At 33.8% G+C, this 143735-nt stretch overlaps 9 protein-coding genes, 1 long non-coding RNA gene and 1 pseudogene across 28 annotated transcripts; 6 read left to right on the top strand and 5 right to left on the bottom strand.

Annotated features, from left to right (window-relative positions):
- The first annotated feature begins 11988 nt into the window (after window positions 1–11988).
- Window positions 11989–19147, top strand: LOC126697361 (uncharacterized). Of its 6 annotated transcripts, none has more exons than XM_050394330.1 (6): window positions 11989–12197; window positions 13221–13306; window positions 13987–14442; window positions 14556–16554; window positions 16725–16931; window positions 18600–19147. In XM_050394330.1, exons 3-6 carry the CDS (start codon window positions 14072–14074, stop codon window positions 18915–18917), a joined length of 2895 nt encoding a protein of 964 aa, XP_050250287.1. In that variant the 5' UTR covers window positions 11989–12197; window positions 13221–13306; window positions 13987–14071; the 3' UTR covers window positions 18918–19147. The 6 variants fall into 6 exon arrangements, with proteins under 6 accessions (XP_050250287.1, XP_050250290.1, XP_050250291.1 ...); XM_050394333.1 differs by having other exon boundaries at window positions 11990–12197; window positions 14095–14442; XM_050394334.1 differs by lacking the exon at window positions 11989–12197 and adding an exon at window positions 12399–12529 and having other exon boundaries at window positions 14095–14442.
- Window positions 19148–20399: 1252 nt separating this feature from the next.
- On the bottom strand, window positions 20400–20960 carry LOC126696555 (embryo-specific protein ATS3B-like). Its single transcript, XM_050393273.1, has 2 exons — window positions 20643–20960; window positions 20400–20555 (listed from the first exon to the last, which is right to left on the bottom strand). Exons 1-2 carry the CDS (start codon window positions 20958–20960, stop codon window positions 20400–20402), a joined length of 474 nt encoding a protein of 157 aa, XP_050249230.1.
- A 2132-nt stretch (window positions 20961–23092) lies between these two features.
- Window positions 23093–30182, bottom strand: LOC126697362 (deaminated glutathione amidase, chloroplastic/cytosolic). Its single transcript, XM_050394336.1, has 9 exons — window positions 29895–30182; window positions 28708–28844; window positions 28348–28476; window positions 27743–27801; window positions 26688–26800; window positions 26527–26619; window positions 26332–26434; window positions 25772–25854; window positions 23093–23425 (listed from the first exon to the last, which is right to left on the bottom strand). Exons 1-9 carry the CDS (start codon window positions 30132–30134, stop codon window positions 23384–23386), a joined length of 999 nt encoding a protein of 332 aa, XP_050250293.1. The 5' UTR covers window positions 30135–30182; the 3' UTR covers window positions 23093–23383.
- An 11835-nt stretch (window positions 30183–42017) lies between these two features.
- Window positions 42018–47074, top strand: LOC126697358 (probable protein phosphatase 2C 38). Of its 3 annotated transcripts, none has more exons than XM_050394319.1 (5): window positions 42018–42486; window positions 42945–43385; window positions 44596–44978; window positions 45862–46098; window positions 46527–47074. In XM_050394319.1, the coding sequence occupies exons 2-5, from the start codon at window positions 43070–43072 to the stop codon at window positions 46749–46751; spliced, it is 1161 nt and encodes a 386-aa protein (XP_050250276.1). In that variant the 5' UTR covers window positions 42018–42486; window positions 42945–43069; the 3' UTR covers window positions 46752–47074. The 3 variants fall into 3 exon arrangements, with proteins under 3 accessions (XP_050250276.1, XP_050250275.1, XP_050250277.1); XM_050394318.1 differs by having other exon boundaries at window positions 42019–42486; window positions 42903–43385; XM_050394320.1 differs by having other exon boundaries at window positions 42020–42486; window positions 42903–43385; window positions 44611–44978.
- Window positions 47075–49324: 2250 nt separating this feature from the next.
- LOC126697359 (protein IN2-1 homolog B) lies at window positions 49325–71087 on the top strand. Of its 8 annotated transcripts, none has more exons than XM_050394321.1 (10): window positions 49325–49705; window positions 49917–49991; window positions 50172–50232; window positions 51385–51471; window positions 51944–52042; window positions 52123–52222; window positions 52310–52386; window positions 52628–52735; window positions 53797–53901; window positions 53995–54233. In XM_050394321.1, exons 1-10 carry the CDS (start codon window positions 49503–49505, stop codon window positions 54004–54006), a joined length of 927 nt encoding a protein of 308 aa, XP_050250278.1. In that variant the 5' UTR covers window positions 49325–49502; the 3' UTR covers window positions 54007–54233. The 8 variants fall into 8 exon arrangements, with proteins under 8 accessions (XP_050250278.1, XP_050250284.1, XP_050250282.1 ...); XM_050394327.1 differs by lacking the exon at window positions 53995–54233 and adding an exon at window positions 65609–65820 and having other exon boundaries at window positions 49327–49705; window positions 53797–53877; XM_050394325.1 differs by having other exon boundaries at window positions 49337–49705; window positions 53797–53877.
- Window positions 71088–74420: 3333 nt separating this feature from the next.
- Window positions 74421–78353, bottom strand: LOC126697357 (CDP-diacylglycerol--glycerol-3-phosphate 3-phosphatidyltransferase 2). Of its 2 annotated transcripts, none has more exons than XR_007646191.1 (7): window positions 77613–78353; window positions 76853–76950; window positions 76687–76737; window positions 76446–76559; window positions 75466–75508; window positions 75260–75345; window positions 74421–75108 (listed from the first exon to the last, which is right to left on the bottom strand). XR_007646191.1 is itself a non-coding variant. In XM_050394317.1 (7 exons), the coding sequence occupies exons 1-7, from the start codon at window positions 78148–78150 to the stop codon at window positions 74988–74990; spliced, it is 1065 nt and encodes a 354-aa protein (XP_050250274.1). In that variant the 5' UTR covers window positions 78151–78344; the 3' UTR covers window positions 74421–74987. The 2 variants fall into 2 exon arrangements, 1 of the variants encoding a protein (XP_050250274.1); XM_050394317.1 differs by having other exon boundaries at window positions 75452–75508; window positions 77613–78344.
- Window positions 78354–88053: 9700 nt separating this feature from the next.
- LOC126697355 (uncharacterized) lies at window positions 88054–101636 on the top strand. 2 transcript variants are annotated; one of them, XM_050394315.1, is made up of 18 exons: window positions 88054–88414; window positions 88942–89011; window positions 89483–90100; window positions 90197–90382; window positions 90503–90616; window positions 92089–92147; window positions 92379–92445; window positions 92590–92641; window positions 92745–92837; window positions 93012–93095; window positions 93225–93649; window positions 94793–94854; window positions 96066–96135; window positions 97860–97940; window positions 98053–98154; window positions 100478–100602; window positions 100862–100979; window positions 101171–101636. In XM_050394315.1, the coding sequence occupies exons 1-18, from the start codon at window positions 88359–88361 to the stop codon at window positions 101276–101278; spliced, it is 2490 nt and encodes an 829-aa protein (XP_050250272.1). In that variant the 5' UTR covers window positions 88054–88358; the 3' UTR covers window positions 101279–101636. The 2 variants fall into 2 exon arrangements, with proteins under 2 accessions (XP_050250272.1, XP_050250271.1); XM_050394314.1 differs by lacking the exon at window positions 88054–88414 and adding an exon at window positions 88623–88785.
- Window positions 101637–103038: 1402 nt separating this feature from the next.
- LOC126697356 (probable serine/threonine-protein kinase PBL7) lies at window positions 103039–108507 on the bottom strand. Its single transcript, XM_050394316.1, has 5 exons — window positions 108338–108507; window positions 107244–107437; window positions 105026–105215; window positions 104134–104525; window positions 103039–103720 (listed from the first exon to the last, which is right to left on the bottom strand). The coding sequence occupies exons 1-5, from the start codon at window positions 108414–108416 to the stop codon at window positions 103457–103459; spliced, it is 1119 nt and encodes a 372-aa protein (XP_050250273.1). The 5' UTR covers window positions 108417–108507; the 3' UTR covers window positions 103039–103456.
- A 12583-nt stretch (window positions 108508–121090) lies between these two features.
- LOC126697354 (elongator complex protein 6) lies at window positions 121091–124719 on the top strand. Of its 2 annotated transcripts, XR_007646190.1 has the most exons (6): window positions 121091–121397; window positions 122216–122288; window positions 122822–123021; window positions 123150–123296; window positions 124278–124514; window positions 124555–124719. XR_007646190.1 is itself a non-coding variant. In XM_050394313.1 (5 exons), exons 1-5 carry the CDS (start codon window positions 121155–121157, stop codon window positions 124398–124400), a joined length of 786 nt encoding a protein of 261 aa, XP_050250270.1. In that variant the 5' UTR covers window positions 121091–121154; the 3' UTR covers window positions 124401–124719. The 2 variants fall into 2 exon arrangements, 1 of the variants encoding a protein (XP_050250270.1); XM_050394313.1 differs by having other exon boundaries at window positions 124278–124719.
- A 1802-nt stretch (window positions 124720–126521) lies between these two features.
- On the top strand, window positions 126522–127110 carry LOC126697353 (uncharacterized). The gene is made up of 2 exons (XR_007646189.1): window positions 126522–126613; window positions 126822–127110. It is a non-coding gene; the product is annotated as an uncharacterized LOC126697353 (long non-coding RNA).
- Window positions 127111–127266: 156 nt separating this feature from the next.
- On the bottom strand, window positions 127267–135905 carry LOC126697352 (two-component response regulator-like PRR37; annotated as a pseudogene). Its single transcript, XR_007646188.1, has 9 exons — window positions 135666–135905; window positions 133676–134186; window positions 133105–133266; window positions 132785–132990; window positions 132384–132546; window positions 129652–129823; window positions 129110–129539; window positions 128196–129027; window positions 127267–127762 (listed from the first exon to the last, which is right to left on the bottom strand). The product of XR_007646188.1 is annotated as a two-component response regulator-like PRR37 (transcript).
- Window positions 135906–143735: the final 7830 nt, after the last annotated feature.

Here is a 143735-nt window from a genome sequence, read left to right as displayed (position 1 = left end):
CACACACGGCCACTGAAACTAAAGGCAAGTCTGCCAGGCTTTGTGTGCAGATTGATGTCAACAAACCTTTGATCATGACCATTCTAATAGGGAAGTTTGAGCAACTTGTATGCTACGAGGGTATCCAAAAACTATGTTTTGGGTGTAGCAGAGTGGGACATCGAAAAGATATTTGCCTGTACACTATCCGTCAAGACTCACCTCCAAGAAGGGTGGAGAAGATGACTGAAGGGAGTGTGGATTCTTCCCCATGCGATTTGCATGCATCTGACAGGGTTGAGAAAGGACAAGGGTCCAATGAAAGCGTGAATGTTAGTGTGAATGAGGAGGCTACAAAAGGTACGTACGACCCGTGGGTAGTGGTTACGCATAGGAGGAATGGGACAAGAAATCAGAGAAATGGTAGGACCCAAATGGGTTAGGTGCATGATCAGCCAAAGCAAGGTCTGGTATGGAATGGGATTGAGAAAGCAACGAGCATGGTTAATTTGCAACCCGATCACAGCAATGGGCCTCTTAAGGAAGTGGAGGAAACTGTCGCCCATCAAGGATATCAATGGGACTCTTTTGGTAAACTCTCTTCAGCGATTAGTGAAGGCGCCCAATTCTTGGGCTCTTAAGGAGATTGAGGAAAGCCCAAATAGCATGGGCTTGGAGAAAGACGCCAATCAAGATGGGCTTGGGAAAGATAAGGGGGCTCTAAAGCCCAATGCAAAGAATTCAATGAAAGGAAAGAAAGCACTTGCGCATGCTAGGGCTGTCCAAAGTAGTTCCTCAGGCGCCGCAAGAGTAGCTAAAGAGAAAACACTACCATCATCTCTACCTAACCATAACATTAAGTCTCAAATTAGTGATGGTGACCAACAACCGTGGGACTCGTTAAGTTTCCTTCTCACATTCGTGCCATGGCTAGAAAGGGGCTATCAGTTTCGAGGAGGAGATTGCCGAGATTCCAGAAATCATCCTTGTTGAGATACAAGTAAATTCGAACCGAGTGGTGGGTTGGTTCATTGTGAACCTCCGACAGGCATGGAATTGCACTGTCCCTCTAAAGGAGGTGAATGTAAGGGAAGGTTATCTACCTCTGCCGGACCCAACTTGGACGGATGCGAAGAACCCGTAGTGGAATTGCTTGACGGATGTTCCGTCAGTGGAGGTGAAGCGATGTTGGATGCTGGTAATGCAACCAATTTCTACAAGCCACATGGGGAACAGACACACGACAAAGCTAGTACAAGTGTTTCAACCGTCAGTGCTGTTCAGTCTCCACAGGGCATTGAAGGAGATGGATATGGGAGTGCTGCAACACAGCCTAACCATGTTGCTGGGAGAAGGGTTGACGAGGGAGATGTTAATGTGGATCAGATGGAACTTGAAGGAGGAGGCGAAGATGTTATCACCCTTTGATGATTGCCCCACCCCAGAACACATTTTCCTCATGAATATTATCATGTGGAACTGTAGAGGTGCTCTTAAAGCCCTCATTTCAAAAGCATGTTGGTGAGCTGGTTCGGAATCATAATCCAGTGATGTTGGTAGTAATGGAGACATATGTTGGGGGTGGTAGGGCGAAGGATATTATTGACAGACTGCCTTTTGATGGCTCAATACACACATACACCATTGGTTATGCCGATGGGCTTTGGTTGCTGTGGAATTCAGAAAGAGTGGATGTCACACCTTTGGCTAATACCGAGCAAAAAATTCATGCTATAGTTAAGGTACGAAACTCTAATTCTAGCCGGCTTTTTACTGTTGTGTATGCTAGTCCTAGAACCGCTAAAAGATTTATATTGTGGAATAACCTTATTAAAGCTGCTGAGTTGCATAATATGCCATGGGTTTTGGCGGGTGATTTTAATGAACCCCTTTCGGAGAAGGATAAATTTAAGGGAAGAGCAGTGAGTGTCAGTAGGTCGCTTTTATTTAAAGAGTGCTTGGATAAATGTAACATGATTGACATAGGGTTTTTAGGGCACCGTTTCACCTGGACAAACATAAGGGAGTTCCAAGCACTAATCTAGGAAAGGATAGATAGGGTGTTTGTGAATCTCAGCTGATGCGTTTTGCATTTGGAAGCTCGAGTTACCCATCTTACTCGATGCCACTTTAACCACTGTCCTGTACTATTGGAGATGCAGCTGAGAACAATCATGGGGAGAAAAATGCCTTTTAGATTTCAGACCTGCTGGCTGTCAGAGCTATCCTTCCCATCCGTCGTGACACAAGCCTGGAGAGATTCCCCCACCTTTGGGGATGCAGTTAACAGATTTACCTAATCAGCAATAAGGTGGAATGGTTCCCATTTTGGGAATATATTTACTAGGAAAAATAACCTATTGGCTAGGATCAATGGTATTCAACGGGCTTTATCTATGAGACCTTCTGCTTTCCTTGTTAATTTGGAAAATGAGCTTCTCAAGGAGCTAGACCGAGTGCTTAATCAAGAAGAAGAGCTTTGGGCATTGAAGTCTCGGGTTAATTGGATGATACAAGGTGACCGAAACACTACTTTCTACCATGTGTCCACCCTTGTTCGAAGGAAAAGGAATCAGATCTTGGCCATTAAGGATCATATAGGGGAGTGGATACATGAAGAAAGTGTTGTTAAGAAGATCATTAGGAGTGGTTTCAATAGTATTTACACTTCTTCTTTTGCAGCGGGTTCTCGGGCTGCACCCAATGTATCCCAATGGCAGGCTAGTTTATCTAATGAAGAGAAGGAGAGTATTGGTGGGATTGCATCGGAGGAAGAGATAAAATCTGCCCTATGGTCTTCAAAAGCTTTTAAAGCCCCAGGTCCAGATGGGTTGCATGCTGGCTTCTTTCACAAGTTTTGGTTGATTGTGGGCAACTCGTTCATTGATGTGGTCAAAAAGGTTTTCACAGATAAGGCTATCCCGGAATATTTAAATCAAACTCTTATTGCTTTAATTTTGAAGATACAAAGCTCTGAGACGTTGAGTAACTATAGACCTATTAGCTTGTGCAATATTGTGTATAAGATTATTACAAAGATTATTGTTGTTAGACTTAGACTGTATTTAGACAAGCTTATCTCTCCCCTCCAAACAGCTTTTGTCCTGGGAAGATATGGCATTGATAATGCAATCATAGTGCAGGAAATCATACATACTCTCAGTAAGAAGAAAGGAAGGGTGGGGTACATGGCTTTTAAGATCGATCTAGAAAAGGCGTACGACAAACTTGAATGGAGTTTCATAAGGGATATGTTGATTAGGGCCAATTTACCAGTTGATTTGATTGATATTATTATGAGTTGCATATCCACGGTCTCGACGTCTATCTTGTTTAATGGTGAAGCACTTGATCCGATATATTCGTCGAGAGGGATAAGGCAAAGAGACCCACTCTCGCCGTATTTATTCATTCTCTGTATGGAGTTTCTTGGACAACTCATTGAGAAGAAGTGTAATGCTAAACTTTGGCAGCCTGTGAAGGCATCGTTCAGTGGCCCGACCTTTTCACACTTATATTTTGCATACGATTTGGTTCTATTTGCCAAAGCTGACCACACCAATTGCTCGGCAATTAGGGATGTTCTTGATGACTTTTGCAGTGTATCGGGTCAATCTGTAAGTGTTGCTAAATCAAGAATTTACTTCTCGCCAAATGTGGATAGGGATTCTAGGGTGTCATATTGTGATATTCTTGGCTTTGCCTCCACCCCTTCTCTTGGCAAGTACCTTGGAATCCCTATTAAGCATCCTGGATCTTCCCCTCAAGATTTTAATTTCATCCTTGATAGGGTGAAGAACAAGTTAGCTGGGGGGAAAGCTAACTTGCTCTCCTTGGCTAGTCGGGCAATCTTAATTCAAGCTTCTTCGGCGGCGATTCCTGCGTATGTTATGCAATGCACCTACATTCCAAACAAAATCCTTGAGGGAATAGACCGGGTGAATAGAAACTTTCCATGGGGGTCATCAAAATCGTCCAAGAAAATCCATTGGGTTGGGTGGCACAAGGTAATGAAACCGAAGGAGGAAGGCGGGCTTGGACTGCAAAATGCCAAGGGCAGAAACACTGTCTTGCTTGCCAAGCTTAATTGGAGGCTTCATTTTGAGAAAGAAGCCTTATGGGCCAAAGTATTAAGGCAGAAACATTGCAACCATAGGAGGATAAATTCTGCCAATGCGGATAGGCTACCATGTTCGCAGATTTGGAAAGTAATGAAAAAGGGAAGAGCTACTTTCAATGAGGGCAGTATGTGGACAATTGGAAGAGATAGTAATGTCAGTTTTTGGTGGGAAAATTGGACGGGTAAAGGTGCACTCCGCTACATGATTCAAGGACCTTTAACCCAAGGAGCTGATCAGTGGAAGGCTGGTGATATTCTTTCAGATATGTGCTGGGATTGGGATCGGATACCTTTTGAGCTCCCCTTTCAGGTCAAGTCCATAATTTAGACAATCCCCATTCCATTCATGAGTAGAGGTCAAGACAAGCTAGCGTGGTCAGGCAACCTGAGGGGAATTTTTGATCTCAGGAGTGCCTACTCTATTGCTATGAAGGAGGATTCTGCCCCTCCCCTCAATTCTAGCTGGATTTGGAAGCTTCATACGCTGCCCAAAATCAAAACATTCCTTTGGTTATGTACACATAACAGCATAGGTGTAAAGGTGTGCCTTGCTAAAAGAGGGGTTGTGGTTGATGAGTTATGCCCTATATGCCAAAGAGAGCCCGAATCAATCATCCATGCCATTAAAGATTGTGCTTGGGTTAAGGGTGTGTGGATCCAGCTGGGAGTGAGCATATCCAACCAAGCTTTTTGGACGAGCAACCTCCAAGATTGGATCATACGCAATGGGAAAACCAATAGCAGTTGTGGTCGAGGAGACCCCCCTTGGAAAACTATTTTTTCTTTTGCTATGTGGTGTATTTGGAAAAGCCGAAACATGGTTGTTTTCAATAGGAAAGTTTAGAACCAAAATTTGCCTAAGGAGATTATGAACAAAACCTTGGAATTTTTCTATTGTGTACATTCTCCTAGAAACCCAAGATACAAAACCATAAGGGCTATTCAATGGGAAAGACCCCTAGCAGGTTGGAAGAAGCTCAATACTAATGGATCATGCTTGGGTGGATCAGACAGAGTTGGATGTGGAGGTATAGTGAGGGATGAGCAGGGTAATTGGGTTGTGGGTTTTACTAGACACATTGGCTCAACCAATAGTTTCATTGCAGAATTATGGGGGCTTAGAGAGGGGCTTCTGCTTTGCTGCAACTTAAAAATTGATTCCCTTGTTGTTGAATTCGATGCTCAAGCTGTGGTGGAGGTTTTTAGGAATGTTGCTTATGTAAACAATGTTATTTCTCCCCTATTGGATGATTGCAGGCACTTGGCAGCTCACTTCCAACAAATTCAATTTAACCATTGCTATCACCAAACCAATCGGTGTGCAGACTTGCTTTCTAGAATGGGTGCTATCCAGGAACTAGATTTTATTTCTTTTAATAGTCCACCTGTAGACATTTGCAATGCTTTTGATGATTTTAATGGTGTGTTTTTAAACAGGATGTGTCCTGTATTTGATGTCATTGTTTAGCTGTTTTAATGCATTGTCTTTTACCCAAAAAAAAAATTTTATATATATACTGATACAATAAGACAATAATAGTGCATTTCACCAACACAAGACACGTAATAGTGCATATTTTGAAGCATTCCACCAAGACAATAATGCATTATCTCCTATAAATGAGTAAATTCATAAGATCCAAAACACCTCTAGCAATATAATTATATAAATATCATGCTACACCTTGAATAAATAAATATATATATATATATATATAGCTAATAGTAATAAGGGTGTTTAGAATTCTTAAACACCAAAAAAATGTTAAATTTATATTTTTATAATTATTAATTAGTTCACGTTTGAACTTAAGATCACATGTTTTGATATTATGATAAAAATTATCGATTGTCTCAAATATTTAAGTCGTTATAAAATTGTTAATTTATTAAAATAGAAAGCTGAAAAGAATGAGGACTTATTTTTTCTCTCTGTCTGCATCAATTTGTGTAGACAGACAATTTTTATATGGTTGTTTATGATTGATAAATATTTACAAAATATTATGACTACCATTCATCTTTTGATAATAATAATAAAAAAAAAAATCATTATATTTTGGCAAAAAGTTTTCGTTCTTATATAATCGGATAAAAATTTCGTTGTGTATACAAAACAAACGCTTTGAAAATAAAAATATTTATTTTGCAAGGTTTCCAATAGATATTCTACACTACACTGCTACGTTTGGCGTAGCTGCAATATACGATTGACCGACCTATCTTCAGGAGAGACAACTATCATCAAACGGCATAAATCCAACAATACTCTTTGCATAATTAATCCTTTGAATGATTTATGACTTTTAACATTTATAGGACCCCTCTGAGCTGCAAATTTTATTTAAAAAATACAAATGTTTACAGCTAAATTACTCCGAGAAGCAACTTTTGGATTACTTCTAAAAAAAAAAAAAACCTGATTTACAAAACTTGCTAAAAAGGCAAAAAACATTTTACAAGTTTCATGAAAAAAAAAAAAAAAAAAAAGGTTTTAGTTTACCAAACAGTATATAAGTCACTTCTAAATTTCTAATTTTAAAAGCTGAAACACCCCTATAGAAACCACTAAAGCCTTGTGTTATAACACAAACAAAAAGTATACAGGGAAATTTTTTTTTGTTTTATTAATGACTTCTAACAAAATACAATGGTTCTTTCAATTAAGGTTACTCTTATATTATCTTGAGCTACATCTTTTAGTTAACAATTAAAGCCGAGACTCTTAAAAAGAAAAGATTATGTCCAAGTGTTTAGTGTGCGAGACATGCACGATGGAGCTATAACAGCTTTGAGTAAAAAACACTAAAACAGAGAAAAAAGCTAGCCAATGAAGCAATAGCGGTTAGTCCAAGCAATCTGATCGATATTTAGTGCGCAATATATGATCATTGAAGGTGACTAGAGAACACTGATGGAAACCCAACATGATCCTTTCAAAGTGGTTCACTTATTAAGACTTCAATAAGAGGTTTTTGTAGTGGTCTGGTCATTATCTCATGTAGTTAGGAAAGGGACCAAGGCAGCGCTATGTATGTTCAACATGTTGTAGAGACTAGAGACTAGCTAGCATGGATGGATAGCCCTCCAAATTTTTGGGAAAGCTATATATTTTAGGGTTCTGTTAATAGAAGCTCTTAGAGTATTTGTTATTAGGCAATTTTAGGAAATTTTTTTATAATTTATACTACTTTTATGGAAAATATAAAAAACAGTCAAAATATTAGTTATTTTTTTTTCTTTTTTCATAAAAATTTTTCAAAAATATTTATGAATCAATGCCCTTAGAGCATCTATTAACTTTTTGTTATATTTTATGATCAAACAAAGGAAAGAGCATTTGTTGGGAAACCATAAGTAAAAATTAGACCTTTTCTTTCCCTTTCTTTGGCCAAAATTATTTTTATGTGATTGAATTGCTAATAGTTTTAGTAAAATCCAAACTTTAATGACTTAATTTTAGTCCAAACTTTAGTGGTCAAATATAACAATAGAAACTTCTTGTATTAAATTGTGATAAGATTGAATCACAAGTGGATAAATGATATTTTTTCCTAAATAATATATTATTATATTTGAGAAATTAAATGTAAACAATTTTTTTTACATTTATTTCAATGCTGAAAATATAACAAAATTACTTTTTTTAGGCATAATAGCATATTATTGACAAAATTAAACATAGTGATCGCATTGAACATGGATTAGAAGTTGTAGGACAAAAAAAAAATGAAACTTTTAGGATAAATATAAAATTGTCCAAGTTTAAAGAGTGTGATTTATAAGGATTAAAGTTATGTCCAATGCACTGATGCACTAGAAAAAATTTTTATAATTAAATCAAAATAAAATTTACACAACTAACTATTATGTTATTTATTTATTTCTCTTTTATTTTTCCTAACATCATTTTTGTTTGATTGTTTGTTAATAATCAGTTAATCACTATGGCACCTCCAATTGAGGATTAGGATTAAAATTACAACAAAAGCTACATGATTTAGCATAAATGCCATTTATCATGATGTATGATTACAACGATGCAAAAAAAAGTTTCAGCAAAAAAAAAAAAGATGCAAAAAAAAGTAACCAGAACGGATGGGCTCCACAACATATGATCTAATAAAAAAAATTATCCATTATTATTATTTGTAATTGTCCCATTTGGCCCGCTCTCTACCTAGTTAGGTTTGCAATCTTTTTTTTTTTTTTTGGGTTCCAGTTAGTTCAACTGATAAAGTTTTCGATAGTTAAATAAAATATCTATGGTTCAATTTCGGTCTATACCAAAAATCAATTAGTGTCTTAATCTAATAATAAAGAGTTATCATTGAGAGCGGACGCCATAGATTGAAACTCTCAATGAAAAAAAATGTTTGAAGTTTTTTTTGGAGGTGGAAAAATTACACAAATCCCTATGCTTTGTTTGTAATTTGAAAGCACGAAAGTTGTTGAAGTTTTGCACTTAACAATTAAACCATTACCCTCTTACACATGTATTACTTTGTTCTTTTAGTAAGATATTCTACATATTCAGTCAAAAAACAATTAAACCATTAAAATATTTATTTAAAATGGTGATTTCCCCTTACACAAACCTTTGTTGTATTATATTATATTTAAACCATTAAAAATATGTTAAAACAAATGGTAAGTTGTTCATGCAAATAACACATGTTCATATTTAAATATGTATTTTCACATAAAACAATATCACTCAATATTTTGTATTATGCTAAAAAACACCCAAAGGCACTAAGTGTTACGTAATTAAGGTTAACATATAAAATAGATATATGTTACGTTTACAACATTTTCACGATACTTTTACAACAAATCATAGTTGGTAAGTTGTTATTGGTTCTAATTTAAATTTATAACTTAAATTATTTTTTTGCTTACCCATAACAACCAATGACAACCCATCACTTAAGATTTGTCGTGAAAGTATTACAAAATGTTGTAAACGTAGCATTTCTCAGTAAAATAATACCAAATAGGAATTTGTGTTTTTACTTTTTAAGGACGCATGAGGATTTTGTGTACCCCTTTAGGTTAATCAAAGGCTCAAGGTTGTCTATTGCCTTAATAAGTCAAAAAAGAGAAAAACTAGGTTGGGTTGACTACAAAATGTGAATAAATTCTAAATTTGGGCTGATAACTCATCAATTCATTTTCTTCATTCACGTAATTTAATAAAAAATCACATGGATGATTTGTTTCTTAATTTGATATGTCACTAAAGGTCATTATGCTAAAAATAGTCTATACCAACATAGAAAGAGTGGTGCTACAAATTTTACCCTTTTATTATATAACCCTCATAAATTCATGTGTCACTTTCTAGAAAAAAGTCATACTTTGACATTGAAAATGAATATTCTCCTTCTACTTATTCCTAATGAATTCTAACTCAAATAAAATTTATTTATTTCATATTAAAGATACCGAAATCTTCCAGTGTTTTCAATGAAAATGTACAAGGTTTAAATTTTTCCACCCCATTGTAATTATTGTACTTCTATTTATAATGGGTTTTGGTTAGCTCGGGTAAAATCTCTTGCTACTGAATATGGGATATGAGGATTCTCCAAAAAAAAAAAAAAAAAAAAAAAAAAAGAGATATGAGAGATCAATTCTGTCTACACCCAAAATCAATTGGTGTTTTTTGTTTCTCAAAAAAAAAAAAAAAATTTTGGTGTCTTTTTATTTTTATTTGTATAATATAATATATATGAGAGAGAGAGAGAGATTTGAATCCCAACTCCCATCCCTTACTTAGACATGGCAAAATGGGCGGGTCGGGTCGGGTTGGGTCAATTGGGAATGCGGGTCAATTGGGTCGCAGGTCAAAACATGTCATTTTTAAATGGGTCAAACGGGTTGCGGGTCGGGTCGGGTTGGCTCGTATTTTTCAAACGAGCTTTTTTTTTCTTTTTTTTTTCAATTCCAAAAACAAATCAATGACAACCTGTTTAAAGAGAATGAATAAAATTAATGACAACATGTTTAGAAAGAATGAATAAAATCAATTAAACAAATCAAAAACAATTCTGGCAGTTTTGAGCATGACAAAAATTCTTTATAGTTATAAATTAATGATGGAAAAAGTCTTCAATGATAATAACCCACTATCAAAATGCATGTAATTACAAGTATACATTTTAAGTTTACATCACTAATAATATCATTCCCACAAAAGAAGAAAGAAAAAAAAAAACCTACATTTCATGGACCATGTCAAGTTATCAGCCTCCTTAAGTACACATGTTCCTATTGCATTTAAAATAATAGTAAAGTTAGATTACTTAGAAAGATAAACTAAACAAAAAAAAAAAGTTTAAAGAATAAACATAACATATTAAGTAAAAAAGAATAAATAAATATTTTATAAGAATTACACCTCAATTTCAATTTACTCAACGTTGGTAGCAGATTCAGCACTGCAAATATTCATACTTGCAAATTATAGCTCAAGTTGACCAATTTCGTTAACATTTTTATCAACAATATAATATTTTAATATAATTTAAGGTACCATGAAAGTAAATCAATAAAAAATTAAATTTGTATGATAGAGGCCGAAAAAAGAGTAAAGGTGCATAGAGAAAAGAGTAGAGGCGCAAGAGTCTTATCTGAAAGACGGAAATTGTGAAAGGCTGAAAGCTCTTACCTGTTAGTAGTTTGTGCCTTTTAGCTTTTGTGGACCACAACTACTACAAGTTCTTTTTATTTTTTTATTTTTAGAATCAACTACAAGCCTTTAAGTCTAGCCATTTACTGTGTTAGTAAATAGTGAGTAGGTTAGTGTACTAGACTACTAGACTACATTTAATTGAAATTGTGAGCTCAGTGCTGTGAAGTGTTGTATCAAATTGAATGAGAATTTTTTATTTATTTTTAATAATAAATGGGTTGTTTTGTCTTGTCTTGTCTTATGAAGTGTGAACATCTATCTATAATCTATTGGTTCTGGTGCTTTGTGTTTTATGTACTTAGCATCAGGACGTAATTTAAATTTTTTTTTGTGAATTTTTTTAACGGATCGGGTCACAGATCAACCTATTTTTGCTTCGGGTAAAAAAAATTCGGGTTTAAGTAAGATATTTTTCGGGTCGAGTCGGGTCAAAAAATTCGGACTCGTTCTGCCATGTCTCTATACTATCTACTTATCTCAAAAAAAGAAAAAAAGAAAAAAGTGAAAAGATAAGGAGTAAGATTGTGGAGTTGAGGTTTTGCTATAAACTTGGTTGGAGTCTAAAACCAACAATGGGAAGATTTTATACTACCCATTTCTTATATACTATATCATTAACAATGGTTCAAAGATATCTATTGATAAAGAAAGTTGAGAGTGAATTACATTTTAAATCCTATATCTTAGCAATTTCAAATTACATCCTACAATTTCAAAAAATTTAAATTAATTAATGAAATTTGATAATTAATACTATTACAAATTAAACCTAATAATATCACAAGTTCAAATTGATTCTCAATAAAAAGAAAATCATATAAATTAAACCCTAGAATTTTCGGATTTGATTGGAGATTTAAATTAATATGATTTCAAAATTTCAGTTTTGACTTATCCAATTAAACAAATTTATGATTTAATTTAAATTTAAAATTACAAAATTATAACGTTAAATCAAAGTACTAAAGTATAGGTTTAGCCATATTACAAGTCATGATTACATATCAAAACCACGAAACTTTCCACCATTGGCCCCCACAATACCTCTCAATTTCAACTACACTACACTCGAGTACCGCTGATAGCTATTGCATAAAATCCCGCTCCTCATCCGCCTTTTCCGCATAATCAAAAAATTTTAAATTTTAACTCTCGGACCAAAATACCCTTCCATATTCTCCACACACACCAAAAAAAAAAAAAAGGTTCCTTTCAGAACCGGACCTCTCTCTTGCCTTTGCCTTTGCTAGTTTGCTTTTCTCATTCACACACTCTCTTTTTTTTGCTCTTTCATTTTCAGTCATCATTAAAATCACACATGATATATTCACCGTCAAATCTCACTGCTTCAAATACTTCAATGCCGGCCGAATCCTAACGCCGTTAACTAACTGCGCCTCAGTAAATTCTCTCTCTCTCTCTCTCTCTATTTATTAAATTTCCTTAATAAATAGAAAATCTGAGTTGGATTTTGTTTTTTGAATTTTGAATTGTACAATCGACCAGTAATGGTAGGTTAATAACTTCCACACTGTGTTTTTGTTTGGTTGATAGGATTTCAAAAAAGAAAGAAAGAAAGAAAAAGAAAGAAACTAATAAGAGATATTTTCTTTGAATTATTCTTTGATTTCTTTATTTTTTTTTTCCGTTGCTTTACTGGATTCTCTTTCTACAAGAAAAGTACTAGAACGGAAATTTTTTTATTTTTGACCAGAAAAGCAGTGTTTGGAATTGTAAGTCATGCTTTTTTTCTGTATGTTTCCTTTTTTTATTTTTCATTTTTTTGGATTCTGTTTGGTTGCCAAGAAAATCAAGGAAACGGAGTGGAGTTCTAACTTTGAAATTTATGATACCTTGCGACTTTAGTTTTTTACATTTTAAAATTTTCCGGCCATTTTCGTTTAGTTTCTCGGCAGCCAAACAGTTCTTTCTTAGTTGTAGTGCTAGTAGTTGCAGAATTTGTAGAAAAATAATGAGAGAAATACCTCGATCTTGTCGAATCCCGAAAAGGCTTTTTATATAGTTTGATTCTTTTTTGGTGTCAGAGAGTAGTGGAATGGTTTTCAGGGTAGTGAGAGTGATGAGGGCAATTTGGTCTTTTTGGACCACTAGCCTTAGCTTCATGGTTTCTAAAAAGTAGTAGTAGTATAGGGATATTGAATCAGAACTCTGAGTTTCTCTGACACACTTGATTCGTAAATTGTAAATTATATCAATATTTTCTTTTGTTTCATTTTTATTTAATTTTTAATTTTGTAAACTAGTCGTTGGCAACGGTACCTGAAAGCTCTTCAAAAAGATTTCCTAGTATTTCTCAACGTTTTTTTTTTTTTTTTTTTGGTTTAAATAAATATTTTCATTAAAAAGGCCTACAAATACTTTGTTCAGTTTATTTATCTGACTTTTTTTTTTTGGTGGGTGCAGGACTGGTTTAGATAATCACTTTTGTTGGTGCTCTGTTACTTCAGCATTCAAATTTGCTTTGAGGATTTTCTTTGCAGCTAAAAAGGGTAGGAAGAAGTTCCTGAAAGTGTTATTTTATTTTATTTATTATTATTTGCAGTGTGTTGCTTTTATCTTTGTGATTGGTGGTATAGTCCCTAGTGTTTTTGGCATTAAATTTGTGTAAAACCATGAAATGTGTGAAAAGTTATTATGTGGGATTTCTGGGTTTGGGTTGATTTTTGTTTTTATTGGGTTTTTTTTTTTTTTTTGGATTTGATAATTTGATATTGTTCTTTAATACATAGAATGAGTCCTCTTGTAGTTAAATCATATATATGTTCTTCGTTTACAGAGTCAAGCTACTAGGCTGTTAAGGGTTAAGGGTGTGTTTTTTTTTCCTCTCTAAAATAGTTGTTTGGCTGCTTGGGAAATGTAGGAGAAGGTTTGTTCTTATTAAATTATTAATGGGCTTATTCATTAAAAAAAAAATTATAAATGGGTTTGTACGAAATAGATTATTAAGGGAATGCTATTATTCCAGCCACTGTTATTGCTTAACTGTTCAGTTCTTAAGTTTACCCTCATAATCATTATTCTCTTGCTGCATGCTGTCATGCTTTATTTTCCTCTGAACTAAAATTTTGTAATAATTTCTTTGCTTGCTCACTTTTCATATCCTTTTCAATATTTTCAGCAATCTCAATCATGTTTTGGCGTGTTTCTGTGTTTCTTTTGTTTATGCCAGGTTCAGTGAGATCTCATTGGCTTTAGAGTTTGGCCTAAAATATCAAGACTAAAGGCTGGAAACTTTCATGAGCTAAGATTTACTCATGAAGAAGCTGTTCTTTTTCAGATCATCTGCATCCAGCAACGGGAGCGTTGATGGGGTTTCTCCACCATCAAAAGATAAGAGAGGTTATGCGGAGAACACGTTGGAAAGTGGGATGAGTAGTAAAGCTCGTGACAGAGGTGATCATAGTTTCAGGAGTCCTAGGAACTTGTTTTCCAAATCTCGAAAGCAAGTATCTGATAGCCAGAGCTCTAGTTCCAGTTCAGGTCTTAGAAGGAGCCGCTCATTGTCATCAGCTGCCTTAAGTGAAAGGCTGGGACAAACGGATTTATTTTGCGTCAATGATCAAAGTAGATCTCCTTCTAGTAGTGCAAGTAGTGGTCGACATCAGCAATGTGATCATTCATCTCGGTGAGTCTACATTTATGAACTTCGTTAAAAAAAATCATTTTTATCATTTTGGCAATCCAGTATTAGAATTTGCTTCTTGAGACTGACTTTAATGTGCTTCCTTTATGTGTTAGTCGTCGTGCTTATACTCCTGAGAGGCAATACAAGGCAAAACAATTCGAAGAGCCAGCTATTCAAAATGCTCGTGGATTTGAGAGGCCTGGTTCTGCTGGTTCTTCCAGAACCTACAATGACTCGTCATCCATTTGCTCTAGCAATATTTCAAGTAAGGTTGTGGACCGCTACATTGATGGGGAGCAGCAGCAGGAAAAAAGCAGGACTAATAACAGTTCTTCACAGAGAAATTATAATGGAAATGCTGGGAGGCTTCCCCCACGAGTTCAGTATACAGCGCCTACTTCCCCAACACATAGTTCCAATGATAAACCAAGGGCTTGTTCCTTTAGGGAAGCTAAAAGTTCCCGGCTTCGTTTCTCATCTAAAGATTGGACAGAAAGAGGATTTGGGCATGAATCTCCTCGGAGACTTGCCAAGAATGTTGTTGAGAGACTCTCCCAGTCTAATGTCTTCCCCAAAACAAGTTCAAAGCCGTTTGACCTTGATGTCCCAATCACGATTGAAGATATCTATGGTAGACCCTTGGATAGGTGCTTCAATGCAAATTCAGATGTGGTGGCTGAAAAGATTTATCCATTGGATGAACCTTATGAAACAGGTAACGTGTATCGTGAGGAGGTTAACTCAGGCTTCCTGGGGCAGAATCTTTTTCACAGTGGTGAAAGTGAGGATGTGAACTCTGATGAAATTGAAGATGACACTGATGCAGGACTAAGAATAAGATCCAAAGAAGCTGAGCAGAGGGTCATGCTTATTTCTGAAGAACTTGAGCAGGAAAGTTTTCTTCAAGATTGTGGGTTTGATGTCTCATCGTTGATTCAAAAAATTAGAGACCTAACAGAGGATAGGATAAGCTTGTCACTTGAGGTTTCAAACCTTTTACAGTCTCAAATTGCTGAGAGGGCTTCTGCTAGGGAAGAACTCAGATGGGCAAAGGAAGAATTAGAGGCCCGAACCCGACGATTAGAGAAAGAGAAGAATGAGTTGCAGTCAGGATTGGAAAAGGAGTTAGACAGAAGGTCAAGTGACTGGTCATTCAAGCTTGAGAAATATCAGTCAGAAGAGCAGAGGCTCCGTGAGCGAGTTAGAGAGCTTGCAGAGCATAATGTCTCACTTCAAAGGGAAGTTTCATCCTTTGACGAGAGGGAAAGAGAGAGCAAAAGCATAATAACAAATTCAGGGGAACAACTTCATGACCTCACCACAAGTGTGGAAGAACTAAAAGTGGATAATGAAGACTTACGACAGAATCTCTCTGAACTACAGGAGAAATATAGAGCAGCAGAAGAAGATCGTGAATGCATCCATAAAAATTTTGAAGAGAAGGATAAAGAGTGCAAAGAGCTGCATAAATCTATTACAAGATTACTAAGAACTTGCAGTGAACAAGAGAAGACGATTGATGGGTTACGAGAAGGTTGTAGTGAGAAACTTGGGGAGGATCAGACAGTGGAGAAGTTTGATAAGCATATGGCGAAATTACAGATGGAGCAAATGAGGCTGACTGGAGTAGAGCTTGCTTTGAGGAGGGAATTGGAATCTTGTAGGCTTGAAGTTGATTCTCTTCGACATGAGAATATATACTTACTAAACCGCTTGAAAGGAAATGGGAAAGAAAATTTTGCTTTAACTTTCAAGCTAGATAAAGAAATGTGGACTCGCCTCTATTGCTTACAGAATCAAGGGCTATTGATGCTAAATGAGAACACCGACTTATGTTCAAAGTTACTGGAATTCATCAAAGGGAAAGCAGGCCAATTTCTTCCAGATGCTAAGCATGGTCTGGAAGTTATCAAGAACGGTTTAGGTGCACAATTTGTTGTTGAAGCTGAGGTGAAACTTCAGGGATTCAAGCGTGGAACTGAGAGCCTGACAAGGAGTTTGCAGATGATGTCTACTTTGTTGCATGAGAAGTCCACTCCAGGTGCTTCCAAATTACAGTCACAGTGCACTGATGCTGATGGATTGGTGCAACAAAATGATCAAACATCAGAGGTTAATTGCTTCTAATTTGTTATTTTAGACCAGAATGTAGAATACGAAGTTCTTCATTGTTTATTACCTGTGTTTTTTTATACCCTTTTTAACATGTTTACTTGAATTGATCTGGGTTTGATGAATTGTTTTCGCATTGATGCTGATTGTTGGTGTTTTTTATTATATAGGATGTTATAAGATCTGAGCTTAAAGCAGAAACTTTACTAACTAGTCTATTGAGAGAGAAGCTGTATTCTAAAGAGCTGGAAGTTGAGCAGTTGCAAGCTGAACTTGCAACAGCAGTAAGAGGCAATGATATTCTCAGATGTGAAGTCCAAAATGCACTCGATAACCTTTCCTGTGTCACTCATAATTTGAAGGATCTTGAACTTCAGGTAATTCTATACTTCCATCTCCACTTTGGATTGTACTTGGAAAAAGGTGAGGTTTTAAAAACTGTACTTTGGTTGGAAAAGTGCAGTTCTAAACTGTACTTTAGTGGGTACTTAATCCTATTAATCCATGTGTATTGTGTATGCATGTGTTTGCTGTTTATATTACTTATTTGATTGTCTATCTTTATTTCCCACTCTTCATCTGTTTATTTTCTGATGGAAGTTGATATGTCTAACTTTCAAAGTATACTTCTTTTTCTATGTGATTGTATATCTACTTGTGTGTAACCTGGGCTTACTTAAAGTAACGAGGTCAACTAATGGTATGTTTGGTTAGATGAATTTAGTTCTGGACTAAGACTGGAGTATGGTTAGTGCAAGGTAGAACAACAAAGAGATGTTATAGAATAAAGAGACTTTGGAATAAAATGGATTAATATGTACATTGAATGTATTCATAGTAGTAGTAGGATTTGGAACTAGCAATAGTTCAGATTGGCTAGGGAACGTTGAAAGCTAATTATTTTCATTATCTTTGAGAGATATTCATAAGGGTGACTGGTGAGTATGTGTGAAACATGCTTTGTGGTTTCAACTGCTTGGCAAGAAAGGCATTCAAAAAATGCATGATCATAAAGAGGATGTTTATCTGGATGATTGGCAAGACAAGAAAAGATAGAATACGGTGTAATTTTCTGTTCTTTTAGGAGTTAAAGGCTGCACCAAGGAGTTGAGGTTACGATTAAGTTCAGATGTATGGTGAACTTGGTCCTAGGACCAATGATTAACCCGATGAAGATGGGTTCATGAGCTATTATTTTCATAGGTGACATACTGGACAAAATTGATTTAGGTGTTATTTTATACATATGTGTGTATTTCCACTAGAATTTGCATCTTGTTTGCACTGAAATTCTGGTCGTCTCTGAACTTATTCAATTCTGGTTATATTTTTTGTGAGTAGTTTCTAGTAAAGGCAGAACCAACCAAATTAAGAAGCTAAAAACTGTTTGTTAGTTGAGTATTGATGTGCTTGAAGATACAGTATTTGTTTCATTAAAATACTCATCAGAATCAGGGCACTAGATATTTTCATGAAGATGCACTGTGAATTATACTAGAAGTGGATCACATCCATTGCAGTTATTTCAGTGGCAATTAGGATTTGATCATTACTGAAGCTGGAACAGCACACACACACACACATATATATAGAATTGGTAAGTTGCACACGCACTTGGTGCGTCTTTAACTCACAACCTCACTTTACATCCACTATTATGGGAAGAGGATGTCATATGAGCTAAGAGTTCATTGGCAGGTACAGTAACATTTTTATATTGCGTTTAAGGTCTGATGGCATGACACTTGCACATCTGTGCTATATACTTGATACAGCTTTCTCCATTTTTTTCACCTTTGTTTAGGCATCCTTTTGGTTTCTACCTTGTGTCATTGTACTTGGAAGTAATGTCCTAGGAAGTTTTTTCACCCTCAAGAGCTTACGATATTTTGCAAATAGATAGAGTACTCCACTTGTATATCATCTAACCAATTGATGCTTATGAAATTTTACAGTATTGCACCTTTACTTCTTGTGAAAGTCTATCACTAGTTCCTAGTCTTTGCCTTGTCAAACTTCAAAAGTTTTTTTCTCCTTTACAACAGATGATGCGGAAGGATGAGAACTTAAACCAGCTTAAAAGCAATCTTCAAGAATCGTTAAAGGAATTAACAATTATGAGAGGGATACTGCCAAAAGTTTCAGATGAGAGAGATTTGATGTGGGAGGAAGTGAAGCAATACAATGAGAAGAATATGTTATTGAACTCAGAGGTTAATGTACTGAGGAAGAAGATAGAGGCCCTTGATGAAGACGTCCTTCTGAAGGAAGGTCAGATTACAATCTTAAAAGACTCCCTAAGGAAAAAACCTTTTGATCTTCTTGCCAGCCCTGATTCTTTGCAAGATTTCCTGCTGGAATGATAGCTGGATATTTCGTTAGGGAGGATAAATCACTGTCCATAGTCCAATACTTTTGTGCTTGAGGCTGCTCCTTTTCTAGCTTTTATTTCTTTTCCTTTTACTTTGATTGAGGGTTTTGATAAGGAGTAAAAGAAACATACCGTGATTCTTGTGATTGAACAGTTACACTAAATTGTATGTAGTTGGCTTCCCAGCTTAGCAATACCAGAAGAATTTGTCTTTGCAGTTCATTTTTCTCTTGTAAGAATGCCTTTCCCTTTTTAGTTCTTTAGTTCCTTTTTTGTGCAGAGAAAAAAGCTCTTGTTTGGTGACAATCAACAAGATGTCGTTTTAAGGACCATAAAATGATGATGTATTGTTACCATAAAACGTGGTTTGAGGATGTTGACTAAATTATTACTGTCACGAAGGCTCTACCATTGAGCTTTCTTTATTTTCTTCAAAGTCTTGCAAGCACAAATATTTGTTTCCTTGGAATGTTTGTCCAAAACTCTTTTACACTGGGATGTGCATGTGCAGCCAACAAATTTTTTTTTGATAGCGGATCGGGTTGGGTTAAGGTCATGAAATTCCAAATCCAATAAATCCGATTCGACCCACCCATATATTTAAAATATATTATATAATTAATAATTTTTTTAAAATAACCAACTCTTCTTCCTATCTCATATAAAAGGCAATATGAATGTATATTAGTTCATATATTAATGTATAATTGAGATGGAATATTAGTTTATATATTAATATATATTTTGTTTATCAACTCAGGTGGTAGGTATGATATATTTTCTTCTACTCAATTTAATAATAATAGTAACTAAAAAAATGTCCAACCCATAGGTTCAACCTGACCCAACCCGACCCATGTGGGTTGGGTTGGACTTATGTGATAGGTTGGGTTGAATTTTTTTAACCCACCATGATGAGTTGGGTAAAAAAATCTCTTTAACCCGACCCGAGACGACCCCTTACACCATTAAAATATTTAAGGAATATAAAAGACACCTAAATTTCATTTCTTTCCTACGACGGCAGCGATTCATTCTCCAGATTTTTGTACTTTATTCATTTCATATACCAACCTAATTTGTTTCCCAAGAAAATTTTAATAAAAACACTTCATTTCTCCCAATCTATTATGAAAATCAAAATATATTAGTATTATAGTAATATGCATCCACAGAGTTCTTGAAATGCAAACAACAAATCTAAATTGAAGTTTTTTCATGCAACATAAATTAGAGGCAGGGGGGGGGGGGGGGGGTGTATTTTCAGAGTGGAATCATTTTCTCGCGCAAGGAATGCCTTATACTGAATCATTGATGATTGGTTTGCACTGTAAATGAAAATCAGATTAGCATGAGAATCTATTCAAATATTAACAGTGAGACCTAGAGATTTCTGAAGTTGTTCACGAACTAAGCCTTGGAAGGCTTATTAATTTGATTGATACATCAGTCTGTCGATGTAAATACATTTCCACTAGTCCTTCCTACTAAAATCTGCAGCATGAGGCATAAAAGCTCCATTAGAGTGACAATAATCAAACCCATACCATACATTCTCTGGCACAAATGTCCTAAAATAGAACATGTAAGAAACCGGCACCACATGGCCACCATCCTGGGTATGAAGTACCTTCACCCAACCAGGTCTCCAATTATCTGACCCAACTTTCTTAAGTTACAATAAGCACACCCTTTGACTCATGCATGGTCCACTTGCCTCAAACATGTCAATGGCACAACGTTCAAACCCACTATATGCACCACCTTGTTTCTTTAAGCCACCTTTTGGAGCATATAGCAACTTGGGATTTTTTAGATGCTTCACAATGATCAAATTTCCCAATGAGTCGCTGAATCGGACACTCACATGATCTGTGGTATCGGCTGATGGTGCACAAGTTGTCTGAATCTCAATTGAGTATGAGCAATTTTTTTGGGACCCCAGGAGTGCCTGATTGTTTGGCTTGTTTCCAAAGGCTGGTGAGAAAATTGTGATAGAAACAATGAAAATGAGTAGAATACTTGTCCTCTTCATTGGAGGTCTATGTTTCTCCTATGTGGTAAATTGTGTGTTTGGATTAGTGAAAGGAACTCTCATGCATGTAGTGCAATGTATAGGTCTTCTTTAGCTAGATTCTCTCAGGATATAAAGAGGAGACAAAAAGGTAAGATTCCCACTAGTCAGTCAGTTGAAAAAATGTTTGTGCATCTTTTTAACTGTTTCACATAAATGATCTACTTTGTCCAAATCACACGGCCAGATTTTGCTGACATGAACAGAGACTTGTTGGGTGACTATGATTTGTCAATTATTTAAGAAATTTTGGAGTCATCATCGTACTGACATTATATGAAATTTATTTATGAAAGAAGTGGATAAAAGTATTTGTCATAGAAAAAGTCAGAATTTAAAAAACTTTATATAAACAAACAAGTTAACTTTAGACAGAAATGTTGTAACTTATCTGCAAAATGACTTTCTTCCTTTACATTCCATGGAATTGATTGATTCATGATATGTATAATTCTAATAAAAGAAGGTTCCGATTAATGTATATCTTTAGAGTATACATTAATCATCCATTTCAAGAAAGTTTTTATGAAGAGCTAAAAAAGCTGTCAAAACAGTTAATCACTTTTACATTTTTCCATAAATTTTTCTTAAAATGATTTACTAACGTACACCCTTACGATAGTAAAACCCATAAAAGAATGCTATTTCAACTACTGTTGGCTGCCACCATATTTTTTAGCCAGAGTTGGTATTTGCACTTACAGCATATGTGTGGCCAACTCTGTTACTGGTATTAGAAATGAAAGTAAGGCCATCCATGTGAATTTGAGCTTTATGAAGGAATTATATAAATCACAACTTGGATGATGCTGTGAAGTTAAATTCAAATGCTGAGAAGGAAGACAGTCTTTAAAGATAGATATCCGAAAGTAACATTAATGAAATCAGAAAGCACCTACTAATCCACTTTCAGAAATATTCTCTTAGGGTAATACTATAGTACAAAAGTAGATTTTATCTACTTAACCTTTTATTTACCAAAAAAAGAAGTAGATTTTATTTTCATGGAAGGATGGGAGGATGGGAGACTCTCATTTACAAGAATTCCCTGCTACATTTTGAGGAGGATAGACTAGCTTAGAGCTCATTCTTAGGACTTTAATGTCATGGTCATTGCCAGTCATCTGTGGTGGTATTAGTGAACCTGATAGGGAAAAACTTAGTTCGGAAATTAGAATACATAAGTCTAGTGCATTATATAATAATTTAAGGAAACATAATGCATTATAGATTCAATTATTATATAATGCGAGATACAAGACTTACAAATGGTTGAGATTTATTTCTAGTTCTTTTTACAAACGGTTCATCCTTTATATGTCTTGAATAACCTAAAGAGGAAGCATATATAAATAAAACCATCACTTATATTAGAAGAAAAAAAAATACAAGACTTTAATAACTTAAGAAAAATATAATTTTATTAAAAACCTACCAACATTACGCTAAGAAGGTGGCATAATTGTCAATGAAGCAACTTCTCTTTTTACAGAAGCCTCTCCTCTTGATGCATCACTTAAGTGGACCGAATGGACCGAACTAGATCGAAATAGACTGAACTAGACTGAACTGAACCGAATGGATTGAGCTGGACCTAATGGACTAAAGTGAACTGAAATTGACCGAATAGACCAAACTAGAGCTAAATGGACCAAAAGGGACCGAATTAGACTGAATGGAACAAAATGCTACACTTTAGTTTTTAAATATTATATAGATAAATTATTTTAAATTGTAGCACTATATATTGAAAGTGATGGACTTAAATCCTATTATTTGAAGAAAAAAAAAGGCATTTACAGGGCCTCCCGACAGGTGATGCCGTGATGGTACTAGAAACGATATTCATCTTTAAGGGTTTATCAATTTCGTGACTGTGGGCTGGTTGATCATTTAAATCTCATTTGTTCTTAAGGAATCGTCAAGATAATTTTCTTTTAATTGGTAAATTTTCTAAATTACATATGCATCAATGGGTTTTGAAAACACTCTCACCTTTCAACAATTCTTTCTAGAAATTTTTTTAAAAAAAAAAAATTAGATTAGAGTTCAATAGCATGATACATTATGTTTATAATTAACAAAATACAGGATAATGAAAAACTCACATCAATTACTGTAAAATTAAAATAATAAGTAATTTCTCCTTAAAATATAAGAAAGCAATAATCCAAATCTTAAAGTTTAAACATACATCAGGTTACAGCTCGCTGATGAAGGAAATCATGGCTTATTAGCAAATTTAGATCCCATAATAGTATTATTATCCTCCCAATAAATTCAAGCAAGTAGTTGTGCTATCTTACATAAAAAGTACAACAAAGCTTCAAATGGTTCTCTCGTGTACCATCTGGATTGCCGCGATACAGGACCATGTCCAAAATTTACAGAGATGCAGATTTCCAGAAATCAATGGGCTTCCGTTGCTGAAGAACGATATTCAATTAGAAGTTTATAGTTAATGAAAAAAATATATTAACAGAAGGGAAACTTTTATTAACTATATTTGTTTTCTTGATAAAATAAAAACTACAATTTTATTTTAGAGGGAATAAAACTAGAAAACTACGCACACATTCAGAAAAAGCTCACTGTCTCACTGTGAATGTGAAGAAAGGTATATATGCATGCACACGAGGATGTGCACACGTGCATGTGCACGTCCACACCCGCAAGTCCAGCATCTACTAACGAAGCCAGGACATGCACGTGGGTGCACATGCATTTAAAATATGGAAATTTAAGCCGATTTAACAGGAATCGTTCAGGTTCCACTAAAAGAGACCTTTTATATAAAGTTCTCTAACATGTTAGGGTGTGACGTGTGTGTGATTACTATTTTGAACAATATAAATATTTTATATTTATAAATAAAAAATAAAAAATAAAAAATTTATAAGATTGGGTAATGTGATCAGGTGAGGTGAGGCAGGATGGGGCTTTAGGACAAAAATTCCGTCTAGTGTTCAAATGCACTAGACAGGACATGAAGCAGGAGTCCAAAATCCAAATCATGTTGGGACCAATGCTCCAAGGCTTTATTCTTCATTGCAGGGCCGGGAGGAGTTCCACTCATCCCCAGAACATGGACATGGACAGGATGGGGATAGCCTAGCTTGCTTGGAAGAATGGGGTTCATGGCCTCACCCGATTGCCATCCTTGCATTCATTCGAGTTTACTATCCAAAGCTCAATATATCAGGTCAATGATAAACTTGGGCTAGGCTTAAGGGGTTGGTTTAATGGTTCCTAAGACCTCATGACGTCTTGGGTTCAAAACTCCTTACTAGTATTTTAGGGCCCCCTAAAGGATTCTTCTTCCTAGCGTGTGAGAGATGAGGATGCTAAACACATCCAGAGAAATAGTTGTGTGCTCGAAGAGCTCTGGATACGCACGTTAGGAAGTAGTAATATTAGTCCGTAAAGATCCAAATTTCTAGTGTTTGTACTCGCAATGTCAATCAAACACACTTGTTAGAATACCATTCTAGCTTCAGCCCTCATTTGGAAGGAGGGAATGGAAATGAATGAAAAAAATAATTTTAGAATATTCTTCCCTTCCCTTGTTTGAGAGTTTTAATGGAGGGAATGAAAAGTCAATTTTCTAATTTGGGAATTTAAGTGAAAGAGAATGGAATGGCTATAGTAGGGAACACTCATTCTTCTCTATTCCCTTAAAATGTCAAATTTTTATTCTTCCCAAAATTGGGAGGAATTGGAGGGAATAGAATTAGATTTAATGACTTTTTTACTAAAACTCTCAAAATACCTCTATATATTAACTATTTATTTTAAAATAGCGGTCTAATAGTAATATTGTCATAAAACGATTCAATTCTATTCCTTTTATGTTACTCCCAAACAAGATTACTTACATTCCGTTCATTTTCATTCATTTCTTTTAAAACATCTAATTAAGGTTACTTAATTTCATTCCATTCTTTTCCATTTATTTCCCTTATTTAAATACATTTCATTCCTTTTCATTCTCTTGTGATCATTTCATTCAATTTCATTTCATTCTATTCTCTTATGAACTTCAAAACAAAGCCTAAGTGGGAGGAAATAGAATGGGTATGAGGGAACACTCATTCCTCTCTATTCTCTTAAAACCTCAAATTTTTATTCTTCCGAAATTGAGAGGAATGAGAGGGAATAGAATTAGATTTAATGAATTTTTTACTAAAACTTCCAAAATACTCCTATATATTCAACCATTTATTTTAAAATAGAGGTCTAATAGTAATATTGTCATAAAATGATTTCATTTTATTCCCTCTATGTTACTCTCAAATAAGATTACTTATATTCCATTCATTTTCATTCCTTTATTTTAAAACATCCAATCAAGGTTACTTAATTCTATTCCATTTCATTCTTTTCCATTCATTTCCCTTACTTAAATACATTCCATTCAATTCTATTCCTTTCCATTCTTGTATAATCATTTCCATTCCATTCTATTCCATTTTCTTACGAACTCCCAAACGAAGCCTCAAGGATACAGGCCTATTGTCAACATCACATCCACCTAGTGTTAGGGCAGTATAATTGTGCCCGATGGGGCAACTAGTCCACAACTACCTAAAAAGAGAAAGTTTCCACTCCAAGTGAATTACCAGCTAGGCAGTTACTTTAAACCATCCCACTTGAGCTCAAAGAAGTTTAGGAGAAAATTGTCTTATAAGTTAAAAGACATCTGTCATCTACTCAATTATAGATTTTGCAGCTCTGCTTATTTACCATGGCTCGTTTTTAGAAATAGAGCTTACCTTCGCAATTGGCATCTTTGCCCTCACTGAATCAATTATGGACAAATCAATATCGGCCACAGCAATCCCAGTTGACAATCGATCTGAAACACAAAAATAGCAGCAAATGTGAACATTAATGTTGCTGCGGCTGCTAGTATTCATGCTACAGGCATGAAAACAATGTGACACCAGAAAATATAGTATTTTTCTGTAAAATAAATTCACATATAAAAGTTTGTGATTTTTGGGAAGAGACAATTGCTCCAAGAATAAGCATCAAAGACGTCATCTTGTATTTTGGAGGATGAATACAGTGATATTAAACTTACCAATGAGCAGATCTCACATAGAACATCTGAAAACTATTCTAATTAATCTATTTGAGTGATCTACACTATGAACCACACTTGTCAACAATACAGCTAGTTAACCAACTGGCTTAGCAATTACACACACATATGCACACGCACGCAGGGAGTTATTATAACAGTTAATTGATGAAAGATCAAAACTTCCAGTTTTATTGAGTAGCAGCATCAATCAGAAGTGAAGCTTCAGAATGTACATAGGGAACTCACCGGGAAGTCGACCAACTACAGTTCCCCATGGATCAATAATTAAGGAGTCACCATAGCTTTCTCTTTTATCATTGTTCTTTCCAGCTTGTGCGGCAGCTATGACCTGATAATGCATTCAAGACATCATTCACTAGATCTTAATGACGCTCTAACAAAATATTTTTCTGATACTGGAGATGAAAATGGATTCCATACATAGCATTGAGTTTCAATTGCACGAGCACGGAGAAGAATCTCCCAGTGAGCCTCACCAGTTACTTTAGTGAAAGCTGAAGGTACCAATAGAACCTGCAGTTTTGCAAGTGTTAGATTCAACACAAGCCATTAAACTACAAAGCTAAAAAATCCATTTGTACCTGTGCATCATGCTGGAACCTAAGCTGCTGGTAAATCTCTGGGAATCTTAAATCATAGCAAACTGTCAGACCCAAACGTCCGATGGGGCTGTCTACAGCAACAATATCCTTCCCTAAAGACATATTATAGCTTTAGTTATTTAGATGCCAAAAAAGGGAAACAAACAACAACAACAAAAAATCTGAAAATGTGAACATTTTTTTAGCATTACAATACAGATTGTCCAAAATTTTAAGCCATTAGGGTTCAAGTGATAGCCCAGTGGTAGTGGCATTGTTAGTGGTTTGTACCCCACCTCCTCTCCCCCACTATCTACCTATCTCAAAAGAATATTAAGCCACTAGGTAATTCGAACAATGTATATCAAGGTCACACACACTAACACCTTCATCCCACAAAATGCAGCAGGAAACAGCATGTGGATCCCAAAAAAATAAGTAGAAACATAATACCAAAATAATTTCTGAAATGAGAAGCTTCCAAGACTAGAACCAAATACATCATACATAACTAAACTTTGTTACTTTACCAAAAAAGAAAAAGAAAAAAAAAAGAGACTTTGTTACAATGTTGGAGAACCAATTTCCTTAAACTTTCAGCTATTAAGAAATAAACCCAACAATATATAGCAAGTTCACACATACTATACTAACCTCTCTCCCCCTCTCCACCCCCATTCCCACCCCCCCACCCCCCCCCCAAAAAAAAAAAACTAAGTAGTACTACAGTAGTCTATACTTCCTGTAATTAATACATGGATCACATGGTGAGTTATGAGTAAAGAACTGATCCCTGAAAATATGGTTAACAAACCATATAAGAAAATTATTCAAAAGGCAAAAAAATAGATAGAACCAAGAAACAAGAAGACTTGAAGATTTTATCCAAATTAACGAGAAGGTATGCCTTTAGCTTATCATAGATTTGCAAGCACTCAAGATCAGAAGATACTGATATTAAAAGGATTCAGCTCAAAAAAATTTTATTTAACAACAACCATATGGAAACAGATGGGTACATAAGGCTTTTTCATTTATTTATTTATTAAATTTACCTGCTTCTGTAAAGCTACTTTCCTTGTATACTCTTCCGCCAGGAACATCCACATCAAACCTAAAAACAGAAAGTAAATATTTCATTTAAATTACAATGTTGACAAAATTATATCATGATAAACACAGGCAGCACAATCACAGAATGAAATTTATGCAAGGAGACATTGCTCTTGTTAATTTGAATAGATGGAGGCAATGGGTTTTGATCCCCAATATTGGGAGGTATGGTGGCAACTAAACACAAGGATTGCACTTGGCATTTTAACTCAAGGAAAGTTAACATGAATTATATTCTTTCAACTTGATAATTGCTTCCAATTCCCAGACATTTCCAGAGACAGAGACAGAGAGAGACAGAGAGAGAATAACAGAACCATGTAAAAAATATGTGCAAGGCATTCCTGTCAAACCAAACATGTGTGCATTGTTAAGGAACGGCTAACATTTCACCAAGGGGAAGAAAATATAAAAGAACATTTCAGCAAACTCAAATTAGAACTATCTTAAACCAAAAAAAATCTATATAATGACAGTTCAATGATAAGGAATGACTGGAAATGAACCAAAAAAAAAGCCCTCTAAAACACAAGATTAATTATCTTACAAGTGTATCTTGCGATAAGTGCTTCTAATGTTCCCAGTATCATCAATCACAACATGCGTGTTATGCAGGTGTTCATCGTCAGATCCTTTTTCCTGGAAGCCTCCAAGTGACAACCAAATGCTGGATTCTCTGTAATGATGCATGACAGACCATAAGTTAGTTACAGGAGCAAAGAAATCTTTCAAAAGCCCATTGCTTCCTACTCAAGAATGATAAAAGAAGGGAAAGAAAGAGGACGTGATTGACAACTATAACCTCATTTCAAGAATGAACACTAAAGAATTATCAAAATGATTCCAACCAGAAAAGTGTACAAATATAAGTTTAGTAAACTGCGAAAGGAGGGCCTGGGTTTCCCACCTTGCTAGAGAGCAGTATCTTTGCATAATTGGTCCATCTAAAGGTTCTGCAATCTTGACACTATCGCCATCCCTCGCACCCACATAAGAGAAGGCTTCAGGGAGGCAAAGCAATTTCGCCCCGGCCGACACTGCTTCCTTTGCATAAAGAAACCCTTAAATTAAACATTAAAAAAAGAACTATATAAATTTAACATGGAATAGAATCAATAGAAACCATATAACATAAAAGAAAATTAAAAAGTACCTAAACCTTAACCAGTGGCCAGTTATATATAAAATTAACAGAGTATCAGTTGGCGTTCGGTGCCCAGTCCCAAGCATGGAAAATTAGGTTGACGGCCAGTGAAAAATTTAGTCACTTTATTATGAATGAATCTGTTGGTGTTGACTTGAAAATTCCAATACTGATGCTTACTTGAATGCCAAATGTTGGCTTTTATATAATGCAGTATCATCAACAAACAAGTTTACAGTGCACAAACTGTATAATGATACAACATAATACAGCAAAAAAAAAAAAAAAAACCAAATGTACTTGAACAAACTGTATATTAACGATTTCTTCAACAGCTTAACCTCTCTAACACAAAGCCAAGCCCTCATGCCACACTATAATGACATCAATTTTGTTTAGAGGCAAAACTTAAAGCCTTTTGATTCAAGGTATTAATCATGAGAAAAAGTAACAAATGCCCTAAAGGCATGGGTTTATAAAATATTTTTAAAACAAATTTTATGGAAAAAGAAAAAAAAGCTAACTAATTTTTTTGACAATTTTAATATTATCTGTGAAAGTAGTATCAAAACTTTTCTAAACCCGTTAACCGGATCCACTAATCATAACTCCCCATTTTTAAAACATCGTTCTCTTTTATAATCCTTCTTATTATTCACAAATTTGCAATAGTTTCCTCATAAGTTCACAGTTTTAAAAATATTTCTTAGCAAAATAATTCACAAATTTGCAATTAGCAATTGTTATTTAAACTTAACAACAAAATAAATCAAGGAGAAATTATTGTGAGCTGAATCAAATAAATTCGAACCGTTTTTTTTATAGCCAGTAAAATAAAATTAGCATGAAAAAAAATCAATAAGAAATAGGAAAATCAAACACGCAAGTTAGGATCGCGGTTACAGAGGAAAAACAAAAATTGACTTGAGTGAGAGGGTAGTTAGTTTTACTTTGACGAGGCTCGAACAGGTGGCAAAGTTAACGGTGAGGTCGTTGACGGAGGTCATCTGAGCGGCGGCGACTCGGACTGAGTTAGAAGCGGCGGCCATGGCTGACTCGGAGGTGACCGCACGTGCGAAACAGCGGGAGCGTGTGGGAGTGATGACGTGTCGATGGGTGAAGCCAACGAGGAGGGTGTGAGCGTAGAACTTGTTTGGCGTGAGGTGAAGCCAATTACTACAAATTGGCATTGTTTTCTCAGTGAAGGAAAGCCGCTATTTAGGCTCATGTTAATGTTAGAAGACGACCGGTGTTTTGGAGTTTTTCTGTGTTTTTGCTAAATGGCCCTTTATTTTTTGCTATATCTATCATTTCACTTGTTTTTACTTCGGGTGAAAATATTTTATTGGTGTCTAAAATTTGGACCAAGTATTTATTTTAGACCCTGAAATATATATATATATATATATATTTTATGACACATTTGGTACATATTACGAGGAATACATTAAGTTTGAATGTAATAGATATTACTATTTATTAGTTTAGTGACCATTTAGGAATAGAATCTTGAATATGCATCCACAATTTAGTAAAGTATAAAAAAAATGTGTAATTAAATTATTTTTAAGTCAAATTTCCTAAAATACACTTATTTTAGGGTGTTCAAAATAGAGCTAATAATTAACAATAAGTATTACTATTTATTAGTTTAGTGACCATTTAGGAATAGAATCCTAATATGCATCCACAATTTAGTAGAATATAAAAAAAATGTGTAATTAAATCATTTTTAAGTCAAATTTCTTAAAATACACTTATTTTAGGGTATTCAAAATAGAGCTAATAATTAACAAGAAGGAAATTTTTTTTTTTTTTCATTTTGAAGATGTGGCAACTAATGGCTTTTTAGGAAATTTTTTTAAAAAGTTATTATATAAGTTGAAGGAATAGATATTCAGTACTTTTGATAAAGAATAGTTATTCCTTATTTTGAAGAATAGCTATTCATAAGGGATAACTATTCATTGTAATAAAAACATAACCAAACAACCAAATAGTTATGTCATAGGAATATCTATTACATTACAGTGTCTATTACAGTCTACTAAATGTGCCTTTAGTCTTACAAAATTTGTAAACATAGCAATTTAGCAATTCTGTAATTTTTTGTAATAGTTTGTTTTTTTTTTTTTTTTTGTTATAGCTAAGTATCACATAACTTTGTCAAATTTTACCACGAAAACAAGAATTATAATAATAAATCGAATTTGGGACCACCTAAAAAAAAAAAAACATTTTCTAAACCCAAATCCTTCAAATTTTTTATATATGGAAGACCATCTACCTAAAATCATTTTATTTATATATGAAAGACCATCCAACCATTAATCTTATTGTGAGTTGAGTCAGATAGGTTGTATCAAGTCGAATTAACTTTAAATTGAACGTTTAAAATTAATTTTAATAAAATTTAAGAATTAGTAAACACTTTTATACACAAAATTAAATAAAATTTCAATAGACAAAAAGACACAAACTTATTTTTAATATATTGCCACCTCTAATAATTTGATAAGTCATAAGTTTACAATTTTTAAAAAACTAAAGATGAAGTTTTTAGTTGTTTAAATTGCATTTTTCATCCTTAAAAGTTTTGGGCAATTTTAATTTTGCCTCTCAAATTTTAAAAATTTGGATCCATAGCCCTAAAATTACATATCATTTGGATTTGAGTCCTTCTATCAATACACCATGATGAGTGCCAATTAAATGTCAACTAAGCTAAAAAATAACTTTGTTTTTTATTATTCAAAACTACATCATTTTGAAACCTATCAAAACCATGTTGGACATTATTTTGATTAATTTGTAATTTTTTTGAGGGGAGAACTAATTTGTAATTTAAATGCTTAATTTGGGATAATTTTGATTTTACTCTCTAATGTTTCAAAATTAAAATTCACAACACTACATCATTATTAGTTGAGATAGCATTTAACAGACACCTCATCACATTGCATGGATGGAAGGGCTTAAATCCAGACAATATATAACGTTAGGGCACAAATCCAAATTTTAAAACTTTAAGGATCAAAATCAAAATTATTGCAAACTTTAAATTTTTTTTTTTTTAGAAGAAGACCATTGAGACCAATTTTGCAAGCTTTAAAGGTGTAAATTGAAATTTAGTCCCTTTGATTTCATGGACTAAAATATGACCTAACCCAAATTTAAGAACCAAAAGTATTATTTTATATTTTTATATTAAATTTTTTTTAATAGAAAATGAATATTATTTATCCTCTCCTTAGAAATTGGCAAAGCCCTCAATCTAGGCAAATTTAAGATACAAAAAGTGTAACAATATAATTTTTTATGAGATTGTTACTCTCCCTCTCTAAATGCGAGCTTTGAAGGCACATAAGATAGTTATTACACGGGTTTAAAATATACAGTAGACTTTTCTTTTTCTTTTTCTTTTTCATCATGTATATATATATATACATACATACGAGTATTATTTAATAGTTGGAAGTAAAGATTTGAATCTTGGACATTTTTACTGAAAATACCAAATAATACCAATTATTAACTTATAAAACTTTTGATAAAAATATGCTATTTATAATAGTAGAATAAAATAACTTTTAGGTTCTTCTCAAAAAAAAAAAAAAAAAAATAGTTCAGTGTCGATCAAAAATATGCTATTTATAATAGTAGAATAAAATAACTTTTAGGTTCTTCTCAAAAAAAAAAAAAAAAAAAAAAAATTAGTTCAGTGTCGATCAGTGAAGGATATATGAGGAATATGATAATGACAATTAAATAAGACCTTGCTACTATAAAGTTAGTATAAATTGGCAAGAGATGGCATTATCGAAAAAATTAAAGAATTAATATTTTCCATTAATGTTTGGGATGTTAATTTTGTTCTTAGATTTAGATAATAGTGATGCTAAATAGCTATATAGCTATTTTTAGCACCACCAATACTTAAAATGCATGCTGCAGTAGTGGTGCCATAGGTAAAAAATTTTAGCTTCTTGCTATAGTGTACAACCATAAATGGTTGTGCACTATAGGAAGAAGCTAAATATATATATTTATATATATATATATATATATATATATATATTTTACTAAACTTCTTTCTCTTATCTCATTAAAAAAATATTTTCTCTTTTCTTTCTTTTCCCTTCTCTCTCCGGCTTCTCTTCTTCTTTTTTTCCTTCTCTCTCTCTCTCTCTTTAGCCGTCTAGTGCCTCCCTCGTCTCCCTCGTCCCTTAGCTCACCGGCCAGCTCGCCTACCGCCGAGACCCTATCTCCCCAAACCCATCTCACTGAAACCCCATCTCCCTTAACCCATCTCGTCGAGACCTATCTCTTCAAGCCCTATCGTTGGTCTGTTCTGTTGGATCTTCATCTTCATTTGTTTTGTTGGAGCTTGATTTTTGGGTTTGTCTCTGGTTTGTGTTGGGTTTGTGTTTGTGTTTGTGCTGGGTTTCCGCCGACCCACCCCTTCTGTTGACCCATGCTGTGTTTGTGTTGTGTTGGTGATTTTTGATTTTGTTTGTGATTGGTGATTTTGTTTGGTCTAGGTTGAGAAAAAAGATTGAGGATTTGGGTTGGTTTTTTTTTTTTTTTTTTTTTGCTGTGGATGTTTTTATTATTATTCTAATGTGTTATTTGTATTATTTTAATCAAATAGCTAAAAATATAGATCCATTTGATATTGGGTGTGAAGAGGTAAAATAAATAAAATGACTTTTGTAAATGCCAAATTGCTATATTTTTAGCTCCACGGATGTGGATGTTTTTACAACTCACAATTAGCTTGAAGGACCTCTTGTTATTATGCGTGGGGAATATTCTTTTTTTTTTTAAGAGTGCGTGGGGAATATTCTCATTTCGTCTCTTTCTAAACCATCTACATGGAACAAACTGCATAAGGCTTTGCTTGGGAGTTTATAAAGGAATGGAATGAAATGATCATTAAAGGAATGGAATGGAATTGAATGGAATGGAATGGAATGAAATTTAAAAATCGTGTTTGGATGTTATAAAATAAAGGAATGGAATGAAATGGAAAGTAAGTAACCCCGTTTGGAAGTGACATTGGAAGGAATGGAATGAAATCATTTTATAATAACATTACTATTATACCCCTTATTTTAAAAAACATAAAAATAATCAATGAGAACTTATAATTACTTTGAAATGTTTAGAATTTAGTGGATGATGTGAAACTAGTTAGCCATAATTGGGTCTGTGTTAAATTATTGAATTACAATATAGTTTTTCAAGGTGAATAGATTGCATCATGCTAAGACCAGAGGTGATAGAACTATTAACAAATCAATTTCCTGATATAAAACTAAAATAATTATAGTTTAAGGAAAAAAGAAAATTTTATTGTAGCTAAAAAACAAGTTATGTATATTTCTATGTTGTAAAGCAATTCACGAATCACATATTAATTCTTAACAAAATAAATATTCTCTAACAATGCAAACAAATATCTTAAAAAAAAAAAAAAAAAAAAAAAAAAAAAAAAAAAAAAAAAAAACTCCAGTAATGAGTCTTGCTAAAACAAAACAAAATAACATAATCCATTCCAAAACTCAGGTTGGCCAAAAAATCCCATACTTTTTTAATTTTTAGACCTAGACATCAATGTCAATAAGACACATTTGCGCTCATGATCTGGGCAACCAAAGAACATCTCCTTATATGTTGGATTTTCCATCAAAAATATGTAGGCTTCAGTTTTTGATATTGGATCTAAGTCCAATATGCCCAAAGCTGTGTGAACTTCTGCTCCATATGACTTTGAAAAGCACTTTGTCATAACCTCAGTCGCCCTATCAATTGCCTTTGATACATTATCAAATGACTGGGAAATTACATTCCCGAGTTCATCATCTTCTGCTAGTCGTCTTTTCTTGCTTTTAGAAGACATTGCATCTTGTGATGACATTCAAGAACGTGCAACATTAATTTCTGGTGACCTCTGATCATCTTCCACTTCAAAGTTCTCCAAAGAAACTTCATTTTGAGATATCAAATTATCAATCTCATCAATAGTGGTAGATGCAGCATACCTAGCACGTTTCTCCTTTGCAGTTTCTGCATGATCACCTTTTGCTTTATCTTTAGCCCAAAGTTGTGTCATCTTAGAGTAGTTAGGTATAGGTGTTGTCATCCACTTATTGGCTGCAGGTTTAGATTGTTACAAACCAATACAACTGGTTAAACAACATATATAATTATGTAATACAAAATTAAACTCACAAAAAATGGTAATTTACCGCTATAAGTGGCTCCCAAACTTCTAGTTCAGCTGTCCACATATTTAAAGAATCATTCCATCCAAAACCACTCAATCCATTTTTAAATATGTCATAGCATTCATGAAAATTCTTCTTCAGTGTCTTCTGTCAATTTTTCACCTTATCCTTGTTAATCTCCATGTTAAATTTTTCAACCAACTCTTTCACTATGTCATCATATGCCTGAGAGGTAAAAGTTCCATTAACTCTACCACCTATGATCACCTGATGTAAAAAAGTATCCACTAAAGCATCATCCATAACACTACTCCATTGTACTTCTTTGCTTGGATCTCCACCATTCTTCTTTGATATCTTACCCATGCTATAATTAACAGGACAAAAAACACATATAAAATATTGTGTAAATATTAATATTAATTATCAAAAGATAGAAAGCAATATCAAAATGAAAAGAGAAATTTGTGTAACTTTTAGGTCTAAGTAATTGAAACATAGCATAGTCTTAAACGATATGACAACAATAAACCCAAAAGCTATCACATTTGGACATAGTTTTGCCACATGGCTAATGTTATAAAATCTCTTATAATATCTCCTTGCCTAGCATCCTCATCATCTTCTCTTGAAGTAGGGGCCAAATGTTTACGATGAGAATGCAAAACCTCTTCATCAACTTCAGCAATAAGACTTTCATCAGGATTATGCTAAAATGATTTCATTTTGTGTGTCAACACAATAATTAGGCTCTGTAGTACTTGCTATGATAGGAAATCTCTTTTTAAGTACACCAAATGCTCTTTCAATAGCAGTGCGCAATGATGCATGTTGCAAATTAAACAATTCTTTAGCATTTTCAGGGGAACGAACAGAGTACTCTTTTAAATGATAACGCACTCCCCTATAAGATGCAATCAGACGACTTCTATTCATGTATCCCGCATCAACAAGATAATATTTACCTAATAAACAATAACAACAATTAATTATATACTACAAATTTTTTAATTATAAAGAATACACCCTAATACGTATTTGAATTAAATTTACCTTGTGAGATTTTCAAGTTATCGTTTCTAGTTAAAGCATTCTTTATTATTCTTGAATCTGAAGTAGTTCCTTCCCAACCTGGTAATGCATATGTGAATTTTAAATCAAATAAGCATGCTGCCAACACATTTTGTGTTGTGTAACCCTTCCTACCCCGATATCTTGGTGCATCCTCATTAGACATTTTGACACGAACATGTGTTCCATCAAGTGCCCCAATACAATCCTGAGATTAACATTATCTCTCAAAAATATTAATCTTAAAATACATTTGTACTAAACTACTATCAAATATAAATTATATGCATGATATATTTACCTTAAAATATGGGTTGAACCTACTACTTTATAGTATTTCAAGTGGCACTTGGGTTCCATCAGGTTGTCGAAGGAATTGATCCTCTAACATAATTATTGATCTTAACGCGTTATGAAAATGGCGACTAATGGTCTCACGGGAATAACAAAAAAAGAAGGACATTGTACGATGCGTCTGATTATGTGCTAGCATGTGAAGAAACTTGCCAACTTGTTCTTCAACTGTGGCACGCTGTGTGTCTTGAAGATCACCATCTCTCCACAAAATGTCACACAAATCTTGAAAAGCTTGTGGACCCATGTGTATTACATCATAGCATTTTTCACTATTCCTAAGTTGAGACATTATTTCATCACGAACTTTTTGTTTTTCTATGGTTGATTGTGTAGGAATGTGGGTAACACGTCTTCTTTTTAGTCGTTGCCTTTGATGGATAATGTAACACAAATAACAGCATGCAGCATGAGCCAAGGCTAGTTTTCGCATAAAGTCCGAAAAAATTATGATCTTAAGTACCTCATCATTCAAATCCATCTATGTAAAAAAATAGTTATGTTATCAGTCCAACTTAAAAAATTATGGGCACATTTTCTAAAAAAATATTTACGTTATTAGTCTAACTAATTATGAATGTGTTACAACTAATTTAAAAATAAAACTGTTTAACTATAAACATTAGCATTCATTAACACAAAAGACAATGATAGGAATTAAAGCACACATAATGGAGCAAAAAAATAGAGAACACCCTATTGTATTTAGACAAATTGCAAGACACATCAACTTCCTAACTCTGGTGCACACACAAAAGAAGTTCTTTTCTATCTCTCTGTCTCACGCAGGAACTATCTCTTCCTCACATCTATTTATAGCTTGATGTTCAGCCGAAATATCAAAAATTTCAGCACATGAGAGACTTCTATTGTTAAGGAAGTCAACAATAGTGGCCAAGCAATCCATGCAACATTTAATGCATGAGTGTTGTGTTTCTTCACGCAAGCTTACATGTTGAATTGCATACTTTCTAACATAGTCATGCTTTCATTTATTGCCTATGGAGTCAAACATTTCGACTATGCATGAATATAGTTCAAGTCGGTGTTGTTCCTTGCCATTTTCTTTCACAATTCATGCAAGATAGCATTTAAAATTCAAGCAATTTCAACACTTTGGATTCTGCCTCTTAAATCCTTTGGTTCGAGACATGTCATTCTTTCTCAAGAGACCAAAATAAAAAGACAAAAAGGGGATAACAGGACAAAAAGGGGATGACAAGACAAAAAGTAAATTTTCTTCTTCCATCTACAGTGATAGCAGCGTCAACATAAAACTAGATGAAGCAAATTGATTTTCATTGCATGTACAAACTTTCACTATGTTTCAGTATCGGATTTTGCTTCAACAGTTTAGCATGACTCTTCTGATGGAATGTTAAAACTATAGCTTTAAATGCTGGTTGCGTCTACATGCTTTTATGCCTAGCTCAACATAAACAAGTAAATTGGGGAGATTCAAACAATGGGAGTATATAAATATATATATATATATATACATATTTTTTTTTTGTGTTGTGTTTGTTGATATATACAACTGGTATGACTAAATTCTCAGGCCAATAAGCAAATAAGCAATTTAAACCTGTTCAAACAGGTGTTCAGCAAGCCACCACTACAATCTAGTCATATCACATGGTTGTTTCACGTAACTTACAGAATATGTACCCTGTTCCAGCATACTGAATACAGGGGAATGAAAGGAAAAAAAAAAAAGCAAAACAAAACAATTGAAACAATGAAAGCAAAACAATTGAAAAACTTTTTAATAGTAAATAAATCAATGAAATCAAAACAATTGAAAAACTCACAGTTGGGATTAGCAGCAGCGTGAGAAAGGAGCAGCAAAGAGATAGCAAAAATATTGGTACGGCTGGTTGTGATTAGCAACAGCGTGAGAAAGGAGCAACAAAGAGAGAGCAAAAATATTGGTACGGCTGGTTTGGTTGAGAATACAGAGGGCTAAGATTCAAGGGGTAATTTAGGAATTTCAATAAAATTTTCATTAAACCTAAATCCATTCCCTCCTATTCCTCCCAATTTGGGGGGAATAAAAATTTGAGATTTTGAGGGCTTAGAAGGGAATGAGTATTCCCTCTTAACCATTCCATTCCCTCCCATCTAAACTCGCAAACAAGGGAATGAAAAGTTCATTCCCTCCGTTAAAACTCCCAAGCAAGAGGGAGGGAAGAATATTCTAAAAATATTATTTTCATTCCATTCCATTCTATTCCCTCCTCCCAAGCAGAGCCTAAAAGTTTAATCATATAGTAATATCTTAAAAAAAAAAAAAAACTATTAATGGTTGTGACGGTAGTTTAAATACTCATTATAAATAGCTTTTAGTTAACTTGTTTGGTAAAGGTTTTTTTTTTTTTTTTTTTTAGAAAGTGGTTGGTAAAGTCTTGGTTGAACAAGGGTAGAGTTCTAATCATGCCTACACCAAAAAGAAATTCATTTAGTATCTTGTTTCAATGGTAAAAAACAATCATGATGAAACAAACTCTATAAATTTCTCTGTCTCAAAAAAAAAAAAAAAAAAAAAACTCTATAAATTTCAAATTTTATCATATAGTAATATCTATAAAGTTTCTAAAAAAAAAAAAAAAACTATAAAATAATCCTCATGATAAATTTGTTGTGCATATTTAGAAATAATGTAGAATCCCTTTTTTTGTTTTTTTTTTTTTTGAGAAAGAAATAATGTAGAAAATAGGTAAGTAATAAAGAGCCAATTTTTGTTTGTTTTATACACGTGCAAAATAGAGTTTTGTTTAACATCTGCTATACAACTTAAAAGGTGATATTCGACAGCTTAATCTTGAGCATGTTAGGAAATTTAAAACCATTTAAAAAAAGTTCAAGCATGTTTAAAGCTGTCCAAAATATTTTGGACATGAAGAATATGATGTTTCCATGTAATTGGTAACCAAATAAAAGGTTGAAGTCGAACTGTTCCTATTATATGAACTTGTGGAAGAGAAAATGGCTCATTTGTCCACATATAATTATACTAACTAAACAGGCAATGTGAGAGCCTTGTTCTCCCACATTCTGTCAATGATCATTTTAGTTGAGAAAAATGCTAAAATGCTAAAATACTCAACATTTTTCACAATATTTTCACAATATATATATATATATATATATATTTTTTTTTTGTTAAGAAAGTTTTAACCTATGGCGTTTGCTCCTAATGATAGCTATTTATTATTAGACTAAGACATCAATTGGTTTTTAGTGTAGGCAAGAATTGAACTTCAAATTTCTTATTTAACCATTAGAGATTTTACCAATTGAGTTAATTGGAACCCACCTTTCATAACAAATCCTAAATGGTAGATTGTTATTGGTTATTATGAGTAGGCAAAAAAAAAAAAAAAAAAAAAAAAAAAATTGAAGTTATGAATTCAAATTATAATCAATAATAACTTATCACTTATGATTTATTATTAAAATATTGTAAAAATGTTGTGAAGGTTACACTTCTTTTTTGGTTAATGAAAATGATAGAATTAGAAAGACAATAATTTTAATACTCAATTCACATTTGAAAAAAAAAAAACCTAAGCTGTTCACAAATCATTTATATGTGTTCATTAGGGGGGGAAAACACTGTTGTGATTCATTGATCCAACCAATTGATTTTATTTTTTTATTTTTTTGCAATAGTTCCTTTTTAAGTTACACTATAATTTAGGAGTTGTGACAAATCATTTTCCATGTCTTCTCAATGTATTTGTAGCCTCAAATGTGGTTTGCAGAATAACATGAGGGTCACGTGTGGTGTCCCAGAGTTAAGCAACATAATTTATGGTACAGGTGTGCCAACTGCAAACCGGTGGGTCAAGATACAGGAATGTGTTATATGATACAATGGGCTATGGGGACATCATATTTTTCTCAATGGTCAACGTGTTTTAATTAGTGCATAATAAAAATAGTTCCATAATCATAATTGATTATAATAAAAAATTGTGAATCAGATATTATATCTAGGTTGATGGGTATCCCTTGGAAAATTTTGTTTCCCATAGGAGTGGAATTTATGGCTACATAGAAATAATTACGTTTTCAGGACAGACAAGTAGGAGCGGTCATATTAGAAGAAGAGCATTAAAGATAGTGCTGAATTTTTCTCTGTTGGAAGGAATGCCAAGCTGCCTAAAGCTAAAATTGTTATTGAAGTGGGTTGGGAGAAGCCTCCAATGGGATGGGTGAAGTTAAACACAGATGGGTCTGCTATTGGGAGCACTGGACGTGCTGGTGGTGGTGGTGTCATCAAATATCATGATGGGCAATGGTTGAAAGGCTATGCAAGGCCTCCTGGGTGCTCCAATAGTTGTATGGCAGAATTGTGGGCTTTAAGAGATGGGCTTCTATTAGCCAAGGAGATGAGTCTTAATAATCTAATTATTGAGATGGATGCATTGAGTGTTGTTTTGTTGATGAATAATAATACTGCCAACTTGTTAATGGAACCATTACTAACTGATTGCAGGAACCTGCTGAGCGAGACCCCCAACAAGCAGATAGTTCACATATATAGGGAGGCCAACCAATGTGTTGATGCGTTGGTCAAGCTTGGTTCTAGCAGTGTAGACTCTTTTGTTATTTTTTTGTATCCGCTGTCTGTGGTGGAAAGTATAATAGCTTCTGACAAAGCTAGCCTACGATGTAATAGACTTATTAATTATTAAGTTTAATGAAAATTCCATTACTGACAAAAAAAAAAAATTGTGAATCCGCGTGATCAACTTGTATGATAGGTTCTTTGGTTTAAAACATGACGCAAACCTGAAAATCCTAAATTCATTCAATAATTTTGTTCGTTTATAAGATTTTCAAAGTGATTAATGAACGAAATAGTCTGATCAAAGACAGGCACATCATTTTCTTATAAAAATTCTTTTTACTTGTTGTAATATTGAATTTATCAAAAAATGAAAAGAAAAAAAGAAAAAAAAAAGATATGGCAATAATGGCATACATTATTCTATATATATATATATATATTTTTTTTTTTATGAACTTGGAAAATATTTATTAAAAAGCACTGTATAACATGTAATACGTTCGTTTATAAGATTTTCAAAGTGATTAATGAACGAAATAGTCTGATCAAAGACAGGCACATCATTTTCTTATAAAAATTCTTTTTACTTGTTGTAATATTGAATTTATCAAAAAATGAAAGAAAAAAAGAAAAAAAAAAGATATGGCAATAATGGCATACATTATTCTATATATACATATATATATATATATATATATTTTTTTTTTTATGAACTTGGAAAATATTTATTAAAAAGCACTGTATAACATGTAATACGTCGTGCTCAAGGAAATTCCAAAAATAAAATTGGTAAAAGGAAAGAATGATAGGGAAATATCAAAAAATATTCTTAAAGGGAACTTTACTATTTAAAGGAGGAAAGAAGATGAGCAAAGATCGCCTAAAATGGTGGTTTGTTGCAAGTCAAAGTCAAAACCCCAGGCAATAAATTAGAAAACCAAAACTGAAAATCCAACCCCAAGAGGCCAAAAGCCCCCATACCAATAGGGCCTATGGTGGATTTCAGACCGAGAGAATTTGTTGTATACTACAGCCTCTTTCTTTAGAAGATTTCAAGAAAGCAAAAAAAAGAAAAAGAAAAGAAAAACAAGAACCATTAACCAGCTCCAATTTCTCTCTCTCTCTCTGTCTTTCTTTTAGATCTACCCCCTTTAAACATTCTGACACCTTCTCTTTTGTTCTGTCAGAACATTCCAAATCTCCCTGGTCTGTTTAATCCATCAGATAATGGGTTCTTTCCAGTTTAATTTGTAATTATAAATTTGTACACCAATAGGGGTTGGATATTATTTCACAGAACATAGATTCAAGGTATTCTATATTTTTGTTTTTGTTTTCTTGGGTATCATAATTGTATTGTTTATGTGATTTCATCACATGCCCATAAAGTTTGTTTGATCTTTAGTTGCTGACAAGTTTAATGGTCACAATATTTTGGTTCTCGTGTTAAGTTCAAAACTTTGCAGTTTCTGAGAATACCCATGTCTTTGTTTTTCAATAGATGCCATGTTGATATTACTTGCATTGTTTTGGTTGATCTTTCATACCTGTACATGCTGACATGACAACCAATTTTGATTTTTTTAAACTGAAAGTTGTATCTTGCACCCAAAATCTTTTGTTATTTTGAATAGCTGCAGGTTTTGTTGTTGTCTATAATTTGATTTTACAAAAATGCTGCTTCTGCACATGCCCACTATCTTATTTAAAGTTTTACACCTTTACAGATTAATGGTGTCTACATTGATCAATGAGTATTTGATTTCCAGAACATGTGGCTTACCTTTAAAGACTGAGAAGAAATTAGAGCAGAAACTAGGGTTCAATCTTGTTACTGATAATTATTTGATGAATGATTTGATTGCCGGTTCCTTTGGGTGAGAATATGTAAGGGATGGTATCAGGTACATTGATGAAGTTTGTGAAACCCTGTTGGAAGCCTTCCGTTGAGGGTGAAAATTCTGGGGATGTTAGTGGTCGGGTTGATGGTTTGTTGTGGTACAAGAATTCAGGACATCATGTTAATGGAGAATTCTCAATGGCAATAATTCAAGCAAACAATTTGTTGGAAGACCATAGCCAACTTGAATCAGGGTCAATGAGTTCCCTTGAGTCAGGTCCTAATGGAACATTTGTTGGAATTTACGATGGGCATGGAGGCCCTGAAGCTGCCCTTTTCGTAAATGATCACCTGTTTAACAATATCAGGAGTAAGTTTCTAAGTTGTTCATCCACCATTTGCTTTATGAATTCATTTTTGAAAACGGTATGAGTTTGTGCAATTTGTTAATTTGTTGGCTTGATTGTTATTGTATTTTGTATGCAGTTCCTCTTACATCAACGTGGCTAATTAGTAGTTTTTTTATTTTTAATTTTTTATTTTTTTATCTTTTGATCTTTGTGCTTTTAGAGAATCCCATAATCATGATTGATAGTGATAAGCTCGATATCATGTTGATTTTTGGTACATAAGAGTGTTCAGTGGCATGAGCAGTAATGTTTTGGTGTTTCACCCGTGCCTAGTGCATGCCAGTCATTTAGCAACGTGTATTTTGAAAAAAAATTTCAATTCTTCTTACAAGGTTTCTCTTCAAAACTGCTTACTGGTATGATTGATTATCTTAAAGCATTTAAAGTTAGAAGATAAGATCACTTTCAGCAGACTGCATTACAAGATGAAGCTGAAATTTTTTAGTGCAGTTGGAGCTTTGTAACTTATGAATCTTTTAATAGTGATGTGTATTCTTATTGCAATATTCCTTCCTCAATATCAGATTCAGGATTGGAATTAATTGCCGTCGATGATGACCAGAAAGTGAAAATCCTGGATTCATGGGTGAATAGGTGGGGACTGGGGAAGAATTAAGCACAAGTTAGGTGTGGTAATTTAATGCATCTCAAAAAAAAAAAAAAAAAAAAAAAAGAAAAAAGAAGAAGAAGCATGTGTAGTTTTTATGGAGTTGTGGTTCATATTTTGATTTCTAAATGATATAATTTCCATTCAAATTTGATAGGACAGGTAAAGGCTCTCCAGGAGTATGAATATCCATTCTAAGAGCCAAGAGTGTCTTTTACTTATCAAAAAAGTCTAAGAAATAAGAATCATGACAATAAAGACAACAGTTTTCTTTGAGTTGAAAATTTGCTTTTAGTTCCTAACCTGTTACTATGACTATAGGTTGCGATTATTAGTTGCAAGAATTCAGAAATGATCAAAATTTTATAAATGTTCTGTGAAATGCCTATCAGTTATAGGTTTTCATTGATGATAGCTCTCAGAAAATAACAATTTCTGTATGTTAGGATTTGGACAATTTTCTAGTTATATGTTCCCTCTGTCTCTTATAATATTATTTTTTTGGTTTTACCTCATTTTTAATTTTTAATTAAAGCTAATGCATATGTTTACTGACTTGACAGCTATTCATGCTGCAGAGTTCACATTAGAGAATCAGGGAATGTCAGCAGATGTTATCAACAAGGCATTCTTGGCAACTGAGGAGGAATTCCTCTCTCTAGTAAGGAGGCAGTGGCGAACTAAGCCAGAAATTGCTTCTGTTGGTGCATGCTGTTTGGTAGGTGTAATATGTAGCGGGCTGCTATACATTGCAAATGCAGGAGATTCTCGGGTGGTGTTAGGAAGACAGGAGAAGGCTGTAAAAGAGATTAAAGCTATTCAGCTATCAATTGAGCACAATGCAAGTTTGGAATCTGTGAGGGAGGAACTGCATTCATTGCATCCCGATGATCCACAGATTGTGGTTTTAAAGCATAAGGTGTGGCGTGTGAAGGGTCTAATACAGGTGATTTCTTGAGATATAGTTGTTTTCTATGAAACATTATTTTCCCACTTCCTTATCTTTTCCTAAATTACCTTCTATCTTATGCCCTTTTTAAGTCATTCTGCCAATGCCCTCTGAATATATGAGATTTTTTTGACGTGTATGTGGCTCTTTTTCATCAAGGATATGCTATTGGGTTGAACAAAACTTATTCTACATATACATTTAGTTACAATTAATGAAAGTTTTAAGATGTTCCATTTATTTCCTTAGATTAACTCAGAATAATAGAATGTCCCTAATAATAAAACATATCCCTAATGATCCCTAATGAATAATGATCCCCAATGGGGGCAGATTTGGGAATTAGACTATCCCTGCAAGGCAGGTTAAGAAAAACTATTTACAGATAAAATTTGGAATTTATCAGAAATTAAATATGAATAATTGTGGAGAAGCTCCTGGGCATGAGCTTAAATTGCTTAGCCCGTTAGGGGTGAATGCCGTTGGATTTCTAGGCAATGGTTTTGGCAGGTGGGGTTAGTCATAGGTTTTACTAGTTGGAGGCAAGTTCAATGGGCTCTTCTTTAGAAAGGTTCCCTATGTTATAAAAAAAATGTGGAGAATTTAAGAATTCACTTCAGCTTGAACAGCTATATTTGTTTAAAATGTGAAGTGTATGTGATCATATCAGAATTTTTATTGATACTAATTTGGAAGTGTTTGGGGGTAAAAAGTGACATGCAATGAGCAGTCACATGTCCAAAATCAGAATGTTGAGTATGATTTATGACTTTTTAGTTCTGGAGGATTTCTTTCCAGGAAATCAGCATGGTGCTTACACAGGGATGGCATTCCCACTCAGAGAATTTACTGTATTGACAGAGCTTTGTTACTTTTTCAGGTTTCAAGATCTATTGGCGATGCTTATCTGAAGAATGTAGAGTTCAATAGAGAGCCTTTGTTGCCAAAGTTTAGACTTCCAGAACCCTTCTACAGACCAATCCTTAAAGCTGAGCCAACAATATCAGTGCAGAAACTCTTCCCTGAAGATCAATTTCTTATATTTGCATCAGATGGCCTATGGGAGCACCTAAGCAATCAGGAGGCTGTTGATATTGTCCAGAGCTGTCCACATAATGTAAGGATTCCTATCTATAGCTTTGAGTCTCTTTTGTATATAGGTTGGATATTTTACCATGGGTTTGTTTCTAACTAACTTGTGGAAGGATGATTTTAATGCTATCTTAGTGGTACCTTGTTTCTTTGTTTATGTTATAAGCACTGGTACCCTGTTTCTTTTCCCCATTATATAATAATTAAATAAATTGAAGATAATTGTATAGTTCTTATGCAAGCAATGAACTAGATACTTTCCACCATAAAAGCAAATAGCTAGACATTTCTCTTGCAACCTCAAATTGCTGAATTTTTCTAAGAACTACTTAAATAGTGTTGCATATATTCATTTATTTCGAGCAGACAGATTTCTATGTTTGCATGATATTATTAGTTAAATAGAAGTCATTATTTGTTGAAGTTGTTTAAATATTTCCCATATTTTTGCAGGGTGTTGCAAAGAAACTAGTCAAAGCTGCACTTTGTGAAGCAGCGAAAAAAAGAGAGATGAGATACTCAGACCTGAAAAAGATTGAACGAGGGGTGAGGAGACATTTTCATGATGATATTACAGTAATAGTTTTGTTTCTTGATTCCCACCTAATAAGTCGCAGCTCTTGGCATGGACCCCTACTTTCAGTCAGAGGAGGTGGTGGTATCTTTGCTAACACCTAGTTTTAGAGGTTTTGAAAATCTATCACTTAAACTCTCCTTTCTTTTATTGTACTGAGAACATTCTTTTTTATACCTTTTAAAGAAAGATTCTTTATATTCTATTCTTCCTAATGTATAGCAATGCTTCATGGAAACATTTCCCCATGAAGCCTTAAGAAAACTTGCCACAAATGGTAGAGTCAATGGCTAGACAGGGGAATGCCTTAGGAAAAATTCTCTGTAGGAATTGTCTGGTGATTGACATATAATACTTCAAAAGCTACCACTTAAACATATGGTTTTACTGTTTTTCCTTAATAACAGAACAAAGTTGCCATGGATTATGAGACTCTCAAATGTGGATAATATTCTGTTTCAATTTTCCTAGTTGCCTTTATTTGGCAGCTGTTAAAAGGTTTTTTAGAATATTCAAATTGACAACTCAAGAACAAGAATAAAAGTTGATTTTTGAGTGCCTCTAGACATTGCAGGTCAATTAGCAATCGCTTTGCTAATTGGCAATCGCTTTGCCAAGAAGTTTAAACTATTACTTTCCAAATGTCAATTAGCTTTAGGATTTTGTTTCCCTCTTCAGAGATCTCTGCCATTTGTTTTTTATAAACCTAGGTCTGCATCATGGTTTTTCTGTGTGTGCACATTAGTGGAAGCTAGGCTTTCTATTGATTGTGTAAACCTACACCATCTTGTTTCAAGTATCAGTTCTTTTAACTCTTGACTAAAATGTTTTGCTGCAGTGCCGCAATGGTTTTTCTAGGTGTGCAAATTAGAGGAAGCTAGGCTTCTATTAATCATGTAAATATTCAACGTTTATCATCTTGTTTCAAGTATCAGTTTCATTTAGCTCGACTAAAATGTTACACAGTGCCACAATGGTTTTTCTAGGTGTGCAAATTAGAGGAAGCTAGGCTTCTATTAATCATGTAAATATTCAATGTTTATCATCTTGTTTTAAGTATCAGTTTCATTTTACTCTTGACTAAAATGTTAGACCATGGCTTTTTCTTGGCGTGCAAATTAGGGGAAGCTAGGCTTCTATTAATCACGTAAACCTTCAACATGTATCATCTTGTTTCCAGTATCCATTTCATTCAACTCTCGACTAAAATGCTACATCATGGTTTTTCTAGGTGTGGAAATTAGTGGAAGCTAGGCTTCTATTAATCATGTAAACATTCAATATTTATCATCTTGTTTGAATTATCAGTTTCTTTTCATTCGACTAAATGTTACATCGTGCTTTTTTTTTTCTATGTTTGTAAATTAGTGGAAGCTAGGCTTTCATTAATGATGTAAACATTTAACGTTTTATCATCTTGTTCATGGTATCCGCTTCTTTTGAACACCTCACAAAGTAATTTCTGCAAATCAGATGATACTGTTAGACATTTCTATTGTGGTTTTAGCTGTAGGCTTGTAGCTCAGAGTCAACTGATTAATCAGGTCAACAGGATTAGCAGATTATTCTAATTGTGGTTCCTGTCTATACAGTTACAAATTGAATAGGAGGTAAAATATGCGTTAGATGGGGACCATAATAATGCTTAAAACGTATGTTCAGATGTCTTTTTGTATATCCAGAAAGCTTATCGATAAAAGTTTTTGTTCATGTTTCTATATTCAACTCAAAAGTTGTAGAATGTGGAACATGTCTGGAAACATTCTTGAAGTTACTTTTCGACTCAGAGATAGCGTCAATGCACAGCCATGTAGCAAATTTAAGCTTTAAAATGTTTAAACTAGGGGATCAATTAATATATGTTAATCAGAGCCTGAAAATGCAACAGTTTCCATCGAATATTAATCAAAACAAAATAATTTATCAAATATGAGCATTCCGATTTTTGAATCCTTGCAAACAGTTAAATACTAAGAAAGTGAAAAGTGTGCAACTTTGAAAACATCATGTTACACAGTATGTGGAGAAATAGGAAAAGAGGTAAGAAGTTCTACTTAAGCATCATCTCTCACTTCGATCATCCGAATTTCCCGCATGACCTGATTTCAAGCAAGATCGACGGGCCACTCGTGCTTGCATGCAGCACTGTGAGGTCTTTGATCAGTTATTTAGCATAGCATGGCCAAGGGGTATTTATCCAATTTGCGCACATTGATGCATGCTTCACCATTTATTTTCTCGTTCCATGGCGCTTCCAACATTATTGTGAATTATTGTTCTGACAACTTAAATTTGTAATTCTTTTTATACCTTGGAGTGGGTTGTAGCAAGAATCAAACGGTTTAATCTAACCCAACTCTAGGCCAAAACATAAAGAAAGTCCTAACTTTGTATTCCTTTTTACTAAAATCAACTTATAAACTTTGTAGTTTTGAGCTTCACTGACATTTAGTGGTCACATTATTAACCAGAATAGATTATAGATGTACCATGTAATTTCAAAATTACAAGCTTGTTGAACCACATCCATTAAGAGGCTGAAACGTGAAGTTCAACCATGCACACTGCACACTTATGAATGAGTTACATATGTCACCTTTGTAGGCACTTCTAAATCAACTTCACCAAAAATCAATTCAACAGCTAATTTAAGATCATCAACAAGTTTTGTGGACCAAACAAATATCAAGAACATCACACACAGATTCCATGTTGACCATTTGTTGTAAACATTGTAGATGTTAGTCATGTAACTAAATAAAGACATTCACTTTGAATGGATAAGTATGGTGGGGTGTAGATTTTTTTCCTCCTTCCTGAGCCTAAATTAACCATTGGACCAATCCAAAAAAAGAATGGCCAGTTTGAAATCGAAAGTGAGCTACAGCTGCAGCAACAACAACACCAACTCCGTCCCTTTCTATCTCTCATCATTCTGCAAAAAAGTGGTAACACAAATTAGATTCCCAAACACAACCATATCTCCTCCTAAGCTTCAACTTCAAGCACTTGGAAAAGCCAGAGCTAAAGTACTACTTTCTGCTAAAATGGCAGCTGGGTAAGTCCAAAGTCGTTCTTTTTCCTGTTTGGTTACTGAGAAAATGAAGTTATAGAGAATGAGAGCAACAAACACACCAAGTTTGCACACACGGACAAACTTTTATTAATTTTTTTGGTGCAGTACACAGGATTGTGCAGTACACCAATTTTATGAATTATGATAAATAAGTGAGTTTTACACCCTGAACTCTCTCTCTCGCTCTATGCAGAACTGTGAATGAGGTCCTTCCACCCCCACTTGATTCCAGTTCGGAACCACCTCCGGTTTTTGATGGAACTACAAGGTTGGTTCTTGTCTGCTTCACTTTCTTGCACTTATTTAACTATAGTAGTGATTATATAGTCCTTCATTCAGTTACAATTCCAATATACCGTTTGTTTCAATGCCCATATGAAACTAACTGCACTTTACTTTTTATAAAGATTCTTTTCTGTGAATCTGACTGCATTTTCATACATTGAAGGTTGTATATATCATATACATGCCCGTACGCACAGCGTGTGTGGATCACTCGGAATTGTAAGGTTGGTTTTAAAATTGTTCATTATCTGGGTGCTCCTTGTTTGATGTGTGTTTGTGTGTGCAAAAGCAGGCATGGATTGTAAGATTTCTTTGATTTTTCCAGCTTACCCTCTGTTTGGTTCATAAAATAATATGAGCCTTTTTTTTTTGGGATAAGTAATAAAGATGTATATTCATTAAAAAAAAAAACTACCTCATGCAAAAGGGCATAAAGCAGATCAAAGAGACAGAAAGAGAATAGAAAAAAACAAAGAAACTATTAATTACAAAGAAAAGAACTAAAGAACATAGGGAGAGAATTACTAGAGGTAAGTCCCTAAGCCCCAGACAAGTCAAAAAGGGAGCCATTGAAAGAAGCAAGCAGCTGATTGTCAGAGCTTTCCATGTCCTCAAACGTCCGCCAATTTTGCTTCCTCCAAATACACCACATTAAGCACAACGGAACTAAATTCCAAATGCTAGATGAGTGCTTTCCAAACCAATTCCACAAACCAATGCTAGATGAGTGCTTTCCAAAAGGGAGCCATTGAAAGAAGCAAGCAGCTGATTGTCAGAGCTTTCCATGTCCTCAAACGTCCGCCAATTTTGCTTCCTCCAAATACACCACATTAAGCACAACGGAACTAAATTCCAAATGCTAGATGAGTGCTTTCCAAACCAATTCCACAAACCAAAAAGAGTACCTGCAACCGACCTTGGCAAGACCCATGAAATTCCAAAAGATCTAAAAACCAAACTCCACAACTAAGCCAACCTCAACTAAGCCAACAGTAGTAATCATAGTACATTTTTTTAATTTAAATTCTTTATTTTTTGGTAAGTTACACACATACTCAATGGGTCTTGAAACCATGACCTTACCATCCACCTAGAATTATACAGGGATGAGATGCCTATTGAGCTAGAGCTCATTGGAGTGTAGTTGGGTGGGGTTCTAGTTGCCTCGGGTCCCAAATGGATAATGAAAGAATCCTTTTATTTGGAATTATCACTTCTATTTTTATCCCTTTTCTTAGCCAAGGGGCCAATTATGTTGCAACATGTCTCATCTAAGGTGATTAATTTTCCATTTTTGGTGTTCACTTTTTTCCTTATATTATGAAACTTATTCTTCTGTTTTGATTTGGTGTCCAATAATATTTTGGGCAATTCAGGGTTTGCAGGACAAGATAAAATTGGTTCCTATTGACCTGCAAAACAGGCCTGCTTGGTACAAGGAGAAAGTGTACTCAGCTAACAAGGTGAAACTATATAGATGCAATATTTTCTTCACTTACTTGGATGTTACAAGAAAATATATAGCTCCATTTGTTTGCCCTAGCAATTAAAATCTTACATTTCACCTCTAAAATGGAGTGGAAAATGAAAGAAGAATCATTAATAATAAGTGGTGATAACATTTGTGGACAATTCCAGTTTTTGAGATAATCAAAACACAAGACGAAGTAGACTCAAGACATGAATCACATGTTGAATTATATAGAATGCTAGGTAAAACACTTGAATGATTCACTTGGAATGCTTGTATGACCTCCAGATAATAGTTCTGTGGAGCCGGTACATATGCTGCATTGTTAATGCTTAATAGTAAAGAACTTAATGATGTTCAAATTCTAAGACAAAAGATGGCCAAAGAAGAAACCTATGAGTGCTATGCTCAATTAGTGCTGCTTTTTTCTTTTCTACAGTTCTTTATGAGAAGTTACAGTGCAGGTGCCATCGTTGGAGCACAACAATGAAGTCAAAGGAGAGAGTCTTGATTTGATAAAATATATTGACAGTCACTTTGAAGGACCTTCTCTCTTTCCTCATGTAAGATTTATAGATAAAGCCTGTTTTACTTATTTATCAGCACCATGTTTTGCGAATATTCCTTATACCTTGAATTGTAGGATCCAGACAAGAAGGAATTCGCAGAAGAGTTGTTGTCCTACACAGACACGTTCAACAAATCTGTGATTTCTTCATTCAAAGGAGATGGGAATGAAGCAGGTGAGTTGACAACTTGACTTCAGCAGCTGAATATCCTTTCTTATTTACAAACCACGTATATAAACCTATAGAGGTGAATTGCATCAGGTGCTGCATTTGATTACATCGAAACAGCTCTTTCCAGATTTGGAGATGGACCATTTTTTCTTGGTCAGTTCAGTCTGGTAAGTGAAAATTTTGTCATACGGCAATAATATCTGCCTTCTGCCTGATACTGTTATTGAGTCTAGGTTTCATGAAGTGATGGAGGGTAAATGTTCTGCAATGATACTCTAATAGTGACAACCTAATAGGCTGCTGTAGGGTTTGCCTCATGTAAATTCATTTGATTTATCCAATGCAGGAAACAAGTTTATTGCATGATGTGAACAAGAAAATCAGTTACAATTGATGTTCTTTTTTCAGGTGGATATAGCTTATGCTCCATTTATTGAAAGATTTCAGCCCTTCTCATTGGAAGTAAAGAAATATGACATCATAGCAGGCAGGCCTAATCTGGCTGCTTGGATTAAGGTACAATAAATTTGCTACCAACTATCTCTCTCTGAGCCAATTTCATTTTCAGTAGAATGCTTATTTACTAGTTGTTATTTTAAAGCCTCGTAGCTGTTTAAAGCTTCAATAAATTTTGGGTGTTGACAGCAAAATGTGAAAGTTCTTTTAGCTCAGTGGGTAATTTCTCCTTTTACGGATCAGGATCCTTTAGAATTATTAGAGTAACTCTACAATGGAGTTTCTAAAATCTTATCCATCAATTTTGAAATGAGTCAATTGAATTTTGCCACATCCTCAATGATTTAAATTAAATAGATGCCAAAATGGTGATGGTCAATATTTATTTAAATATTAATAACTTGGTAAACTATAATTTACTCATTTCAAAATGGATGAATAAAATTTTAGGAATAAACCCTGGTAGAGTTATCTTAAAAAACTCCAAAAGATCATTATCCCTCCTTCCACCTTGTTTGAGGTCAAATCCGAAGATGATTTTTGGGTTCAGTAAACAGAAAGAAAGAAATATTCCATAAACATTTGCGGACATTTTGCAGGTTGATATAGTCCTATTATGTATCTATTGTATCAAATGGGATAAGCAAAATATTAAGCTTATATGGTCTGGCATATACATGTGTAAAGTTAGATTTGTTCTGCTCTTCAATGACTGGAAACAGAAAGGTGTTACACTGTGATAGTTTTAAAGGACGTAGAGTTAAGTTACATATCGCCAGTGAGCTATGGCTCAACTGGCATGTCCTTCTTGGATATGGATGGTAAGGTTGGAATACAAGCCCTCTATACCATTTTTTGTGTTCCACTTTATGTTCCACCAATCATAACTTGTCATGCATTTGTTTAACTTTCCTTATAAAACAGTCAAAATTTAAAATGAAAAAAAATAAACACATGACAAATTGTAATTGGTGTAACATAAAGTGGTACAGAGGATTTGTATTCGTAAGGTTGTGGATTCAAGACTTATTAGATGCATGCGTAACTTTTTTTTTTTTTTTTTTCCTTTTTAAAAATAGAAGCATTGACTTACATATCCCTTTTTATCAAATATTGTGTAGGAGATGGACAAAAATGATGCTTACAAACAAACTAGACGTGAACCAAAGGAGCTTGTTGAAATTTACAAGAAACGCTTCACAGTATTCCCTCCTTCCCTTTACACAGTACAAGAATTTATATTCTCTAAAAACAGTTGCCTACAATATGACTTGATGAAAGGCTGCTAATCACTCGTTTCTATACATTTTCTTGTGCAGGCACAGCTCTAAAACCGGTCTCTCAAATTACAGCATTCTATTACCCTCCACATGTTCTAGAAATGGCATTAAGTTTCTCCTTTCTTTTCTTTTTTTTTTTGTTTGAATCAGTATTAAAGATTTTTTTCACTTTTATGTTTTAAATTTTCAACATGATTGTAATCTAGTTCTTCAATTTTAGTTTCAGAGATGTATTGTTGATCTGACCGTTTAATTTTATTTTTGTTGTTCACGAAAAATTACATCTTGAGATACAAAAATGGTATTGGTATTAAGATCCTTGACTCTGTAACCTTTAAAGCCGTAAGGATAACCAAGAAACAAACACTTCCTAGCTCTAGGCTCAAATTTAGTTCTCTGTGAAGATAGAGTTGAAACAAAGCACAAGGACCCAAACACTCTAGATAGGAGTAAGAAGGGCTTTTGTGAAACAAAAGCTCATTAGAACTTTTATTATGCAACAAGGGAGAAGGGAGTCTGTTTATAAGGACAACAGCAGTACATATGCAATGTCCCCAAAAGGGTAAAGAGAGATTAGCTTGTAATTTAAGAGCCCTAGCAACATTCAAGATGTGCTGATGCTTCCTTTCCACTATAGCACTCTGCTGTGGAGTTTCTACATAGCTTAAGTAATGCAAAGTACCCCTTGAAGCATCAAATTCAGGCATATTAAACTCCATAGCATTATCTGTTCTAATAGTTTTAATTTTTGAATAAAACTGAGTTTCAATGAGAGTAAAGGAGGACTGTACTTAAGGTCTACAATCAGACTTTTTTTTCATAAAAAATACCAATGTACACCTAGAAAAATCATCTACTATGGTAAGAAAAAATCCAAAACCGTCGACAATAGGCACTTGGTAAGGACCCCATACATCACAATAAATCAAGTCAAAAACAGAACCAGAGACATGCTGACTAAGAGGAAAAGGTAGCCTTTATTGTTTGGCTAAAGGACACATCATACACCTGGTTTGTACAATCAATGTTAGGTACTTTATTACAGAAAGTATTGAGTTTAGAATAAGCTGGGTGACCTAATCTATAGTGCCACAAATCAAACGCAACACTGTGAGCACTATGAACAGTTTTATTATGCATATTTACAGATGGAGCAAATGAAGAGATACTCGAAACAGCAGGAGCACAGGAACTAGATCATGCTTGCAGTAGATATAGACCTCCCTTTCACTTTACCCAGTTCAACCATCCTCCAGTGGGTAAGCTCCTGGTTGATGCAATATGTGGATTCAAAAAGAAAGCAACAATGCAAAGCTTTAGTCAATTTGGTAAAGGGACACGACACATCAGTTAAGTATCAAGGAGGCTGAAAGTCTAACAGTACCAGCATGTATATCTAGAGCAAGTTCACCATTGGGCAACTTAACACGATTATGAATTGTGTGACTTAATAATCCATTTGGCATTGGATTATAAACTAGGATTTTACTTGAATGTACAACTTTTTAAAACCTCACTTTTTCTTACTTTTCAAAGTACAAGTATATTTAAACACACTTTCAACCAAAAAAAAAAAAAAAACTAAATAATCTGATACAAAAGTACACTTAGTGCTTGTTTGGGATGCACTTATTAGCTATTTTATTTCTTATTTTTCCTACTATTTGCGAGTCCCACGTAAGTCACTTATTTTATTTTACTTTTGCTTATTTTCCTACTGTTTGCAGGTCCCATGTGAGTCACTTACTTATTTTATTTGACTGTTACCTTCAGTAATTTCAACAAAAGCTAAATAAGTTGTTCGCAAATTGATTAGTTTACCATATGATTGGTAGCAAGGGCGGAGCCACGTTGCCCCTTGGGGGGGCCATGGCCCCTGCAAAAAAAAAACCCAAATGATGTACATCCGGCCTCCCCTCCCATTTCTGTTCAATTCACTCCCAGCCCTAGCATGCTCTAGTTTAAATTGTAGGCCTCTTTTATCTTCTAATAAAACAAAACATGGCCCCCTTATATTTAAATATCCAAAGGCACTACCCAACAAAATAACATTTTATCACCCATTTTTAATCTCAAAATCAGAACCCTTTCTTTTGCTATTCTTTTTAGAGAGGTGCTACGTTCACAAAATTTTTACAAAATTATTACAAACCATAAGTGGTTAGTTATTATTGGTTCAAATTTGAACCTAACACAAGATTATTTTTTTGCTCCAACAATAACAACCAGTAACAACTTGCCACTTATGATTTGTTGTAAAAATGTTGTGAAAATATTGTAGACATATCATTTCTCTTCTTTTTATTCTCTTCTTGTCTTCTGTGTACATGCCATTGCCCGCTCCACTAGTACCAACAGCCCCCAAACAAAACAAAACCTTAGCTCAGCCCTCCTTTCAAACTCATTCCTCACGATCCCAAAAAAAAAAAAAAAAAACCTGACCATTATTTTCTTTCTTCTTGGTTTCTAAAATAAATCATTCAGAGAGTGAGTTTTCAGTTTTCTTTTCTTTCTTCAGCACTACACCTTCATCTCTTTTTTTAGTGTTTTTTTTTTTTCTTCTTCTCAACTATATACGATTACTTAAATATTTACATGCACTTTAATTTTTCATAGATTTTTAGAGAAATATATGATTGAAGGCATGGGGAGGTATGAATAACATCTATATAATTAATAATAGGAATGATGATAGGTTGACTGTTTAAATTACAGTGGAAATTTTGTTTTTTTCTTAAGTACGAATAACATCCATATAATTAAGTAAAAATTTTAATTAATATTTTATTTTTTAAGTTCTTTTCAAGTTAATTTTTGAGTCATATTCTTAAAGCTTAAAGAATTATGAGCAAACGAAAAACAATTGATGCATTCTTTAAGAAAAAAAATGTTAGCAATTCAGAATTTAGGACACCTATGGTTGTAGAAACAAATGTGGCTGTAGAAATAAATGTCGATACTTCAATGCCTAATGAACACCCTTCCAAATGTTCAAAAATTCAATCTGAAGAGATAGATCGTGATCTAGGATCACGTAAACAAATATGTGAATTTCCTATCAAAAAACAAGATGAATCTGACGAGCTTATTTCAAAGAAGGTCCATATCAACCTAAAAATATAGACTGTCCATATAACAATAATAATCGTCGTCATCGAAAATCGGCCCCCCATGTAAAAAATCCTGGCTACGCCCCTGATTGGTAGCACCAGTATCTATCACCCAAACCTTTTGTGTAAAAAGCCCTTCTATTCACTAATTTAGTTGAAATAAAAACTGAATGTTTCATATTAGGCGAACTGTAAGGAGTAAAGCCATTACCTGAGAGTCACAGCATGAGTCTAGCCCTTGAATTTGTAACCAGGTGGATAACCGTGCAACTCATAGCACTTATCAGCAACATGACCACTGACACCACAGTGAGAACACACAGGTCTCTCTCTGCGATTGGCTTGCTCAGAGGAAATCACATTAGATCCAATAGATCTCAGACTTTCGTATTGCTGAACCAGAGAAAACGCTCGATTAGTTGATGGCAGCGGATCCATCAAAAGAATTTGAGCCCTAATGTTAGCGAAGCTATCATTCAGTCCAATCAGAAAGGCCATCACATTTTCTTGTTGACGATAGTCTTCTATGGTCTTCATCGAACCACATGAACACTCAGGCAATGGTTTGTAGCTTGACAATTCAACCCAAAGTGCCTGGAGCGCAAGAAAGTATGTATGCACAGAGGATTGACCCTGAGCGAGATTTGAGATTTCCTTCTGAAGCTGAAAAATGCGAATTGCATTTCTCCGTGAGAATCGATGCTGAAGATCGAGCCAGACCTCACGAGCCGTCTGCTTATAGATCACACTGGAAAGAATTTCCTGTGAGACGGAGTTGTAAATCCAAGAGGTGACCATGGCGTCGCACCTGATCCATAGATTGAACAGCGGAGAAGATCGATCGTCTGGCTGCTCAATTGAGCCATCAACAAAGCCTATCTTGCTCATCGCGGAGAGCGCAATGGTCATGTATCTTGACCAGGTGTAGTAATTGTCGCCATTGAGTTTTTCTCTGACGAGAATAGCGCCGGGATTATCTCCGAGATAGAATGTTCTTGATGAATATTCTTCTTCTGTGATAGTAGTACCTGAAGTAGCAGAAGATGTAGCGGTTGTTGAAGTTTCCGCCATGGAAAAGCTGAGAAAGGTGAAGTTTCACTGAGAGAAATTGAACTAATACAGAATCTGATTCAGAGATGTAGAAAGAAAAATCAAAGAAAAGCAAAAAAAAGATTAAAAAAATCTGAGAAGAAAAGATAGAATTGTTTTCACTGAACGAAACTAATTTACTATAGGCGCTCTGTTTATATGTATACAGAGAACAGAGGCGGGAAAAGGAAAACAAACTAAACTGAAAAATGAAAACTGACTAACTGTGATTTCTAACTAATTGAGTTATGACAGCTGTATTAAAGTTCAGCGTGGAAAGCACGTGACTGCAGATTGGATTGTAAAGGAATTTTCAAAACGATATGTAGCACCTGTAGCTTTGAAGTTCATGCTGCTATACTACAAGTCGTGTAGGTACAACTCAACAACCATTATCTTTGACAACCCAACTCTAGGCCAAAAGGAAAGGAATTCTAAACTCTCTATGTATTATATTAAAATGCAAATTATTCCCTTGTTGTGATTTTACATTTAGCAGTCATATTATTAATAAAAAGAGTACATCTCAATAAATATTATATTTCAAGTTTTAAGTAAAAGAGATCTAATGGTTGAATAAAAGATCTGGAGTTTAAATGTATTTATATTTTAGTAATACAATAATGTGGCATGTCCTTATTGGAGAGTGTAAATCAAAGGGTTTACACCAAATCCTTATAAAATTTAATCTCTAAAGAAAATAATGTCAAGAACTTTGGAGCTCAATTAACACATTCTAATGTTTATAATAAAAATGTATAGGGTTGAAATCCCGTTATTATAATTATTGAAAAAAAAAATGATGACAGATCTACATTTAAAGCAAAGCTTAAAAATATGGACAAATTTCAACTTTTTTCAAGTATAAGAGAGTAAAATCAAAATATAGGTTGTACTATGTAATTTGGTTATAATAATAACTAGTCGCTAACCTAGGCAATGCACGGGATAAAATCTTATGAAAGTATAGTTTATACATAGATTAGTTAATAATGAATAAAAATCAATATTTACAATATGAAAGATAGATACACATATTTTGAAAAAAATAACCAAAATGTATATATATTTTTTTAAAGATGAAACAAAAGGCACACTATTTATATTTCTACCATATTTAAACTTTTACAAAATATGAAACAACAAAACACCACAACAATATTGACAAATAGTAATTTCTAAGTTTCACCGAGACTTTTAGGGGGAAAAAAGCAAATAAAGTAATATAAAAATAACATTTTATAACGCAAAGTATTCATCTAACAAAACAAAGACATACATAAGAATAAAAAATCAAGATATTTTAGTGACATTCATTACCTCTTAGCTTCCTTTAAGCATTTACTCAATCTATAAAAACTTTAGGTTCTTCATAAGATATTACACAAATAATACCAAAAAAAAAAAAAAAAAAAAAAACCATGCTACGCATGGGATAGTTTAACAAAATTTAAATATTTACTTAAAGAAATAATTACTTTTTATTTTTTGATGGGAAGAAATAATCACTTGGAAACGAATAATGCTTCACCTTCTACTCATAACAATGGAAATCTTGAGATGAAAATTTTCAACTAAACATAAAACAAAGCTTGAGATAACCCAGAAACTTAAATTCTATTTAAACACAAATAATAATAAAAAGGTCTCCAGACAAAGAATAAATCTAGGTGGAATCAAAGCGAAAGAACACTGGGGCAGTAAGGATAAAGAAATACAGCCCATAGTTACTTTTGCCATATAGAAAAATCAGAACTTACAGATTTTAAACAGTTTAGATTCAGCTGTTGTGCTTTTTTATCTTTTTCTTGGTCCAGGAAGGACCTGGTTGGTTTGTCAGATTGAGAGACCAGCGAGAGGTAGATTAAAAAAAATAAGAAATAAGTTTTAAGGCTAGTTTATGAATGAATCTTGTTTCTTTCATAGATCCTGACTTTTAATATTTCTGTCCAATTTTTTTGTTGTGAATAACCTTCTTTTTTCATACAAATTAATTGTGTTGATCTTGAACATCCAAGGAGCTCAGATCTTTTGGTGTTTTTGACCCCACAATATTATTTAAATTTTACTTTTAGGTATTTTTTTATTATTTGTTCTTCTAATTTTTATTGAAATGAAGACAAATACAATTTGATGATATTATTATTTTCATGCATGTAAAAAAAAAATGAGTCAACATGTACACCAATTAACCCGATTTACTTACAACCCGTTTAGGACGATTTATTTCTAACCCGATCCAAATTTGATTTGTAATCCATTTGAACCACACCCGACCTGTTTGCAAAATGCCAGGTCTAATCTTTTTCTTTTACAATTCACCTATTCTTTTTTATTATTCCTTTTATTTTATTTTGGCAAACCTCGCGTGGTGAAAGGAACTGTTGAGTTTTCACGGGTGTCAGACTTCTTTGGGAACATAACACATCCTACACTGAAAAAAATTATGTAGAAGCAACCAAATCTGTGCAGAGTCATGAGCAGTGTGGTCAGATCTAGGATATTCCAGAAAATCTTTTGATGGAGGACTGAACAATCACATTTGCGTTGCGCTTTTTCTCTTTTTCTTGGTCCAAGAAGGACCTGTTGGCTCGTCAATTTGAGAGAAAGGCAAGAGGTTGAGTAATAAATAAATAAGAGAGGGGAGCGTATATATTTAATAGAAAGAAATAAATCAGATTTACAAATTAAAAAAAAAAAAAATTGATGCGTAAAATTATGGAGAGGTCCACCAAAGTCAGAGTCTTGGTTTTATAGTATATATAAATAAATAAATAAATAAACAATACAATTATTGGAGAACGAGGCACTCAACTAACATTTTGATCTCTCTCAATAACCCTCCTTTTGAGCTTGGTTGACATTTAGTTGTCTCGTTATTAATAACGAGAATAGATTACAGATGCACCATGTAAATTTCATAATTACACACATGTTGGACCAAATCCATTTAGAGACTGAAAGGTGAAGTACAACTGTGCACACTGCACACACACCCTTGTATGAGTTCCTGAAGGGGCCTGATGCTTGTTGATATTGATGAAACCCAGCATAGATCGCTAGCAGTTTCATGTCTCCTCCTTCTGTGCAGTTCCAAATCAACAGCCAATTAAGATCATCACTCATCAGCAAGCAAGTTTTAATGTTTTATGGACCATCCAAAAGTCAAAAGCATTAGAGCAGCATCTCCAACAGATTAGACAAATTTTTGTACTGTTTGAAAAATAAACAGTGATTTTTACCTTTTAGCTATCCATTTTTTTAAATACACTTTCCAACCGATTCTCTATCTCATTTAAATATTATTTCTTCATTCATTAATTTTTTTTTTTTTTAACAACTACATATTTTTCAACATTTTTTAATTCAATACTTTATTATTATAGTAAAAAAAATATTTGAAAAATAAACAGTAACCCGTTAGACTTGATGAGCTATATTCATGAGCCAAAAAAATTTTCAAGTATAAAAAATATGTTGGGAGACCTATTTAATGGGTCTACCCTCTACGATAGGGAGGATTTTGTATCTAGAGAGCAGGTTGGAAATGCTCTTACAGCCAGATTCCTTAGTTGACCATTCGTTGAAACCACTGTAGATGCCACTAAAAAGGCTTTCGCTTAAAAAGTTTGATTGCATAAGTAAGGTGGGATATGTGAAGTTCCTTTTTCTTTTTTTTTCCTTTGTAAGCCTAAATTAAACATTGGAGAAATCCAAAAAAGAATCATGGCCAGTTTGAAATTGAAAGTGAGCTACAGCTGCAGCAACAGCAACAGCAACAGCAACAGCAACACAACCCTCTCATCATTCTGCAAAAAAGTGGTAACACAAATTAGATTCCCAAACACAACCATATCTCCTCCTAAGCTTCAACTTCAAACACTTGGAAATGCAAGAGCTAAAGTACTTTCTGCTAAAATTGAAGCTGGGTAAGTCCCAAGTTATTCTTTTTTCTGCTTGGTTACTGAGAAAATAAAGTTCTAGAAAATGAGAGCAACAAACAGTACAGGCTTGCACACACATACGTTTATGAATCATGATAGATAAGTAAGTTTTACTCTCTCTCTCTCTCTCTCTCTCTCTCTCTCTCTCTCTATGCAGAACTGTGAATGAGGTCCTTCCACCTCCGCTTGATTCAACTTCAGAACCACCTCAGTTTTTTGATGGAACTACAAGGTTGGTTCTTGTGTGCTTCACTTTCTTGCACTTATTTTTAACTATAGTAGTGATCGTTTAGTCCTTATTTAGTTCCAATTCCAAAATACGATTTGTTTCAATGCCCATATGAAACTAATTGCACATCACGTTTTTAAAGATTCTTTTCTGTGAATCTGACTGCATTTTCATACATTGAAGGTTGTATATATCATATACATGCCCGTTCGCACAGCGTGTGTGGATCACTCGGAATTGTAAGGTTGGTATTAAAATTGTTCATTATCTGGGTGCTTCTTGTTTGATTTCTGTTTGTGTGTGAACGAGCAGGCGTGAATAATAAATTTAATTTTTCAGCTTACCCTCTGTTTGGTAGTTAAAATAAAATGAATCTTATTTCCATTTTTATTTGTTTTTGAGAAGATAAGTCTTGAACCCATGACCTCAATAGTAAACCAACAATAATAAGCATGGTACTGGTAAGTTACACTCACCCAATGAGTCTTGAACCCACGACCTCTCATCCACCTAAAATTATAAGGGAAGGATATGCCAATTAAGCTAGAGCTCGTTGGCTGGTAAGCATAGTTGGGTGGGGCTATAGTTGCCTCAGGTCCCAAAAACGTCATGAAAGAAATTATATTTGGAATTATCAGTTATCTCAGATATTAATTTTCCGTTTTTGGTGTACCCTTTTTTCATTATGTTACAAAACTTATTCTTCTTCTTTGATTTGGTGTCCTATAATGTGGGGGATTCAGGGATTGCAGGACAAGATAAAGTTGGTTATTCTTGATCGGGAAAATAGGCCTGCTTGGTACAAGGAGAAAATCAACTCAGCTGACAAGGTAAAAATATATAAATGCAAACTTTCTTCAATTCCTTGAATGTCACATGAAAATGTATAGCTCCATTTGTCTTCCCTAGAAATTAAAAGAACATATTCAACATCTACAGTGGAGTGGAAAATGAAAGAAGAATCATTAATAACTAGTGACAATGTTTCTGGACAATACCATTCTTGAGATAACCAAAACACAAGACAAAGTAGACTCAAGACATGAAGCACATGTCGACTTATAGTGAATGCTAGGTAAAATGCTTGAATGAATGATGAATCACTTCATGGAATTCCTATATGCTTCCTCCAGACAATATTGCTTTGAGCCAGTACACTTGCTGTGTTATTTTTACTTAATAGTAAAGAACTTAGTGTCTTAACTTGTAAGGCAAACAGATGGCTAAAGAAGAAACCTGTGAGCTTTATGCCAATTATTGCTCCTTTATTTTTTTTTCCTGCAGTTCTTTATGTGAAGTTACTATGCAGGTGCCAACCTTGGAGCACAATAATGAATTCAAGGGAGAGAGTCTTGATTTGATTAAATATATTGACAGTCACTTTGAAGGACCTTCTCTCTTCCCTCATGTAAGATTTGGAGATAAAACTCTATTACTTGTTTATCAGCACTGCCTATTGAAAGAATTCGTTATAAATTGAACTGTAGGATCCAGAAAAGAAAGAATTTGCAGAAGAGTTGCTGTCCTACACTCATACGTTCAACAAAGCTGTGTTTTCTTCATTTGAAAGAGATGGGAATGAAGCAGGTGAGTTGACATCAGCGGCTGCATGTCCATTCTTATTCACAAATAACGTATGTAAATCTATAGAGGTGACTTGCATCAGGTGCTGCATTTGATTACATCGAAACAGCTCTTTCCAAATTTGAAGATGAACCATTTTTTCTTGGTCAGTTTAGTCTGGTAAGTGAAATTTGTTTTCATATGGCAATAATATCTTCTTTCTGTCAGTTACTGGTATTGAGCCTCGCTTTCAAGAAGTGATGCAATGTTCTGCAATGCTACTATGATAGTGACAACCTAACAGGCTTCTGAAGGGTTTGCCCCATGTAAAGCTATCCAATTTTTCCAATGCAGGAAACAAGTTTGTTGCGCGTTATGAAAAAGCAACTCAGTTACAATTGATGTTCTTTTTTTTCAGGTGGATATAGCTTATGCTCCATTTATTGAAAGATTTCAGCCCTTCTTATTGGATGTAAAGAAGTACGACATCATAGTAGGCAGGCCGAAACTGGCGGCTTGGATTAAGGTACAATAAATTGCTAACACGTCTCTCTCTGAGCCTATTTCATTTTCAGTAGAATGTCTATTTAATTTTCTAGTTGTTTTTTTAAAGCCTCTTAGCTGTTGAAAGCTTCAATAAATCTTGGGTGTTGACAGCATAATATGACAGTTATTAGCTCAATGGGTCATCTCCCGTTTCACAAATTAGGACCTTTTAGAGTTCTTAAGGGTAACCCCATCATGGAGTTTCTAAAATTTTATCCTTCAATCTTGAAATGAGTCAATTGAATTTGACCGCATCATCAATAATTCAAGTTAATTAGATGCCAAAATGGTGATGGTCAACGTTTATTTAAATGTTAATAAAACAACAACAACGAAGTCTTAGTTCCAAATTTTTTGCGGTTGGCTATGGATCCTCACCAAGATTAGTTGGGGTCAGCCACATGTATTATTGTCCTTCATTCTATTCTATTTGAAGTCATAGGCATTGTTACTTCCTTAATTGACATGTCCTTTTTAACTACTTCTACTTGTGTTAATGACATGGTATCAATAAAATTTTAGAAATACCATGGTTGAGTTATCTTAAGAATTCCTAAAGATCATTATCCCTCCTCCCACCTTAATTGAGGTCAAAATTTGAAGATGTTTTTTGGGCTCAGTTAACAGAAAGAAAGAAATATTCCATAAACCTTTATGCACATTATGCAGGTTGATATAGTCCTATTATGTATCTATTATATTAAATGGGATAAGCAAAATATTAATCTTATATTGTCTGACATATGCATGTGTAAAGTTAAATTTGTTCTGCTCTTCAATGTCTGGAATCAAAATTGTGTTACACTGTGATAGTTTTGGAGGACAGAGTTAACTTACATATCATCTATCTCCTTCTTCTGTAATAATGGAATTGATGATGAGGTTGTGGCTTCAAGACTTACTAGATGCGTTTGTAACCAAAAAAAAAAAAAAAGCTTTGACTTACATATCACTTTTTAACAAATATTGTGTAGGAGATGGACAAATATGATGCTTACAAACAAACTAGACGTGAACCAAAGGAGCTTGTTGAAATTTACAAGAAACGCTTCTCGGTATATCCTCATTCCCTTTCCACAGTACAAGCAGTTAAATTCTCTAAAAACTGTTGCGTACAATATGACTTGATGAAAGGCTGCTAATGACTTGTTTCTGAACTTTTTCTTGTGCAGACACTACTCTGAAACCAGTCTCTCAAATCACAGCCTTCTATTAACTCTCAACACGTTCTAGAAATGGCATTGAGCTCCTCTTCCCTCTACTCTTTTGTTTGATTTGGTATTAAAGAATTTTTATTTTTATTTTTGATGTTTTAGGGTTTCAACATGATTGTAATGTACTTCTTGTATTTCATTTTCAGAGATGTATTGTTCTGATAGCTTAATTTTGTGTTATTTTTTGTTTTGTAATTTTGTTTTGTTTTGTAATTTTGTTTTTATCCTCCCCCCCCCTTGTAGCAAGAATCAAACAATCAAACCCAACTCATTGTGGTTTTAAACTTTGTTGAAAATAATTGACATCTAGTGGTTATGTTATTAACGAGAATGATGAAAATTATAAATTAAAAAAATAAAAAAAGTTCAAAGATAGAGACAACTTTGAACATTTTTAAATATCATGGAGTAAAATCAAAATTATTCAGACATAGAGAATGTACTACGAATTTTCAAAATTACATCCTTCTTGGACCAGACCCATCAAGAATCTGAAAGGTGAAGTTCAACTGTTTACATCCTCAAGTATGAGTTCCTGAAGGGGGGCTATATTTTTGTCAATGTTGATGAATGAAAGCCAATATAGAGTTAGCAATTTCACACGTCAACTTATGGGCAGTTCCTAATAAACTTCACCAAAATCAGCTCAAACAGCCAATTAAGCTCATAACCAAGTTTTAGGGACCATCCAAAAGCAAAAAATATTACACACAGATACCTTGTTGATGTAGATGTAATGAGCCATCAAGGTTGTGTTGGACTAAAAAGGCATTCACTTTGTTTGGATGAGTAAGGTGGGGTGTAGTAACACAAATTGGATTCCCAAACACCATGATATCTCCTCCTAAGCTTCAACTTCAAGCACTTGGAAAAGCCAGAGCTAAAGTACTATTTTCTGCTAAAATGGCAGCTGGGTAAGTCTTAAGCCATTCTTTGTCTCTAAATGAATTATGATATCTAGAGTTCTTATTCTTAGGATAGCTCCAACATACCAATTGTAAAATCCTATCCATTCATTTTTAAATGAACCATGTCATCAATAATTTAAATTAACACTAAGATAATAATAAGGTTGATGATTGTGGTAAAATTCAATCCTTGTTTCAAAATGGATTGATAGGATTTTAGTAACCCTGAAAACTTCTAAATTCCTAATTAACTTCACCAAAAACCAATTCAACAGCCAATAATTCATCAGCAAGTTTTATGGACCATCCAAAAGTGAAAAAAAATTGCACTCAGATTCCTTGTTCACCATTTGTTGAAACTATTGTAGGTGTAACTAAAAAAAGCATTCATTTTGTATGGATAAGTAAGGTGGGGACCGTGGGGTGTAGACTTCTCCTTATTGTCCTCATATTGGAACTCAAACAATCACAAACTGAGCCTAAGTTAACCATCAGACCAAACCCAAGAAAGAATGGCCAGTTTGAAAGTGAGCTGCAGCAACACTGTTTCCTCACACCTGTCGTTTCTTCGGGATCATTCTGCCCCTTTCTCCCTCTCACCTCTCTGCAAAAAAGTAGAAGCCACACAAAATGGATTTCCAAACACAACCATATCACTTCCTAAGCTTCAACTTCAAGCACTTGGGAAAGCCAGAGCTACAGTCCTACAATCTGCCAAAATGGCAGCTGGGTAAATCCTAAGTCATTCTTTGTTGGCAAAAATTTAATTTTGTCCTTGACTTTTACTTCATTTGGAAAATTAATTTTAAAATTTTCATTTTTGTTAAGGTTGCTCCTCACTTTGTCAAAATGAGCTGTTATCATTCTTTCTACCAAATATATTAGTAAATAAACTTTATTAAACATTTAAAAAAAAAAAATAGTACTCGTCAAACAATGATATCTATAAAAAAGCATATCTCATGAATGTTTTGAGTTAAATTTTTAATAAGAAAGTCAATTGGTAACAGATTCGACCAAAATGACCAGATTGACTCATTTTGATTTTGACAAAGTGAGATGGACTAAATTGACAAAAATTAAACGGAATAATTTGACATTAAAGTAAAAATCAAGGGACAAAATGAATTGCAACCTTTTTTTCTACTTGGTTATTGAGAAAATAGAGTTCTAGAAAATGAGAGCAACAAACATACCAAGCTTGCACACTCGAACAAACATTTTTTGTTCAGTACACATTACACAGGCATCACTTACTTTAGTTTTCTGGTTTTACAAGGAGACAAGTAGAAAGAAGTATAAATTTTACATTATGAACCCTCTTTCTCTCTGCAGAACTGTGAATGAGGTGCTTCCACCCTTGCTTGATTCTAGTTCAGAATCACCTCCAGTTTTTGATGGAACTACAAGGTTGGTTCATATCGGCTTCACTTTCTTGCACTTGTTTAACTATAATAGTGATTTTTTTAGGCCATCATTTAGTACTGAAATACGTATTTGTTTCAAACTAATTTCACTTTTCTGTTTTAAATTCTTTTATGTGAATCTGACCATGATAGGTGCTGCATTTTCATATATTGAAGGTTGTATATATCATATATATGCCCGTACGCGCAGCGTGTGTGGATCATTCGGAATTGTAAGGTTGGTTTCAAAATTCTTCATTATCTGAGTACTTCTTGCTCAATATGTGTGTGCACAAGTAGGTGAGAATGGTACAAGTACCTCTGATTTTTCAGCTCCCTATGTTTGGTTAAAGATATCCTGTCTTATCTCAATTTTTGTTTATCTTAAGAAGATGAATGGAAATGCTAACCTCAACTAAGCCAAAAGTAGTTCATAGTTGGGTGGGCTCTAGTTTCCTTAGGTCCCTAATAGATAATGAAAGAAACTATATTTGCAATGGTCACTTCTCTTTTCTTAGCTGAGGGGGCAATTATGTTGCAAAAATGTCTTGTCTAAGGTGATTAATTCTCCATTTTTTGTGTTCTTTTTTTAAAAAAAAAAAATTTTGCGAAATTTATTCTTCTGTTTTGATTTGGTGCCTATTATGTGGGGGATACAGGGATTGCAGGACAAGATAAAATTGGTTCCTATTGATCTGGAAAACAGGCCTGCTTGGTACAAGGAGAAAGTCTACTCAGCTAACAAGGTGAAACACTATATAATCAATATTTTCTTCAGTTACTTGGATGTTACAAGAAAATATATATCTTCAGTTGTGTTTCCTTGCAATTAAAGCACGCGATCACACTCTACAATGCTGTGGAAAAATGAAAGAAGAATCATTAATAAGTAATTATAACATTTGTGGACAATCCTGTTTCTTTAGATAATCAAAACACGAGCAAAATAGACTAAAGACATGAAGCACACATCAAATTATATTGAATTCTAGGTAAAACACTTGAATGATTTAATATCATGGGCAAGCTGTAAATATAGAATAACCTTACAGTGAACTAAGTTGGAAAGAAATTGTTAATAATAGATTACTGAGAGAAATAGGTTGCCTATATGCTTCCTCAAGACGGTATTTTTGTGAGCCAGTACTTATGCTTCATTGTTAATGCTTAATAGTGAAGAAGTTAACAGTGTCCAGGTTGTAAGAGAAAGAGATGGCTAAAGAACCTGTGAGTTCTATGCCCAATGAGTGCTGCTTTTTTCTCTTCTGCAGTTCATTATGTGAATTTACTACACAGGTGCCATCATTGGAACACAATAACGAAGTCAGAGGAGAGAGTCTTGATTTGATTAAATACATTGACAGTCACTTTGAAGGACCTTCTCTCTTCCCTCATGTAAGATTTGGAGATAAAACTCTATTATTTATTTATCAGCACCACCATTTGTAAAATTTCTTTATACCTTGAATTGTAGGATCCAGACAAGAAAGAATTTGCAGAAGAGTTGCTGTCCTACACTGACACGTTCAATAGAGCTGTGATTTCTTCCTTCAAAGGAGATGGCATTGGCAATGAAGCAGGTGAGTTGATATCTGCAGCTTAACATCGTCATTTATAATTTAGAAATAACATATACAATACTATAGAGGTGAATTGCATCAGGTGCTGCATTCGATTACATTGAAACAGCTCTTTCCAAATTTGAAGATGGGCCATTTTTCCTTGGTCAGTTCAGTCTGGTAAGTGAAAATTATGTCTTTATGGCAATGAAATCTGCTTTCTGTCAGACACTGGTATTGAGTCTTGCTTTCATGAAGTGATGAAAGGTAGATGTTCTACAGTGCTACTCTAATAGTGACAGCCTGTTGTAGCCCTGTTGGGTTTGTCCTGTGTAAAGCTATCCGATTTTTCCAATACAGGAAATAATTTTATTGCATGTTATGATTACTTATGAATAAGTAAATCAGTTACAATTGATGTTATTTTATTCAGGTGGACATAGCTTACGCTCCATTTATTGAAAGATTTCATCCCTTCTTCTTGGATGTAAAGAAGTATGACATCATAGCAGGCAGGCCTAAACTAACAGATTGGATTAAGGTATCCTTAATGATAGTGAATGCTTGTTTAAATGGTCATGATGTGCTAAAATGAAATCCACTTATTTCAAATGGATAAATTTTTCTCAAGAACTTCATAGTAGAGTTACCTTAAAGAACTCTAGAGGATTGTAATCCCTCCATTCACCTCATTTGAGCTGAAACTAAAGATAATTTTTGGGTTCAGTATACATAAAGGAAGAAATAGTCCATAAACCTTAATGCACATTTTTCAGGTTGATAAAGTCCTATTATGTCTCTACTGTATTAGATGGGCTAAACAAAATATAAGCTTATATAGTCTGACATACTCAAATGTAAATTTGAATTTATTCTGCTCTTCACACTAGAATAAAAAATGTGTTACAATGTGATAATTATAGTGGACATACAGTCAACTTGCGTATCACCAATAAGTTATAGCTCAACTAGCACATCATTCTCCCATAATAATAATGAGAGTGAGGCCGTGGGTTCATGACCCATTGGATAGGTGTGTAACTTACCAACAAACAGTAATGAAGTTAGGTCAGTAGTACATATCATTTTTTTATTATCAATTATTGTGTAGGAGATGGACAAAAATGATGCTTACAAACAAACTAAAGGTGAACCAAAGGAGCTGGTTGACGTTTTGAAGAAACGCTTCTTGGTATTTACTCCTTCCCTTTCCACAATACAATCTGTTAAATTCTCTAAAAACTGTTGCCTACAATATGACTTGATAAAAGGCTGCAAATCCCTTTTTTCTGAACTTTTTCTTGTACAGGCACAAACCTGAAATCAGTCTCTCAAATTTACAGCTTCAGAAAAGGTATAAATCATTGGTAAAAGATAGGCAGCTATTTATTGTTTTGGACAACTTGATTTGGAGGAATTTCTGTAAAGATGAATGGAAATTGGAAAGATATTGTGTGTGTTACAACATATACAATTTGGTAGGCAAAGTTCAACTTGTGTTGATGTGGCTTGTACACATATATACATGGTATTAAGGACTTGATAGATCATTTATTTTGTCTAATTGATTTTATTCTATTCCTACCTTATGCAAAGCAAAGTCATAATAGATTAAGAACAGTTTCCCCCTTCTTGGGGCTTACGTCTGAGTTTTTGGAGGGAAGAAATGGTAAGATAGTCAAAATATCAATATTCCTAGGTGTGATTATATGTATGGGGTCTCTCTTTGCACAAGGGCAACGTGGAATCATGACGTAAGTTAAGCTTATATATATACGCTACTAGAAAGATGTCACTACTTTTTCTCCAAAAAAAGAAAAAAAAAAAGAATGATGACCACTACTTCATTACCCACGTAAGCATTGACACTAAGAGGAATAAATAGTTTTAAACTCATTAGATAAACTTTAAGGACCAATAGTATATTTTGGCCAATAATTTTTTCCAAATTTGAGAGGATTAGACACCCTAGGCCTTTTGTAAGTCCATTACTGAGGTCCACGACCTATGTTAAAGGGTTTTGTCAGCTTTGGGGCCCAATCCCTTAGTGGCTCCACCATTGGTATTAATAATTATTATTATTAGTTGCAGACTCGCATAATGGTTGATGATTTTTCTTTTTTTGTTTAGTGAAAAATAAAAATGAAAATAGTAGATAAAGCTTATAACTTATAAGTGTAAGTCTCAAACCAATCTTAAAATAATGTGATTATTTTCTAACAAATTATACTTGATACAATATATTAGATTTTCTAAATTAAGATATTTATATTTGTTATTTGAAAGTATTTTAAAGTTTGTAAGTTTTTTTTTTTTTAAGGAAACATAATACATTTTACATTCAATTATTATATAGAGCGAACTATTTTGTAAATAATGTAGAGTGCAGTTGGAATTTGTTTCTAGTACTCCTTACAAATAATTCATCCTTTACATGACTTATATGTCTTGAAAAGTAAGCAAATTTAGGTAAATTTAGCACTTATATTAGAAAAAATAATAATAATAATAATAATAATAAAAGATTTCAATAAAATAAGAAAAATCTAGTTTATCAAGAACTTACCAACATTACGTTAAGAATGTGAAATAATTGTTAATAAAACAATTCCTCTTTCTATACAAATCTTTCCTCCAAAGCATCCTCGAAGTTAACCAAGTGGACCAAATGAACCGAAATGGACCAAATAAACTAAAGTGGACTGAATGGACTAAAATAAACTGAATAGGACCAGAACTGACTGAATGGACTGAATTGGACCGATATAACCAAAATGGACCAAATAAACCGAAATGCTTTGCTTCAGCGTTTAGATGTATGTTAAATATAGATATATATTTTATGTCGTTGTTTTTGTTTTTTTTTATATTTGATCAATACTAAATAGATGTTAGTTTTTTATTTTAAAAATATATATACTTAAAACTTTATGTTAGATTTTTTATTTTTTTAAAAAAACTATACGTAAATTTTAGTATATTTCCATTTTTTTGAATGGTGAAAAAAAATAGTAATAATCTTCATAGTTTGACCCTAAAATTGATATTCAGGTTATGTTCATGAACTGTGATACTACAATTCATCCATATATTGAGCTAACCTTTTTTTTTCTTTTTTTCTTTTTGGAGTTCAACAAGATATATCGCATCTTCATGTCAATTGCATATCCTCTTTCATTTTTTGTAGGACTAAAACACAATCAAACAATCTTTACCTCCCCCTAAAATTAGCAAAACAGAACTGTTTTTGTACACGAACTATAAAGTAAAATAGCAATGATATTTAAGAAGCCAATTTTAATGGATGATGAAAATTTCATATTAATATTGGTTGATTTTTTGTTACCTCTCTTGCTGGATATAGTTACCTACAAGTTAACTAGGCATGCACAATTTATTTCATAAATGGTTGTATGGATGGAAGGGACCCCTCCTTCATCCAACACCAGATGGATTTAGATGCATCTGTTTAAGCATTTTAATGAAAATTGATTCAACTTTTTTTAAAACTATAAATAAATAAATAAAAAACTCACATTATAATCAGTAAGAATTTAATTAATTATTTTTTCTACTTTATTTAGTTATAAAAGAAATCGATTGAATTAGAGTTTATTGAGAGTTTTAATACGTAATAATAAGGTTAATGAATTGGTTGCTTCATCGTTTTGATTTAGTGCAGATTCTACATCTCCAAATCAAGAAGCATGGAGCCATGGAGTCATAAAAGGCCAACCTCCGGCCAATTAATTGATGTGAGCCATCATAAAAGGCCAAATCCTTTTACACTGCTTCACCCATCAGCCCTCTAAGCTCTTACCTATGACAAAAATCAAGAACCATATCACCCATACGCCACCAACCCAAAACCACCACAAGCCCAATCGACCACCTACTGATCCAATCGAAAAAACCTACAATGACCGTATGGCAAGACTGTGAGAGAGTCCAAAAACGAGGAAGGAAAGAGAGGAGAAACGGTTGGGACCACATGGGACAACATTGGCAAAAGCCATCACCAGCAATGGTAATAGCAAACAAAGCAATGAAGAAGGCGAGGCATGCCACGATGAGATGCAAAAGATAGAGATGAATGAGGGATAATCAATCAAAGTTAATTTGAACGTTTTCATTTATGCTAATCGTGTTACTAGAATCTAAGCCGACATGTGGTCAACCTTGACTTTTCTATTGAGAATCTTTAGTTAACCCCAAAATTTTGGAATTAAAGCTTGTTGTTGTATTACTTTTTTTTTTAGAATACTAAGTATTTTAACACACACACATACAAAGGAGAGAGGAGAAGGTTTTAAAGAAACAAAAAATAGTGTATATCCAAAAGGGCATTTGTTTTTGTATTACTAGAAACTTGGTCATCAAATTAAAACACAGGCCATTTTTTTGTTGGTTGGGAGACCACTAAATACTGATAATGTGGTCCTTCCAATGCACAAAATAATTTCTACTAATTCAATAACCTTATGTTTCGTTATTAAAACTCCCATTAAACCAGTAACTGGGATTTTTTTTTTTGATAGGTAGTAACTGGAATTATTGTGTGCTATGCCATCTAAATAGAAGCCATGAGATAGTGTTTAGAGCTCTATATATGCTTTTGACTCTGGTGTAGATAGCAAAAATTTGAGGTTTTGTCCATCCGAAAAGTTTGATGGTGATTAAATAACAAAAACATCAATTCAGGCTTGTAGAGTTGATCTACAAAAAAGAAACTTATCAAATCTTTGCCAAGTCTAACTTCACTGTAACAGAGGTAAGATTATTCTAGGGACCTGTCTTATAATCACAATGAACTATGGAAAGTACAATAAACTACAATCTACCTAATAATCTTAAGTATCATAAAACTGCATCCTATCAAAATAAAACCTGGCAACAGTTGAACCAGTAAAGGGCATTTATAAAAGAGGGGTAAAAAAATTAAACCAATAGTATTTTTCTTTAACTGTTTGTAATTCTTGTTTTACATTTACTAAATAAAAAATAAGAACAAACTTTCTTCGACACCAAAATAGCAATGAACCATATTACTACTAAATCCTCCAACCCTAGCCTCAAAGATCATGCATCCTCCAAGTCTGTTAAAATTATGAAGACTTATGATGGGGAAAATTTTATCAAGAACTTCTACGTCCCACTATTTCCCCAGTAGATAAGCCAACATGGCAATTTTGAGATTTGAAAGACACTGGGAAGTGGGGACAGCTATAAAACAAAGTAATAATACTAACCCCTCCAGAACAATTCAACTGAAATTCACTATAAATGGCAGGAACTTTTTCGAAAAACATATGTGCCCTTCACCCACTTATTTGAAGAACGCTGCTCGAATGAATGAAGATAATCATCAAACAGGTTGCATGCCACGAGTGCTGTTCCCACACCTAAATAAACCCTTGATGGGTAGTATAAATATAAGTAAATACCATGCAGCTAGCTAGCAACACTACCTCAACAATACTCTCCAAATCTTTCTCATGTACACAACTAATGACCACAAAGCAAGTCCAGCTGAGATGTAAAGCAAAACTACTCCAGAAGCTAATAGAATCCCTGGCCCTCCAAGACTGCACAATGAGGGTATAAAAAGAAAATAAGAAACATGGTCAGATATACTTCGAATAATATCCACAAAGTTTCTTTCAAGGACTACCTCTTTCATCTTGATTAAGCTAGAATAAAATAACCCATTAGGGCAGGAAAATGAGAAAAATGAACCTGCAATCTCTGGTAGCCAAAAGGATGGTTAGTGCAGTCATCTGTGTGGCTGTTTTCCACTTCCCCAAGTTATTTACAGCAACAGCCTGAAGATATTTATTGCTCTCATAATGTATTTCCAGCTAAAAGCTCTAATTTTTTTAAGAAAACAGATGTGATAGTCAGTCAAAGTGTACAGATAGAAAAACAAACCTCTAAAAGCTTACTATTTTGAGATGCGGCCCATTCTCTAACAGCAGACATGGTTATCTATAAAAAAGTTCCAAAATAATTTGTCAGATGTCTGCTGTCAACTAAAAGATAACGGATCAAACAAGATACAATTATCACTTTCAGAAGGAAAAAGGAAAAGGAAAGGTGTGCAGCAGATGTAATTATAGAAATCCCATGAGCAACTATGACTGTAACATCATATGAGCCCAAAGTTAACACAAAAATATATATGCATAGTGTGCAGAGATGAACAAACACAAGATCATATTCAACCTAAGTAACAAGGATTCTTTTGATATCCTAAGACTTCCACTGTTGATGATTCAACAAAGCATTGCACACAGAACTAATGACAAAGGGATGATAAATGCATGTGCATGTGTAGGTTGTATCCAGCGTATAAAACTCTCACTTTTGCGAGGTCTGGGAGAGGTGATTGGTAGACAGCCCTAACCAACCCCCTGCCCCCTTTTTTTTTTGGAGAGGCTGATCAAGGATAAATGTATGGAATGTAAAGCACATGGGTTACTTGGATTGCACACCATGGCTCCACCAATGGTCAAAGAAGATCAACAAAGCCTATCAAAATGATGAAGGTGGCTCACATTAATTATTCTAACAAACCACCAAAGAGGTAGCAAACAAAATCCATAAAGAAAGCGCACCATATTGGCCTAAATGCAGGACCATAAAGTCATGAAGGTGGAGGAGATGTTAATGTATCGTATATTTCACCCAAAATAATGTTAGTTTTTCTCCTAACTTTTTCTTTCTAAATTAAAATAAAATCCCATTGGGAGCTCATTTGCGACAACACTCCTTTTTTGTACACAGGTTGATTAGAGCTGCAACTCCTTCTGTCTAGTCCCAAGAGCCTCCATTGTCAACCAACCCACCAAAACCCACCTTACATATGTACCTTCATTATATATGGAGAATGAGATAAAAGAAAACCGCTAATAAAATACATTACCTCCCTACCAATTATGGCAATTGAGGGTGCAGTCAGAAACCATGGCACTTGTTCAAACATGGCGACTTCCAAGGGTCTGCTACACAACAAGACCAATGTGGCAGCAACCATAAGCTGCATTCAGTAGGCATGACAATCAAATAAGAACTCAAATGTTTCTCCCCAGTCTATCAAAGCACTTTTTATTGCATCAACTAACTAAAAGCAAAAGAAACATAAAAATTTAGCTAAAATACCATACCTTATCAGCTACCGGATCTAGAAATGCACCAAATGCAGATCCTAGCCTCATCTGAAATGTATGTAAGAATTTACCCGTTATAGAATGTCACAGAAATATTAAAATTTTCAAAAAGCGTTACAAGATCTGCTCCCATACAGTTGGAAGGACAAAAGTACTAGCATACCTTCCGAGCAAGATAGCCATCAAGCCAATCTGTAACTGCAGCGGCGATGAAAATACTTGTCGTAGCAGTTGTTCCCCACCAACTATCAACATAGAAAGCTGACAAGTCACAACAGATATGAGAATGTTAGTCTCATCAAATGCAGGCTTCCACACAATGACCACTAAAATATACAATCAATTCAATAACCCTCTGCAACTCCAAATTTAGCAGAGCAGCACAAAGCAGCTCAGACCACCAGTGTACCACCAGCATAACAAGCACTAAATTCAGTAAATTGTAGAAGCATAAACACAAAACTAATTTCAATCAAGCAAATCAACTAGCCAACTTACCTCGTACACATGAATCACACAAACAAAAATCTGAAATTCAAAGGTCTACTGGATTAAATGATCTAAATTAATTCAACCCACAACCTAACCAAAGATGAGCCAAATTCAAGTGCAGAAAAATCCCACCATATAAAAGTTCACAAAACGAAGAACAGACGATCCAAAACTCAGCTCTAAAAGATACATAATTGATCTCAAAAACATTATCATAAATCAAAATGCAATCCATACTTGTTACTATCTCAAAACACCAAACTTTTCCACACAGATCAAATCCAAAAATACCAAAAAGTTCCGAACTTTTTTTTCAATCTAACTCCGATCGGATCATTTCAGACCAACACAACACAACCCCATTTCTCAAAAACAGCTCCAATTTCAAAAGCAAACGCTTTTCCACAACAAAAAAAGAAAAACGCACATACTGCTTATAAGAAGTGGCACAGCGGCGACACGACCGAGAGTTAAGACAGTAGGCAACGTGAGCAATTTCGAAGTATGATGCTGCTGTTGTTGTTGTTGTTGTTGCTGTTGTAACAAATCGTTGTCTTCTTTGTTCTCTGAACCCATGTCTACGGCGAGACCCGACCCGGAAGAGCCAGACCCAGATTCGGATCCAGAGCTAGAGAATACTCTTCCTCCTTTGCTTTCGGAGCTAAAAGAAAAAGGAAAGGAGCACTTGTTGTGAAGACCACGAAACCCTATCATTTTAGGAGGGTTATTAACGTGCGCCGAAGGTATGTGGGGTGCGCACGGTACTATCCTCCACTCACCACGTTTATAAAAAACAACAGGTGGTACTCGACTATAAAGGGTTATGAAGGGTTTGGGCTTGGGTTTTGGTTTTATAACTAGTTTGGTGGCTGTGCCGGCGGTGGTGGTGGTGGTGGCGGCCACCCATTGGTGGCCGTGGCTGTGGGTGTAAATAGAAGCTGCTGTCATGGGCAGTTTGAGTCGTGACATGGCTGGCTCGCAAGTTACAGCGACTTCTAACTTTTTTATTACGAGGTTATTTTGAATTGAATGGAACCGTATTTATCGTATCTACTTCTAAGCTGAGGTTGGGTTTTTTTGAGTTCAGGAATCTGGGAATTTTGAGTCTGAGAATAGAGAATTTGGGTCCTGAATTATCGGGAATTGAGGATATATATTTATTTTTGTTCTATAATTATACTAATAGAATAGTCGCTGGACTCTTTTTTTTTTTTACACCAGAATTTGAAGTTCTTCGCCGCTAGCGGGGGTGGGGTGTGACGTGTGAGGTGTCGTAATAGTAAGGGGATTTCTAGTAATATTGTTATTATTTTGTGTCTGTTTAAGATTTGTTTAATTTGCTAAAATTAAAATTTTTTTTGTTAAAAGTATCATAAATAAAAGTAAAAAGTTAGTTGAAATAGTACAGTAAAATCCATAAATAGTAACAAAAATAAGTTAAATGGTAAAATAAGTTAGCAAAAATAATTTTTGTCAAACACACACTTAATGCGACCGTCTCTTGACGTTAAAAACAACGCTCTTGAAACAGAGCTCAACAAGTTCAACTAAGCAGTGTGTAGTCATGACTTTAGCCTAAAGTAGTTATAGGATTACACACTATTTCATAATTTTTTTTTTCACAACTCTGATGTAGCATACTGTAAGGGTGTGTTTAGATACTGCTTAATTGCTGAAAATATTGTAACAAAATAATTTTTAAATATGTGAATAGTGCTGTGGGACCCAAAAATGCATTGGAATTTGTGTTTTACTGAGTTTGGTGGACAAGTGAACAGTACTCATAGGACCCACTAAAAAACGCAGAACACACAGATTGGGCAAAACGCTCAATTCAAACGCATACTAAATGATTGTCTATCAATTACACATGGACTCACCATTTTTTCTCTACCACTCACACTCTTCCACATTACAGTTGTGAACAAAAAGTTGTGAGATAAGTTGTGGTTATAGTTTTATTGTAAACTAATAGACCTAAGTCTGAGTTTGAGAAGAGATTATAAGTTGACTTTTGTCCTTGTTTTATAGGATACGGTTTGTGTCCAATGAATCAATATATTAGCATCCTAACCATGCTAGACACGTGTTTGTAATGTGTTTTATGTATTGTTTGCGTGTCCTAGTTTTTTTAAGCCATATATTACTTTCTTTTAAATAATTTAACTTTTAGTTTTTTTTTTTCTTAAAATAAGTTACTTCTAATTTTTTGTCTCACGTTATACAAATAAGTTATCGGAAATAAGCAATTTTCAAATGGACACTAGTGTCCAAAAGTTTAAACTTTTGTGATATAGTAATATAGATCTTTTTTTTTTTTTTTTTTTTTTTTTTTTTAGAAAGAGATCTTAATATGATAACCCACTCAAACTTGAAGAAAAAATTAGGTATAGGTAGGGATTTTTGGATTTAAAAAAAGAAAAAGAAAAAATAGTCAACCTCGATCCAACATGTTTGCATTAGTGTAGACTGGGCGCAAGTCACTTGAATTCAAAGTCAACTCTTTTCCACCCAACTTATTTTCCAGGTCTAAATAAAGCAATTTAACTAGAAAAGTTGTTTAACATTTCGAATGTTGAATAAATTACAGTAAATAGAGCTTTGAAGTTCTTAATTCCCCTCCCCCCCACCCCCCCCCCCCCCAACAAAAAAAGAAAAAGAAAAAAGGGAGCTATATAAATCTCTTAAAGCACTTGTTGGCACTACCAAACACACCCCTAAGAGTTAGAATATCATTATAGTTAAAAAGAGTACTATTTGCATTATTTAAGCCTGTAGTCACTTCAAAATTGGCGAGTTGACTATGAATAGCAATTTACTCTATCAAGTATTAGAAGAATGGAGTGTCTGTCTTTGTATTGGAATTCTTTTCTTTCTCCCTTTTGTGTGTATGTGTATTTGTTTGTTTGTTTGCTTTGTTTTGTTTTTTTTTTAAGTATTAGAAGAATGCTAATGCATCCCATATACATGAATTTAGTGTGAGTTTGGATAGCAAACACAGTTGCCATTTGCGTTTTTTCTTGAGTCCCATGCACTATTCACGAGACTCGCAAATGTGGAATTCAGCAAAAAAAACTTTAAAACTGGGTCCCATGGGCAATATTCATAATTTAAAATTTATTTTGCTACAGTGTTTTCAGCAATAAGTTTTTAGTTTGTAGCAATAAACAATATTCAAACAGACCCTTATTAAAATCTAGTGATTTTGATCCTAATTTTTCTTTAATGACATTTTTTTAGACTTTAATTTTATTAGGATTATATTTGTGATGAGGTTCATTTTGGATTTAGAATTAAACGAATTGTTTTTTCATCAGAGGCTATAGGTCTTTTTTTTTTTTTTTGTAGGGAATTGGGGTAATTTTTTTTCTAGTATTATACTACATTACTACTAGAGTGGGTTTTTATTTTTATTTATAAAACATAATTTGATAGTTACAATATAAGATGTGGGTTTTTATTTTTATTTATAAAACATAATTTGATAGTTACAATATAAGATGAGGAATTGAATTTTGGAATGTTTTAAAAACATAAAGATACTAAGATATATGGGTTTTGACTTTGTAATTGTCAATCTAATTTTTGCACCAGTCTTTCATTCTCTTCGCCTAGGGATATATAGCACCTTTGTGAACATCATGTTTTTGACTTGTTAATGTAGTCGTCTCTCTTGTTTAGACGAGTAATGTGACTACAACTTTTGTCATAACTTGCTCGCATGGCAAGTTGTGAGTGGTGGAGTTGTCGATCCACCACTTTTACTCCTTCATTCACAACTTACCGCATGAACAAGTTGTGATAAAAATTGTAGTCCTAGCATTTTTCTGTCTGTACACTAGAAAATTTTATTGTAATGAAAGTAAACTAATCATTACCAAAAGGTTTTTGGTATCAACAACTGGGATACTTGCAAAGTCAATGGATTTATAGTTTTTTTTTTTTTTTTTTTTATAATGTTACTTCACTTAATAACTTCTTATTTAATTAATATATTAAAAACTTTATTATTTAATCATATTTTATTTATAATCTTAACACACATAACAATATTTTAAATTTAAATATTATATGGATGAACAACTACTGATCTCTAAATGTTTAAAAATTTGGCAAGCATAAAAGGTTTAAAAAATGTAATCGAAGAGTGGATTTTTCAAAATACAAATGCAAAGATACAATAAAATTATTAAGTGGTGTAGTGTTACTAAAGTTACACCATGTGTAATTTAAACCTAACCATATATATATATATATATATAATTTTTTTATGTGTAATTAAAAATAAATAAAAAACTAAACATTTTATAGATGATATAGTTATTGATTTATGATTATATTGAAAATTTACAATCATATAGCGTATAAAAAAATGTAATTTGATGGTGGGTTTCTTAATATATATGTGTGTGTTATTAAAATTATTGAATAATATAACATTACCAAAAATTACACAATACATATATATATATATATATATGTGTGTGTGTATGTGCACGTGCGTGTGTTAAAAAAGAAAACTAATAAAACATACTCGTTTGGGTATCTTGTGAGACCACATTCTCACATGTAAGACATATATATGTGTGGATCCCATATGTTGTAGTGACAAGTCTCAAAAAAACTATCTTATAAGATTCATTTTCTTCATAGAAATGTGCGGGTTCCATTTACTTTGAGAGGGTGACTTCATATAACCAGATTATAAGATCAATATATATATATATATATATATTTTGTTCTGTCTAAATAAATAGTAACTTTCAATGGTCTGTTACACGAGACCAACAAAAGGGTCCAATGTGGTCGCAATATTAAGCCGCATTCAGCAGAGACGAGCACGACAATAAAATGGCCCAAATTTTATTGAAGATGAAAGCCCAATTTTTTATTTTTTTGTGGTTTCAATTTTATTGAATATGAAAGCCCATTTCTTATCCGCTACTGGATCTAGAAATATGCACCCCAATGGCAGATATTATTTAGCCTTTGTTTTTTTAGGAAATTTTTTTTTTAAGCCTCTTGAACTTTGTTCCTATTTACTCAACGCCTTAATGGTTAAGTAAATAAAAAAAAAAAAAAAAAAAAAAATCTATGTGTGTGTGTTGTCTGTTTGTGTTCCTTCTCAAAAGAAAAAAAAAACATGGATAGTCCCACATCGCCTAAGAGTGAGTTCAAAAACAGCTATAAATCCTTCATACACACTACAAGAATTACCGGCTTTTGTAGTGGGTAAGTTGTGTCATATTATGTCTTTGTCCCCATTCCCTGTGTGTGTGTTGTCAGTGAGTTCAAAAACAGATATAAAGCCTTCATACACACTACAAGAGTTACCGGCTTTTGTAGTGGGTAAGTTGTGTGATATTATGCCTTTGTCCCCACTCCCTGTGTGTGTGTTGTTTAAATATTGAAAACTGTTGGCCAAAAAAAAAAAAAATTACATGTTTGATAGGAGAATTAACAAAGAGTGTTTGAGTCACAATTCTTAATTTAGAGTGTTTAAACATTGTATTTTAAGAGAACCTCAAGATGAGTTTTTAGTTTTCAAGTAACAGTTTTGACCAGCATTGTTGTAATTATTTTGAAAGTAGCAGGACTCATATGATATTATAATTAACTATACATAAAACACACATTCTTCTAAAAAAACACATACTCATTCGGTCATACCAAACACTCAAATTTTTTTTTTTTTTCACTTTTGAAAATATATTATTAAAAATGTCATACTAAACACATTGTTTGCATTAAGAGTACTTTAAACAAATGATTTCACAACACTTTTTAAATTATAGTTTTCACCGTCATTTTTAAATCCAGCATCTAATCTCTATTAGCAATGGAGCCTGAGTAATTCTAATGCCACACTTAAAAACCATAACTTTGTCCACACATGAACGAATTGTGAATAAAATTGTGATTTTAGACGTGGTACCAAATTTTTTCATGGAGCCCTGGTATTCTGAGAAAAAGTTAACAACTATACGGCTGTACCACTATCCCCCCATGAGAAAAGAAGATAGCTATCAAGCCAATATGAAACTACAATGAACGTGGTCACGTATAAGGTTGGTGAATTCATAGACTCGAAGTCTCATCCAATGCGAGGCATTTCATGCCATGAAAAGTCGTGCAATTATGTCAATCTAATCAGCAAATGCGATTATGATTTATGCATTACGCAATCTTTTCAAACTCACAAATCCGAAACAGTTCAATTCGGGCACGTGCCTAGCAAGCAACACAAAAAGTCAAAAACAGCTCATGCGAATTGGAAAATGTGATTGCTTGAAAAAAAAGGGAGAAAAAAAATTAACCAAACAAAAAAAAAATAGAAATTTGTATTTTTTTTAAAATGTGTTTTGAAATTGGCGTTACCCAACAAATACTATATGTTATTGTTTAGTAAGTTTTTTCTTTTCTTTTTACAAATAATTACAGTATGCTGCCATAAGTCAAATGACATAATAAATGCTATATGTATTGTTCACAATTGTTTAAGATTATGATTGTGTGTAATAAAAATAATATTTAATAGTGACTTTATATAAAAGTGATATTATACTAATTATAATTAACTAGTCGCTAGCCCGTGCGATGCACGGGAAAACTATTAGAAAATAATAAAGTATGCATATATTAAAAGACAATTTAAGTTCATGTGTGCTTGCAAGGGATACATACATAAATAGTTCTTGCGGTAGAAATAAAAGCCTTATCTTTGAGATAAAGAACTGATATAAACAAACTAACCTTACATAAAACAAATTTAAAAAAAAAAAATATATATATATATATATATAAAACTGATGTCACGGGAAATTCAGCCACATAGTAGTAATATATAAATCTCTTAAAACTTAAACCTAAACTTAAACCTAAACGTAAGGACTAAATATATAAACAAACTAACCTTACAAAAGCTAAACTTTATAAGCTAAAATCTATACCGTGAGTTGTAGATCTTAAATGCTATATCGTGCGTTTAGGGCTTCCTACATCTGGAGATAGAGAGAGTTTGCAGAAACCAAAGAAAATCTCTCTATAGCTTAAGAAACACAATATACTAAAATCAAAGAGATAAAATTTTCAGAGGACAAAATATTATAGATAATTTAAAAGAATTTTGGTTTAATTATTGAACACCGCAACTCCATAAAATTCATACTAATGATAATATTTTATGATAGTGCAGTTAGAATTTTGGTTTAATTCTTGAACACTGAATTGGAAATTGATTATATGAGTATTCAATGGTGAACAAAGTACTATGTATTAATTAATATATAAACAAAACTAACCTTACAAAAGCTGAACTTTATAAGCTAAAATCTATACCGTGAGTTGTAGATCTTGAATGCTATACCGTGCGTTTAGGGCTTCGTACATCTGGAGAGAGAGAGAGAGTTTGCAGAAACCAAAAAAAATCTCTCTATAGCTTAAGAAACACAATATACTAAAATCAAAGAGATAAAATTTTCAGAGGACAAAATATTATAGATAATTTAAAAGAATTTTTGTTTAATTCTTGAACACCGCAACTCCATAAAATTTATACTAATAATAATATTTTATGATAGCGCAGTTAGAATTTTGGTTTAATTCTTGAACACTAAATTGGAAATTGATTATATGAGTATTCAATGGTGAACAAAGTACTATGTATTAATTAATATATAAACAAAACTAACCTTACAAAAGCTGAACTTTATAAGCTAAAATCTATACCGTGCATTGTAGATCTTGAATGCTTTAGGGCTTCCTACGTCTGGAGAGAGAGAGTTTGCAGAAACCGTGACTTTATATTTCTTAACTTGAGAGAGGGGTAAGGTTGCAAGGGTTTTGTAGATCTTGAATGATTTAGGGCTTCCTGCGTCTGGAGAAGGAGAAAGTTTGCAGAAACCGTGACTTTATATTTCTTAACTTGAGAGAGGGGTAAGGTTGTTAGGGTTTTGAGGAGTTATAATTTTTATTTATTTTTTATTTTTTAAATATTGTGCTGACGTGGAAAATTGTGGTATCAGTAAAGGATTCGGTTTTATATATATATATATATAGACAAATTATGAATAAATGGTAAAAAAATAGTTGTTTGCTTAACTTTATTGACGTGGCACCATAATAAAAAAGAAAATGCTAACTCATAAATTTTGCCACAACATACTTACGTGACAAGTTGTGAGTGATGGAGAAAAAGTGACAGGTCCACAACTCTACAACTCATGACTTGTCATATAACTGTTGTAAGTAAGATTGTGTTTGGCATTAGCTTAAAAAGCCAATTTTTTTTACTATTAAGCTTATTTTTGCCACTATTCATAAGTCTCATAACTGATTGTTTTTTTTTTTTTTTTTTTTGTATTATTTATGGGTCATACAGTACTATTTCAGCTACTTTTTAGCTTTATATGCCGTATTTTTAGTAAAAAAATTTCAGTTTTAGCTACAATACTGTTCTCAAATAAACTTTAAGTTGCGATAAAAATTATGACAAAAATTTAATCATCCCACTACTCAAATAAAAGCCATAAAACATCATATATGGAATTCAATCCATAAATTTGTAGTACCATCCAATCAAACAATTGGCCTAATTTATTACAGAGCGCGACAGTAGTCTTCTGCCGACAAAGTAAAGTGGTAAACAGAAAGCATGTCACTGTTACTCAACTTGAGGCAATTATTGGGGGGGGGGGGGGGGCATCAGGGAATGATGCCCACTCCTTGATTAGGGAAAAATTACCAATAAAAAATATGCATGTAAGTTTTTTTTAAAAAAAACACACACACGTATTAATCTGTTTCTTAATTTTTTGAGAATAAGGTGATGAATTGTGATGGGTCTAAAATCATTTTCACGTACATATGGATGTGTGACACCACTTTAATTATAATATATTATCTTAACAATTATGGAAAAATATTATAAATTTTGTTTTATAATTATTGATTTTTATACATTTTTTTTAAAGAGTTTTAATTTATGATATTTGTTATTGATAACAGCTTTTTATTATCAGATCAAGACATCAATTGATATTTTGGTATAAACAAAAATTAAACCTTAAATCTTTTATTCAACCATAAAAAACTTTACTAATTGAGTTAACTATAATCCACTTTAAAAATGACATTTATATGTTTATATTGTATTCATAATGTAAATCTATGTGTGTTTGATAGCTACATCAAACATAGATTAATTGTTTAGCGTATTGGTCCATTCTTTTGATTTGTCCTTTTATACACACATGCAAGGGTAGGGTCGATTGGTCGAAATGGTCAAGACAAAAAGGCTCAACCTTTTTAGGTCCATGTGTTATGGTGCTAATAATAACGATGGGCCAACTTGCTCGGCATGGGGTCCTACTCATTAGTCATTTCATGCGCCCCAAAGGTATATAAAATAAAAGGAATCAAAGTTTAGGGGTTTGATTTTTTGTTTTTTTTCTCCTAGGGTAAATCCGTTAGTCTGTCAATAATGCAAGACTCACTTCTTTATCCATATCCACCATTGGAATTTAATCAATTCAAGTTAGATTAGCTTTATTAGCCACACTTAAAAATTATCATTCTTTTTTTCTTTGATTTGTGTAGTGGGAGTGGGTGTGTTTATTACTTTCTAAATGGCTCCCACCAAAGAATTATCCACTCCTGAATGACAATGACAATGACAATACCAATACCATATAATCATATGTTTTGTGCTGCCACATTATCATGCTACAAAACTAGAATGCAAAATGTGCGTTTAGACGTGGTGTGAGACTTGTATTCCATGTGTATTTATTTTGGAAAGGGACTTGTATAAGTTTTTATTTTTTTTTATATTATTTATAATTTGAGAAACACATATATAGGGGAGAAGATATCTTATGAGACAGTCTCATGAAATATTTCTCACAACAAGTGGAACTCACATGTGCGAGACTCATCCATATTATGAGAGGAAAGTCTCATGAGATCGTCACGTGGATCCCACTTGTTGTGAGGAGAAGCACACCTTATAAGATCAACTCATAAAATATTTTTTATTTGCTTAGAGATACTTTTTTCAAACTTATTATTTAAGTCCAATAAATCGATGAACACAACCCGCCCCTTATGAGCAATAAAAGATGTTATATTTTGCGGTCATTTTTCTCCTTATGAGTAATAAAAGATGTTATATTTTGTGGTCATTTTCTCCTTTTATTTTAAATAAAGAGTTTATATTTCAAGTTTCAACTCATTAAAATATGGAGAAATCCAATAAACCTATTTTTTTAATACTTTGTTCTTTCAATGAAAAATCATGTGTAAAGATAATTTTTTTTTGTATTTTTCAATATTTTATAACATTAGAAAAAATAAGTCAAAGTAAACTATCTTTGGTCAACATAAAAAGTAAAAAAATATGACTTATTTTTAGATATTATTTTCTACTATTTTTTTTTTTGGAAAATAACTCAATCACACAGAAAGCTAAATAAGGAAAGTTAAGATATTGTTTTTCAACTAATTTAAAGTTGCTAACAAATATTAGTAAAATGAAATATTTTTATAGAAAATATTTTTTGAAAAATGACTCATTTTCTAAAAACTGTAATCACTAAAACAAAACAATGTGTTAAAATAGAGTATGTCTAGTAAAAATAAGGTTTAAAAAGAGGTACATAAGTGAAATAAGTTTCTATAAAAAAAAAAAAAGTGAAATAGGGTAACTAAAAAAGAAGACATTATTTTTAACAATTTTTTTTAAAAAAAAAAAAGAGATTTGATGAACATTTTTTTTTTCAACAAAACGAAAAAAGCTGTCAAATTTTTAATCTTAGAACGAAAAAGCTGTCACTTTTTAATCTTAGAACTCAGTGTTAAAAAGAAATCTAAAGCACATGTAACAGCAACGTGAGCGGTAATCTCGCCCATTTTGCCTTTAGCATGTGACCCTCAAAATCTCAACGCCTCTCTATCTCTCTCTGTCTCCCCTCTCCACTTAGAACTTTCCCACTCCATCACAATTCATACATACAAAACACACAAAAAGCCTCTCACTATCCCAGACTCTCTCTCTTTCGCTCAAGTCTCTCAAAATCTCAAGTACCAGAGTTGCTTGCTACAGCAAGTCAAGTAGCAGCACAGAGATCTCATCAAACTGATAAACTCACCCATCAAAAAAAGCCCCGATCTCTCACTAAATGAAAGCCACCACCAAAGCCCTCAACCCCTCAGTCATCACCTTCGACCACAAGAGGTACGCTTCTCTCCATACTACTACCCACCCCCGCTTCTCTCCTCTCCACGTGTCCTCTCCCAATTCGCCCTCTGATCCATCAAACTTCCTTTTCATACATTTACACATACATATTGTATTTTATTAAATTCTCACCGGCAATTATTCCGATCGTATCTTCTTTTTTAAAAGTAGTTATTGCTATTTGATTCGTTTTTTTATGTATGTAAATTCAGTGAGTTTGCTTGGATTTAAATAGTGTGAAGTGTGTAATGGTTCTTGTTAGTTGATTTTTGAATTGGCGCTCTAGGCACAATGCCGAACGGCATAAGAAATAGAATAGAATCGAGGTTTTTCAGTGTGAATCGGCAGTCTGCGAAGGCCGATTGCAGGTAATTCGAGCTGCGATCGCGCTCTGAAAAAAAATCGTAGTTCACGGTTTGTAGTTGTGATGGAACTTGGTTTTTGATTTGTTTGTGATTGAGAACTTTGCTTTCTGTTTTTTTTTTTTTTTTTTTTTGGGAATTTGATAGAATTGGTGTGTACAGGGACGCCTATGGATTTGCTGTGAGGCCTCAACATGTACAGAGATACCGCGAATATGCTAATATCTATAAGGTTTGGTTCTACTTGTTGTGGTCCTTCCTACTAGTCTTGACTTGAGTCTCAACACTCTTGTTTGGTTGCTGAGAAAATTTGGAAAAAAAGAAGAGAAAAGGATTATAGAGTTTATAATATATATTTTTAATTTTTTAAAATTAGAGACTAAGCAAAGAGAGTCAAAAGAGAATGCTTGAATTTAAAGAGATTTGGTTCCCTGAACCGAATCTAACTACCCACATATTTAAGGAACCAAAATCAAACCAACTCTGTGTTAGGGGACCAAAATTGAACCGACTCCTTAAATATAGGGATTGAATTATTCTTCTCTTTTTAATAATAAATCGAAACTTTTTATACCCCAAATTTCAGGGATCAAATCACAAGTCACATTTTTCTTCTCATATTTGTCAGCAACCGAATGGAGTTTGAAGAGACGCAATGTAAAACAATGTTGTGCTTTTATGTAATGTTAGTTGACCATTTCAGGAGGAAGAGGAGGAAAGATCAGATAGGTGGAAGTCTTTCCTGGAGCGGCAAGCAGAGTCAGCTCAACCGCCTGTAAACGGAATATCAGTTGAAGAAGATAAGAAGGCTGTTTCGGCTGGAGTTTTAGAGCAAGAAGCAGATGTTAGTTTAGAGAAGGTTGTTGAAGGAGACGATTTAAGTAGCCAGAAGCTCGATTCCAATGATTCGGCTGAAAATGGTGCTAGAAAGGATGAGGTTCCTGAAACTAAGGAGCCGAAAACTCATAAGGTTCAAATTTGGTCTGAGATCAGACCGTCCCTTTGTGCCATTGAAGATATGATGAGCATTCGTGTAAAGAAGAAGTCTAATTTATCAAAAGATGAGCAAGGGGCTGGAACCGGGAAGCCACTTCCTTCCCCTATTGAAGAGGTTAAATCCTCTAAGGGATTGTCTGAGGAGGACTCTGAGGACGAGTTTTATGACGCAGAGAGGTCGGATCCCATTCAAGATGCTCCTGCAAGTGATACTGCCAGTGCCCCTGCTGCTGGTGACATGTCCCCTTGGGAATCTTTGTTTCCTTGGAAAGAAGAGTTAGAAGTCCTTGTTCGCGGTGGAGTGCCAATGGCTCTTAGGGGAGAGGTGTAGATTAATATTCTATTTTGCTATTTTTCTGTAGTTAAAGTTTATTTCTTGGTGACTAAGTTCTGTAATTGCATTATGCCCGAAATATTTCAGCTTTGGCAAGCTTTTGTGGGTGTGAGAGCACGTCGAGTTGACAATTATTACCAGGATCTGCTAACTCAAGAAACTAATTCTGGCAATAGCAAAGAACAAAATAACGTGCAGTCAGATAACAATGGTGAGGGATTTACTACAGATTCTGTATGCGTGCCAGAGAAATGGAAAGGGCAGATTGAGAAGGTCATTACGTCCCACTCTTATCCATCCTTTGTGTTCAATAGCTTCATTTTGTGGATCTACCTTCTATGTGTATATAATTAATCCAATTTTCTCAACTTATTGTTATTGGTTTATTTGCAGGATTTGCCTCGAACATTTCCAGGGCATCCTGCTTTGGATGAGGATGGTAGAAATGCTTTGAGGCGCCTACTTACAGCGTATGCTAGACATAATCCCTCTGTTGGGTACTGTCAGGTATTTGTTTCTAGAAGAGGTTATATGCTTTATTTTGATTGTGGTTGCACTGTTTTTAAGGATACTACTATTACAGAAATCTCTTTAATGACAGTTTGAACTTATAGCTCCCCACCTAGCTCAATTATTATTATTATTATTTTTGATAGGTAATCAAAGATTTATTTCATAAAAAGTACATTATGTTCACGATGGTGAACACCTAGACCTTAAAACGAATACAAGTACCTCAGGAAGAGATACGAATAGAAAGAAGAAATTTGGAAATGGAAATACATTGTGTAAAACCCCAAATTTTACTCCACTTAAATAAGGTCCCAACTAGTATAGGCTTCAAAAGATCTATTGATCTCACAATATCTTCAAAAGTATGATTATTACGCTCCTGCCAAATTAACCACATCAAATCAGCTGGAACCACCTAGCACAATTATTTAAATAGTTATGTTTTGCAATGTGACAAATTGACAACTAAAGTACCTGTGACCTTTACAGTTCATTTGGAAGGGGAAAGGGGGTAAAGGAATGGAATACAAAGGATTTTTAAAGCATATTGAGCTTAAGACATCTGTGGACTGGGCCCTCTTGTCCAAACAATATTTCACCTATAAAAAAAAAAAAAGCATATTTCCATCTCTTCCCTTGTTTGGGATTATAGTAGAAAGACTGGAAGAACTATGAGGGAATGCCCATTTCATTCCACTCTTTCCTAAGCATTCCTCTCAAAAGTGGGAGGACACTCGTTCCTTTAATGAATTAGAGGTGAAATATCCATTTTATCCATATTTTAAGAAAAAGACTGATAAATGGGGAAGATTATACTAGTAAAATTGTATATAACATAGTGTTAGACCTTTAATTTAATTGGTGATTACTTAAAATTTGGAATTCTTAATTAGTAAAAAGCTTACATGAGCCCACCACACTAGAAAGATTTCACGGAAGTAAAACTGGAAAGTAGATTGATCTAGAAAATCACGTTCGCTTAGAAATTAAAACTTTAAAAGTAACTCTTTCTAGAAGGAAATGTTACTAACAGTCACGATTATTGATTGATGTGTCATACTTTTCCCTTAGAGAAAATATTAGCCACCAATGAGTTCTAGCTGAAATGGAATCTCCTCCACTTGTAAGACAAGGTGGAGTGTGAGGTCGTGGGTTTAGGGCCCATCAAGTCTGTGTGTAATCACCATTAGAAAGAGGGTATAAGCCATTAGTTCTTCATTTGGCTTATCATTGTTAAAAAAATTAGTTCCCTTCAAATTAGTGTTGCATGGCCAAGTGAAGATGGACATACAAAAAGTTAATTTCAAAGATTTGCTGCAGATTGCAGTGGAATAAGAGGCTTTTGCATGCCACTCCTTACCCAAATTTCTTTTTTGGTTGGGCTGCTAAATTTTATTCTATTTACCATACAAATCCAGATTACTGACTGTCTGACATTTCTCTTATTGGACTTGATCAATATGCAGGCCATGAATTTCTTTGCTGGCTTATTACTACTTTTGATGCCTGAAGAAAATGCATTTTGGTAAGTCTGAAACATTTGACATAATCCTTTCCAGAATGCATACTCCCTTACTTGCATAGAATAAGTACATGTTGTAGAGGGAACATGATTAATGTTGTTGTCTCTATATTTAATTGCATTCTCTTCTGTAAGCATACATGACTAAATTTTCTATAATTGTGCAACTTTTATGTTTTTTGCTGTCAACTTTATTGTCCATATGCCCTTATTAATCAAGCTAAAAATTTTCAGGGCCTTGATGGGCATCATTGATGACTATTTTGATGGCTATTACTCAGAGGAAATGATAGAGTCTCAGGTATTCTTACATTCATGTTTGAGTGATATGTGTTTTTCTACTCTCCTCAAAAGAGCTATGGTAATGAAGTCAAGGAAAGTTCATAGCTACTGCATAGTGGTGGAGGATGGCACATTTCTTCTAATAGGCTGTTGTGCTTTTTAGGTTGACCAACTTGCTTTTGAGGAGTTGGTACGGGAAAGGTTTCCTAAATTGGGTTCGTATATTCTTGGCATTGTCTTTGCAGTTCCTGAGTTTTTTTTTTATCTGTACAAAGCTTGTTGAGTAGTTTTTTTACGTTATGTCTACATCTGATGCAGTCCATCATCTAGATTACCTGGGAGTACAGGTGGCTTGGGTTACTGGACCATGGTTCCTATCCATTTTTATGAACATGCTTCCATGGGAAAGTGGTCAGGTTTTATGTTGTGTCTTTTTAACATTAAAGCGTAGTTGTGTTGACATGCATCTTATATCTATATGCATATTCTTTGCTGCTTGGCTATCATACCAGTCTTTGCATTCTCATTTCCTGTACCTTCTTTATAAAGCTTATATTTAATCTGATGGATTTATCCTTGCTCCAGTTCTTCGAGTTTGGGACGTGCTTCTTTTTGAGGGAAACCGAGTCATGCTGTTTAGAACAGCACTTGCTTTGATGGAGTTATATGGTACTGGGTAAAAAAATAATTGAGTTTTTTGAATAGTTTGATATGTTATTGGGGGTGCAAGTAATATAAATTTAGTACCATGTACGTGGTTTTACTCTATAAAACTTAATTTAGCTCAGTTTCATGTAGGCCCTGCATTGGTTACAACTAAGGATGCCGGAGATGCAGTTACTTTGCTGCAATCGCTGGCTGGCTCAACATTTGATAGCAGTCAACTTGTACTGACTGCTTGCATGGGTTACCAAAATGTAAACGAAACCCGATTACAGGAGTTGAGAACTAAACATCGGTCAGCAGTTATAGCTGCAGTTGAGGAAAGATCAAAGGGGCTTCGGGCTTGGAGGGACTCTAAGGGACTGGCTTCTAAACTTTATGGTTTTAAGCATGATCCTAAATCAATGATATTAGAAGCTAATAAAACAGAACAATTGACTGATGCACAAACAAATGGTAGTCTATCTCGTTCGGAGTCTGGGTCCACTAATGCAGATGAAATTGTCATTAGCCTGACTGGGGATGTGGAGGTTGATTCTGTCAAAGATCTTCAAGAGCAGGTCTTGTGTCTTCTCTCTTATTCGTCACCTTTGCATTGTCCTTTCTTTAGATAGCAATGACGTTAAATAAGCTCTTTGTTCCTCTTCTTCTTTGCATTGTCCTTCCCTTAACTTCGGAAAACAATGAAGTAAGCATTTCGCTCCTGTAAATGCTTTTGCATGGTTATTCAGCCAATAGGATAGATTCATGTATGGATAAAAGGTACTAAATATATTAACCTATGCTATTTTTTATTTCAGATTTAACACTTATTTTACTCAAATTTGCTATCAACTTAGTTGCACAGGTCTGTGCATGATCATCAAAGTTGGGCTGAGTCAAGCATCACATTCTTAAAGGATTAAGAGCCTCATAAAAAAATAAAAAATAAAAATTGCTTGACACTGCACTCATTTTGTAGATAATATAAAGGGATGGTTACTTTTTTTAGGATAGCTTATAAGTCACAATATATTGATTATCATCATGTCATCTGTCCTCTGTACTTTTTTGGCTTTGCTCTTTTTTATTTTTCCTTCCATAATTACTGAAAAGAACAAAGATGTCCATATTTTTTTTGATTTGTAGCTACATATATACTGGATGAAACCATCCATGTAGGTAAGAAATCAAGGTGGAATATTTCTTAAAACAAGATATGTTTATTATTATAATAAATCTTGAGGCGTCACGTCATGACTCAAATTAATATATAGATCACACACTAGCATATTGATCACTGTGCCAAAATTTAAGGAGGGAAACCTATTTTGTTGATTTTATCTTATTTTTTGAATATGAATTGTGGAAGGGGCAAAAGAAGAGAAATGGAGGTTTAATGTTATGCCATTTTATATCATTGTTAAAGAACTTAATGAGCTCTAGCTTAAATGGCACCTCCACCCCTTGTAAAAGCAAAGTGGAGGGTGAGTTCATGTGTTCAAGAGCCATCGGGGTGCATGTGTAAATATATATATTTAAAGAAAGGCTTTACTCCATTTTTTAATGATTTTCAAGGTAGAAAGCTTTGGATGTTTAATGTCTTCTGCAATACTTTTTTTCATTGTATAAATATGAATTTAAGTATTTGAATTCTTTGTTGATGATACTTTAGAGCATTTTCCTCACACCATAAGTGAGTCTAACATATGAACTACATGCAGGTGGTGTGGTTAAAGGTTGAATTGTGCAAGTTGCTGGAGGAGGAAAGATCGGCTGTACTCAGGTTAATATTTGCTATTGGATGTACATCTTCCAAACTTATAATAGGAATCCTTTTTATCTTTCTTGGTTGCCAACACTATGGTCTTGTTCTCGATCTTAGCTGCTTTATGATGATAGGGACTTTATTACATATAAGATAACCCGTGTACCATGTATACTTTAAGCATGAAAGTCCCTGTTACTAGGAAAGTCTTCAACAATTGTTTATTCAGTTATTGCTTTCAGGCTTTGGTATTCCATATTCCTCATCAAATTACTCACCTATTGTTCATCATTAATTGAATATTGATTTTATTTTTCTTTTTCTTTTTTTTGGGGGGTGGGGCGGGTGGGTGATCTTTTTAAATTATGTCCGATCAGGTCAGGGACTGGGTGTGTGTGCAGAAACCAGAATTTGCCTTATTAAGAACAGCTGGAAATTGGTCATCGTGCACTGCATTTAGGGTTCTGAGTTTGAATAGCAACAATGTTTAGTTTATGTAGTGGAGGGAAACTTCAAGATGTTGCTAAGTGGAGTTTCCATTGTCAGCTGGAAATGGTCACTTGGCCCTTTTATCTATTTGTCTTCCCATTTGCTGTAGTTTTTATTTATTTTTATTTATTTATTTATTTTTTATAAGTAACCCATTTGCTGTAGTTACTATATAATCTTCTTCCTAATAGAACTCCTATAGTTGCTGTTTGTTTATACCTTTACTTCCTTATCAAAACTTTTCCACAAAAGGTTTTCCATCTTGCTCCAGGTCCTTATTCCTTTTCAATACCTTAGACAGTCTCTGTGTTAAGTACAATGTCAGTCCCAGTGTTTACAAGGAATCCTCTCTAGAAAGGATGTGGAGAATTCTCGTATATCTGAAATTTATTTTAGCTGTTTTAAGATCACAACCTTTGTTGAGTTCTCTCTCCTTTTTTCTTTTTTTCTTCTTCTTCTTCTTTTTTTTTTTTTTTTTTTTTTTTTTTTTTTTTTTATTATAAATTTTTTATTATTTTTTTTATATTGTTTATAGTTATTTTTCTTTGTTCTTGGGGTGCCTTAAGATAGCAGTCTGTTATGGAAATTGAGGAAAGTTCCATGACGTCCCCTGGTCTACAGAGTATGATTTCACAGCAACCACATTCAGTCATGGAATACTGTTGTTCTTAAACAAGTCACAACTACTGCTTTTCATTTGTACATAACTGATAGTCTGGCTTCTTCCTGACTTTTTTCAGAGCTGAGGAGTTGGAGACAGCTCTAATGGAGATGGTCAAGCAGGACAATCGGCGGCAATTGAGTGCCAGGGTATATCCTGAATACCATTTCACATAGCAGTTCTTCTATTGATCAGAAATACAGTTCTTGTAATGTATATCTACCTTTTTTTGGTTACCATGCTGAGCTTGCTGCATGCATGATTTTGAAAATGCATTTAACTGTTAAAATATAAGTGTATGTCTAGTTGCACATGTTACAGTGATCTTCTAGATTAAACTTACCTTGGTTTGAAGAACATCCTTTAAAGGATAACTGAGGGACAATGAGTGCCCCTGGGCCTTGGGGAAATTGGTAAATATGAGGGTGGGGTTTGTGTAGATCTTATGCCAGAGTAAAAAAAAAAAACCCAGTTCACTGAGGAAATCTATGGTGGGAGCATAGTCCCTTTTTAGTTTTTCAGTTGATATATATTATCTCCTTTAACATCTGGGGATGGTTGTAAAGCACTCACCATGGGAAGTGTGATAAACATCTTGTTGGAGTATTATCTGGTTGTCTAGGTTTAGATTAGGTCTATGCTGGATATATATAGGGGAAGGAGAGGAAAAAAGATACTGTTAACAGCACTGTAGCTGTGGCACTGTTGTAGTATTTTTTAAGTGCCACTTGTGCTAGTATAACTAGGGTTTCTAGGGTATATTTGTCTTTAATTTATTTTTATTTAACCTGATGTGTATAGTTAGGATTAGTTTTCACTTATGGGAATTATTCTTAATTTTTTTAAGGTGTTACAATTTTATTCTTTGTATAGAGGCTATTACACTATGCAATGGTTATGATAGCTTTTTTTTTTTGGTAAGTGCAATCATTATGATAGCTTATCTTAATACTATCAACGAAATTGATGTGGATCTGCTAGTACCTTACAGAACTCCAGGGTTTTGCTAGTTTTCTTCACCTTAAAGATAGCTTGTCTTAATATTATCAATAAAATTGCTGTGGATTTTACTTATCAAAAAAAATTGCTGTGGATTTGTTAGTTCCTTAGAGAACTCTAGGATTTTGCTAATTTTCAGTGCCCTAAAGACTCTCTCTTTGTTTCCCTCTAAGAAAGTTAGGCTTTGATGGAAAAATCAAAGTATGTCATCATCTCATTTTGCTTTTGACTCTGCCAATATATTTTCTATAGTAATAGATATGTACTATAGAAGTATGAAGATATAGGATGGTGCACTGATTGTGTCTTTATAATTCATTGATGCATTTATTTTTAAAGTGTTATGGTTTGATATTCTTTGGACCAAATGGCGTCTCATTCCCTCACAAGGAAAAGGTGGTAAGGTGAGGTCACTTGCTAATCCCTGTATGAGTGCATCTGTATTTACCTATAAAAAATGGCAAGGTCTTAATAGATTTTTCACACTGCAAGCAGCTGTTCACTGCCATACTGAAATTAATGTGCATTGCATTTAGATTTTGCTTCAAAATTTGTAGACTTTGGTGCCATGAGCCTTGCAGCTCAGTGGCATAGCCTACTCTCCTTTGTTAGGAGAAATAGGGTTCAAATCCCCCCTCTACCATTGTTGTAACCGCCAAATTATTAAAAAACTGCTTAGTGCTTGGCCTAATTTAGAGGCAATAAGAGAGTTAAAGACAATGATGTATTGAGTAGCCTGCATGTTCTGAAGTTAGTGTTATGCTAGTATGTGGGATGCCAAAACATTTCTGTGAAAATAGATGCTTTCTTCTGCAAGTTCCTATCCATTGTTAGAAAACCTTAGTCAAAGGTTAATTCTGCTTACAATCTGCAGGTTGAGCAGTTAGAGCAAGAGGTTACTGAGCTTCGGAGGGCCGTTGCTGATAAGCAGGAACAAGAAAATGCCATGCTTCAGGTTTCATTTTTCCTCCATTTTATTTAAACTTCCTACTTTGATAAGACCATCTACTTTAATAACTTGTTATGGTATTTCATGGTTATATTCAATTATTTTACCAATCTCATAGGTTTTGATGCGGGTAGAGCAAGAGCAAAAGGTAACAGAAGATGCTCGTAGATTTGCCGAGCAAGATGCAGCAGCTCAAAGATATGCTGCTCAAGTGCTTCAGGTTTACTTCTTAGTTTCTATACATTTTGGTTTTGTTTCTTTATTGCTTTGCTGGGTAGTTATTCCATCATATACCATCCTTATGTAATTAATTTACTAAAATTTGCTTGCATATCTGATGTTGAGTGTATCTTAGATTCTATTGAGCTATATATTTGCAAGTTGAAGAAAGCTCATACAAGTAGTTGTATCAATTTTAGCCCTTGTCTTGTAGTTACATTTATCAATCTTTGCTAACTATCTGGAGTCAACAAAATGGTCGTCTTTGGCCAGTATGTTAATATCAAGAACAATATCCTAGGTGAAGCCCGGCTGCCTGTACATTACTTAACCTTGACCTGATTCTGTACCACATCAACGTCATGGGCATTATTATGTAAATAATTGTCCTTTTGTACCTTAAAACACATTAATAAACTTCCTTTTGTATTATGTATTGAGCCATATCTGGTGATGCTCTAATCTCAATATTATCTATCTTGAGCATGCTGATTATTTAAACAATGTTTTTGTTGCACAATATTCCCCTCGTGAATTTATTTATTTTAAATGTTATTGTCTTACATGATATTGAAACATTAATATTATCTGTAACATGTCAGCATTTTTGTTTCTGTTACATGTCTTCTACTACCATTTTACTTAGTGTTATACTTCCAGTGTACCTGGGTAGTTGTTTTTATTATTAATGAAGTTTACTTATCAAAAATAAAAAGTGTCTTTTACTGATAAAATTGCCTATGAAGGGGATGAGAGTTGGGGGGAGGTTGGCTCATAATTATGTATGATATCATCTTAGATCATGTTGTGCTCTCTTTCAGTCCTTTATATAATTGCTTCAACGGATTTTTTGGATGAGTAAGCTCTTTCTTCAAACCAGATAAACCTGCAGCAAAAACACTAGCAGCAAATCCCATAGTGTCAGACTACCTCTTGTAGACAAGTATTATGATTTTTTATCTTATCTACCTTTTATATCTTTCTTCATCTGGATTTTAAAGTGATAACCTTGGGCCTCTTTGGAATGAAGTTCTTTGATATTCGATGCTCCACAATTCCTCAATTTTTTTCATCTATATGTAAGAAATTCTTAAAGGTGCTAAAAGGGGTGGAATGTTAGGGTGTATGAAAATAAAGAGAGAGAGAGAGAGAAGAGGAAGGAAATACTACTCTACATATCTTAATTAAATTATCAACCTTGAGCAAGAAGTACTATGAAGTGGAAGGATTTGGATAAGGTATCTAGGAGTTGACCTTGGCATCTATATAATAATATTTAAAAGCCGAAACGAGCATATATTGTTGCATGCTCCTGTTGAACCACATCAACGTAGCATTTCGGTCCATTTTGATCTATTCGGTTCATTTTGATCCACTTCGGTGATGCTTTGGGATGAGAGGTTTGTGTAGAAACTAGAAAAAGGAGCTGCTTCATTGACTTTTATGTCACATTCTCAGTGTAATGTTGGTAGGTTTTTGATAAAATTACATTTTTGTTATGTTATTAAAGTCTTGTATTTTTTTTTTCTAATATTTGTGATGGATTTACTTATATTTACTTCCTCTTTAGGTTATTCAAGACGTATAGACGATGAACTGTTTGTAAGAAGCACTATAAACAAATTCCAACCACACATTACATTACTTACAAAGTATCTTGCTCTTATAATAATTGAATGTAAATTGCATTATATATCCTTGAAAAAAAATTACAAAATTTAGAACACTTTTAAATAACAATAAATAAAAAATATAGATAGCTTAATTTAGAAAATCTAATATATTGTATCTACTATACTTTATTTTTCACTTTAACAAAAAAACAAATAGTTAATTTTTTCTGTGTATCGCGCAGGTCTACGGCTGGTATACATAAAACCCTAACCAGCCTGGTTACATCTGCCATTTAAGGCAATGTACTTAGGACTCCATCCAAATTTCATGAATCAAAACCAGAGTGTCTCAGAAATTTCAACTTTGTCTATTGGAGTGATAAAATTGGAACTGTTACCATCTTTTTTCCTTACTACCCTTTTTCTTCCTTTTGAAATTTGACTCTTTATGAACTGTGGTCATTAGTTTGATACATCATGTTACAATTTTCTGTCTCCCTGTATGTTCTGTATCCAACAGCTGCAAGCACTTCTATTGTGTATTCATATTAGTCTGCATCAGTCTTGATGGAATGAGTAGATTGGATGGTTTTGTACATTTAGCGGAATTACTATCTTTGGAATTTAAAATATTGATTATTCAGATGTTCTGTTCCTTTTTTTTTTTTTTGGTATGTTATACCCCCTGCTACAACAACTATATGTATGCAGGAAAAGTATGAAGAGGCTACTGCTTCACTTGCTGAAATGGAGAAGAGAGTGGTTATGGCAGAATCAATGCTGGAGGCTACCTTGCAGTACCAATCTGGCCAAGTTAAAGCACAACCTTCCCCTCGGTATGTATTCGACTTTGGTCCATTTGTTAATATGATTCTTCTTTTGCCTCTGTGTCTCTATTTGCTGCAGCATCTGCCTTTTTACATGCAGCCAACCCCTAACCCTTTCCCTACCTTTTCCTCACCTCAAGGGGGAGGGGGGGAGGTCCTAATATATGTAGGGTATCAGCTTAGAAACGTTTCTGTATTGCTTGCATATTATGCCCCTTTGGATGTGATTTGTGCAATTTTGCTTTGTTTGTGCAATTTTGATTTGTAGATCTCCACATCCAGATTCTTCAACAGTACAAAGCAATCAAGAGACACAAGATTTTCCTGCAAGAAAAATTAGTTTGCTAGCTCGTCCATTTGGAATTGGCTGGAGAGACCGGAATAAGGTTAGTTTCTATTTGCTTTCTCTTCATGTACACCATACATGCTTTAAATCCACTGTATATCTTGAATCTTACAATATTAGTAAGCAGGACACAAATCATTTTGTTCGATAAAGTAAGGGGTTTACAATATTTCTGTTATTGTGCTTCATATGTTTAAAAATTATTAATTAAATTTCCTCTGAATGCGATAGGGGAAACCAACTAATGTTGAGGAGCCAATTGATGGCAAATCTACCAATGAGGGGCAGAGTCCCAGCACGCCAGAGAAAGGTGCTAATGGTGTAGAAGACAAAGAATAGAGAATAGAAGGTTTATTAGAATGATACTCCAATAGATATACTCCTTTCACTGCCCCAGTTCTAATATGCTTTTCTGCTTGGTGGATATCTTATGCATCAATGACACTTCAGGGAGCGGGTAGATGTAGTCTCTTTGTCTGTAATTTTGATTAGACAGAGCCAATATAAAGCTTATATTCATTCATTGTTTGTTTGTTCATTAAATCAGTAGTAATAATAGTATAGAGGAGGAGAATGTAAGAAACACGAGAGCAATGCTCATTCAACTGTATAATCTTTGCATTACTGTCTTGTATTGATTTATTCGAACTGGTAGTTCAAGAAAGAATTTTCCAGCAGTTACTGCATATTAGTTGCATCTGTATAATCTTTCAGTCAGTGTCTTCTCTTGTTTTGTATTTTTTATAGTTTAGTTCTCGGTAGAAATCTCTGGTAGTTACTGTTCTCTCTCTCTCTCTCTCCCCCCAAAGCATAGTTGGTCATGTAATATATTATGTGGAAAAGTTATCTGGAGAATACGATGTAATTATTATTATTTTTTTATTTTAACTTTTGGGCTGCAAAGAATTGTTTTTCGTACTCAGTCCTTTTTGTGATAAGGTCGAAAAACAAAATATGCAAAGAAAGAAAGAGGAATGGTTCAAAGCTCTGGAATTCAGAATACCAGGCAATCTTGTTATATCTTTATTCTTTGCCGCACACTTGAAAATAATGGATTTCTTTTACTCGCAGGGATGTTTTTACAAACCTTCCATCCCCACCCTTCCTATCACATACAGGTGTACTAGTTTTTCAAAATCAATGGCGGAGATGGGGATAGGGAATAGTTTGGTGAGTCTATAAAAATAATATTGTATTGCAGTTAGCATTTTTGTATTCCTTAAAGTGCAAAGGTATCCTTGTCGACCTTGTGAAATATTAAAAAATATCTTGATGGTTTGCTTCTGCAGCTACCAATTTTTTTACCTTCTTATTCTATGTGGATTTCAAGATGAAGGTACAATTGTATACATAATCCAATTACAAATGAGCTGCTACAACAATTGATGGGGTCGTTTATTCTGGCTGACTTCTAGCTTCTATCATGCAATTCCGGCGATCACAATCATCAGTGCTGCTGGGCAAATAAGGTCTGGATATAAATTCGGAAAATTGCAAGGGATGTGACAGATTGTGCTTAACGTTACTTACAACCTCAAACTTTGGGGGGAAAACTGAATGATTCTGGGCAGAGCTGGGAAAGTTGCCAAGCTTATCTTGTAAATAAGGCAATTTCCAGTTCTTTCAGGTTCTTAGCGTGTCTATTCTCTCTTTTCTCAGCGCAGCAGAGGTCTTCTGTTTCCTTTCCTTTTTCTTCCTAAAGTTTTGATTCTGTTAGAAGGCCGCTAGAAACTGAAAACTACAGTCTACAGCATCAAGATTGAGGAAAGGTTCTGCCTCCCTAACGAAGGCAAGAAATACTCCCAGGCCTCTCAACAACCAAGAAACCATGCTTCTCTTTTCTCAACACAAATAAATAAATAAAAATTTCTCCAAAAAAAAAAAGAGTATTAAGCCAAATTGCAGCACATACAAATGATTATTTAGAGCAATGCCCATTGAAATATGAAGTTAAACATAAGGCATTAAACTTAAATAAAAAAGGTTGTGTGGTAAGGTTAGGGATCTATTCTTACGCCTCTGAAACCTTGCAATTCAACAGACATTCTACTCAATTTCAGGATCCCTGAAACTCAACTAAAAAAATAAATTGAAAGGGCTGGGGCAAACTATTTACCAAACTCTTCAAACAAGCAGTAATGAGGATGCTCTTCAAGGGGAACAGTTTCTATATAGATACAAAAACCCCAAGCTCAATTGTACATAAAAGAATCTCGTCAAAAGAGAGTAAACGGGAAAAAGAAAACTATATATTTCCTGTTAGAAGACAATAGGACTGGCCACGACACCTGCTATCTGGAGTGATGCAAAATTTGAGAAACAGGCACTCCACATGTGCCGGCAATGGCAATAGCAATAGCAAACCAAATAGCTCCAATCCATTGACCTCTGAATCACAACTACAAATCCATTTCAAGAACATTCCGATGCATCACCACACCACAGGTAGCAGGAGGCAGCAACCTCATTGTGGGCTTTTGAAGATGGAAAAATCTTCTGGCTTGATCACATACTATTTCACTGCTCCCTTCTGGTTCTAGGAGTAGAAGAAACCATGCGGGAGGCCTGGACTGGCTGGGATTCAGGGTCATATTTTTGGGTAGCAAGATAAGAAAGTGCTGTGACTACATCAGCTATCAGGGGTCGCATATTAGGTTGTTCCTGAACACACATTGCAGCAACAGCAAGAGCTTGATACAATCCCCTTACTGGATATTGGCCTTGGAGCATTGGGTCAGCCATCTGTGAAAATTTTCTTCGATCTTTAAACAGGGGCCGGGCCTGCAACAAAGAGAAAACATTTATATTAGGAGGATCACACATGTAATCACTTTTTTGTAAACAAATTATTACAACTGTACCATTTTATTTCTTTCTCTGTATGAAATTATCACTACTGCAAAATATGTAAATATTTTTTTGCCAATAACGCTTGTCCATCAAATGTGCTATTTAAGTTGACTCTTGAATATGCAGATGGTCCAATTCAAACTTGATAGTAAGGGACCTTCTATAATTTGAATGATGCATGAATAGCAAGGTAGGTTGCTGACCTCATATAACAAACAAAGAAGTCTCTATGGACTTTACATGAAACACACTTGTTTACAAGTTCTATTTTGTAAGCCCCAATACCAGAACGTTATCATTTTACCATCAAAGATATCATAGCAGAGATGAGAGGGCCATCTTACCCAAGCAACCAGATTGTGTTCCCCAGCAGCTCTTGCGTTGTCAATTGCTTTTCTTCCAGTGATAATTTCCAGAAGAACAACCCCAAAGCTATAAACATCTGATTTCAATGTAAGCTGACCAGTCATTGCATATTCAGGTGCACAATATCCATAGGTTCCCATCACTCTGGTGGATACATGGGTATTATCTCCAACAGGACCCAATTTGGCCAAGCCAAAATCAGATAGCTTGGGATGATAGTCTTCATCAAGCAGAATGTTTGAGCACTTCAAATCACGATAAATCACAGGGGGGTTAGCTTTGTCATGTAAATACTCCAAGCCCTTTGCAGCACCTGCAGCTATTTTCATTCTTGTATTCCAATCGAGTCGTTTTTTGTCAGGCGGAAGGTCTGGCATTTATAAAAGCATTAAAGTAAATCATTACTATTATTTATTTATTTGCATATTTGATAAGGTAGAAAAAAAAAAGAAAAAAAAAGATAACCCAACTGAATTTAGCACCTGAACCATAAATAACAAGCATAGAAATTTCCTAAGCACCATAAGTTGACACATATACATTTGACAGTGTGGTTAAAAATTTAGTTAACCACTTAGGACGTCTCATGACAGAAAAAGTCATGATCACATGATTTAGGATTATCTGTCTAAAATAGGTTCTTGAACTTTATGAAGGTAAAAGGAGAACAATACCAGTCCGGAAAAACCAAGTGATTCCAAAATCATCCAAACTTTCTGATTCCTTTAACCTAGCAAATCTCAATCTAGTGAACAAATACTTCTTACGGTAAAATTCTCAAGGAACAAAGGGATATTTAGAGGCAAAGTACTGGAAAATCATAAAATTTTGAATTAAAAAGGAAAGGAACATTACTGATGATGAACATACCATGTAGATGGTCTTCCAAAGATCCTAATGGCATGTATTCATAAACCAGAAGCCTCTGATCTCCATCAGCACAATAACCAATTAAGTTAACAAGATTTGGATGGTGAAGCAGGCTTAGCATCAACACTTCAACAAGGAATTCCCTGTTCCCTTGCAGCCCATTACGATCAAGTTGCTTGATAGCTACAACCTACAACAAACAAAATAAGTTGAAGGTTCAGGTCTTGCTGCAAGCCTACTTAGAAATTCAAAGTTCAAAGGTTGATGAACAATGGTAGTAAGAATATTGATGAACGCCAATGGTCCTTGGACCAAATGGCATCTCATCCCCCTGCATGCCAATGAGCTCCAACCGAAAGCAAAATTCTCCCATAAAAGAATAGGGTGAAGGACAAGGTCACGGGTTCAAGACCATTAAATGCATGTCTAACTTAGTAATAACAGGGAAAAAAAAATCCACGGCTAGGAAAGCATCCTCCCAATTTTTAGCAAAATGATGGGAACTAAGTATATTTTTTATGTCTACACAACCTGAAAGTATAAATGATTTCTGGTGGGAGTTCTTTGCAAAAGTTACCCCTATGTTTAATTGGGCATGAGTTAAAAATATGCCGACAGTAAAGAGTTCAAGGAAAAAGTATAAGATTAAATACCAAAAGATTCAAGAATTGTGGTCTAGTTTCAACTTCTTGGCACCTTTTATAAGCCACTTTAGTTATTATTGAGTCTTAGAATTAACTTTCTTTAGGTTAGAAAGTTTCTGGTTCAATTTTCATAAAGTAGTGCTAGTTTGGTGAATGGGCTATTCTAGAGGTCCATGAGTTATGTTTTGAGTCCTTTTTGGTTTGGAAGTTCTTAAGTACTCTTTCTTTGTTATTAGTAATCCTAATGTTTTTATTGTAGCCAATAACATTCATAGTGAAATTGATTGCCTTCTCCTACCTAAGTGTGATTGCTTAAGAAAATCTATACCTACCTAAACCCTTAAATATCAAACCTATTCCAGAACGCTTAAAGATCTCATCAAGAAATCTAATTTAGAGCTGAATTCTTAAATATCCCGCAACAAAATTGGTATTAGGGCTCATTAAAGCTTGTCTTGCATCATAAAAGTATAAGAGTGGTTTGCTTGTACTACGTAATTTTCACTCCCTTCGCCTTTTTCCTATCTAAAACAAGCAAAATTTATGAACAGAAATCCGTATTAGGGCCCCATCTACAGGTGAGGCGGATATGGTTATAATGGTGAAAAATATGGCAATTCTGTGGTAGGATATTGTGTATTGACAGAGGAACATTTGAATGCAATCATGGTGGATCTTGTAGCTGTAGCAACTGTGTTGATGATGGAGACATGATGCAAATAGCAATAGGCACTAGGGTTATGGCAGCAATGGTTTGATGAGGTGGCAGTGTTAGCAATTGTCCTGGTGGTGTTATGGAGGATATTGCTAGGAAGAAGTGATGGTGCTGAAGCAAAAGTGATTGCCACAAGTGAGTGGAGGCTTTATTAAACTTTTTAAGTAGCGATGTGGGTAAGAAAGTTTTACTGCATTTTTTTTTTTTTTTTTGATAAGTAATGAAAAAATAGATTAAAATAATTAAAAAGAGTGTCACTTGAGCATACAGGAAGTATACATCAAGGCAAAGTAAAATCAGGCACATAAAAGACAAGAAATATTTATTGCCTTTTGAATTTGGATTTATTAGGTTTTCCCTTTCAAAATATAAAAAAAAATTCCAAAGATGCAGCTTAAGGACCTACCATCTTAAACTGTTTTTAATAAATGGCACTAAATATTTGTAGTTGATGAAAATCCTTTACTTTTAGACAGAATTTTTCTCCAAATTTGTTTGGAGAAAATTTCCAAATTACCATTCACGTGTCCTTTCAATTACAGGACATATTAAATAGTCACGTGATTGTTTAAATAACTTACTAGATCATGTAATTAAATACACATGGATGGTCATTTGAAACGCCTTTAGAGGAATCTCCTTCAAAATATATCATGTGGTGGTTCATACAATCATCCATGTGTTTTTGATCACATGACCATTAAGCCGTCTAAACTAGTAATGTGACTATTAAATACATCATGTAGTTAAAACCAGACGTCAATGGTTATTATAATTGCCATTTACTGAGTTGGAGGACCAGTTTTGGGGGAAATTCTGTTTATTTCTTAATACATAACAATTGACGAACTCAACATACCTGATTGCTACTCTCCAATCTCCCTTTATATACTCGTCCAAAACCTCCTTCACCCAAAAGACAATCAGCCCTAAAATTCTTTGTTGCAGCTGCCAATTCACGAAATGTAAATGTGTATGCACCAATGTGATCAGACCCTCCATCTTTAGTGGCCTCTTTCTTTATGTCTAGTGACGAATTCACCTTCAATTTCTCTAAAACAATAAAAAAGCAACGATGCTATTAATATAATAGTTAAAAAAATAACCTGATAAACAACAATAGTATGATGGCAGCAAAGTTAAAGCCGGGTTTTGATTTGGATGAAGTGACAACAGAAAAGGTACAAACATATCATCAAGAGCTTAGAAAGAAAACAAGCATCACAAAAGACACAACAAATAAATAACACCTAAAAAGGATTCAATTTTGGATTTTTCAAACACATAAAACAAATATGGAAACATCTGCATAATTAGTGTAGCGGAATGATCAATAGATATCAACACCATTCATTATGACATAAAAATAAGTTAGAAGTTTATGAACTACACAAGTGTCTGGTGTACTTTAAGACAGCCTCAGCTCCATTGCAGTAATTAACCAATGATTTTTCACCTATTCCAACACTAAAAAATTCATAATTCAGCTTGTTTGGTAGATGGTCTCAAAGAAACAAATCCAGAAGCAATTAAACAACACAATTGACACTCAAACAGAATACATTACATAAAAAAAAAAGACTTTGAAGGCAAATCAAACTCTGAAATTCAAAGGAAAATAACTCAGAATGCCCACAAAATCTGAATCTTATTGCAAGCATATCAATTTGAATACAATGCCACAAAAAAAAATTGCACAGTCATCAGCAGAAACAATTTTCTCAAAATTGCATTCCCCACTGAAACCAAAGCAGATCACAACAATGATCCACACAATTAGGCAAAAGGACAAGTGCCCATCAATCTCAGCAAGTATCCAATGGCACACATACATTAAAAAAACAAACTTTAAGAAAAAATATGGCACTGGGTATATAAGAGTTAAAATTAAGCTTAAGTAGAATGATAAGTGTAACTGAAATTTGCTCTTTTTTTTTTCTTTCATAGAAGTACCTGATGTTGATGAGATCGAATCGTTGGGCTTCTTGTTCTGCTTCTTCTTTGATTTTCCAGGACAGAGTGACCAACCCATGGCTTATTGCTTCTCTCTTTTAGGTAAGGGTAACAGAGAGAGAGAGAGAGAGAGAGAGTGTGTGTGTGTGTTACAGTGTTAGTGTGTGTGTCTTTGTGCGTTATACTGAGACGCTAGTATATATCTTTTCATAGAGTGACCTTTTTGCAAATACGTCCTTGTGAATTATTAAACTGTGTTCTAGCCCTCAAAAGTCTATAATTATCCTGAATAAAATAAAATAAATAAATAAAAAAGTCTATAATTATCCTGAATCAAAAAAAAAAAAAGTCTATAATTATCCTAAATCAATAAAAAAAAAAAGTCTATAATTATCCATTTACTGATACTCAACTCATTTTGTTTTCCCCCTTTTTTTTTTTTTTTTTTTTAACTAGAAGTCTAGAACATCCAAATCAGCTAGTGAAGCTATAATTTTTAAAAGAGTAATTTTTATTACCACATAAAACACCACAACTTTTCTCACAAATTTTCTATACCGTAAATTATGATTAGTTGTTTGTCACTTTTATATGGATCCACAATTTTTTCTCCACCTCTCACAACCTACCATATGAACAATTGTGGTTGTCGTGTTTTATGTTGTCCTAAACTTTTTGCTTTTGAAACCAGTTCTACTCAAATGTTTCTGCTTATTATTGCATCTCCAATAGAATAGGCAAATTAAAGCCCTCTCTATTTTATAGGGTAAACTCTTAAAATATAAGTCTAACAATCTTTCTAAAATAGGGGAAAATTGCTCAAGAACAGTAGTTCTTTTTGTTTGAAGAGTCACTATTCATTACATAAATATTTTTTTGGCTTAAAAAAATGGAATTTTGTATTTGAAAAAATGGGTACAAAAATATTTAAGAGATAATTAAAAATAATATTTAAATGTGATAAAGAAATGGCAAAGAGTTTGTTAAAACATGTATTTGAAAAAATAAACATTGCTTAAGAATGCCACGTTGTTTTAAATTTTAATGCCTTGATATTTAACTCTAGGAACTCTACTCATTCAGTAAAAAATAGATATATAAAAAGTACAAATAAAAACAAGTAGCGTATTAATAGACTAGCCATTATGTGTGTTAGAAATTAATATATACTAGAATATTTTTATAAATGTGTAAATCATGGTTTCGTAGAATATGGTAATACTATGAGCTGTTGTAGTTTCAAGATTACCAACTAAACTTAATGTTTTTCTATATATACCCTACATTAGATATAATTTAACAATGAGCATAATTCTCACAACTTTTTGTATTTTCTAAACTTGCTCACACAAATTATTATTATTATTTCTACTTTTAGAATGCGTGGCAATTACCTAAAGAGTAGACTCGTTTGAGCATTTCTATTTTGATGTAGGAAAAAATCATAAATACAGTTAACTACAAGACTACCAAAGCAACACCCTGTTTTGTCTGCGGAAATTCTTTTATTGCCGACCAAGTCTTCCAATTGCTTGGGCGCCTGAATTTATTATAGACCAGGAACCAATATATACAATTATATCCTCCTATAAAAATGCATATCACCCAATCTATAATGGGCAAACCAGTCATTTGGTCACATAAATAAATGGATAAATAGGAGGCACTTCATAAGCAAAGGTGACCCGTATCAAACTTAATTTTTTATTACTAAAAAAATTGAGATTTTCTTTTAATTTTGAAAAGATTAATTAATGTTTAATTCAGAAACCTACTTTCTTGGCCCTCCTGACTTTAGGCGGTATAATCGAAGCTTTGAAAAAGCAATTTTTGTCATACCGGGTTTTAAGGGTTTTAATTTATTGTAAAGAAAACGTATTTTAATTCTTTATACGAAAATAATAATAATAATAATAATAACTTAATATTAATATTTAATATATATATATATATATATTTTTTTTTTAATTTCCTTAAAGTGTTTGTGTAAGAAATTAAAAGCCGAAATTTATGGTTTTATAATAATTCGGCTGCAGAAGTTTTGGAGAGAGAATCTTTGGATATGTGTAGGCCAAACAAAAGAATGGCCTACCAATGAAAGAATAGTCTACAAATGTATGTGGCCATATCAACTGGGTCGGGGTTTAGTGGTAAGGCATTTGGGCGAACATGAGCACAACTTATGTCGCAGCAACTCGTTGGTGCTCTTTTGTATTGCATACATGATAGAAGATAAATTAATATTTTATCTAAAGAATTTGTTTTAGATAAAGAACTACTAAAATATGATTATTTAAAACCTGAAAATAATGACAGAAAGGATCAATTTTTTGAAGAATATAATGAACAAGAAAGAAATAATTTAAGTACTAAGTATTTTGAAATGATGACAGACTTGCAGACACACTTTAGTTTCTTTGACTTTTTGGATTATCATAACAAAAAGATAAGTGTAATAGAAAAAATATTGTCATGGACAAAGACAGAAAATCATGAGAAAGTGTATCAGACTTATCCACCATTTGAATCAATTATATTGAGTCAAAATAGTGGAGTCCAAGTATTGGCTACGCCTATCAAAAGACCTAGCCTAAGTGATGATAATAAGAACCTAGACAGTATAATTCAACAGAACAATTACACCAATACCTATCTGAAAACTATTGGTCAAAAGCTACAAGACATAGAAGACAGAATAATACCCCTTCCACTTCCATAAAAAAAGAAAATACGTCTAATACCCCTTTGTTTATCCCTCATGAAATACCTCCTCACCTTAGAGCACCTTTAAAGAAACCCATGACAGAGAAAACTGATAATTTACTTAATGAAATAAATAAAAAATTAGACTTAATGAAATTAGAATCATTAAAGGATATGGAGCCATTAAAAAATAAGAATATCATAACGTTAAATACAACAAGACGAACTGACTCTTTAGAGGATGAAGAATCAGAAGACAATCAATTGACAGATTTGATAGACAAAAATAATTTGGAATCACAATTCACAGATAAATTACAAATTAATAAATTAACTTTAGCATCTTCATTGCAAGATCGTAAAAAAGGAAGAATTGAAGATTTATACCCCATAAAGAATTGGTATCCTAAACCTACTCCCCCTGATTTACAATATGAAGAAAGACATACTTATGTTAATTTGTCTTATTCGCCAGATTTAATTTGTGAATGGAATATTGATGGAATATCAGAATATGAAATAATAAACCTTTTACATGAAATGACTTTGCTCACTAATGTTTATAAGAATCATGGAAAACATGACCATCAGATAGCTCATTTAATTGTCACTGGTTTTAAATAATTATTTAAATAATGATGATAGAATGGGATATTAACAGCTGTTTAAAGAGAAACAGATGGAAGTGTTATAATGACAGATAGACAGCCTTCACAAGATGCAGTTAATACTTTAATTTTTACTATAACTAAACATTTTGTTGGTGATCCCAATCAATACAAAGAAAGAGCTTCAGATGTTTTAATTAATTTAAGATGTCCACAACTTTCAGATTTTAGATGGTATAAAGATGTCTTTATTTCAAAAGTTTTAAGTAGGAATGATTGTCAACAATCCTACTGGAAAGAAAAATTTATTGCTGGCTTACCTTATTTCTTTGCTCAGAAAGTTAGACTTGATATAGTTAATAATGACGGAACAATAGACTATCCTAGCCTAACATATGGAGACATAATATCTTCAATTAATAAAACAGGTCTATGGCTATGTAATGACTTAAGGCTAAAAAACCAGATAGAAAAAGAAAAAATATTTGCTAAAAAAGAGCTAGGAACTTTTTGTGAGCAATATGGTTTTGATCCATTAATTGCTCCCTCTAGGAAAAGAAGAAAAGAAAAGAAAGATGACAGAAATGATAGATATAAGAACAATAATAGAAGATATTATAAAGGTAAGTCTAAAGACAAGAGAGAAGAATCCAAAAGAAAGAAACATGATAGACGTAGGGAAAGTGACATTACTTGCTTCAAATGTGGGAAAAAAGGACACATTAGCAGATATTGTAACTTTCAACGAAAGATAAATAAACTTGATATATCAAGAACTTTGAAGGATAAATTAATGAGTATAATAGGACTGACAGATAGTAATGAAATAGATAATGAAATTCACAAGATAGATAACAGTAACAGCACTTCATCATCCTCTACAGATGTTTCTTCACATGATGAAAATGTTAAATTATGTAACTGTAATAATCCTGATAATTGTTATTGTAAAAGAAAATTAAAAATATGTGTCTTAACAAAACAAGAAGACATAATAATGGATTTAATAGATAAACTTCCAGATCTACAGTCTAAAAAAGATTATTTATCTAAATTAAAAGAATCTTTAACTGAAACTGATAGATTTGAAATAGATCTAAAAGACTATAAGTCAACTTATAATTTTACTGAAAATACTGATAGATTTAAACCCAATAAACCTATAACTGTGACAGACCTACAAACAGATATTAATAACCTAAAAAATGAACTGAAAAATTTAAAATCAGAAAATTTCATATTAAAAGGCATGGTTGAATAGATAACTGCGCAAGTAATTAGCATAAAAGATAGAATGTAAGTGTATATCCTTGGGGAATGGGGGTAGGAGGAACTTAAAGAAAACTTCTGTTTCCAAAATATTAGTACATATTCCATTATCTGTCGTGAAGAAAGGGTAGATTAAAGCCAAAAAAGGATTTCCTAATATAACTTTAGAGGACAACTTATCTGTTAAGAAGAAAGGTGTTCTGAACTTGATTCCATTATTATACATGTATGCCTTAGTTAGTTTATTACTTATTTTAAGTCTATCACCATTAGCCTGAGTTAATCTGTCTGTTGTTGATTCATAATACTTAGAGGGTATTAATCCTTCTTGTATGCAATTTATATCAGCACCTGAATCAACAAGGGCAATAATTGTTAAAGAAAATTCTTTATGAACTACCAAAGTTATTTCCGTGTACCACTTTTGAAATATCATTCTGTCAATTATATTTAAAAATTCATCTTTATCATCTTTTTTATGAGAACTTTCACCAGTATAATTATGTCTAACAAGAAAAGAGGAGTCTGTCAGAGGTTTATACGTATCTTTCCATTATTTCTTCTATCTCTTTGCCAAGATCTTTGTCTTGTACTATAGGATCATGACTTTTAGTTCTTTCTTGTCCTTTCTCATCATGTATTTATTCCCATCTCATTCTGACTCTCGTAATGGCCTTTAATTATAATAACCTTTAATTAGTTAATTTTAAAATTAATAGTCAATTGCTTGGCAAGCAAGATAGCCATTCTAAGGCTAAAATCTCAGACCAAATTCTGCCAAAATAGAAATCTTTAATACAGATTTCAGTTAGAGCATGAAGGCGTCTCAATAAAGACAATATCCCTTCAGAATACAAGGTCAAAAATGACAGTGTATTCAAGTGGTGATCAGAAAGGTTTAATAGACAAGATAGACAACTGGGCCAGGTCACTATCCCCTTGCGCCAAATTAGTTTCCAACAGATACAGACAAATGTCCCCAAATCATTTCTACTGTTCACAAGCATGCGTAAAAAGAATTCAGACAAGGACAAAACAGATTTTTCCAGAGTTCCAAAGTTATTACCAAGATTCTCAGATAGACCCAATAAAGTTCAGACATGCATTTAAAGTTACTACTGTTCACGAGCATGCGTGCCCGGACAGAGTGCCAGATAGACTACTATTCATAAAACTTTTACTGTTCAAGATTCTACTGACAGATTAACTTGAGTTCACTTTACTTAACTCAGGTTACTTTTGAAGACTTTTACTGTTCAAGATTCTACCGACAGATTAACTTGAGTTCACTTTACTTAACTGAGGTTACTTTTGAAGACTTACCATGGTTCACTCCATCTATAAATAGACAGACTCCGAAGACAGAAGACAAGTCCAAAAATAAGGTCCAATTCCAAGGTCCAAATTTTGAGTTCAATTCTAAGGTCCAGCTTAGGTCCAAGATAGCTTTCTCTCTCCTTCTCCCTCAGAAAGACTTTTGTAATCCTTTCTCTTTTGTAATCTTGTAACCCTTCCCTTATAAACAGATATAATCTTATAACCCTTTACAGATTTTACTTTGTAATCTTGTAACTCGTTAGACAGTGTTTATTTTCAAAGCTTGTAAGAAAGACAGAAGTTTTCAGTTTTAATCAAAGACAGAAGTATTTTCAAGTAAGATTTTATTTGTTTCAGTTTTCATATTCCATACCCTGTTTTAATTTATTTTGACAATAATTTATACAATTCATAGTTTTCATCAACTCAGGCAGAATTGGAGCGAGGAGTTCCAAGATTAGTTATAAACTATAAACCTTTAAATAAAGCATTACAGTGGATAAGATATCCTATTCCCAATAAGAAAGATCTTCTTGACAGACTTCATGAAGCAACCATATTTTCTAAATTTGACATGAAAAGTGGATTTTGGCAGATACAGATAGATGAGACAGATAGATACAAAACTGCTTTTACAGTTCCTTTTGGTCATTATGAATGGAATGTTATGCCTTTTGGTTTGAATAATGCACCCAGTGAATTTCAAAATATAATGAATGACATATTTACACCTTTCACAGATTTTTCCATTGTTTATATAGATGATGTCCTAATCTTTTCTAAAACAATAGATGACCATTGGAAACATTTAAATATATTTGTCAGAATAATCAAACAAAATGGTTTAGTTGTTTCGGCCTCTAAAATAAGTTTATTTCAAGATAAAATTCGATTTTTAGGTCATAATATTTATAAGGGAACTTTAAGCCCTATTAACAGAGCTATTCAATTTGTAGATAAATTCCTAGACGAGATAAAAGATAAAAATCAATTACAGAGATTTCTTGGCAGTTTAAATTATGTTTCAGATTATTTTCAGGGATTAAGAAAAATATGCAGACCCTTGTATAAAATATTAGAAAAGAATCCTCCGCCTTGGATAGACAGACATACTATGATAGTTAGACAGATTAAAAAATATGTTAAGCAACTTCCTTGTATTGTTATTCCCTCTCTTCATACTTTTAAAATTGTTGAGACAGATGCTTCTGACATAGGTTATGGTGGAATCCTAAAACAGGTAGCAAAAAATGATGCTAAAGAACAAATTATTAGATTTCATTCTGGCTCTTGGTCATCTACCCAGGAGAATTACAGTACTATTAAGAAAGAAATTTTATCTATCATACTATGTATTTCAAAATTTCAAAATGACCTTTTTAATCAAAAGTTTTTAATCAGAGTTGATTGTAAAAGTGCTAAAGAAGTTTTACAAAAAGATGTTCAAAATCTTGTTTCCAAACAGAGTTTTGCTTGATGGCAGACTATTTTAAGTGTTTTTGACTTTGATATTGAATATATTAAAGGGGAAACTAATTCAATTCCTGATTTTCTAACTCGTGAATTTCTACAGGGAAGATGAGTTCCCTTGCAGATAAGAGCAAATCCCCAAAACCCAGAACAAGACAGTTTTATACTGCTCCCTCGATTCCTCCTCCCCCTAGCAGATTCCTCCCTTGTCCCTCTTTCACTTCACCCACTTTCTCTTCAAATAAATCTCAAGAAAGAACTCCATTAACTTGTAGTCCAAACCCTTTCCAACTGCTCTCCCCAAGCCCCAATCCAACATCCAAACAGACTTATGCCCTACCCTCAACGTCCTCAACCCCTCCTTTAAAGAAACCATTTAATGTAGTTGCATCTTCCTTTCCTCCTTTGGCCTCTCCTTCCAACCAACCAAAATATAGATCCTCCCTCTTAGGAAACCCAAACCCAAATCCCAAAAGAAGATCACAGCATTGAACTCCCAAAAGACTCTTGGAATTTTATTTTGTGGATTGAACCAGAATACTAGCACATAAAAGACACCCTCTCCCTAGTTAAATAGCTCATACCCCCAGGATAGGAACATCCTAAGATAGAAACTTTTAAGACCCAGACATTTTATGAGCATATTTTAGTAGATACAGACTCAATATTAGTAACACATATGCCTTGTTCCCAGGAACCAAACAGAGTTGGTTACTTTAAAATTGTTATAAAACAGGTTCTTACTCCTTCCCAGTGGAAAGCACAACCCTGGATCACCAGGAACTTTTCTTTTAAATTACCATATTTGTTTTTCCTTCCTTTGTTGACTATTTCTCTTTCATGTCTTATCTTTTCTTCTACTTCTATCTTCCTACGTAGAGATTCTTTACTACTATTTGTTTTTGGTTTTTGCATGTCCTTTATTATCACTTTCCCTACATCTTCACTATTCTGTCTTTGAAACAATTCTTTTATCTCTTTTACCATTCCTTTTTGTATTATTTCTTTATTATTATCTATTAGAGATTCTTTCTTGCTTGTCTCTATTAGGCTCTTTTGTCTATCTGTGTCTAGCTTTTTACATATAATTTGTACTGAACTAGAAACTTCTTTATTGTTTTGCTTTTCCACCATTTCTTTTAGTCTGTCATTTTCTATAATATTTTTTTCTTTTGTGAGATCTTTTGTTTTATTTTCTATACGTGTTACTCTTTCCATAATTGGGTCAATTTTTTCATCAACTCTTTTGTCAGTTGCTTTTAGCGTCTATAAGTTCTTATCTACAATTTCTTTTAAACTATTATTTATACACCAATTATCTGTCATAGTTTTTGTAAAAGATGATCTTTGATGGGGTTCAAAATCTATTTCTTTTTTCACAGGTGAATTTAAAGCTTTCATTCTTTCATAAAGGTCCAAAAAACTATCATTTTTCTTTTCAACTTTAGTATATATAGTGGATCTGTCAATATTTTCTAAAGATTCTAATTTTCTATTAATTCTGTCCAAAAAACTATCATTATTTTTATTAGTCTGTCGGTTGATTTTATCATCTATGAAAGTACTCCAATTATTTGTATTGTTATAGTTATAATTATCCATATCACTGTTAGAGTCAGAATCTGTTTCATAATCCATATCACTATTTGACCAATTATCATCTATATCTTTCATGCTATAACCTTCATCATAATCTATATCATCATAGTCCATGTTTCAAATTAGTGTGTGCCTAAGAATCTTTGGATATGTGTAGGCCAAACAAAAGAATGGCCTACCAATGGAAGAATAGTCTACAAATGTATGTGGCCATATCAACTGGGTCGGGGGTTTAGTGGTAAGGCATTTGGGCGAACACGAGCACAACTTATGTCGCAGCAACTCGTTGGTGCTCTTTTGTATTGCATACATGACAGAAGTTTTAGTTCGATAACGGTTAGAGTGCTATTATAATAATATTTTTAGATAAAAAAGTCGCACCGTCCAACTTTTTCTTTTTTCTAAAAAAAATTATTGTATGTGAGCTTTACAATAATTCGGCTGCGGATGCTTTGGAGAGAGGATCTTTGGGTATGTGTAGGCCAGACAAAAGAATGGCCTACCAATGAAAGAATAGTGTACAAATGTATGTGGCCATATCAATTGGGTCGGTGGTTTAGTGGTAAGGCATTTGGGCAAACACGAGCACAACTTATGTCGTTGTAGCTCGTTGGTGTTCTTCTGTATTGCACACATGATAGAAGTTTTAGTTCAATAGCGGTTAGAGTGCTACTCTAATAATATTTTTAGATAAGAAAGTCACATCGATCATCCAACTATTTTATTATTTATTTTTTAAATAATTTTAGCCATATAGGTGGACCCTGTACCGACGACCATTTTGGCACATTGGAATAACCATTTGATCGCATTCATGTTCATTGATCACCAAGATAAAAAGTGAGTGAGCCCACGGATTGATGGGATTGAAGCTTAGCTGAGAGTTTACCAAAAAAACAAAAAGGTGGCTAATAAGAATGTGTTAGTTTCAAAATATCTTGACTGTCGTATTGATTGACTGATTTTTATAATCGGTATTTTGTGTTGGTTCTGTTTCTGTAGCATTTATAAATCCACCTTGGCCGCCTAAAGACAAATGTATGTGTGGAAGTGGAGGCGACTCTATATTTTGTAGATTTTGGGGGCAGTTTTATGGTTTCCTAGGTTTGGTTCTCCCTACTACCCAGTCCCTACTAATTATTGGGGCATTATTATTATTATTTAAAAAAAAACAGAAATGAATTAAAAAAAATAAAATAAAATACAAGTTAACATTTTCGATATTTTGGCTAATACCAGTTAGGTCCAAACTTTTTAAAACTAACTAATTTGGTCCCTAAACTCAACTTAATTTCTAAACAGTTACTCATTTTCTCTTCCTTCTCATTGGGACCAAATTGGTTAATTTTGAAAAATCTTGAATCTAGCTAATATTAGGCCAAACCTTAGGGTGTTTTTTGTATTTTACCTAAAATAAAAACTATTGGAACATGTTTTTAGTTTTTGACAAGTGTGTGATTGCCCTATGCAAGCTTGTAAGTTGTAATGTAGCAACCAGTTTCAATAAATTGGATCAATGGCCTTTTACTTTTAAAAATAATAATAAATAAATAGATAGGATATTATGGAAAGAAAGATGGGTACAAATGATCAACCTACATAAGCCTAGAACCATCTCTTTGTACTTTGGGACACCAAAGTGGGGGACAAGAGATGGAGATTGGCCCATACTAATTATAAAAAGCAGCCCATTGGGCCCGAAGACGGATCTAGACATTGCCCTATCTCCACAAAAGAAAACAACAAAAAGTCATAAAAAGAAAGTATAGAGGAAAGAATGTCTTCCAATATCATTACAAATTTACATTTCACCAATAAGGGGAAAACCCTTTGTTCCTTAAAAGTTCCCCCACATTATCTCTACCCATTACTGCTATAGAAGGATTGAAGGATTTTCCTTGCAAGGTCTTGACTTTGGATCAATGATTATATTAATCCACTATACGATGTCAATATTAGACAATCTAGAAAAGTTCATTAGCCAAACCCGTGACACCCAAGGGCAGTGTAAACACACATGCTCCAAGGTTTGTTCTGCATCATTATACTATAAGCACTTTTGTTGTTGTTGAGAAACTACTATAAGCACTTTGTGGAGGAGAAAGGAAACCTCTTTACTAGCTCTGCACAAATTGGGAGTATCCTTCAGTAATTTTATTTTACAACACAGATCGGGAAAATACTAAAGACAGAGATCATTCCACCTTAAAATTTACACCTTGTGACCTGATACAAACCCAAATATAGATTGGAGGATAAAGTTATGGAGTTGAACAAATTCTCTGCCCCCCCAAAAAAATTGTTTCCCAATAGATGATGTTGGCACTTGCCAATCATTAAATTATGTCAAATTTAATGAAAATGACAAAACGACAATGAAAGTAAGTGTCACAAAATAAAACATAAAATAATCCCGTTTAAAGGCTCTTGGTCTTGGCACATGGATGGTTTTTGTAATTATATTTTCATTTTTAAGAGATAGCATTTTAAAATCGACTTTAAAACATGCTCTAAATTGGCTACTCCTTGAGTCCTCTGAAAAATTCAGCACAATACCGGCTATAGATCCCTCTAATGCTCCTGCCCTTCAAATGATCTCTGAAATATTATCTGCTTTTTTTATTTAATTTTTATTTTGAAGTAATTATTTTCCATTTCATCACCATTAAGAACATATTCAAAAAAATCTCGGACCAGACATTATAATGCCATTACTCAGCCTAACTACTGAAAATAATAATGTTTTTTATTTTTTTATTTTTTTTATTACAAATAATTCAATAGTTACAATGGAAAGGGAGATTTGAACTTCAGGACTAATAAATACTAGGATGTACCAGTTAAATTATAAGACTTTTGGCAAAAATAATAGTTTGCATCAATCATTAGCTGAGTTTTCCTACATTAAACTATTCTGCGATTTTTTTTTTCCAAAATTAAAATCATTTAGAATTCTTACTTCGTAGGGTAGTCTACCATAATGTTCTTAAAAGCTCATCCATTTCATTTTTAAATGAATGGATTACATTTTATTTCATTATCAAGATTAAAAAGAGAAGAGTTGTTTATCACCATTTTGGGATATGTTCAAATTATGAAAAGTTTACTTCCAAAATGGTTTATATGAAAAATCCTCAAACCCACTACACGGTAATTGATAAAAAAATCCACATGTATATTTAGTCACATGATTTATTTAACGAGTCATGTGAAAGGAATATTTTATATTTTGGAGAAATGAATGGAACGAGTGCTCACCTACAATCCATTCTATCCGTCGAATCGGATTGTTATGTCCTTAGATTTGGCCGCAATCTTTTCAAATTTGATAGAGATCTCACCATATGGCAACATTGAACGAGGATAATGACAACTTCAAAGGAAGAGAATGGTGGCATTGAAGGTGGTTTCAATTGGATTGGTTGATTTTGAATTGCATAAGAGTAGAATCACCACTCAAAACCAATCTAATTGGTTTTTGCTTTTTTAGAGTTGGGGACCAGTTATCAACTAATTGACTATTTTATAATTTGTATTAGTCGATTTTCAGATCGGTTCATCTCGAGTCTTATTCGATGAACTACTCATCATTTAAAATTTTTGTTAAAAATAAAAAATTCCTTTCATTTTATTTCCATCCCATTCTCCCAAAACAAATACAGTATAGGTTTAAAAACAAATATACAAAATTAACCATAATTGTATTGGTTAACTTTCATTAAAAAAAAAAAAAAAAAAAAAAAAAAAAAAAGGTATTGGTTAACATTCTCTAACAACGCCGTCATCCTCTCCTAAGCTAACAAAAACGCAGTGACACACGGAGAAGCAAAAAAAAAAAAAAAAAACAGAGAATGGATCAGCGAGCTCCGAACTTACTAGACGAAGCCCTAGGGCTTGTGGACGAAGAAAAGAAAAAGCCTTGGCCGCTAAGCAGCCGAGTTGTTCTCGTGGAGGACCGAGTCGAGACTAGCGGCGCTTTTGTTCTCCACCACCTCCTCAAGCGTGCTCTCTCCCCTCACTCCTCTAACGACGTCGTTGTCTTCCTCGCTTTCTCTCAGCCCTTCTCTCACTATGACCGCGTCCTCAGAAAACTCGTACTCTCTCTCTCTCTCAATTATCTCCTTTGCAAATTGCATTACTCAAGTTCAATTATTTAACCACAATTCTTTGAATTTGGTGAATTAGCTGGTTTATATGTTCATTTGCTTTCGTGGGTTTAGAACCATTCTTGGAATTGTGTGATTTTGTTTGAGAAATTTTGTTCCTTTTACTATTTGTTACATTCTCTGAAAAAGAGTGTTTTGTGTTTGTGTGTGTGTGTGTGTGTGTGTTTTAAATAGAATAGTTTATATAAATTAAGCCAAAAGGCAAGGAATTTAGAAGGATTACAATTCTTTTGAATTTCTAATAATATTGTTTTGTTTGTTTTTTTTTAAATGTCAAGTGAGGGAATGAAAAAACATAGAGGAAGACTTAAAATAACATAAGTAGAAGTGTCATTTAATAGAATGGCAGAAAAGAATACATGTGCCAATGAATTTTAGTTATTAATAGACTGTTTGATCACAATGTTGTGTTTCACGTCTACTATAGTTATGGGAATATTTTTGTTTAAAATTATGTTGAGCTAGCTGCTGCTGCAATCAAATTTTAGAAGTGATTAATCAAATGTCCCTAAGACGGTTTTAGCTTTTAAAAACGAGCATGCAGAATGTACCTGGATAATTTTTCTTTCTTTTAATATATCAAATTGCACTTGTGAAGTCATTCCTCATTCTACTCCTCACATCTTTCATTTAGATTTAGCTCAGTGGTTAATTTTATTAGTATTTTCAAAGCAGTTTAATATATGTTATATGAAAATTAAATACAATTTATATATTTTGTTTTTTGAGGTATATTGTTATGACAGGGTTGCAACTTAACTGCCCAAAGAGAGAATAACAGATTCTTTTTCCTTGACTTGCTCATGTCAGAGTTTCCAGGTGAGAAATTAGGTGTAATTGATTCTTGCTATTTCTAAGCTACAATTTTTTTTTGCATTTTTTCTGATGGAACCTATAAATGCAACCTCTTTAATAAGGGAAGAATAAATACAGGTCTTTTAAAAGTTGGAATCTAAATGTCAGCTCAAGATCTGTTCATCAAGCATTCTTGTTCTTTTTGGTCTTACCATTTGTTGGGTGTGGTCAAGAAACTTTATTTTATTATTTTTCTTTGTAATCACTTAATGAATGTGCACATAGAACTTTGTGCGCTCAAGAAAATTTGTCAATGTGTTACTTATCAAAAATAAAAATGTCAATGTGTGTATAAAAACTTTGTGCACTCAAGAATATGTCTGCTATACACACATGGTCCAGTTATTTCACCTTTGTGCTTTATGCAAAAATTGAGTTTATTGCTTTAACAAATCATGATAGAAAAAGATCTTTCGGAGGATGATAAAAGACAGATAAATGATACTTGATAGGATTGAACCATGACGCGAAATTTTCTTTGGTTAATTGATGAATAGATGGAGATGAAGGAAATAAAGATGGGCTTGTTGCTTTGTATGGGAAAATTGAAAAAGTGGTCAATACCTCATTTCAAGAAAACAAGAAGTGTATTACCATTGTTATAGATGATTTCTCTCTTATGGAGGTGGCTGCTAATGGCGCTACAAATTATGTCTTAGACTTTCTGCGTTACTGCCGCACATTAACATCGGCATTTGTAAGACCATGAGGCTACTGTCAACTCTTTTTTTTTTTTTTTTTTCCTTCTAATTTTGTTCTGTACTTCTGGTTCTTTTGTTGAGTCTTGTTCCTTCTTATAGTGTTTTTGTTCTATTCTTGTATCAGGGTTGTTCGTTAGTTGTCCTTAACCATGAGGATATATATTCAAGCATAGAGAGACCTGCACTTATTTTACAGATGGAGTACCTTGCAGATATTCTAATAAAGGCAGAACCATTGGCCACTGGTTTGGCCACAGATGTGCATGGACAGGTAGAGTTGTGTTATTTCTATCTAAATGTTCTTTTATGTTATGTGTGTGTGTGCGTGTCCATGTGTGTTTATTAATCTAATGCTTTACTGAATTTTGGTAATGGAACAGCCAAAATGTATAAATAGAAACTTCTTGTGTCCCCATGTAAGTGTTCTGTTCTTATTTGTACTGGTTGTTTCTCAGGGTGTTCTGTTTTGTGAGTCTAGATGGTGCAATTGACTTAAATAGGTGAGACCTTAAATAACGTTAGTATGAGAGAGCTTCAAAGTTCAAATAATGTTAATATATGCTGATGTTTCTCAGCCTTAGTCATAGTTGGTCATTTGATGTCCCATAGCCCGGAGTCAGTACTAGCACAGGAAAAAAGAGAACTTTATATTGGTCCCCGTCTTTGTTGACATTCACCTTATTCTTGATCATATTATTTTTTTGTACTCTTGGACTCACTTTTAGATTCTGGTTGTTTACCACATTACATAATTTTACTGTGTATTAAATTACATTCTATATCTAGTTGTAAGGAAAATATGCATGGGCTATGTTTTTTCCCCAGATGTTGCATGGACTTGTTTTACACTCATTTTTTTTAAATAATGTCTCACACAATGTTACTGCTGGTTTTTCTTCTTTAGTCTTTTATTTTAACCTATAATATATTATATTTTTATAAAAATTAACAGCAGCCTACTTCTAAGAAGTGGCTGGTTAACTGCCTACTTTTACCTATAACTTCAGCAGTTATGTTGTCTTCGACTGAATTACATTCAGGAAGAGCACCTGCTAATATATGTGGAGATCCTTTAAGACTATTTGATCTTTAACATATGGGATGGTGTAAAATAGCAAGTCATGCCTGAATTATAACATGTTTCATGTTTGTACCTAATCGCTCAAGTCATACAAGTAGAGCATATTTTACGTTTGTTTGTCCATTTTATATTTGCCTCAAATTGATCAGTTGTTATGTTTCTTTGTTGCAGTTGACAGTTTTAAACAAGGAAATAAGGGATGAGCAGGGGAGCTCAAGAAACAAGATATGTAATTTTCACTTCAGGGTCAAGGAGAACGGTGTTGAATATTTTTATCCTGGAAGCAAAACTTGATGAGACACCATCTAGTTGGGAAAGTCAAGATAAGATGGAGAAATGAGTTTAGGGAAACTAGAAACATAACCTGTTATCCACTCGTCTGTTTGTTATAACTAATGGGGATGACTTTTTTTTTTTGAGAAATTCAGATAACTAATGGGGATGACTTGGTATGTCAGTTACAAGAGATAAATTCTCCTCTTTTATAGACCCTGCGGAGTGTATTGCATTCAAGTTCATATGCAGACCATGTATTTGTATTTGTATCAGAATTGAATCAATCCCAAGTTTCCAATCAAATTCAAATACAAGGACTCACGATAAGCTTTTACAATGACAGTAGCAAATGGACGAGAAATTATAAAATCTATACGGTGGACAAGTGATGTGGTCCATCATTCTACTAAAAAACTTCCACTTATTTAAAATTGTTAGTTAGAAATTTTTTTTAAACAGAAATTAATTACTGATTCAGCAATTTTAAACAAGGGGAAGTTTTTTAATAGAATGGTGGACAAATGACCTGATCCACCAGAGGACATTATAATTTCTCCAAATGGACCCAACTACTTATTATAAGGTTGAGTTTTAACAACATTCACTTGCCTTTGGGGTGGGCGAGGGATTTGGACATTCGACAAAGTTGAAATCACACCATATGTGAGTGACTGCCTAACTGGTTAGTTATATGACCTACTACCTTCATAAATGAGCACAACAAAAAAGTGTCCATTTGAAAATAACTAATTTAGTTTTTTGTTGAAAACCTTTTGCTTTAAGCACTTGAGATAAAAGGTAAAAGTTAGGGGTGTTTGGTTTGAGCATCACTCATAACTCAGTTCCCATATCTCATATCTTATTATAACTCAAACTCAATTTCCATAACTCATATCTCTATCTCTACTTTTTCCTTCACTCCAAATATTTGTTTGGTTCCATATTTTGGGTGTGCATATCTCATGTCTTAAACTCAAATTTGTGCATAACGTGGTGGAGCCCACATAATGAAGAAGGTGAATGACAAACCCAAAGTGATCGAACTGGGTTTCAGAACTGATTCTCGGTGAAACCTCTGATACGGTTTGGCTGAAGGTCTTCTTTAGATGCACAAAAATGTTTTAGAGAAAAAGTGAGAGGAGGGAGGAGAGAAGGTTTAGTAAAAGGAAAGGCATTTACAAAATGAGAAGAATGGTGGGTGTAGAGTGAATCTGTAATGTGAAAGAGTAAAAGAAAAGCTGCCTCAAAAAAAAAAAAAAATGTAAAGAGAAAAACTATGAAATATATTAATAAATACATGACTATGAAATGTGTGGTATGAAAGAATTCAATTTTTGTTTTTATATGAATAATATATTTTATCATAAACTTAATGACAATAACCTATTATTACTTGAGAGGATATATATTTTTGTTCTCAAAGTAAAGAATAATTAGTGATCATGCTCCCACAAGAGATTGTCAAAAAAAAAAGAGATTGTCTTTATTTTATATTTGCACTTTGGCAATTAATTTATACATTCACTGGGTTTTCAATGCCTAATCAAGTTGAATAAAGTCTCTTGCCTTAATGATTTTGGCAAATTATCCGGAAGTGTATTTTGCAATCAAAATTTTTTTTTGGTATAATATCATAATATGTACCAGTACCATAACCATACCATTTGATGATTATGAGAAGAAAAAGAAGAGCACTTTTCAAGTTGATAATGACACGTGAAACACCGTCTACCTTGAAATAGCGAACGTTTTGTGCTCGTGTTGACTTCAGCCACGTGGACTGTTTTGTTGGTTCGGATAATGCATGGAATGGGACCTAATCTAATCTTGGATACTGCACGCTCAGCTTCCTTTGTTTCTGAACCACGAATAATAAGTCATAACTGGTTTTTACCAAAAAAAAAAAAAAGTCCTAACTGGTATAAAAAGCCATCCAACTTTCATGGTATCCAAGCCAATTGCTTCATGCCATGTCATCAAGTGCAGCTCTTTTCATTTTCCCTACTCATATATACTATAATATGTCAATTTTTTATTCCCATTAAAATAGACCTGCTGTGCAATCAATGCAATAGTCACACTCCCTTTCCTTCTGTGTGTGTTAGTATTTGTTTCTCAAATAAAGGACCCTCTTTTTTTTCTTTTTTCTTTTTTTATAAAAATTTCCCCTTGTTTTCCTGTATTGTGCTTCCTGGAGCTGCCTGAAGCCCAGATGCCGGAGCCTCACAGAGGTTAGCTTCTCATTTTCTCTCTCTGGTAATCTGATTAATCTATGAATATTGAATATAATTGAGCTACAATCCCCTGTGAATATTATGTGCTTGTTTTTGTTTCTAGGCTAATTGAGTAAATGTTTTCTTGAGCATGCTCAATCATGAATCATGAATCATGAATCATGATCCAGAATCTGAATTTCTTTTTTCTATACAAAATTTTAAGGAGACAACAGAACTCAGATTTATCTGAGCCTCCCGATGGGGGGAGAGCCAGACGAACCACTTGACCCAAGGGATTTGGCGGCCATGATACAGAAAAATTAAATTTCATCCTCATGGCACATATGCAGGTCTGCCTGCAAGTGGAAGCTCCTTCCATGGCATAAGTAGTTGAAACTGCTGCCCGTTTGTGAAATTATCAGTTCAGATATCATTACAGTTTGTGAATTATGATTGCATAAAACTGTTGGTTAATGCCTCTTTGGGAACTCAAAACATTTGATTTGTGCTTATCTCAAACTCACAGCTAACCTGCTTGTGTGATGAGGAATGACCAAAGCTTCTGGTGACCCTTGGCCTTTTTCCCTGCTGCCCAAATGATGATTTCATTTGGTTGGCTGCAGATCCATGTAACGCCACTTAATCAAAGAACATCAGAACAGAAATGCTTCAAAATAAGAGCGAAGAAGGTTTACATAAAAATTGGAGTTTCTTCAAGCATCCACTCATGTAAAAAAGTCTTAAAATACAATAGCAAACCGAGTTGAAGAGTTTCTTTAGAGGAGGTCTACCCTTTCAAGGGTTACCACCTTTTGAGTAGTAGTAGTAGTACTAATACTAGCACACTAGTGCATAACAATAAAACAGAGTCTAAGGTCTTGGGTGTTTCTGTCGAGTCCCCACACACAATCCATTTGATCTTTGATCACCACATTGGTAACTTTCCACCACATGCCCACATCCAGCAAGATGAAATCTGAATGCTTCCTCTCCTGAACACAGCTAGTGCCTATTACATGTACAAGATTCTATACGTACTATCAGGGACAAATCGGGTTAGCAATGTGTATGCTTGCTTTTGTTTTCGTGCACCACCTGTCGAACAAATTGCCCCCGAACACGTGGTCTCTGTTCTGCCAGTTTCTTCCTGCTCTGGTATCGGACCTAAAGAAGAAGACATAAAGAGATAGTTCTTTCATTTCTCTTCCAAAATCAAAGGAGTAAGGATTACATAATGGGAATGCAGGAACAAGTAATCAAATCTTTTCAGTATTGAAACAACTTATCTTACTATGGTCATACGGTCATACCAATTACCCAAGAAAAGAAATGTAGACTGTGATCATACTAAATGAATGCCAAAAAGTATGTTGAAAAGGTGAAATACAGCTCAAATTGATTTAGCATTTGTCTTGAATAGAAACGGTGATTTAATGATTTCAGGGTGTCTAACATCAAGATTGAAAACTATCGAAGATTTGAAGACATACTTCATGATGGGAAACTTTACATTAAAAGTAAATTTATGTATTAAGGGACAATTTAATGAATCTCTAGTGGCCATGTTACTCAAATGCTTTAACACACTTTCAGTTACCTTTTTCTCAAAGCATCTCTCTTTCCTCTTCTGGCGGAATTTGTTTAAAGCAGCTTCTCTTAGTGCAACACGGTCTGGATCAATTCCACTTCTGCTTGTAAATCCGATTATACCACTTGCTTCGCCTTCTCCAGTGATCCCATTATCACTTTCCATATTTGTTCCTGAAGCATTTAAAGTGGCAGTGCTTCCATTCTGCCCATTGCTCCCATGGTTGCTTCCATTCTGCCCATTGCTCCCATGGTTGCTTCCTGAGGCACTTCCATTCAAACTGGGACTGCCAGCATTTCCTTCAAGGGACACACTTAACAAATTTGATGATCCACATTGAGGAGCTGCATCTGCATTGTTTTTCATAGACAGATCATCGTGGTTATCCAGCTCCTGCTGGGCCATGCTGTGCACATGGTGGTGGTGATGGTGGTAATGATGATGGTGGTGCTGCACTTGGACCTGCTGGTTGAGACCCCTTGTTTGTGCCAAAATCATGTTAGTCATTGCAGCATCTTTCTTATCTTGTATTCTTGACTGAGGGTGAGGAATATGGCTATTTTGCACTGGTTGGAAGGCAGAGGAGGGATGGAGACATTTGACCGCAGATTTGGGTAGTGACTTGTCATCAAATGGCAGTTGCTTGGTGGAAACATTATTAGTAGTGGAGCCCATGTCATTGTTGTTACTACTGCCATTGGAACATTGATTGGGTTGTGTATTATTTGAGCTAGATTGAAAATTTTGCTTTGATTCAGTTTTAGCTGCCTCTGAGCTCTTACCAAGAGGACAGCTACCAACATTCCCCGTTGGAGCGTGATTAGTAGTTGCAGAGGTGTACCTGCAAGTAAGAAAATTGTTATGCCTGTCAAATTTGGAGGATGTCAGGTCAGAAGATGGATGTAATCTTTAAGTATATATACCTTGAGAAGGCTGAAAGGTCTGAATGTCTCAAAACATTTCGGTCAGGAGCACTGTTGCCAGTATCTCCAACATCTTTCAGCCTCTTTAAACAAAGGTCAAGGGAAGATGTTTCCTTAATGTCAAAGATGGCCTTATCTTTCATGTTGGATACCTTGGAGGTACCATTTGGGACGTTAAAGACCACACTTTCCATCTCAGGATCAGTCCTTTTAGTGGTTAGACCCATTAGATCAGAGGCTTTGTCCTCCAATTCGCCATTTAGTTTCTCACTGTGGAGCTCCGCTTGTCCTTTCAGCAGATTCTCATCATCTTTCCTTGAATCTATTTCAGAAATTTTGTCTTCATTAGTGCCAGCTAAGTTAGCCAACCCCTTGGCACTTGGGTCTTCCAGCTGCAAATTTGGAATTCTTGGTTCTCCGATCTTCAAGTCTTTGCCCATGACAACATTGTTGAAATGAAGCAGTACAAAGTAGGAAAATAAGTAAAGATATAGCAGAGTTAGATGTCAATATATTATTGTTAGAAGCAGAGCCATGCATACCAAACTCATAATCATGCTCTTCATGCTCCACAGGCACCCAGTTGTTGCCAAATGCCTCTGGCCTTGAATGAATAACCCGGGCACAAGTGCTATCAGGAGCATCGGCTAACTGTTCCCATGGTGACATTGGTTGGGGGCTGTCAACTTCTACTGCCCTTTTTGTCCAAGAGCTCTGCAAGGTGCATATAGAAATTTCAAATTTGGCTTTTTTTTGGGATTATAAGGCCTTCTATCACAGCTATTAAGTATTTTATGTTTACATACACAAACAAGAATATATCATATGCTCACACTCAATAATACATCACCCCAACTAATCATGCCTGGCTAAACAAATCTCCTTTTTTGGCAATTCTGCTCAGTTATGGGTTCCTTGACCTCAAATCAAGTCATTATGTCTCGTTTACCATTTCAATCAATACTCTAGTTGGACATCTGCTTGTCCTAGTCAGACCAATGGTGATATTTTGTGCTCATATAGAAAGAATTTTTTGGATTCCAATATTTTACATGTATATTCGATAAAATCATTATATCTCCTTTTTAAATTTGCTGGACTTCTTTGGTCTTTTTATTTTAGATATTACTTTTGTTTTTAGGTGTTTCTCTAGTATACTGTCCACATCCATTGTAGTCAAGTTGCGCCCCTTACTGTGCCTTTTAAAAAAAATGAAATTAATACTTATCAAAGAATTATTATTATTATTATTAGTTACAGTGAAGGAGTACATAATAGTATTGTGCTTATTAGAAAAATAATAACAGTAGTGTGCTCGAACCCATGAATATAATACTTGAAAAATGGCAAAAATGTATAGGGTATGGATTATTTTGTGAAAGAGATATGCCAAATATGATAAAAACTTAATATAGTGCTCCCTCCTTGATTACTTGTCAAGCGTAACTAACTGGTATAAGGAAAGCATACATAAGGAATATTGGAAGATGAATTCTTTTGCTTCCCTTAGTATTTGAGTAGAAGAGGTTGAAACTAGGATATATTTGGGTCCAACCTAAGTCCATGACTTATTTTTTTATTGCTCCCTTAAAAGACTGATAATGAATTCCTTATAAACAGAAAGCAAAGGTAAATTTGAGTAGGCCAGAAGTTGCACCATGGTCAAGATAATAAAGGTTTCTAAGGGAGACCATATTTGGAAAGCAAACTACAAAAATCAGGATGGTAAAAGCAAAGGAGTCTCTTTGTTTGCAAGTATCATAATGATCAGGTATTATGGTGCTTCAAATGAGGTGTCATAATACAGACTAATGCATGGCTGCCAAATCATTAGTTTGGTATTGGCTATCATTGGATGACAGAATACTGGTGTTGTTTTTGAAAAATCTCATTATGGCAACCATTGATCTATCACGTGCCAACTGCCAAGTGTTGAAAAACCATGTTTTGCTACACAGACTGCCACAATGCCTAGAAATCATAATTATTAAAAAAAGAAGCAGACCAGACCTGGGGTCCAATTGACAAACACATGAATTGGAGATTATTTGTTATTGAAAACCAGCCAGACAACCATTGACCCAACAATTGAACTGTTAGCCAATGACTTGATCCTTGTTGGATGTTATATTTGGTAATAATGAAGAAAGCATTTCTGTGATGTTGGTAGCTTGACAACTTCCCCATTCTCCATGGCACTGGAAAGACAATGGTCTCGAGCTCCCCAATAGTAGTACTAAGATTACTATGTGGAACAACCGAATAAGGTTTCTTTGAGATGGAGTCAGGGTCTTAGCCTAATAACTGGAGAAAGGGCTGACCAAGCTAGACATGCATCTTCATTATGTATGGGGGACTTCTATCCACGTCCCTTGACTGCTCCACCATGTGCACTAAAAGAAGCTTACTAATGTGGAGGCCTGCCACAAACCACCATCATCGCCCTCCCTTGTTTCCCTCTCAAACAATGTTACTCTCCAAACAGCGCAAGGTATTCTGCTAACACACTATCATGTACAGGGTACCCCCACTTAATGCTAATTACTGATGCTAGCGTAAGCACACACACACCCCCCCCCCCCCCCCCCTCCCCCTTCCCCCTTCTCTCTCTCTTCTTTTTGGTACTCTGTACACTGCATTTCTTCTATGTGCATGGAATTATTACATAGATATGAGGCATAATACTTCAAGCTTATGTACTTCTCTAATGATTTTTAAATTATTCATGCCAACATTAAAGAGACAAGTCGCTGTTACTATAACCAACTTAAATGCAACTTCAAAGAAACATCCTTGAGGCTAGAACTTTACTATCAGATATGGTTAGACAAACTATAAAGAGAATAAGTTCGTTTTCTTGGTGCTTTTAATAAAATCTATTGTCTATAGTTATCAGTTCAGTTGGATTTCAAGCTTATGTACTTCTCTGATGATTTTAAATTATTCATGCCAACATTAAAGAGACAAGTTGTTGTTACTATAACCAACTTAAATGCAACTTCAAAGAAACGTCCTTGAGGCTAGGACTTTACCATCAGATATGGTAAGACAAACTATAAAGAGAAAAAAATCTTCCATAGGTAATTATAAATGCAAGTAAATTAGCATCTTGATGAAAATTAAAATTTTTCTAATAAATAAGAAGGTATACAGATAGGTTGTGCATGTAATATAAGAAAGAAGAGTCAGTAACACCAACTATCAATGTATAGAAGAGGCAAAAATTGAAACAACAAAGAGTTACTACTCCCTACTTAAAAATTGTTAGTAATACCTGAGTACCACTTCCATCATCACTCCCATCCCTAAGATTCAAACCAATGCTCCTATTATCATCTTCATCATTACTGCCGGTGTTGTTGTCTAACTCATCACCACTTTTCAACTTTGTGGAAGTTCGTATATGTACAGCACTTTCGCTTCCACTAGCACTGCCACTACACTGATGAAAGGAGGAATAATAAATGGAAAACAGAAGAGGAAGAGTCTACACTTTTTTGTGATTATCAATTAAGTGGTGTATAAATGGTGAAAACAGAAAAGGTAGATAAAATTATCTCCAAAAGTCAAACTTGGTCAAATGGCATGACTACAAGAAAAATCAACGCCTTCTTTTTAGATGGTATGGTTCAAATAGGTGCTCAGGGACAATGTAATGCATAGTTATGAACCAACCTGAAGTATAAGTGAACAATTGGTCCATCATATAGTTTCATAGATAAAATGGAAATAACCATGGCAACTCACGCTGTGACATTTCCTCCAAACATGCTGCCAAAGATTTTTTAGCTCATTCTTTCGAATCGGCTTTGCTAAAAAGTCAACCGCACCCTTTGACAGACATTTAAAGACTATATTCATGGAATCGTAAGATGACATCACTGCAAATAAAACTCACCCAGGTGTAGCAGTTAAAAGTATCAATTGGTTAAAGATAAGAGGGGTAATATCATGTTACTTTTACATAAAAGAAATAATAACAGAAATTCACTCACTAATCACAGGAATATTCTTGCAAGTTTTGTGGCTCATTATCTTGCTTAAAAGGCCAATGCCTGATAAACAAGGCATGACTACCTCAGTCAAAACTAGATCAACATGAGTGGTATAATCTTCTATGATCTTCCAAGCTTGTAGACCATTTTCTGCTGCTGTAACTGCCAAGATTGGGTTAACTATTAGGTTTGTTTAAGAAGTGACAGCCAAAAGGACACCATGCTTGCATAGGATGCACAATACACAAGATAAATGACAATATTCAGAATTTCAGATACCAATGCACCAAGCATATTGCATTTAAAATGGATAAAATCTTACCAAAAGCATTTCAGTCCCCAAAGGAGGGAAAGAGAACAAATAATCTTAAGAATGCCAAGTTCAAGAACTAGCATTAAAAAAATAATAATAATAAAAAACACATAATAAAACACTTCAATAGGTCAAGAAAGCATCTTAACCATAAGAACAACATGAGGTTTTCTTGGGGAAGTGTGAAATTATATTGATGTTTCAACTTCAACATAACTTTTTTATTTATTTTATAAAGGGAACAGATATAGAACCTACCTTCATAGCCACAATTTCGAAGCAATGCGCTGACAACATGCCGAGTTGAATCATCATTTTCCACCAGTAGAACCTTAAGAGACCTAAGAGGCAGAAACCTCTCCCAGCGAACCAGAGGCCTTTGGTGCTGTTGCTGTGAGCTCTGCATGACAACCTGGGTTTGCACCTTGTCTTGGACTGCTTCCATCTGCCCATCATCAACATCCTCTGCATCCTCATTAATCCGCGACTCATTCTCTTCTGATAGACCTTGGCCCTCACCTACAATCCTCCCATTCTTTATTTCCTTGTGCTCATCTTGTAGATGGTGTGTTATTTTCATCAGCCCTTCGGTCCTGGGACCATTATTATTCATCTGAACTATTCTCATCAACCAGATTCAAAAAGGCTAATAATGAGAAATGTAATAGATTGAGTTAGTGCAAAACCCTCATCCAATCCTGAAGAGAGCTTGCACATCCCGATGTCTTCAAGATAAAAGCCTTTACAAACAAACGCACTTCATTAAATCCTGCATAAGTCCAATAAAAACCACCGTTTTAATACAAAGCTGCACAAACTCAAGATCTCTAATATTAGTCTGACAATAACATGAAACCTTCAAACCCTCCTTGGTTTTTGTTACAGTGAAAAGAATAGAAAACAGATTAACCACATGCTCTAAACCTAAAATTTGTCCTCAAGTTTGAATAATTTCTCAAACATGGATCCTGATTCAAAAACATTGTGTAAAAGAATTGGAATTATCAACATTTTTTATCATTTGGGAACCAGGAAAGGCAGATTATGTACATACGATTCAAAACATTATGGTTTTCAGTATATATATTTTCATGTTAAAAATATCTTTATTCACAAAACAAGATAGTTTGAATAAATAGGATGTGTTTCAAACTTCACCTAAACAATTACAATCTAAAACTCAAAAGTTCTAAAATATATATATATATATATATAAATGTCGATGAAGGGATGCTGCCCAAAGCAGCCATCCAGTTAAGATCTCAAAAAATCTGTTTGATAACACGTTGAAGATGCTCAAAATCTTCAAAATATCTGACCATTCCTCTCTCGCCAAATTGTCCACAATACACACAAAGGAATACTCTTCCATATTTTTTTAACTCTGGTGTTGATAAATATCTTCCTCACCAAAAATCATGCATATGAGACATAGTTTTCGGCATAAACTAAGATACACTAACAAATAATGAAAACACAAATGACCAAATATCTCTTGCCAGTTGCCACCAAACAATGAAGCTACTAGCAAGAGAACCTCAACTGAATTCCCACTTTTCTTGCACATGCAACACTGATCAATAATCAAAACATTTCGTTTATCGAAATTATCTTCAACTAAAATTTTTTTGCACCTACAGGACCCCTCATAGCATCATAAAATGATCAAAACTCCAAACTTTTCCATTATAGTTTTAAATATCTCAGATAAATAAATGAACTTGGTTTCAAAAAAAAAAAAAAATGTAGGAAAAGTCAACTGCTCATGTTAAGAAACCTAAGTATGAAGTATGTTATTTACTCAACTGAATCAAATCTAGGAGTCCCAGAATTTTTTTTTTCATTCTTTATTTTCCCATTCACCAAACAGATGCTAATTAAGCACAGATATCAAATTTCAAAAAATATAGTTCAGATTTCACCAAGGAAAAACAGCAATTGAACTTTATACTTAGGTTTAAACTTATATAAATCATTTTAATTAGTTAATTTTGTCTTTTTAATTTATAGAACTTCATTTCTTTTTTTAGCAACCAAGTTCTCAATTTTGTTTTATATATAAAAATAAATAAAAAAATCATATAATTTTCAAACAAATAAGAACTTAAAAAAAAAAAGATTTTTTCCATTTCCAAAAAATATTAAAGAAAAACAGTGTGATATAGTTGGAGCTGGATCCAATCACCAACGGTCGAAATTCAAACTGAGAAATAGAAACAAAATTCAAATGCTTTAAACGAAATTATACCTCTGTAACTCTGATTAGAGATCGGTTAAACGACAACGGTCAAAGAATTCGAAATTTCAAGCAAGCACCGAGATTCACATAGGAAAAAAAAAAAAAAAAAAAACCAAAGCTTCGAAGCTTTAAACAACTTTTAGGGTTTGAATAGAGAAAAAAAAAATTATAAAAAGTTTGAACAAATTTTTTTGATGAAGAATCGGCTGGACTGGAGTGATTGGTTGAGAAACGGCGAGCTTATAAAAGCTGAGAGATGCGAAAAAGATATTATAAGAGAGAGAGGAGAGAAGGGGCGATTGCTGACGTGGAAGAAGTGGAGGTTTCAGCCATGACACGTCGGATGAGCGGGTCCGAGATCTCCGTTGGATTTGATCGCGTTTGGAAACGTGGAGCGTTGTGCGAAGAGTTAAAGATGCTTTCCCTTTGTTGTAGACGACGAGTCGGCTGTGTCGTTTTTGGTTTTCACGTCAATATTTATTTAAATTGCTATTCCAACGGGACAATATTTATTTGTGATAATGTTATGTTTTTAATTATAAATTTTGAATGAAAGAAAGGGCTTGCACATGTGATCACCGTCTCTTTGCTCATTTAAACCCAACTCTTGTATGCTTCTTTTAAAAAAAAAACCCAATTCTTGTATACTATTACTCGAATTCATATGTCCCAAATTTATAGGCGTGATGGGTCACAAGGAATAAATTATTAAGTCCACCAGAAGGATTACTAATGTGGTCTTCCTAACCAATGAGACGATGTCATCTATGCAAACGTGTGAGTGAGCTTCCTAATCAGTATAAGGAATAAAAAATAAAAAATTACTAGGTGATGTCATATTTGCATAAATAACAGCATTTTATTAGTTTGAAGATCATGGAGAATCACGTCAACAGTCCTCCTAATGAACCTAATAATTTCTCATCACAAGAGCTTCCTAACATTAAATCATCTCTCGGGTAATTTAAGTTATGGGCAGTGTGTCAATGCTATTATGTTTACTATATAAACCGACAAGGCATTATTTATTTTATACTATTATTTTCTTTTTGGTAAAATTTTTATATTATTTTCTCCTTGAGGTGTAAATATAATAACTGCTTTGTAAATAAAATATCTTTGTTTTGAATCCAAAGCATGTTTTGTCAACAAAGCATATACCGTAGTATATGCTCTAGTTAGAAAGGCAAACAAAAATGTTAGTCCCATGTACAAACAAATTCACACAAAAGATTTGTGAAGAGCTGCAGGGAGGGGTGTGCGAAAAACCGAAAAACCAAAACAACTGATTGAAATTGGCCGAACCGTGTTCAAAATTTTGGTTTGGTTTTGGTGCGGTTCGATTTCAGTTTCCCATTTCTTGAAACTGAAAAATTCGGTTCCGATTTCAGTTGCAAGTATTCATACACCAAACTGGCCAAAACCGAACCGAAATAAATATATAATTTATATTATATTTTATATTTATATGGCCTTGCAAATATATTGGGCAAACTTGGGCTTGGCGTCTGGGCTTGGCCTTGTCGAAATTACTCAAGCCCACTGCCCATTAGATAAGTTAGATTAACTAACTAAAATTAAACTAATTAACTTAAATTAATTAAGTTAAACAGAAACTAATTGAAAAATAAAAAATAAAAAATAAAAATCCTACCCTACCTACCCCACTTTCACTTACACGCCTCCATCACTCCCTTTCACACACTCCAGCCTCCATCAATCCACATCTACCACCGGCCTCCACACGTCGGCCTCTACGGCTACTCCACATGCTGGCCTCTTCGTCTCTCATGGTATGATTCTTCTCTTTTATTTCTTTTCTTTCTATGTCTCTGATATATATCATGAGAGTACCATTTGGCTTGCTGGGGCACCTTCTTTTGCAATATTTCGCTCAAATTTCTTTGTTTCACATTGCATATTCCAACACCTCAAATGTGTACACTTCACTTTTCTGAGTTTTCTTGCTTCCTTTTCAAATCGATTGAAACCGATTAATTCTCAATTATTTTGGTTGGTTTTAGTTAAGAATTTCACAAACCGAAATTTTTGGTTTCAGTTGGCCAAACACATAGAAAACCGGCCGAACTGAACCGATTATACCCCTAGCTGCAAGTTCGGCTCAAAGACGTACATGAAGATATAGCTCCAACTGTTTTTGTAGGATGTTTTATTTTCTTTGAATAAAATTTCCATTTGGATTCTCAAAAAAATAAAATAACATGCTATAATTATTGTGTTACTTTTTTCTAATGGAAATATTTCATTTTAAAAAATCAAAGATTTTTACTCAATTATATTTACAAACCCCAAGAGAGAGTCATGTCAATTATACTTTGAACAATTTTTTCAAAATAAAATTTTTTTGTTGTTAATGAAGTCATAGTATGAAAGGATAAAGACTTATTTGTTGTATTTATACGACTTAAGGGGGGAGACAATTTTTTTTTTTTTTGAAATGTTTAAAGGAGAGAGTCATTTCATAAAATCTTAAATGAGGCTCATGTAATTTGTCCAAATCAAAAATATGTAAACGAAACTTGTCAAAACATTATTCAAGTATGAATAAAATTTTTCTCCAAACTAGTTTAGTGTTTCGTCATTCAATCCAGAAGAAGTTGGTCTATTATATATGTACTTGCATGGAAAACTCTGGAGCTCTCAAAATGAGATCAGAGTAAATGATCAAGTGTGGTGGGATCCATCTCATATTCACAAAGCAGTCTATGGAGTTTTTTAAAGAGTTCAACTTCCAACAATGCCAGTTTGAAGCTTGAACAAAGCTGCTTCTGTGCCATGTACAGTACATGGACATGTTGCTCACAACCACCCTAGGTAAATTTTGGGCCACCATCGATGTTGGTGTGGGCTTATCTAGCAAGAGAGTTTTGAAAAGAGTTCTCCTAAGACCTCAATTTCTGTGCTACAATTCTAACGTGGTAAATTGTGAATGGTTTACTTATCACTTTTACATTAATTTTTCGTTTTTTTTTCTTTTTCTTTTCTATCATTCATAATTAATCACATCAGGATTAAAACAAAAGTTGTGTCTACAAATTTTCTTTTTCAAAAATAACCATGTTAAGCTTTCTTTTCTTTTATTTTTTCATTATTTTTTTATAAAATTTTTAAGCCATTTTCGTGTGGGACTTGAATGGTTGGATTATGGTCTTTCTAAGGTTAATTTCATGGAAACTTTGTGTTGGTGCAAACGCAATGATAATGGAAATAACACAAAAAGAAATTGAATAATACTTATGAATATTATTAATTTAAAGAGAGAAATTACACAACACTATTTGGACTGAGGCGCGGCACTCACTCTCTTTAAGGAGATTTAAGCCCTTGGTTGGCTAAACTTTGTAATCGGTGCAGACCGTTTCTGAATTGTCTCCCCCAAGATACAACAACCCAACAAGTGTCGTATAGCTAGAACAACTACTGCACAAAGTGTTCAAGCCCAAAACTCCACCAAAAAGAACATTCTTCCTTGCTAAGAACCTCTCTATTTTTTAGTGTATATTTTTTGTAGTAACTTGGATTGGGTCTGAATGAGTCTATTTATAAGTTCAATGGGCCTCATGAAATTACTACCCAAATTAATCTGATTAATTAGGTCCATTATTCTGATGTAGTGTGTGTTACAAGATTAATTGTTGGATATTAATATGATAGGGTGGAGTCACACAATTAATGGAGATAAGGAGTTTCTAAAGAATGAAAAGGCTCAAATGGATAGTCCATTAAGTGGATTAATGGCTCTTCATTTTCCATAATAAAAATGGAGTATTAATACGGGCCATTTACTCACCAACGGATATGGTAATTATTCTAAATGGGCTGTTAAGTAGGAGGATTTAAGAGATTGACTCATTTCCATTTTTGATACCTTCACCCTTCACCTTCCTCTTGCGCACATATCTAGCCCAATATCTAAGACAATTCATGTTAGCCTATTAATCACCACAATTAAAAAGAATAAATAGTCTCTCTCCTTTTCAATGTAGGATTAAACATTTTCACTAACTTTTCATCTTTCATATTCACTCCCACGTCTTTACATTTATGTTGTAACATTTATTCATTTTAATTATTTAATATTAAAATGCTCCAACAATCCTCCACTCATTTTAATATTAAATTTTTTTAGTTAAAGAGACATTACCAGGCAAAGACAGGTTACTATGCATCATGAAGGTGTGCTTTGCATTGAACCTTCACTTAGTAAAATAACGATCTCAACTCTAGAGTCGTAGTGGTCTCCGACTTGAACTAGGACTGCTTTAGGGAAATTAAACGTCACTGCTTACACATAACAACCCAGGTGTTGACATGAGCTTTTATAGCTAGCACTTTACGGCCGTGTGCTGATCCCAGTTTCATGAGTGTATTTGAGATTAAGTCCAAATCTCATAGGGAGCGGCCCCACCCCCACACTCACATAGGTGAAATTTTGTCAAGGGTGCTTCTGTAATTCTGACACTCCACTTATACGAGCTATAAATTTCATTAAGAGTTTTTTACTCAACCTTTCCACATTACAGGATAAATGCACTTACATAATAGGGATGAACAATTAAAAAATTATTTACAAAATAAATAATTAAAAAAAATAGTACATTTCTTACGACCATCATATGATTTGTTTTTCCCATTGAATCCAATTCTCAGAATCTCTAATTGTTGGGTTGGGTATCCTCATACATGGCTCATGATTCTATGGACTTTAGTCCCACCCCCCTCGATGTATTCCAAACTTTATCTTTTGCCAAGGTCTTGGTAAATGGATCTGCTAGTTTATCATTAGATTTAATATAATCCACAGTTACGATGCCACTACTCAAATAAGATTGCACGAAATTGTGCTTTCTTCTTATAGGTCTGGATTTATCATTGTAGTAACGGTTTTTAACTCTACCAATTGTGGCAGTTCTATCACAACGAATTCATATAGGTGGAATTGGCTTTTTCCAAAGTGGAATTTCATATAACAAATTTCTAAGCCAACTTGCCTCTTCACTAGTTGAAGCTAATGTTATTAATTCAGCTTTCATTGTTGAATTAGCAATTATTGTTTGCTTTTTAGATTTCCAACAAATAGCACCACTACCTAAGGTAAAAATATAACCAGTGGTAGAGAGAGAATCACCTGACAAAGTATTTCAATCGGCATCACTAAAAGCTTCAATCATAGCAGGGTACTTTTATAAAATAAGCCATAGCTTTGGGTACCAATTAAATATCTCATGACTCATTCAATAGCTAGCCAATGATCTTTACTGGGCTTGCTAATAAATCTGCTAAGCACTCCTACTGCATATGCAATGTCAGGTCTAGTACAATCAGTAGCATAACGCAAACTACCAATGATGCTAGCATAATCCTTTTGATTAAAAATCTCATCATCATTATTCATTGGAAATAAATGAACACTAGAATCAAAAGGAGTAGCTACACTTTTGTAATCATGAAAATTATATTTTCTCAACATAACGTGATTGATCAAGATATATTTCATCACATGCTTTTGTAATTTTCATGCCCAAAATAAAATTAGCCTCACCAAGATCTTTCATATCAAAATAGCTTTTAAGCATATTTTTTGTCTCATTTATAATATGCATATTTGAGCCAAAAATCATCATATCATCCACATAGAGGCTAATAATAACATGTAAATTATTCCATGATTTAGAATAAATACATTTATCACATTCATTTAATTTATAACCATTCTCAATCATGCAAGAATCAAACTTTTCATGCCATTACTTAGGTGCTTGTTTTAAGCCATATAGGGATTTAGTTAGCTTACATATCTTACTTTCTTGTCCAAGCTCTACAAAACCTATGGGTTGATCCATATAAATCTCTTCCTCTAGGTCCCCATTTAGAAAAGCAGTTTTTACATCCATTTGATGAATTTTCAAATAAAAAATTGCAACAATAGCAACTAACAATCCAATAGATGTAATTCTTGTTATCGGAGAAAATGTATCAAAGAAATCAAGATCAGCTTTTTGTTTAAAGCCTTTTGCAACAAGTCTAGCTTTAAACTTATCTATTGATCCATCCGGTTTCAACTTTTTTCTAATGACACATTTACAACCTATAGTCTTACAACCCGGTGGAAGATCTACCAATTTCCAAGTTCTATTAGAAATTAGAGATTTCATCTCATCATTTACAACCTCTTTCCAAAATATAGTATCAGGTGATGTTAAAGCCTCTTTTAAATTTTGAGGATTTTTCTTAACGTTAAAAATATAATAATCAGGACCAAAATCCTTTTCAACTCAAGCTCTTTTTCTCCTTCTAGGTTCCATTTCAAAATTTTCTTGATTTTGTAAATGTGAAGTAGAAGAACTAGGTTGTGACAAAATATTTTCTTCACCCCCACCATTTTTCAATTTAAAAGGAAATTTTTCTTCATGAAAAATTGCATCACTAGATTCAAAAATTATTTTGTTTTCAAAATCAAAAAATCTATAGGTTACACTACTAATTGCATAACCAAGAAAAGCATAGGTAGTAGCTCTTATACCTAACTTAGGTATTTTAGGGTTAGTAAGCCTTACATAAGCAAGACAACCCTATATTCTCAAATATCCCAAATTTGGCTTATGTCATTTCCACATCTCAAAAGGTGTGGTACGTGACTTTTTATGTGGCACCCCATTCAAAACATGACATGCAGTTAAAATAACTTCACCCAAAAAATGTAAAGGTGCACCAGATTCAATTAACATGGCATTTGTTAACTCAATTAGAGTTCTATTTTTTCTTTTAGCCACGCCATTAGAAGCAGGAAAATATGGTGTAGTAGTTTCATGGATAATTCCCAAAGATTGAACAAATTAGTTGAATGCACTTGATTCATACTCACGGTCTCTATCACTTCTTATTCTTTTTATTTTTTTACCGAATTGATTTTCAACTTCTTTTAAAAAATCTTGAAATTTTTCAAAAGCATCACTTTTATTTTTCAACAAATAAATAGTTGTATATTTTGAGAAATCATTAATAAAAGTGATAATATATTTATTTCCTCCATGAGTTAAAATTCTCTCAAATTCACATAAATCAAAGTAAATTAACTCAAGCAATCTGGTATTTCTTAAAACACTTTTATGAGGCCTTTTTGTAATCTTAGCTTGACTACAAGTTTCACATTTTTCAAAACCTTTTGACAGTCTTGGAATTAATCCTAAACTACTCATGATTCCCACATATCTATTATTTATATGACACAAATGAGCATGCCAAAAATTAATAAAAGAAAGCATATAAATTGAATTGGTAGGTGCTTTATTATTCTCAACATTCAATTTAAACATTCCATCACAAGCATAACCCTTGCCCACAAATAATCTATTTTTAGTGATTACATAATTATCAGATTCCATAGTTTGCTTGAAGCCAACCTTGTTAAGCAAAAAACTTGACATCAAATTCTTCCTCATGGACAGAGTGTAAAAAACATCTTTCAATGTTAGCACGCGTCCAAAAGTAAATTTCAATTCAACCTCACCACTCCCAAGAACCTTAGTTTTGCTAGAGTCACCAAGCATAACAGTTTTTTCTTCTTCAAAAAGAGTGTACAATTTGAACCAATTTTTTTCATAACAGACATAGCTATTAGCACCAGAATCTGCCTACCACCCTTCAACATATTGCATCATATTGATGTTTGTAATCATAGCCACTAAAGGCTCTTCGGTTACGTTAGCTTGCGGGACAGATTCACGTTTCCGAAATTTGCAAAATCGAGCAATATGCACACTATTGCCATAGAAAGACAGGATCTATTAAATTGATCTTGTGAAGGGGGTCGTTGGTTCTTATTGTAATTTTTATTCAGGTTTCCCCTTTCTTGAGGTCTATTATTATTTTTAAAAGCTCTCTTTTTAGGCTTCAATTGACCATTTTTAGGAAAATGATTTTTGGGCATATTATTATTAGCTGAAATAAGGTTTACCTTTGTAGTGGAATTACCATTACTTTCTTGTGTCATGAGTGCATCTTGTTCTCTAGCCTCCTCCTCCACACGGATGCATGTGATCAAAGTCTCCAAGGATG

Source organism: Quercus robur, chromosome 8 (assembly GCF_932294415.1).
Source record: "Quercus robur chromosome 8, dhQueRobu3.1, whole genome shotgun sequence".
Lineage (NCBI taxonomy): Eukaryota > Viridiplantae > Streptophyta > Magnoliopsida > Fagales > Fagaceae > Quercus > Quercus robur.
Note: the sequence above shows the minus strand (reverse complement) of the source record. Positions and strands in the feature narration are given on the sequence as shown.

Coding starts and splice junctions, on each gene's coding strand:
- LOC126697361 (XM_050394330.1), top strand. CDS start 14,072: ATGAAGAAGCTGTTCTTTTTCAGATCATCTGCATCCAGCAACGGGAGC. Junction 16,555..16,724: donor AAAATGATCAAACATCAGAG/GTTAATTGCTTC, acceptor TTTATTATATAG/GATGTTATAAGATCTGAGCT. Junction 16,932..18,599: donor TGAAGGATCTTGAACTTCAG/GTAATTCTATAC, acceptor CCTTTACAACAG/ATGATGCGGAAGGATGAGAA.
- LOC126696555 (XM_050393273.1), bottom strand. CDS start 20,960: ATGAAGAGGACAAGTATTCTACTCATTTTCATTGTTTCTATCACAATT. Junction 20,556..20,642: donor GTGCCATTGACATGTTTGAG/GCAAGTGGACCA, acceptor GGTTGGGTGAAG/GTACTTCATACCCAGGATGG.
- LOC126697362 (XM_050394336.1), bottom strand. CDS start 30,134: ATGCCAATTTGTAGTAATTGGCTTCACCTCACGCCAAACAAGTTCTAC. Junction 28,845..29,894: donor CCTGTTCGAGCCTCGTCAAA/GTAAAACTAACT, acceptor CTTTATGCAAAG/GAAGCAGTGTCGGCCGGGGC. Junction 26,620..26,687: donor GGTTCCAGCATGATGCACAG/GTACAAATGGAT, acceptor GCAAAACTGCAG/GTTCTATTGGTACCTTCAGC.
- LOC126697358 (XM_050394319.1), top strand. CDS start 43,070: ATGGTATCAGGTACATTGATGAAGTTTGTGAAACCCTGTTGGAAGCCT. Junction 43,386..44,595: donor CCTGTTTAACAATATCAGGA/GTAAGTTTCTAA, acceptor CTGACTTGACAG/CTATTCATGCTGCAGAGTTC. Junction 46,099..46,526: donor TCCAGAGCTGTCCACATAAT/GTAAGGATTCCT, acceptor ATATTTTTGCAG/GGTGTTGCAAAGAAACTAGT.
- LOC126697359 (XM_050394321.1), top strand. CDS start 49,503: ATGGCCAGTTTGAAATCGAAAGTGAGCTACAGCTGCAGCAACAACAAC. Junction 49,706..49,916: donor TCTGCTAAAATGGCAGCTGG/GTAAGTCCAAAG, acceptor CGCTCTATGCAG/AACTGTGAATGAGGTCCTTC. Junction 52,223..52,309: donor AGGAGATGGGAATGAAGCAG/GTGAGTTGACAA, acceptor GAATTGCATCAG/GTGCTGCATTTGATTACATC.
- LOC126697357 (XM_050394317.1), bottom strand. CDS start 78,150: ATGTCACGACTCAAACTGCCCATGACAGCAGCTTCTATTTACACCCAC. Junction 76,738..76,852: donor ATGGCTATCTTGCTCGGAAG/GTATGCTAGTAC, acceptor CATACATTTCAG/ATGAGGCTAGGATCTGCATT. Junction 75,509..76,445: donor TTGCCATAATTGGTAGGGAG/GTAATGTATTTT, acceptor ACTTTTTTATAG/ATAACCATGTCTGCTGTTAG.
- LOC126697355 (XM_050394314.1), top strand. CDS start 88,709: ATGCCGAACGGCATAAGAAATAGAATAGAATCGAGGTTTTTCAGTGTG. Junction 93,096..93,224: donor TGCTTTGATGGAGTTATATG/GTACTGGGTAAA, acceptor AGTTTCATGTAG/GCCCTGCATTGGTTACAACT. Junction 96,136..97,859: donor GGCGGCAATTGAGTGCCAGG/GTATATCCTGAA, acceptor TACAATCTGCAG/GTTGAGCAGTTAGAGCAAGA.
- LOC126697356 (XM_050394316.1), bottom strand. CDS start 108,416: ATGGGTTGGTCACTCTGTCCTGGAAAATCAAAGAAGAAGCAGAACAAG. Junction 105,216..107,243: donor GATTGGAGAGTAGCAATCAG/GTATGTTGAGTT, acceptor TGTTTGTTGTAG/GTTGTAGCTATCAAGCAACT. Junction 104,526..105,025: donor TTTGGAAGACCATCTACATG/GTATGTTCATCA, acceptor TATAAATGCCAG/ACCTTCCGCCTGACAAAAAA.
- LOC126697354 (XM_050394313.1), top strand. CDS start 121,155: ATGGATCAGCGAGCTCCGAACTTACTAGACGAAGCCCTAGGGCTTGTG. Junction 121,398..122,215: donor ACCGCGTCCTCAGAAAACTC/GTACTCTCTCTC, acceptor TTGTTATGACAG/GGTTGCAACTTAACTGCCCA. Junction 123,297..124,277: donor CCACAGATGTGCATGGACAG/GTAGAGTTGTGT, acceptor TCTTTGTTGCAG/TTGACAGTTTTAAACAAGGA.